This window comes from Osmerus eperlanus, chromosome 5 (genome assembly GCF_963692335.1).
Source record: "Osmerus eperlanus chromosome 5, fOsmEpe2.1, whole genome shotgun sequence".
NCBI lineage: Eukaryota > Metazoa > Chordata > Actinopteri > Osmeriformes > Osmeridae > Osmerus > Osmerus eperlanus.
Genome location: NC_085022.1, coordinates 12,527,976 through 12,645,133, shown reverse-complemented (window position 1 = coordinate 12,645,133; position 117,158 = coordinate 12,527,976). Strand labels below are relative to the sequence as shown.

Below are 117,158 nucleotides of genomic sequence, written 5' to 3'. Positions count from 1 at the left end.
AGGCATTTTTTTTCCGGGTTCGGTTGAAACACGCCCCATAATCACAGCCCAATGGAGCAGTATCAGACTCATATTTTGACTAGAATTATGAGTATGACAACGTCAGGCTAACTTACTTCATGCTCTCTGCAGCTGTGCCCATCATCTAGTATTCTACACCCTCATTGGGGGGGAACACTGACATCATCTAACAGTCCTTTGTCTTCTGCAGTCTGGTGAGACAGTAAGAGAAGGGTGGGGCATAGGGAGGGAGAGAGATTCAAGAGAAATTAGAAATATACAGTTAGGTCCATAAATATTTGGACATTGACACAATTTTCATCATTTTGGCTCTGTATACCACCACAATGGATTTGAAATGAAACAATCAAGATGTGCTTTAAGTGCAGACTTTCAGCTTTAATTTCAGGGTATTTACATCCAAATCAGGTGAACGGTGTAGGAATTACAATACATTTTATATGTGCCCCCCCCCCTTTTTAAGGGACCAAAAGTAATTGGACAATTGGCTGCTCAGCTGTTCCATGGCCAGGTGTATGTTATTCCCTCATGGGAGTTCGTTATTTCATTGACAAGGAGCAGATAAAAGGTCTAGAGTTCATTTCAAGTATGGTATTTGTGTTTGGAATCTGTTGCTGTCAACTCTCAATATGAAGTCCAAAGAGCTGTCACCATCAGTGAAGCAAGCCATCGTTAGGCTGAAAAATCAAAACAAACCTATCAGAGAGATAGCAAAAACATTAGGTGTGGCCAAATCAACTGTTTGGTACATTCTTAAAAAGAAAGAACGCACTGGTGAGCTCAGCAACACCAAAAGACCCGGAAGACCACGGAAAACAACTGTGGTGGATGACAGAAGAATTCTTTCCCTGGTGAAGAAAAACCCCTTCACAACAGTTGGCCAGATCAAGAACACTCTCCAGGAGGTAGGCGTATCTGTGTCAAAGTCAAAAAATTAAGAGAAGACTTCACCAGAGTAAATACAGAGGGTTCACCACAAGATGTAAACCACTGGTGAGTCTCAAAAACAGGAAGACCAGATTAGAGTTTGCCAAAAAACATCTAAAAGACCCTGTACAGTTCTGGAACAACATCCTATGGACAGATGAGACCGAGATCAACTTGTACCAGAATGATGGGAAGAGAAGAGTATGGAGAAGGGAAGGAACTGCTCATGATCCAAAGCATACCACCTCATCAGTGAAGCATGGTGGAGGTAGTGTTATGGCGTGGGCATGTATGGCTGCCAATGGAACTGGTTCCCTTGTATTTATCGATGATGTGACTGCTGACAAAAGCAGTAGGATGAATTCTGAAGTGTTTCTGGCAATATTATCTGCTCAGATTCAGCCAAATGCTTCAGAACTCATAGGACGGCGCTTCACAATGCAGATGGACAATGACCCGAAGCATACTGCGAAAGCAACCAAAGAGTTTTTTAAGGCAAAGAAGTGGAATGTTCTGCAATGGCCAAGTCAATCACCTGATTTAAATCCAATTGAGCATGCATTTCACTTGCTAAAGACAAAACTGAAGGGAAAATGCCCCAAGAACAAGCAGGAACTGAAGACAGTTGCAGTAGAGGCCTGGCAGAGCATCACCAGGGACGAAACCCAGCGTCTGGTGATGTCTATGGGTTCTAGACTTCAGGCTGTCATTGACTGCAAAGGATTTGCAACCAAGTATTAAAAGTGACAATTAGATTTATGATTATGTTAGTTTGTCCAATTATTTTTGGTCCCTTAAAAAGGGGGGGGCACATATAAAATGTGTTGTAATTCCTACACCGTTCACCTGATTTGGATGTAAATACCCTGAAATTAAAGCTGAAAGTCTGCACTTAAAGCACATCTTGATTGTTTCATTTCAAATCCATTGTGGTGGTATACAGAGCCAAAATGATGAAAATTGTGTCAATGTCCAAATATTTATGGACCTAACTGTATATTCTAAATAGAAAGAAAAACAGACATAGTAAAGAAGCCATAAAAGTGAGAAAGGTGAAAGTAAATTAATGGAAAGTTTCTGACGCCTACGTTTTCAGAAACTGTAGAGCTACAAAGGTGTAAAGTCGAAACCTGACAACCACTGAACTTTGCTTGTTATTCTCTGTGTTCCCTTCCTGCTTCTCAATCCTTCCTAGCCACAGGCTGTGTAAACCATCAAACCCCATGGCCAACTTCTGTCAATCTGTCATGTTGAAATATTTTGTATAAAGTTTGTGAACTTAGCGAGATGAGTGTTCACAGTGAGGCTTGTAGGGGGTGGAGTGTCTAAAGCAGGGTGTTAGGCCTTCTGATTAGCACAAAGCCACTCAATTATAATATTTTGGTATTTGGGGTCCATTATATCGTTTTCACAAGACACTTTCTCACCAAACACTTAATGCACTTGTACTTATTTCTGATATAAGTCTGAAATGAATAAAGATCAGAGGAAGAGAGACAAAGGCAAACATTTGCTTGCCGTGTGTGTGTGTGTGTGTGTGTGTGTGTGTGTGTGTGTGTGTGTGTGTGTGTGTGTGAGAGAGAAAGAGAGAGAGAGTTTATGCTTCAGGTTTCCCCCTCTCATGATTTCATAATGAGGTATTTTACCTTGTAACGCTATACTCAGAGTATTAATGATGAATGTAGCTGTTGTCAGCAGAATGACAACTAACATGCATGGTAATTCATGACAAAATGATTGTGCTTGTGTATATATTTGTAGGTGTACTGTATGTGTGTGTGGGTGGTGTGGGTGAGAGGGAGTGAATATGTTTGTGTGCGTTGCAGGCATTCGGAGGCTTGTCTCACCAGACTATACACACCAGCATATCCTCTCTGCAGCCTTGTCCTCTCAGGTAACCTGCTTTATTACAGCTGGAGCAGTGTCCTCTTTTTTTAAAGAAACGTTTATTTCACAGTATGACACAAGCGTGCAATCATTTAATTCCCTTCATTTTACCATCCATGTTAGCCAACGCAGGGCAGCCATATCAGCAGCACTGGGGGACAAATTCCAAGTGCTCATGCCCATGTCTGGTTCAGCAACAGGGTAGCGGAGCGATCTTTTCTGTTCAGCATTTTATTTATCTTTTGTATAGGGGTTCTTTTTGGAGGAATCCCACACAGAAAGGCCCAGGGAGGAAGCCCACCTGAGCAGCGACAAGCCTGGGGCGAACATGCCCGTGCCCCATGCGGGAATCAGAACTGTCTTGCTATGATGTGGCTATGGAAGGCCAAGTGGGCAAGTATTAAGACGCCTCCGTGTAGGCCAAGTGGGCAAGTATTAAGACGCCTCCGTGTGTCAACCATGCGTAATTGACGCCGACTTTGCATGCAAAGACGGCGTCCATTACGCAGACTTCCATACAAAGTCGGCGTCTTTTTCGCCTCAAATTGACGTCTTGATTGTCACAAAGCACGCGTCTAAATAAACGCGTGCTTTTTTGAGACGTGTCTACCAAACCACACGAAATTAACGCCTGGTTTGGCTCAATCAGCGTCTGGTTTTCCAAAATTAAAGTCTGCTTGCTTGAATCTCCGATGGGAAATTACGGCAACAATTGTAACATCTAATACGTAAGTAAAGTAGGTCTTAGGATGCTCGTGCGAGCTAGGCTACTATCAAATACAATGTTGGTTAGCTAGTTAGCTATTAGTATGAAGTTGGTGGTCACGATTGCAATACTCTATGATATAACAATTGGTGCAGAGACAAATAAATGCAGTAATATCAGGCTGGCTGGCTGTCTGTCTGGCTTGGAGCTTTGTGAATTTCCCTTGCACTGCGATTGCGTTGCCTCAGTATTGTGCGCAAATGCGCAAACTTAGTTGGTGGCAATATACAACTGTTGTTAGGCTAATCTTCAAGTCAAGTGTATTTTATTGTCATTTTCAATTGCATATGGTTGTACATAATAAAAACGAAACAGAGTTTCAAGTTCAAGTCTTTTAATGTCAGATGCACAGACCAACACAGGGTCAGACTGTGCACTGAACTTCTTAGGACAAGACAACGCAAAGCAGCCTGGCATAACATGACATATAAGTACTCAGAACAAGTATACACCTATGACAAGCTAACATATAATAAACCTCCTAAATAAATACAAAATAAACACTAAACCTATTCCCCCAGGACCATGATGCCATATAAAACAACATATAACAGTAATTGGTGCCAGTGCAAACGTATGTAGCCTACAGTTACAGGACAGTATGTTCAGTGACAGGACAATATGTACAGTGATTGGAGGTAGCAGTTATGAAGTGATAGGTTCTCGTGCCAATATATTGTGATGCCAATTTGTTGAGCGGTCATCTTCCTTGTATAGACCTAGAAAAGTGAAATACACAGCCAAGGTGACAGAAATAAAGGTTCATCGGCTGTCCTTCACATTCACACACTGTTGTCTTTATACTTAACAGATCATCTATGATGTCCCAAAGGCCCAACTCCTTCTCAGGTCACCTTCTGGCAGCAACCATGCAGCTGGATTTCACTGTGCAACCAGGCCTACACTGTAAAATGTTACCAGGATTTTACAATATTTAACTGCAATATTTCACAATAAATCATTGTATTATAACTTTACAGGCTTTAACTGTAATAATAACGATATCATGTTGTAATGTAGAATTTACTGTGAAATCAATGTATACACAGTAAGTTACTGTGAACAAATCGATACCGGGATTTCACAGCATTTTGTTGGGTTATTTCACAGTAAAATACTCAATTCAAATCATCCTTTGAGATAACCCAATACATTACTGTAAAACTTGAATTGCACTTGAACTGCACTGCATTGTGGGATCAAGAAGAGACAGGTGGATCCACGGTGGATACAGCACGATAGAAGAGTTTGAGGGTACACTCACAGAAATGAATCATGGCATATTTTATAATTAAGTATTTACATCTATTTGATTTTATTATTTTCTCAAAATGTATTAATTAAAATCCTTAGAATGAGCATAAGTCTATTAATTCCTAAATATATTAAACATTATCAATTAAAATATACTATAATATTTTAAATATGGCTAGCTGTGAAACAAGCAAGATTCAATTAGTTAAAACGTATGAGATTGGTTTACACATAGATCTATGGGTTTACATGCAATTTTCAGGAAGTGAAATCGTTTTGAGGTGGAAATGACGTCAGATTTCGCGCTTTCCCAACCGTTTGTCTTTTCGACCATTTCACCTCAGAGCTGCCTGCTTGGATCGTGACCCCCTTGGCTCTATAACGGTAAAGTATCTGCATTCATCTAATTTATCTGCTAGTAATTTCTGTGTGTACTTATGTTTTACTTGTTCAGTTAATACCGTACTACACTAATTTGAATAATGTAATCCAGTAAATCTGTCATGATTGAAAACATTTTCGTCTAGTTAGAACCTTCTAGGGTGGCTAATTTGCAGTTGGCATCAGTGGAATAGAAACATATAGAATATGTTGCCTCATCTAAAGATTTGTTGCAAGTACTGTTCAAACTATACATAACCCTACAAATGTGTAGGTTTTTTCCGGCTCCAAATTTAGGATGAACGATTAACGCTAGCTAACTGCTGTGGGTCAGCGCGAATGCTATTTTTATAGCTAAGTATTCACATTGGAGTGAACTAGTGTTGCACAGTAAAGCTGTACCAAAGAGACACACTTACATAGCTTCAGTGTTCCTGTGCATACATGGGAGACAATCACTGCAATCGAGCTGCAGTTCCTGTGCAGACAGGAGAACCTAGCAGAACGCCATATCTGTAGCACTCCATCCAGTCCAGAACCCGGGGCCCTGAAGTCTCGACTTTTACGATACTCAAACGATGCGATGTTAATATACCTCTCTGATCTAACGAGTCTGGCTAGCTGTCGTGACCTCTCAGGTGGGCTTTGGCTGTGATGGAAAGCTGGAGAGATGGTTGTTCTGCTAGGTTCTCCTGTCTGCACAGGAATTGCAGCTCCTTTGCAGTGACGCTACTCCTGGTCGTTAAAACCCGCGGTTTTAACGACCAGGAGTAGCATACGTGATCATTCGAAAGCGTGCCCCACAGAGTACCGTCACACATGAGTGATTCTGAACATTGCAACGACTATTTTCCGATAGACAAAACTAGATGACAAACGCTATAGTATGGCTTCAAAATTTACAATTAGGAGGCTAACAAGTAACACTAGCAGGTAGTAGCATTGTTACAAGTATTATGCTAGGTTGCTAGGTAACGGAAGCTAACTAAAGCTAGCTAGCTTCCGTTTTAGAAAAGTAACTCACTCTGGTGGAAGCGTCGGTAATAGAACTCACTCCTTAAAATGTTTTTAAGAAGCCTAATGACGAATTATGGTCAGAATTATGTTGGCCCATGCTACACCCCTTCACCAGATATACAAAGACAGTACTAGCTACATTGTTAAAATCTTGATCTTCCCACTACATTGAAAACTCAAATTGTGTGTTTCCATTTAAAGTTAATGGTCTCTACATGTCGTTGTTAAAAGATTTATTTAAAAAAAAGTGATTGTGATTTCATTTCATTCTCTTATGCACCATGTTGAACATATGCAACTATTGATGTGTGTTGTTTCTTATTTTACAGCCGTGTGCTACAGCTGCTGATGTGCAGAAGACAGTGAGGTTACCAAGCACCCCCTGCTTGATTGTCCAAGGTATTGTTGACATCTGGATTTGATATTGATATTTTGAGCTGTATGTGGTTATTTTAAATAGGCTTAATGTTCTCTGGTGTCAGGTGTGCAAGAGACAGTCAATTAGACCAATAACAATGGTCAGTGAGTGGGCCACAGTTTTCAAAAGCATTCAATGTTGAACATTTTAAATGAATGAAATTCAAGAGAGCATTCCTCTCTTGTGCAGCATTCCACTTCTTTACAGTAGTGATAGATGGGTATCTCTGTTCCCTTCAGGCGACCTGATGAAGCCTAGCACCTGGATGTTATCCATTGAAGGACAGGTGGTGATGGGACCACATGATCGCTTTATCAACGGGATAGCTGCAGTTTTTGCAAGCAACTACAATTTGAACCTGCAATATCCTGAGGATGGCTCCTGCACTTTGGAGTTTATCCAAAGGTATTGTAACACTTAAAATAACACTGGACTGTATTGCTTTTTTATCTTGCTTGGATAGTATTTATGGTTGTTCATTTGGCATTTTTTCTTTATTACCTAGACTGATTTTGATGAATGAATGATGAGTTTTAGGAAATGTCCACAAGATACTAAATTATTTCATGTACGATTTGGTTAAAGGGGAAGGGGCACCACTGCATGTGCCTTGGATAAACAATGCAATATTAAATCTGTAAAACTGAAAGTTGTTTTTGCTTATCGTTTACAGGTGCTTCTTGGGCATTAACCCAGAGCAAAGCTCAAAATCCAAGAGGCGTGGAGGCATAAGCCAAAATGTGAGCACACTCCAAAGAAAGCTTGTTGACTTTGAGTGGTCTTTGTAAATATGAAATAGTTGTCAAGGGACAGCCCTATAGTAAATTGTATAATTGAATAGTGAATTTAATGAAAATGTATGTTAAGGGACAGCCCTATAGTAAATTGTATAATTGAATAGTGAATTTAATGAAAATGTATGTTAAGGGGACAGCCCTATAGTAAATTGTATAATTGAATAGTGAATTTAATACTTTTTTCATTATTAAAAAGTTAAAATGAGTATCGTCTTTGTTGTCTTAGTTCTTGCTTTGACTTTTAATTTAGCAAATCCAAAGCACGTTAGTGTGGTAAAATCACAATTAACAAGTCAAATTTGCAGTATTTTGCAGTGTTAATAAAATTGTAAATGTACAGTAAATTACTGGCTACTAGTTGCATTACTTTTACAGTAAAAGTGTAAATAAACAATATTTTAATGTATAATTAAAAATTATACATTTACAGTAAATTACTGGCAGAAAAATACAGACAATTACTGTAATTTATATACAGCAAGACAATGTAATTTCACAGCTACATACTGCTATATCACAGTAATTCAATGACAGGACAATTGTGAAGTTACAATATACTGCTGTAGTTGTCTTGCATTTTACTGTGAAATGTTTACAGTTAATTATTGTGAAACGTGCAGTACATTACTGTGAAATATTTATAATACATTACTGTAAAATTACTGTGAAAGTAATGCAACTAGTAGCCAGTAATTTACTGTAAAGTTACAGTGAAATATTTTACAGTGTACCCAAGCTGCTGCTGCTGGGCCCAGGGTTGATTGTAATGGCACACTGGGACTTGCAGATGACCTGAAATACATATTTTTCTTTCTGCTGTGTAAGATGTAGGCCTACTGCTTTTAACTTGAGTTGAATGCTATTAAACACTGCCATGGTCAGCAAACACTAGCCATGTCTACTTCAGAAAGGATACTGTTCACTGCTGTATGAGTCAATAGGACATTACCTGAATGACTTGTAGTGATCGGGAGGTTATGCCTGTTCTGATGATGGTATAAACCATGTTAGATTGTTGGCTCTGTGCATTGTTTGGGTCTCCTCTCTCTGTGTTCTGTTTCTGTGTCTTTGGTTCTGTTGCAGGATGGCAGGCAGGTAGAGGAGCTGTGATTGCTGCAAGGGCACACCTGTGACCTGTGCCTTGGTCCTTAATAAGCTGTGCCCTAACAAGCTGGGTCTCCATTACTAGCAGGAACATCAAATCTAATCTTCCTATGAACCCAGTTAACACAAAATATTGTACACTGCTAATCATCAGCTAACTAAATGGTAGGTAAATAGACAATCAAGCTTGGTATGGTATAGTCATGAACTATCACTGTTCAAAGATGTCCAACCTAAGTTCTCAATGTCAATGTCAGCAGAAAACACGAAAGAGCAGAAACCTGCTCTCGCAATGCAGTGTTAGTCTACTAATAAAATAATTGTGGTAATTTTTCAACTTTCATTTATCTTCATAGCGCCCGCTCACTAGGGATGATTTTCCATAACAAATTACGCAATGCGCCCTCTACTTTTATGAGGTGACCTGACGCTCAGGTCGTTGACCCTTTAGTGACACCATCTATATGGGTAACACAATTTTTATTATCTGGGAAATCACACCATAATCTTTTGATACATTTCCTTCTCATGTAATACACTTTCCCCTACATTCAGCCTAATAACATACTCCAAACTAACACAATGTACCATCATTAGGCTACAGTGTCTTGGTAACGGGTGAAAAATACTAGATTTGATCTGAGCTTCCATTCTGGGATACGACTGCAGATGCATTGATTACAGAGAAGTTTAAAGAATTATAATAGACATTTTTGTAAGTCCATCGGTAATATCTGTAGGTTGCCACCTACACTCAGAAGCCAATGCTACTTAGAAACCCTTTTTAAATCAAACACTCTTAAAGTAAGGTTATACAATTTAATTTGATGTCTTTAATTAATTCAAATATGCCTTATGTGTTACAGTGTGTGGTGGCGTAGGACCCAAACGCAGGAGAGTAGCCAGACATTGCCTCAAACAAAGGGTTTATTTTTTTAATTGGGAAACAGACAGGGTCAGTAGCGGTCCTAGTACATATGGCGCCCTAGGCAAGATTTATCAACAGCACCCACTCTTCATGTTGCCCTAGGCGGCTGCCTATGTCGCCTATAGGAAGGACCGGCACTGGACAGGGTACTCACGTTAACAAGGGTAAGGACAAGACTGGACACAAAACAGGAACCTAAAATACACAGAACCAAACAAGACACAGGTGGACATGATAATACAAACAAGAACTGAAACCACTGAATGAGACACAGGTGAAGACAATGGCAGACACGGACACAGTAGGGCAGGGCAAAACCAAAAACGGGGTCACGTTTGTGGCTGTGACATTATGCCTGCCCAAAGGTGGGTGACTGTATTATCCTAGACTCCATGTACTGTTTGAACTGTACATGGGTTGTGTGTATGGGCAGTCTCAGGGTTATGTCACAGGTGTTGGCTTCTGGGCACACCCTTGGTGCTGGTGGAGGACCAGGGGGACAGGGAGCTGCTGGTGCTGGGGGAGGACCAGGGAGATTGAGAGAGGCAGAAGAATTGAATATCCAATACAGTGCCAATACACACATCTGTATAAGCCCGACATGAGGTGTGTAGTCAACCAGGGCTTGTTTAATGCTGTCATAACTTGATTCATAGGAAGATTAGATAAGAACTTCAGGAAGTGACAAGCCACGGTAATAAGGATAACAATGTATTTATTTAATAAAAAGTGCTTACAAAGAAATCGTTGGTAAATTAGAAGTGTATGGAATGGGTGTGGGATCAGTGCAAGTGTAGAGTGAAGAGAATTATTACACACTAAAAAGCAAATCATCTTTTGCAAGCAAATTAGCTTGTTAGGGCACAGCTTATTAAGGACCAAGGCACAGATCACAGGTGTGCCCCAGCAGCAATCACAGCTCCTCTACCTGCCTGCCATCCTGCAACAGAACCAAAGACAAAACAGAAAACAATGGAGAGGAGACCCAAACAATGCACATAGAGCCAACAATCTAACATGGTTTAAGCCATCATCAGAACAGGCATAACCTCCCGATCACTACTACAAGTCATTCAGGTAATGGTAATGTCCTATTGACTCATACAGCTGTGAACAGTATCCTTTCTGAAGTAGACATGGCAAGTGTCTGCTGACCATGGCAGTGTTTAACAATGTTCAACTCAAGTTAAAAGCAGTAGGCCTACATCTTACACAGCAGAAAGACAAATATTTATTTCAGGTAATCTGCAAGTCCCAGTGTGCCATTACAATCAGCTCTTGGCCCAGCAGCAGCTTGGTAGGCCTGGTTGCACAGTGAAACCCAGCTGCAAGGTTGCTGCCAGAAGGTCACCTTCTCAGATCACTGTAGGCTACATACGTTTGCACTGGCACCAATTACTGTTATGTGTTGTTTTATATGGCATCATGGTCCTGGGGAAATAGGTTTAGTCCTGTGGTCTTATAGGTTTAGTATACCCTATTGTTTATTTTGTATTTATTTAGGAGGTTTATTACATTATATGTTTGCTTGTCATAGGTGTAAACTTGTTCTGAGTACTTATATGTCATGTTATTGCCTTCTGAGTAGCCTACTTATATGAAATGTTATGCCAGGTTGCTTTGCATTATCTTGTCCTAAGAATTTCAGTGCCCAGTCTGACCCTGTGTTGGTCTGTGCATCTTGAACTTGAAACTCTGTTTCGTTTTTAGTATGTACAACCATATGTAATTGAAAATGACAATAAAATACACTTGACTTGAATAGTAGCCTAATAACAGTTGTATATTGCCACCAACTGAGTTTGCGCATTGCCTCTTACATTAAGGGATGTTGGCAGTGAAACCAAATTGCGCACAATACTGAGGCAACGCAAACGCAGCGCAAGGGAAGTTCACAAAGCTACAAGCCAGACAGCCAACCAGCCTGATATTACTGTATTTATTTGTCTGCACCCCTTTTAATATCCTACAGTATTGCAATTGTGACCACCAACTTCATACAAATAGCTAACTAGCTAACCAACATTGTATTTGATAGTAGCTCGCACGAGCATCCTTAGACCTACTTTACTTACGTATTAGTTGTTACAATTATTGTCATAATTTCCCATCAGAGATTCAAGCCAGCAGACTTTAATTTTGGAAAACCAGACGCTGATTGAGCCAAACCAGGCGTTAATTTCGTGTGGTTTGATAGACACGTCTCAAAAAAGCACGCGTTTATTTAGACGCGTGCTTTGGACGTGTCACGTGACACGGTTCGATTTGAGGCGAAAAAGACGCCGACTTTGTATGGAAGTCGGCGCAATGGACGACGTCTTTGCATGCAAAGTCGGCGTCAATTACGCGTGGTTGACACACGGAGACGTCCTAATACTTGCCCACTTGGCCTTCCATACTTCCATATGTGGCAGTACAAAGCACGTGTCACCGTGCCACACTTGGAAATCCTTTCTGTCTTCAGTGAGCAGTTGCAGTCTCCACTGGTACACGCACGCACGCACACGCAAGCTTGCACACACACACACAAACACGTTCTGTTTTAACAATGAAAAAAATGTCCAGTCCAAACTTTAAAACGACACCTCTGAAAAGTGGAACTTTTTATTAATAACGATTTTCGTTGATATGTTATCAGTTGTATTTTTGTAGGCTACCACAAGACAGCAGCAGTACTCCACGTGGCTTAAACCTGCATTGCAGTTGCGTTGGCGGGACCACATCCATCCTCTGGTGGGATTACATTTTACGTAGGAATGAATGGCCAGAATTATTATAGGCTATGATATACCTCTAATCAACACTATGACTCTGATTATAAACATTTTACTTAAACTCCTTAATTTTATTTTATTTAAACTACAAAATTGGTCGGCCTCGATGCAAAACGTTTGGTTGATGTAAAAGGTAAAGCTGATTGAAACACAGAGTTATTTACCTCATTGCATAAAATAGGCTACTTACATTTTAGTTGGCGAATTCATAACGTAAATATCATTCATGCACAGGCTAATTGTGAATTGTGAAGCATTCTGAGTAAGCCTATGGCGGAGTTAACGTTCAAATCAAGTCCAATCCGTACATTTGAATGAAACTCTGTGACGTATTTTACGTTTTTCTTATGGAGATCATGTGTCGGTCAAAATGTCTACAATGTAGCCAACAGTTCAGAGTGAACTCCTTGGGATCAGAGAAATGTTTCAAAATTGCTTACTGCTGATCAAACAATTTTTGTTACAGTCTTACATCCTATCCCCGGGAATAATTCATTTTACCAGTATTTCAAACCAACTGGAACAATACAGAAGCTTAAAAAAACGAAACAAACAAAAAACAAACATCTAAATACTGTTAAACGCTGAACCTACAGTAGCCTATATGATTGCTTAGGCATGAGCCAACTGTACATTGGAAAAATTGATATTCAAGTCATTGTCTTACCAAATCATGTGCATTGTCTAAAATAATAATCCATCTGAACAGGAAACACAATCGAAAATTGCTTTTAACAATTAACCTATGAACACCTGCCTAACTGACAGGCTATAGAAGTAGGCTATTGACTTTAGGGCAGGCTTCGATAGAAAACTTTGCAGCCATGGGTTAAGTATTCGGAGGCAGGCCTATTCTTAATCAATGAATAGGTTGGCTACAGGGATAAGCTTAAATTTGATTTTTAATAAATAAATAAAATTAAGCAAAATAACAAATAATAGCCCGACGGTAATTTTACAATAGGCCTACATTGTTATCCGAGGTGATTACAACGTTTAGAACATCTAATCGACCCCGGTGTTGCCCACGGCATGGGCTGGACGAGTTTACTCCATCCCAGTTTTTCTAGCAGGCTTACGCCACCGTGTTACAGCGCTGTGTTTCAGTGCGAGACTGAAGCCAAGGCTTGTTTACAGCAGTGATTCTACGGAGTGTTGACCGAGAACGAGGGCAAGATAAGATTGCTGCTTAGGCAACGCTTTTGGGGCCATCGTGGCTAAAGGATAGAAATACATCTTTACAACCGATAAACGTCTTACATGTCACACCGGTGGATTTTGTTACGAGTAAACCGTAGGCTACTCCACCCAACCGAAGCCCCATCAAGCTCGAGATCCGTTTCTCTTGCGTGGCACAAGTCTTTTTTAGATGCGGACCCGTCTGCTGCGCAAACGGCTAAGATAGGCAGCATTTACGGGTGAAAATAGTGTGAAATCGGTGAAACTGTTTCTTCCTACCGGGTTCGTCCTGGAGAGAGCGAATGGAGTAACATTCCCATTCATTTCTCATCCCAGCCACCACCCCGTGGACGTATTTTCTCCTTTTGATTCATATTATTCAAAAGGACACCAACCACAAAAGAAAAATTATTTAGACTGGAAATAATCTTGGTCCACATTTTGGATAATCGCTTCATTATTTGCCAGACATAAAAGGACGCATCATTACTGATGTTTCAAGAGATGGAGACTGAGGATGCGGATTACTATCATCTCTCGAGTAAAATCTGTGGCTCCAATGCCTTGCCAGCCATCCTAAAGTCATTGTGTGTTTGGCAAGAATAACGAACTGTTTTAATTTATTGACTGTGAGGTTTTAATGCACATAACACACTGCTTGATTTGTAAGATTTAAACAAGAGGAATCATCCAAACACCGATGTGTCGACCTTTAAACGAATCTATTTGACCGGACCTCATGTTTTTGTTCTTACCAACATTTTGTGAGCCAGGTGGCAAGTTCTCTGTTCCGCACTCATTTGAATTCTGGAATCAAATTCTTTGATTTTTAGAGGAGTGAACAATTTACAGGAATGAGATCTAGGACAGAGAGGGATAGTTCGACCTTGTTTTGGGGTCTGATGCTGTCTGTCTCCACGCTCTTCATATGGTCTGGAAATGGAGAGAGTAAGTTACATCGTAATGTAGTAATAATAGGCTATTCGATTATTCTTAATTTTCCATTCACTTTCATCTGTATTTTGTTTACAATGTATTGAACCGTTCTCCAACCTCTGAACAGACATAACATTTTATATTAAGTTAGATTACAACTTTTGGTACAGCTATGTAGTTTAGAGTAACTACGGTATAGGCCTATTTTAATTGTCCCAAAACAATTAGGCACTTGAACCACACAATAAAATGCTGACAGGCTATTAAAGTCTTTAAAACGTTTTTTTTTCTTGTAGGTTTACAAAGGCCTACACTATAGGATATGCTATCTTAAAATATGTTTAGACTTGTCATAACGTAGTTAAACATAGCTTTTATAATAGGCTATTGTTAATATATAGCCTATTAACATAAAGTGTCGAATGGTAGCCTATGCTATATTGTGATCTGATCAGGTTTCTGATATGATGTGCCTCTTACCCTCAATAATCTAGCCTAGATAACAGGAAGCGCCCGTATGCCGTATACTTGGGAATAGTAGCCTAACTGCCGTAGCATTGAAACAATTATAGTGCTTTCATGCAACGGAACCAGGGATATTCCGTAGCCTATAGTTGAAGGTTACTACGACCATGTGGCCATTTTGCATTTCGTAGTGGTAGTGATGCACGATCAGTCGCACCAATTTCACGCTCCGCATGTAAACTATTGGCAAACAGAAAGTATTGGCTACTGTCGCAAGATAGTCTTAATGTTTAGTAGCCTTCTCTGAAATACAGTGTATGGGGACCGTCACCTATAGCCTAGTATCTTAGATTGCATTTAAACAGCAGGCTATTATTATTATTATTGTTAAATAGACTAATGTAGGCTACATGCAGTGGTAACGAATTTCTTTCGCGTTAGTCGTCTTTTTTCCCCTCAGTGTTGCAATAGGCCTACAATTAATGTATTAAAATTGTCCTTGGTATCCAGCAACATGTAGGCCCACGCGTTTATCATAACAGTAGAGTCGTTCCAGTTTTGTAGGAGCATGCGGGTAACCAATTCTCCTGTATTGATTGTGTTGTACGTTTTGCAGCTTGTCGTGGCACTTTTCGAAGTGCGTAGACTACCCAGTTGCAGGCATTAGAAATATGTACTCAGCAGCTCATTTTGATCGTGTTTGATTTGACTGTTGTTAATCTGCTTAGTGGAATCTCCAAGGCTAAACGCCTGTGGTGGGGTGAACAGCTCTAACAGTTAATGAATCATGTCTCCTGAAGAATCAACTATAGATACCCGAATTGCATGTTAAGGGGGAGTCTGTCTATTGTCCAAAAAAAGTAAAATATTTTAGGTTCAGTTGAGGCTTCATAGGCTACACATAGCGTTACATCATGACGCGTTGGATCGCATCACTAATGAATACCAACACGTTTTTTCTCTTTCCCACAGTCAGTTTACAGCATATTTTGTCATGTCAACCTGTGCTCAAAAATGTAATTTTAACACTGGGTAGTCAGGCTAAGTGGTTCGCAATCCTGGTCCTCGGGCCTCCCTGACCTGCATGTTTTAGACGTTTCCCTGCTCCAACACGTGAAAGAGAACCACTGGGCTAAGCAAAGATGCAGCCTATTTAAGCATGCGGGAGATCTATTGTATATGCTTACTTTACATACTTTACTGTTGAAATATCTCTCTTTTGGATGGCTGTTGTGTTCTTTTGATATTTTTGTAGTCTTCCAATGAAAGAGGTAGGGCAACCTGTTTTATCATGTGAAACTAAATTAATGTCTTTTGACTAGTAGTCAGACCAGCATCCCATAGCCCCCTCTATGAATCATGGTGAGACGTTCTCAGCCCCCCCACTGACCTTGAGGGACCCTGCAGGGGGCGTGGGTGGGGGTTCTGGTTTTGACCCACACTTTCCAGTCTGAGGTGGCGGTTTTCAGCTCACCACCACCAACCTCTTCACTGGACATGAAGCCCTGATGAAGTAATAAAGAGGCAGGATAGATGTTATTAGTGAAATATACATCTATTTGCAATGTATTTACCATATCACTCAGCAATAAGGTGAGTCAGGTGGCTGAGCGGTTAAAGAATCGGGCTAGTAATCAGAAGCCCGTTGGTTTGATTCCCGGCTGTGCAAAAATGACGTTGTGTCCTTGGGCAAGGCACTTCACCCTACTTGCCTCGGGGGAATGTCTCTGTACTTACTGTAAGTCGCTCTGGATAAGAGCGTCTGCTAAATGTAAACGTAAATAAAACCCAATTAACCTCAGAGCATGAAAATAACCTTTTTATGGAATAGAGGTTGATACCATGACCCAATGACTTATTGAAAATAACATAAATGGTTTCAAATGTGAGTCTAAATAGAGTACAAACAGTTATTTCTCTTAAAACAAGCTTAGCTCTATGACTGTTGCTCTTGTATACTTTGCATCAAGTGTAATTGTAAATGTGTCCTTGGTAATAAAACATAATTAAGTTCACTTTTAACTCTCACCACCGTAAAGTTTCCATTGCTCCCAAGGAGAAAACAAGACTCCATGATTCTCTCTCCCTTACATATGCACAGTGAGAGAGAGAGAGAGAGAGAGAGAGAGAGAGAGAGAGAGAGAGAAAGAGAGTGTGTTTGGGAATATAATGTTCTATAGACTCATGAGAGAAACAGACATGGTTTTGTTGATTGGAATAGTGGAGAGTTTGTGAACGTTTTTTTATTGGTCTGTGCTGTTCACATGATCTGTTTCTGGACAGCCTGGCAGCAAACGTATTCTCATATCAAATCCCAGGCCTAGCAGAGGCTTTACACACACATACACTCACCAGAGCAGCCTCTGAAGTACCTCTTTTAGCAAGCATGACTCACACTTCTACTCTACTAACTCAGAGCAGAGAAAAAGCTTTGTGTGGGATTCAGAAAGGAAAACATTGTTTTTAATGTCATATCCGTGTCTGAAAGGCATATTGGCCTTGAAATGAGTTATTATTCTCCTATCTCTATTCATCATCGTTTACCATTTAGCTTCTCTGGTTAGAACGGCCTGTCTAGCCACCTCTCTGAATCACTGGCTCGTTCAGCCCCCACCCTTTTTCAAAGCAGGCATACTGATGTGACTGTTTTCCTTATGATGAGATCCATTGCTCCTACAAATCGTTACGGCAGGATCTGTCGCCAGGTTAACACAGAAGAGGGGGTAAAACAGACGGTCAGGTTGGGATCCACCAGACGGGAGCTCTGTGGCCCACATGCCTTACTTGTGACTGGGGCGAGTGACTCACACACAGACTCTCTGAGGCTCAGCAAGGCCCCCTCTCTGACTCGTGACTAGGAGTGTGTGGTCTTGCCACGCTCTGCCCATCCCCCAGCCATCCACGAGGAGGAGAAAAGAGGGGGTGGGGGGTGCAGCGTCTTCTCGTCTGTCTACCCCAAGCAAGGGAGTGTGTAAGGTTCTGTGTGTGTGTGTGTCCTTTGCCTTGCTAGCAGTGCAGCAGGGGCACAACGTGGCTGCCTGAGTCACCGGCGTGGTCCATGTTCTGAGAGGAAAGTGTGTCACTGTGCTAGTTTGCAAGAGTGCAGTCAAATGTTAACCTAGGGCTCCTCCGGTCTGCCAGCTGAGGTTTACAATGCTTAATTAAACACGTATTTAAAGTGGGTTGTCAGATCATTTGCTCATATGCAGGCTCTGGCCGGCCCCACATACATCATTACAGGCTGAAGCTTTAATGACCCATGGAACGCTGTACAATTTGCAAGATGACTGCAAATGTTAGCTCTTCTAATAAATGACATGCACTGTGTCAATGACAGAATGTGCATTATCCAGCGGACAAATCCAAATTGAACAGGAAAACTCATTGATTCCATGAGAGAAACCCTCTTGTTAGAACATTTTATTAGTCTGTTGGAGGTCCAGTCCATGTGTCCTTGCATTTGTTTACGCTTGTGTTTATAATCATCCAGTTGGACTATGAACTGTCATAGTGAGCAGGTTGTTTGTGTTTATCATTGTTAGAGAGTGTGTAGGAGGTTTGATGTACGCAAGCTATTTGACTGTGCACAGGTTCACATGCGAGCGAGAGGGGGGGGAGAGAGAAGGAGGGAGTGAGTATATAGGGTAAGGAAGGTGAGAGTGTGGTGTAACTGGGCTATGATATCTGAGCCTATGTCTCTGAAGTGTGGTTCTCCAGAATACTAGTCAGATGACTTCCAGCATGTGACGGATTAGGTCCAGTCGAGGTGGCAGGTGTGAGAGGCTGTAAGGGACACCTGCCCCCTTGTCTAGAACTTGTAAATGGTACGCAGCAACAATAAACCATGTGAAAGGTAAACATAGGTTTTTGATTATGTGTTAATAGTATATTTCCGTTATGCACACAGGAGACGGCTGTAATGCTTTCTGATACGCAGGAACTAGTGGGCTGTTTAATCCAATCAGGACCAGCGTTAGTGCTTCACTCCATCACATTACACTTGAGATGCAGGATGGGACTTCCTTTCCATAACAGCCTTCCTGGAGTTAGCAGGAAGTCCGGAAAATGATACAATTATGCCCTTTCCCAGAATGCTCTCTCAAACTTGACTGTTAAATTGTAACAGTAACCTCTAATAATCAACTCGAGATACCGATCTGGCTTTTATATTTTACCAAGGGATCAAGGGGCATTTAGCATTTCATGAATACTGTTAACCACTTTCACTTACTTTGTAGTGGGGAAGTGTTTTGCTGTGCAATCCTCATGGCTTGATTTCACCTGGCCAGGGTCATCACTGGTTCGTACCTCGTGTGTGTTTTTGTGTCTCTGTGTGTGTATTTGTCTTTGTGTGTGTTTTTGTCTCTGTGTGTGTCTTTGTGTGTGTGTGTATGTGCTTATGGGGATGACATTCCTGTGGAGGGCCAGGGCAAGGTTTATCAATCATAAACATGAGATGCAGGATCCCATTACGCCCTGCTGATATGTGTGTTTACGCAGCAGTGTGAAGAGCACCGAGGGACAGGCCTGGAGCCCTCAGTGTGTGCCCGCCTCATTGTGTGGACAGGGCCTTCACACAGCTGCTTAGATACACCCATTGATCTAGAGTGACAAAGGATTTGTTGTGTTCTCTTTTTACAAACTAATTTCAAAATGTGATGATAAATCATTGGTAGACTGTAAAATAGGGAACATCGAACACCTGGTGGCTTAGCCGAGTTCAAAATAAATGTAGTAAATTAGTAGTATTTAATATGACAACTGACTAGAAGGAAGGAAGACAATAACAATAGAAGTGGGTTTTTTTGTCCTTTGTTTATTTCAGTTCCCTTGTGTGCTATTTTGACTTTCGTTTTTTATTTTATCAATAGCAAAGAGAAGTACCCAAAGCAGCACAATGTGTTGCTTTGTTTAATTTTAACACCAGAGGTTTTACAGCGATAGTGAGGCTTCACATAGTCACTGTTGGTAGAAACCTTATCTCATCCCCCCTACCCACCCACCACTACCACACTGACCCTTACCCCCCAACCCCCCCCCACCCTTTCGTGTCCCGTCTCCTGCCAGACTCCCTTCATTTTATTAATGCTTCCAACGGGAAGTGAAGCCTAGAGTTTCTCTTTACTAACAAACAAATTAGTCTTTGTGTGTGAGTTGCTCCACCCCTCCTCCCTCTCGCTGGCTGCTGGAGGAGCTGGGAGAAAATTCTCAATGAAACAAAGAGGACATGCAGCTCCGTGGCTCCCAAGTGGAGCCCCAGGGCGTTAATGTCGATAGGGGAAAGCAAATAGTATTTTCTAGAAGAGTAATCATTTCCGTTCTAAATTTAGAGGAGTGCATCAGTCTGACAGGAGCTCATGAAGTGCAGAAACCACAAGCTCCTTTTTTGGGGCTCCCATTTTTAACAAAGAACTTCAAGCAGGGTCTTTGCTTTTAAAGTGGGGTGACATTTAGTCTTTCTCTCAGAAGCACCTTGATGATAACTAGTGGGCGCTTGTGTATGTGACACATGAATGACAGTCTTAGGAAAATAGGGATTGTATTTTTAGAATGATACCGTTACCTCCACAACCGAAAAAATATTTGGATCCAATCAAAGTCATTTTAAGCTTTTGTTGTTGCCCAATTTAGCTAAATGCTCAGTTTGAAAGCAGTGTATTAGCTTTTTAAGCAGTTTGTCTTGAGCTTTTGTTTGAGACAGATTACAGACATAGGTGGAGGACCTCAAACTGCTACAGTAGTTTTTGTGGTTGGACGAGCCCCATAACAGTGCATCTCACTGCAAGTGTGACCTAAGCTTCTGTAAGAACATAACAGGTTTAGCCAAAGGACCTCATATCTCAAGCAATATCTCAAGCAATTTTTCCATTGCTCCATCTTTGCTAGGTACATTTCAAACCTCTTGGTGGTTGGTGGCAGTGTGTCACTGCAGGAATTTCTTTAGTATGATTTTATAAACTAATATAATGCATGTTGGTGGGATGTCCATTTGCTTTATTTACTAAAGTAAAGTTTTCATTATGGAATTGTAAACTCGATTTGAGAGTCTATGACTGCATAAAGACTTATATAGAGGCATCTTTGCCATTGATTAGATGAGTCAGAATAGACTTGCATTGCAGCTTCTGTTTATTTCCAGTGGTGCTTTTGCAATGAAGAGCAGAGATGATACTCCCGCAGTAAAATCCAAAATGTGTATGTGTGTGTTCGTGTGTGAAGATGTTCCATACTCTGGTGCTGATTTCAGTGTCTTGGACGTACTTTTTAAACACAGGGGTTATCTGAGATGGTGAAGTAACACTTATGGACAGGTCCTGTGACCACAAGATCTCACCAACAGTATGGCCTAAGAATGTCTCCAAAAATGGGCCCATGCCTTTGAGTCAGCCTGTTCAGTGGAACAGGCTGACTCACCCTAGATGGCCCTGCCTGTCTGTGTCTCTCTGTTGACACAGTAAGAATGTCTTCCACATTCTGTCATGTCACTTTGACCCATCATTCCAGAAGACATGAAGAGAAGGAAGCTGGTGGGGAGTGATAGTCACAACCACGAACAAAAGCAACAATAAGCTTTTGTATATGGAGAGAACAAACAATCTTCCCAATAGTAGAGCATAACACAAGAAGTCCTTTATAAGCAATGAGTCTAGATAGGATCTTCAACAAAATTAGATTCAGCCCTGTTTATGGGGCTGGACTTGGTTCCTCGTGTTCCTTACATTGTTTCCCACACTGTTTCTGGAACAGCTTGATCCCTTCATAAAATAGTCGATTGATATGGTAGAAGGGAGTCAGGTGGCAGAGCGGTGAGGGAATCGGGCTAGTAATCCGAAGGTTGCCAGTTCGATTCCTGGTCATGCCAACTGACGTTGTGTCCTTGGGCAAGGCACTTCACCCTACTTGCCTCGGGGGAATGTCCCTGTACTTACTGTAAGTCGCTCTGGATAAGAGCGTCTGCTAAATGACTAAATGTAAATTCAATACAAACAGATAAATGGAATACCATGGCACCATAACAAATGACAATAGGGATCATGTTAAATGTGCAGGGGATAACACTGTTAATAATGCATCTCTCCCTGTCCTCCAGTCTGTGGTCCGAGTATTGACATCCGGAATGACATCAACGAGTTGAAGCGCCTGGATAACTGCACGGTGGTGGAGGGCTACCTGCAGATCCTCCTCATCTCCGACAAGACCAACAACCTCAACCAGGAGCACTTCCGCACGCTCAGTTTCCCCAAGCTGCGGGTCATCACTGGCTACCTGCTCCTGTTCAGGGTGTCCGGCCTGGACAGCCTCAGCACCCTCTTCCCCAACCTCAACGTCATCCGGGGTCGCACCCTCTTCTACAACTACGCCCTGGTGATCTTCGAGATGACCAGCCTGAAGGACATCGGCCTGTACAACCTGAGGAACATCACCCGGGGAGCCATCAGGATCGAGAAGAACCCCGAGCTCTGCTACCTGGACTCAGTGGACTGGTCGCTCATCATGGACGCCGAGTTCAACAACTTCATTGCGGGGAACAAGCAGTCCAAGGAGTGTGGGGATCTGTGTCCAGGCATCATGGAGGACTCCCCTCAGTGCACCCAGACCAGCTTTAACGACAACTACAGCTACCGCTGCTGGACCTCCAACCACTGTCAGAAAGGTAAATCTAATAACTGGGGTATTTGAAAGTGTTTGTGTAAGGGGATTTTTACTGTGAGTTTATGGTCAGTTGTGTTTCTTGACCCAGCGAGGTGGGTTGCAGACCCTCAAACACTGCAATAATGCTTTTTTTGTCCCAGGGATCAATCCCATGAATCCCTTCTGTGTTTTTCCTTCATTTCCATTATGCTTGAGGATTGTCAACAGTCCAGTGAAAACATTTCCTTTCTGTTTATCATAGCGAGCTTTCCTTTAGATCTAATCTGTTTTGGGGGGTTGAAGATACTTGCATAATGCTGTTCCATGTGGTCTTAAGGTAAGGTTCAAGTTACTCATCCAAATACAGTTTAATTAACCGCAATGGGTAGATTAAATGGTCCATGGGATTAAATGGGTTTAATAAAACATTTATCATATTTTGTGTCATGTTATACCTGTGTTGTAACCGGTATAATTTAAAGTTGGTTCCAGTGAGACAGAGGCTTGTGTTTGAGGTAATCTCATTCATCTGATGGTACATAAACAGAGTTGGTTATTGGTGCAGACAGTGAATAACAAGACTGTTGTTGGTTTGTTGTTTGTCCAGGGTTTCTGGTTATTTAAAGCATTGTGGATGTTCTTCATCTTGATGAGTGGCTAAAAGGGTGACATCAGTGGCACAGCAAGCGCCAAATAGGCTCCTATCGCCCCTGTTTGTTTGTTTTGTCTAGACGATTACACTCTGTGGAGCTTGAGGGAGGCTGGGTGTATGTTAGGAGTCTGAAGTCTCTCTCTTTCTCTCTCTCTCTCCCTCTCTTGCTCTCTCTCGCTATCTCTCTCTCTCTCTCTCTCTCTCTCTCTCTATCTAAATGTTGAAGACTTTTGCTGCATAGGCTCAGTGGTACCAATCAAAGGTACATAGATGCCTGCTCTGCTCCGTCGAATGCAACGTCTTTTGTGCGTGGCTTCCTACTCTACGTGTTGCATAAGCAAGGCCATGCAGAGTTAACGTAAAGCTTCGCCTCAAGATTGGTTGGTGTTTTATCAGATTTTGGTGTACACTTCCAGCCCGTTGTAGAGCTCCACATCTTTGGTTTTCATAATATTGGACTAAAGAAAATGCAGAGAGAGGTCATTTAGGACTAGTTCATATGCAGCTCAGGCTCTTGCAGAGGTCCGAGTCGAGGTCAAGGTACGTGCGTTCTCTGGGAGAGCCTTACGGTATTAAGGCTGAAGATAAAGGTAAGGCGGAGAGATAGACCGTGTAAAAAGAAGTGAGCTAATGTGAGGCGGCATAGTGACTTATACAGGCTTAGTGGTAGTGGCTCAGTGGCTCTCAATGAGTAGCTAGGATAGCCTGACATTGCTCCAGGTGCTCACTTTGACAAACAAGGGAGACTTCCTTGCTTTCTCGAAAGAAGAGGCTTATTCCCCTCCTGCACTTTCCTCCTGTGTACATAATTGCCTTGTTTTTGCCAAGATGTTCCTTTCAGGGCCGACCACGGCATGGTAATACAGACCAACCTTTTCTTTAATTACAATTAATGAAAGGGGAAAGACTGTGTGCTCGAACACAGTACTCTATGCCTTCTAGAAGCTTCCACATCAGGCTGGTACATGTGGGCTGAGTATCTGAATGGGTTATGACTCACACAACCCACCAGTGGAATGTAATCTGGGCAGAGTAGATAGTTACAGATGCTTTTAGTAGTCTGGTCTGGGTAAGCCAGGTTACCGGTTAACGGTAAAACCCTACCTGCATCCTGGATGTGTGTACAGGGGCTGCCAGTATTTTTGTCTGTGTGGAGATGGGGCAGGGGTGCCTGGCGAGGCCCTGTCAGAGGGATATCCATTGCTGTGTGGAGCAGAGGGATGGGGCGGGGAGATGGGGAATGTCACAGAAATGTCAAGTGTACAAGCACAACAGCAAGCTCTCCCTAAGACCCTGGAGGGGAGCTCTGGGAGGCTGGGACGCATAGCTCCCCTCACACAGCTTATCCCTCTCTGTCTCTCTATTCCACCCTTCCTTCCAGTCTGGGGCTTTTATGAACCTTCCCTGAATAGGATCCGCCCTTCTCTGGCCTCCCCTTCTCCTCTCTGGACCTTATCAGAGGCTGTTAACAGCGCTGGCTGACCGATTACTCCTGCTTGGTTGGCTGCAGTATGGCCTTAGTGATACCGTGTGTTGATGGGTTTGGTGTTTGCAGATCTTGTGTCTGCTCCGCGGGAAGCTCAGAAGAGGAGCCTCAGGCGACAGCTCGCCGTGCTTCAGACAGACGTGTGAAACGTCCAACACAACACATGGATATACTGATAAGCGGTTGTGGCTAGCCCCGAGTCGGTCTGTCTGTGTGTCTGTGTGTGTGTGTCTGTCTGTCTGTTTGTGTGTGTCTGTCTGTTTGCGTGTGTGTGTGTGTGTGTATGTTTGTTTGTGTGTGTGGGTGTGTCTGTTTGTTTTTGTGGGGGTGTGTGGGTGTTTCTGTTTGTTTGTCTGTTTGTTTGTGTGTGTGTGTGGGGGGGTCTGTCTGTCTGTACTGTGTTATACTGAACCCTCCCCCCGACCCCCTCCTCTCCTGCCTGCCTGGGAGAAATTTCTAAACGTTAGAATCTTTGTAGCGGCAAGGCCAGTCCAACAGGGAAAGTAGTTTAAGAGGACTGGGCTCACTCAAAGGGTTTCCTACCTGGGTTTGTTTGGGTGAGAGGACCATGTACTACTGTATAGAAAATCAACTTGTGCTCATGCTGTGTTTGGCTTGAGGACTTTACCAAGGCAAACAGCATGGACTGTTTAGAACAGAGGGGGGGGAAAGGGCTTGTGTGTGTATGCCTTTAAGGGAACACATAAGGTACACATTCTTGCTGGCTTAGTCATTGTAACTCTGACAGAGTAAAAAGAAAACAATACAAAACACAGCCTGTTTGCATTGAGGCAATATGTTAGTATGCTGAAAGACTGGGGAACACACATGATGATGATAAGAGTGATAGTTAGAGTCGTATCTTTGAGTGTGTTGTTTCTCTCTTTTCTCTCCGTGTGTGTGTTTGTGAGTGTGTGGTGTGTCACTGTCTAGGTGTAGGCGGATGGGCGCCTAGGTGGGCTATGTCATATGATAGGTTGTCTTGTGTTTGTTTAACTAAGGTAATCCCAGCCTGGTGCCTGGACATGCAGGGAAGCTGTTCCATATTTAATGTCTTCTCTGAGGCCTGTCAAAGGGCCTGGCTCCAGTACCTGCCTGGGAGGGATAGAGGGGGTGGGAGGTACAGGTGTTTTGGTGACTCAGTTGGTAACTGATACTGAACTTGGTATACCCAAGCCTGGGTGTGCCTGGGTGATTCATTGTGGTGGTACGGGGGATCAGCAGGAGATCAGCAGATGTGACCCCCCCTCCCCCCCCCCTTCTCCCACACACCACTTCTCCCTCTGTCTGTCTATATGTCTGTGTGTTCTGTCAGCATGCTGAACCTTTCCCTAAGATCCTTGTTGTGCTGCCCACCCCATTCCTCACTGTCTTTTACACACTAACACACACACACACGTAGACACACACACACACCCTGCTCACGGGGGTGAGAGTAGCAATGTAATCAACCACAGAGGACACAGGCGTCTGGTTGGGTTAACTTTGTGTGTATGTGTTACTAGCGTGTCCATGTCTCCATCGTTTCCCCCAGAGGACGCGGGACTATTGATTTCCCCTGTGTTGCTGCTCCACGGTGCCATTGTAAATAAATAAATTAAGAGGGGGTAGACAAAGCCCCCTTCACGGTCGCCTTGCATTCAGAACCCCCCCTCCCCTCCCCTCCCCCTCACCGCCCCCCGTCTTTGCTTTCTTCAAAGATTACATCTTTATAAAGTGGTCGCAAGTGGGGTGGGGGGGAAGCAAACTGACTGACAACAGGCAGTAAAAAAAAGGGGGTGGGGGGGTTTGTGCGCGCGAGGAGAGAGGGAGAGAGATTCTTCTGCCCACTGTATACTTATCATGTCAGAAGGAGGCTTCACCACTGGCACCTCTGGAGAATGACTGCTTTTATCTTTTGATTTATCAGCGCTGAAAAACAGGGACACTTCACAGGCGGTCGTGGCGTGTTTGCATACGCAGGACGTGTGGGCGCTATTTGTCTGCGCGCTCCGTGTTCGTGCATTCCGGCCCATTTTACGCCCACTGCCTTGGCCTCCTGCTACATCTCCTCCCCCCATCTAGGTCACATACATAAATGTCATTCTTGAGAAACCTGAGCAGGAGATCCTAATATGTAGAGCCGCTGTACGCGATCCTCAAAGGAACCTGGAGCTCCTACCGGCAGGGGAAAAATCTGTTTGGTTACAAATATTTCTTCTGCTCAATTGGTTTTATAGGTTTCTTTCGAACTGAGCGTGCCCAAGAGTCTGAGTGGCCTGGGTGATTTGTCTAAGAGGAATTCTTTGACCTCAGTGTTAAAATGCTTTTTTGAGACCTCCCCAAAAGCTAATTTTTAGCATGTTTCTGGTTCACTGCGTTAGTGGTTTGCAGTGGAGGTCTAGTCGAGCCGGAATCGAACCTGACACGGTGGTTACGGCTTGTGGTGTCGACGGAAGCCTAGTTTAACCATTGCTGCTGTTTCCATTTATGCAATGTTCGTTATGTGACGATATGGTATTCTCATTTTGCGAACGCCATCTGCAGTGTCTGGTGATAGGTTCCCGAGGAGGGATATTTGTCTGACTTTGTAACGCAGAGCTCATCTGAGAACCCTGACACTTGGGTCTCTCGTCATGGAAGGTTCCTCTCCAACGTGATTGACCAAAATAGGTCCTGTGTGTCTGGTGTCACTCGCACATTCACGCACAAGCATACACATTCCATCCCTTCTCTCACATGCCTCACGTGACATCCCCCCCCCCTCCACCTTGACAATTTTTCCTCTGCGTGTGCCCAGTGTGTAAGTGGCCAGTGTGTGTGTGTGGTGCAAAGCCAGCCTGGTGCCTATGTGAGCCACTCAGTGCCTCTGGTGATAGGCTGCCTGCTGCCTTTTGGCCGAGCTTTACTGAAGCTGTGACTCATCCTTTGCTCTCAACGCTCATTCATAAATCTGTGTGAATACTATGACTTCCTCTCAGAGCTCAGAGGGAGGGGGTGGATTGGGAAGGTGTGGGCTCAGCGGTAGGTTCCGGAAGGCGGAGGAAGGAAGGAAGGCTGTCTCTGCTTGTTTGTGTCACTCCTCTCAGAGGTGAGATAACTGCACATACCCCCGCCATGCTTCTGTCTACATCTTCATTGGCGTTCGCTCTCTTTTTCTGGCTTTCTCTCTTTTGCTCTCTCTTTCTGTCTGTCTGTCTGTCTCTCTCTCCACGATGGGCCAGCCACTCACTGCTGGGCAGGCTAGGCATTGCCAGGGAGATAATGTGCCATGCCCACAAGTAAGCTCTGAGAGCACAAGTTAATTCCACAGCGGGAATAGAATTCCTCCTGCTCCCAGATGTGTCCTGCAGAAGTGAGGTGGTGTGCGGTATTGGTGGATATAGTAGACATACCACAGAGAAGAGATATTATCCTGCAATGCTAGAATAGGAATGTCTAGTCTAGGGGTGTGTGTGTCATATGGAAGGAGCCATAGATCCTGGCTGTAAGGAGGCTTTGCACAGGCAGATCTGAACCATGCAGGCAGGCAGGCAAAGTTTTGACTTAAACCCTTGTTTTTTTTTCTTCTGAATGAGGCGTGAGTGGGTTGGATGTTTTCTTGAGCTTTTTATTAACTTAAATATACTTTTAGATGTTAAAACAACACTTCACTCTGTGACACATCCTGGGAGCCAAATGCACACACATGTTAGTGTCTGTGTGTGTGTAAACAGGCTGCAGCTTGCCAGCAGCACTAAGGTCTGTCTATGTGCTAGTTTGTACGTGCTGGGGAGATGAAAGGGCACCATAAAATTACAAAGGAAACCTTATGGAGTTACTCAGCTAATTGAAATGTCCCTGACAACCACACTTCCCCTTTAACCCTTTCGGAGGCTCCCCAGCTTCCACAAGAGCGATATGAGGACCTGGAAACCAGATGTCTGTCTCTCAGTGACTGATGGAAGGATGGCATAGGCCCGGTGTTGGAGCAGTGTGGTACATCCGTACCTCAGTGTGGTCCCTCTTCCTATTTGGATGGAATCCCCTGAGCCCAGGGCCCGTTGTCAGCACTCTGCCTAATGACCACAGGTGTCTGAGGCTTCCCTGCCCTGGACCAGCCTTCCTCTCATGGCAGGCCCCACACTCCTTGGCCCAGCGCCCCGATGGGCCACTCCTGCACTCCAGTTAGCACCAGTTGGCGCATTGTTAGCACTGGGGTGGCCAGGGATGAGTTATGGCATCCTGCCCTGATCCCAGCGAGTCGTGTTGCTTCCACATAGAGAGAGAGAGAGATCCTGCAAAAACTGAAAGTGAGACAACTGAAAATAGAGGTCACTTCCCTGGACGTCACCGCCGGTCTTAAGCGGTCCTGTTTTACTGTGGTCGGCCCACGCTCCTGACCGGAGGAGGATGAGGTCATCGCCAGCCTCGTCCCAGGCAAGTGCTCCAGTGGCTCCTGGTGGGAAGTCAGGGTGTTTGCTGGGGTCAGGGAACAGCTGTCCTCCTTCTCCATCGGCAGACAGCGCCGCGTTACCGTGTCAGATAAATATAGAGGCCTAGTGGACGTAATGTCAGGAGGCTCTTGGTCGGTCGGGGGTGGGGGTGGGGGGGGGTAGGGGTGTGCGGGGTCATGTCACCTTGAAACCTTGGCACCATCGCTCATCTCTGCTTCTGATTAGGCTCCGACCTCACAGGATTAATCAGGAGTGTCCTTTTTGGAGATATTTACCTCTTGGATCATGGGCTCAAATGGGCATGAGGGATTATAAAAAGCCTGTGCTACACAGTTAGCATGCTGCATCATGTCCTGTCTACGGTATCCATGATTCATTCGAACGCGGATAGCGTTGGAGAAGTGGATCCCAGTGGCAGCGCGACTGAACTTGGAACTGTCGGGCTGGTGTACCCCCTGTCTGCTCCTCCTCCATCTCTCCTCTGGTGCTCAGAGATGCCCAGCCTCTCTGTGGCGCAGGCCTGACCACATCGACTGGGGAAGTGGTTGCAGGGAGAGGACCGTGGGGGTGGCTGTGAGGAGACAGACGGCAGTGAAGGAGTGAGGGAGGGGTAGGGAGGGGTGGGCGCATTAGAGGTCCTTTCATCCTCCTGTTGTCCAGGCACTGATGAGAGCACACTTGGTGATAAGCATCCAGTAGACCTTTGAAGTCTTCCTGGGCCAGCCCCGTTCTCCAGCCAGCCAGCCAGCCACTCCCAACACAACATCAATTAGGGAGAATCAGGAAACAGGCAGGCAGGCTTGTTTTGCACTTGTGTGCTATAGGATCTTCGCTCTCCCTTTCTCTACCTCTCTCTCTTTCCGTCTGTCTGTGTCCCTCTCTTTTTCTCTCCTCCTTTCAGAGTGATATTTTGGTTTGTTTTGACAGGACTGGTTGAATGTAGTTAATATACTGTATCAAAAGGGCACCATAATTATATTGTTATTCAACAGTACAATGGCCCTCTCCTCTCCCTTACACTACAAAGCCTGCTGTTGTCTCCTACTCTCTGGTCCATGTCTTCTTGGCCTCTCTTTGTAGTGCCGTCAGCACTTAGCAACCTAGGTCAGACCTGTTCCCACTTGTCCAAGAGGTTGTTTTACATTCCAACCTGTTGGCTGCATATTATATGGTTTATCTTACCGTTGTTGTAATGTAGCTGCTGGTTCCGAGGAAAGTCCCAAGAATTTCAGCCAGGTCTGATGAGGTTAGCTAACCTCGTTGTCTGCTAAGGATTCATTACAGAGTCATATTGCATTGATCTCATTCAGAGGCGGGGTTAGCTCGTTACCAGCTAGCGAGGGTCTGTGATGAACTTGGATGTGTGAGTTTACATATGCCCTGAAACCTCCAAGCCCAACTCCAGATGTCTGTCTCTTAGACGTGGAACTGAGCCTGGCGAGCTGGCGCGCGCACGCGTGTGCGTGAGCCTGGGTGTGTGATTGTGTGTGTGCATGCCCATAGCATGCTCGAACACAAAGTGTCCTTTGTTCAAGGGGATTGTAGTGATGTTTTTCACTCTGCATACGTAGGTCATTCATCCGCACCATGGATCTCTGTTTCCTCCAGGTCATATGTATGCGTGTGGAGGTTGCCCCCCGCCCCACCCCTATTTTGTTGTTGTTGCTCCACACGTTTTTCGAGCGACTGGCTAATTGTGTTTACATCACAGTCAGTAAGAAAGCACGATTAGCTCGCCAGCGAGTGAGTGGCTCCAGCACTGAAGACCGGTTGCATTATGCCACACAAATGGCCGATTGTAGTCAATGTTGATGAGGAGATGAAGCACTTCGTTGACCTTCTTCTCCCATGTGTTTCATCTGGGCCTGTTAACTGCAGATTTATTTACTGTGTGCCGCCACCTCTGTGTGTGTTTTATAATGGGTCAGAAATTGGAATCCAATATGTGCTGGCAGCCCCAGAGGATCTGTGAACATTGCCGGGGCTGTGGTGGAGGCTGAGCAGATCTCAAACGGCCCCACACACACACGCACACAGAAACGCGCACACATACTCATCCACGCGCATTTACACACGGTCACAGGCACACGAAGGGACGAGAAGAGACTATGAGCACTCTAGGTATAGCTGAGGTTAAATCACTGTTGGTCCTTCCTGTGGTTTACCCAGATGAGGGTTGATTGTGCTGAATACCCCCCCCCCCCCATCCCCTCCTCCCCCCTAACAGGCTGACAGGGCGGGGCCGGTGTTGGGGTCATGTCCCTGTATGTTCCCAGCACCAGGAACCTACTACAGTGACACGAGGGTTCACTGTCCCATTGACCCTCATTTGGCAGGCCCTGCATCTCTGACTCACTGTACAGCATGTGAGGAGAAGGCCCGATATCTGGTCTGGGTAAGAGAGCAACAGCCAGAGACACAGACTGACTTCATTTCATCATGCAGGTGTGGAGAGGATTGTCGAACAGCATCATGAACTCATGACTATAACAGACAAGGATGTACTGTACCAGAAGCTGTATTCCAGTGTATTTTTATTGGTACCCAGTAGTAGCAATCATGGTATGACAGATATTTTGTATGTGTCAGAGCCACAAAGTTTGCATAACTGGCAAAGGGGACTTTTTCGTCACACAGGCTAGACCATGTGCCCACTCGCTGTCTCCGTCATTACTGTGTGTTACTTCAGCCTGCCATGCCTCTAGAGCTTTTCTGATCGTGAAAAGACTTCCCTTTTCCCCATTCCCCTCCCCAGCAACTGGTTACTATGTTTGAGGGACATGGGACTCTCTTGAAGTTTCCACACCATGTGATACCCCGGCCTATGTTTTAATGAACTGAAAGTGTGAGGTGCTAGTTTCTCTGTTGAAGAGCCCTGACCTACGTGGAGGAATTCATTTCAGACCACCAGGGATGCTTTCGAGTTACACCGTGACCTTTTACCAGTCACTGCTCCCTTGACCACTCACGTCAAGGATTAATATGTGAGCTCTTGGAATTCAATTCTTCCTAATCAGTTTTGTTTCAAATAGGGATTTACGGACATTCTCACTTAATTTTGAGTGGTTTTGTCACTTTTTGAGGTAGATTAAAGCAATCTAGTGTGACCTCAAAAGATATTGAGATAAAAAAAGAACAAACTAGCCCATGGTGGTGTGAAGGTTAGCCCTCATTAGGCTCAGAGAGAGCACCACCTCTCTCCCAGTCCAGTCTCCCCTCTCTTCCTAAGCCACTTGGCAGCACGCAATAGCTCGTTGTGATTTTGGATCGACGTGTATGTCAATATGAAAGGAGTCCCTTTTTCTTAGCATGTAAGTGCGTGCTCCGGCCAACGTACTCCCAGTGCTGCCATGGAGACAGACACCTCATCTCTTGACGCGTCAGGTTGTGCCTGCGGGTGCCGGAAAAGCGCTGCACACAAGCATGTGTTTAAACTCCTGGCTCCCAGCGGCCCAGAGCTGGGAGCCAGGATAGGGGGTGGAGGCGTGCTCTCAGGGCAAGAGCGAAGAAAGGCAGCGCTTGCAAGCTGCCTTTCAAGTGTGCGGCGGAGATGGCGGTGATTTATGGAGTGAGTGTGAGCTGGGCGGGTGGCGTCTTGCTGGAGAGGCTGACTACTGGAGGCGGATTGGAAACAGGAGGAAGGGACGGGCGGAGAGAGGGAGGGAGGGACGGAGAGGGGGGGGAGGGTGGGAGGGGGGGGAGGGTGGGAGGGGGGGAGGGAGGGGATGAGAGAGAACGAGGGAATGAGAGAGAGATTTTGAGAGAGATCTATTTCGCGTATCCACAAACATCTCCAAGGGCTTCGAGTTTGGACGCCCACACACCACACACACACACATACACATATACAAGCACATGCACACACACTCACACACTGGCATAGCCGGAAGCTCAGGTCTAGATCAAACAAGCCTGTCAGTCCCAGGTCCCGGTGGTCCCCTCTCTTAGGTGATCCAAGGCCGGCCAAATCCTTCCTTTCTCTAATCACCACCTGAGGCCAGTGATCTCGCAGGGGACGCCACTGAAAGTGTGGTAACGACCTTACCTTGCTTTCCTATGTAGTGGGGGGGGGGCACTTCAGCACGTCAGACTCACGTAGGAGCAGCAAGAGAGCTCTGTGGAGGTCTGCAGATGAAAGCAGCTCTCTCTCGCTCTTGTCCCTGCCAGCCTCCTGCACCGGAACAGCAGAAATGCATCTGCCTGTGACGTTACCGACACACCCATTCTGGGACTCCCTTGCCGTTTTTTGTTGTTGTTGACTGACTTCAAGTTTCCCCATAATTACATCCTCTCAGACTGGGTTCAGGGGTGGTGGAGGAGAGGGTGGGGGGCAGAATCGGTCCATCATCATTGATTCAAACATTGGCAATAAGCCACTCTCTCGTTCAATGGAGGAGGCCCTGTCTCTCTCCTTTTGTGGTGCTGGGAGAGGGGGGTGACGGGGGGAGGGGGGAAGGGAGGGAAACAACAAGAAACAACAGACGACAGCTCTCGGGGTCTGTCGCCTGCTTCTCTGCGTCTTGGCAGTAAACTTGATCAGCGATGAAAAAAAAAAAAAAAAAAATCCACGCTCCCTCTTTTTACAATGAACGCCTTTGTCTTTCGCCGGCATCAAAACCGTCAACCATTTTGGAAATAGTTTCCAGCTTATGAAAACGGTTCCAGACCGTGACTGTTGAACCAGTGAGTTTCCATTTAATTGCCTGGCATCCGTCTCCATGTTGGGCTGCGGTGGGCATCGTCCTGTAGCTGAGAAGCTTCTCCCTGGGGTTAATCCCCGGAGAAGTGGTGCTGTCACCTTTCTGCTACCAGCAGGATGGAGGGAAAGACTCCCACGCAGACACAACCTCTCTTTTCTCTCTCTCTCTCTCTCTCTCTCTCTCTCTCTCTCTCTCTCTCTCTCTCTCTCTCTCTCTCTCTCTCTCTCTCTCTCTCTCTCTCTCTCTCTCTCTCTCTCTCTCTCTCTCTCTCTCTCTCTCTTGTTTTCTCTTTGTTCATCTCTCTCTCGCCCGTCCTTGCTGCTTTGCGAAACTCGTCCTAGCAGGAGTAAGAACGGCTCCTGCCCTGTCGAACGCCCTGGCCTGTGTTGTGAACCGGGTGGTTACTCAGCAGAAATGAACCAGGCTCCGGGTGCCAACAGCCTCTTACGACTGAGAATTAATGGTCTGATTGTTTAGTTTGGAGTCTGTATCTAAGTCTGTTAAATCATGAACAGTGTTGCAGAAAGAATGCAGTCATTCTTTTTTTCTGGAGAGTGCTGTGTGTTAACATTGGGTTCTCAACATATGGACCCCATTCGTCCAGCAAAGGACCTTTTTCTAGCGCCTGTTCTAGCTTCCTTGTGTTTTCTTAATACACATTGGAGATTCCTTATAAATAGTAACTCTGTAGCTACTGTATAAGGTTGTTGCTTAGGTAATGAATTCCCCATTACTTTTTGTATTCAGTCAGTATTGCAAGGCTTTTATTATTTGCTTGACTTGACCAGGTACATGACCCCCTAGTTCATACATACATACACACACACACACACTCACCTCCATTTCCCTGCTAAAGTCTCCGTCCTCTTCTCCTTCCTCCTCTCCTCTCCTCCCTCCTGCTCCCCGACCTCCTCACCTCCTCTCTGTCTCCCTGCCTGCCTGAGTGTGACTAGAGGCGGAAGACCATAAATCTGCTAATTGAGTTTTCAAGAATGTGCCGCTCTGTTTAACCCATGAAAGCTAAAGCCTGGTCCAGGAGTAAACAAGAAGGCAGAGTTGTTATTGAAAAAGAAAGTCCCTCCCATGTTTTCATTGGTTTCCCCTCCTCTCTTTCTCCTGGTATTTTCTTCTCTGGCACTATGGAGGTATGCAGGGCCTTGTATGGACACTGGCTCGTTATGCCCTGTCATCTGCACCAAAAGAGGGATGGAATGTATGATGTCTGGCAACCTCCTAGGCTGTACCTATCCACCCCCCTCAGAGGAGTCCTGATGCCTGGGTTAGAGGTGCTCCCCCAGGGCTGCCCTCCCCCCCTGGCCCTGGCCAGCCCACACCCCCTGCTGGGAATTCCTGTTGAACACTGAGGATGTCTTTGTCTCAGAGGGAGATAAGAAGGGCCCACAGACAATAGAGATAGAGAGAGAGAGATGGACTGAATGAGAGAGATGGGAAAGGGCGAATGGAGGGGTAGTGAGAGCTGGTGATTAGGGAGGCGCAACAATCTTCCTATCAGACAATGGGGAGTTTCTTAGAGGAGGGGGTGAGCTTCGATAGAAACTAAAGGTCTTTGTGTCTAAAGAGGTGACTCGGTCTTAGGTTTTATTCAGTAGATGATGTCATGTCTGTCTAATGAGCTTGGATGCTTTTTTTCACCGTTTCACCGTTGGAGTAAAGAGACAGTTTCTTACTGTTATTACTTTTATAGGGCACAGCTGGGGGTGGTGGTGGCGGTGGGGGGGGGGGGGGTTGTTTACCGGCTGGCCCTTCCACTGAGGAATTTCTGTTGTTTTCTTATGCCCTGTCTTGTCTGACGAACTCCAGGGTCGACTTTCTCGGGTCTAAAAAGCTGCTGACCGTTGTTCACCTCTACCCTCACCTCTCCGCTCCTTTTCATGTCCTCCTTCTCCCTTCCTCATCTTTCCCCTGGTTTTCCTCTTTCCCTCCCTCTCTTGTGTCCAGCGGGAGAACAGCTGGTGAGCTGTGAGGCCTCCTCCACCCTGTGGGCACTAGTAGCCTGCCTGCCCAGGATCTAGACAGGATTACGTAAATGCCACTCTCTCTGTCTCTCTGGCTGCTGTTATTCCAGAGCATTCCTAATGTTACGGAGGGGCCTAGTGTTGCGCTTTATGTAATTACACAGGCAGAGACAGGGCACAACCCTTGTCCTCTTGGGACCCTGCTCTTCAGTCCACCCAGCCACCCACCCAGTCAGCCAGCCACCCAGCCAGCCACCCAGTCAGCCAGCCAGCCAGCCAGTCAGCAAGTCAGTCAGTCAGTCAGTCAGACACAGTGCAGCCCTATGGTAGCTAATACTCCTAAGCCTAGCATGTCTGTAACCTTAATGCTAGTGGGATCAGTATTACAGTAAACACCGTGCACAACCATAGTTCAACGTTAACTCCAGACTTGCCCCGGTTTTATTCGGTCCAGAGTGAGCTAGTGGAAAATATGGGAGGATTCTTCAAGGGGATCATCTTGAATTTTGATCACAGTCACCAGAACACTGGCTGTAAGTGAAAGATACTGTCTTCAGACCTGCTGTTCTTCACTGGTTTGGCAGCAGTTCTGTTGTGTAGTACAGGAGGCCTGCCTCTCCGGTACTACTGTGGGCTGAATTAAAGCAGTTTAAAACAGTCACGGGAATGCGACTCAGAAACTTCCCTTCCTTTCAGCTCAGCTTCTCCAGCATGCGGCACCTAGCCTCATACACCTTAACAAATCTGTGTATTTATAGCAAATTCCACCCTTCTTATGGCATTTGAAACAATTTTCGTCATAAGAGGATGATGACTGCCAGCTAGGAATTACAATGTTTTTCTCTTTCGTAAAAAAAAACCTCTGCCTCTGAGCCATTAAGTGCCTTCACAGTCCGGTTGCTCTGCGGTGTGATAAAGCAATAAGTATTGAACAATTATCAGTCTGTGTGGTTGGCTTGTCTACAAGCTACTTTGGTTTTAGAGCAAGTTGGTTTATAGTTGTGTTTCAACTTCCCAGAGATGGATGAACTGGTTCACACGACCGCGACCACCAGCAACACCCCTCAGCCCACACGCCCTCTCCCAGATCTCCCACACCCCCCCCCTCCTCCCCCAGTTGACCCTCCAATGTAAATATTAGTCAATATAGACATCTCTAACTGGCAAACAGACCCTGGCTCAAACAGCAGACATGTCTCTTTCTTCAGGGGCTTTGACTAATGGGCTGGAATGCACACATGGGACACTGCAATTAAGGATTCCTCACATTTCTACAAATGTTAAGACGTTGGAAACCTTTGAAGTCCCTGCGGGGTCAATGATAAGCTCATTTTGTTCTCGGTGTGATCTGAGGATAAATGGGAAAGATGCCGTGGACTCATTTAACTTGTTTGATTCTGTAACTGGATTAGAGGTGCTCCCCCAGACAAAGGTGCCATAATGATACAGCGCCGCTCTCTGCCCTGGAGCACCCTGGCATTCTTCAGTAGCCATGCCCCTCAGCTCTCCCACGTTCAAGCTCAGCTCTTATAAGCCACATGTTATTGGTTCTTTGGAGACTTATGGGCTGACACAAGCCCCAGATATGTAGCCTGTTTGTAGGGGGACACAAGGTACACGGTTGGGAACGGGGGTACTCTGCCAAGAAAAGCGACACGCGATAAGCTCAGTCGTCTCTCATACCTGCGTAGCTATAGCTTGCGTCCCGTGGAGGGAGAGACTGCTGTGTGTGTGTGTGTGAGAGAGAGAGTGAGACAGAGAGGGAATCCCTGGGGCTCCTCGGTGTGCTGGGTAAACAGGACTCTTTGCGTCCGGGCCTCCCTGACACCTGCAGCTATCTGAGAAAAGGGAGAAGAGGGCACAGGGTGCACCTTGGAGGGGCGAGGGATGCACGCCAAGTGTCCTCCTCGCAAAGTGGGCTTAAGCGCCCCGCTGCCATGTTCCATTATGAGTCGCATCCAGAGGAGTGGACAGGGGAAGTGTGGGTGACTATTAGGGGTGATGCTTGTGGCCAACCAGGGGAGGCTGGGACACACACACGCGCGCGCACACACACCCGGGTCTCCCTGAGCTATCACATACAATTAAAGTGGTCGTTCATCTCCCTGCGCTAGCAGGTTAACAGCGGAGGATCGGTTGGCCGGGGAGGGCAGAATCTCGCTGATGAGAGAGAGCTGACAGACTCCATCACTCTGGCCTTGTTCTCCTCCCTCACGGAACCTCCCGGAGCTCTAATGAGATGAGTGTGGAAGGACACAACTGCTGAGTGTGGAAGCACACACACTGAGGACTTCTGTCTATAATACTGCAGTGTACCGCTCTAAATGACAGTTTGAACAGCAGAGGCATGAATCTTGCAGGATGTTGGTGTAACCCACTCGGGGACGGACTGCGTGTGGTGTGTGTGCGATTGTGTGTGTGTGTGGCCTCAGTCACATCGGCTACACGTTATCCTCCCTGTTCCCTCCAGGAGGGTCAAAGATGGCCGCTGATCCTTTGAGGTCTTAATGAGAGGAGTAAACACAGTCTTTTGTTGTGGTGGAGGAGAGGCCGGCGGTTGGTGGAGCAGATGGGAGGGGCAGAGGACTACCCTGGGCTGTTTAGCTCTCCCCTAAGTCAGCCTTCGTGAGCAAGGTACTTGCGAGCCGTCTTTAGACAGACAGACAGCTGGTCAAATAGGCTTAGGAGAGCACTGGCCAGTCTGGACACAAACTAAGCCCATTAGCCAGCGATGCTACGCTCCTTATTGGTCAGAAGAGCCAGTTCAAACAGGCTCTAGTGTTTTGATGGTAACCTGGTCTAGATTGTGGGCAGAGGTCTGTGCCCTTGACCATATGGAGCCTCACCCTCTTAGTATTGGCAGTGGATATGAGGAACTCGCATTGCAAAATGCAAGCTCTGGTAAGAGTTTAAAACGTACCTTACAGTATGTCTTACATTTTGTCGCCACATTCTTTCTGGATCTTTTGTCTTTTACTGCCATGGGTTTTGTGAGTGTAACTGCCCCCAGCCTTAGTCCTCAGTTCCTCATCCTCTGTCGCCAGGCCCAGCACCACATTCAAGCCTCAGCCCTAGGCCCAGTCCCATTCCCAGGCCCAGCCTAAATCCCATGCAACCCTAAACCCAGTCCCCCAGCCCCAAAGCTGGTGTGTGGTGGTGCACGTAGCCTTCAGGAATGTCACCCCCCTGCCTGCCCTGCTCATGGCGGGTGGCCCAGGGGGCGGGACCACTGAGAGGGGTACCAGGAGGGTGCAGGGGGACAGGGGGTGGGATGGAATTCTCTCTAAAGTGTGAGTGTGTGTGTACGACCCAGCGATGCACGTCATGGCGCTACAAACCCAGTCAAACAGACAACTCAGTTAGTTCAGAAGGAACAGGATGTCATTTATTAGCTAATGTAACACAATACTAGCCATGTCACCCTGTGTTAGTCCTGCCAGGGCAGAGCTGGAACACTTCACTGCTGGTGCGGAATATCAACAGTAACAGGATTTCACATTAAAAGACTTGTTTATCCGAGACGAGTTGACATTGATGTATCTCTCTCTGGTTCAAAAATTTACTTTTATTACTCTACACGTTGCCATCCATATCACATCTCTGTTAACAGAGGCCAGGTCATGCCGACCGTATTATTTATTTGAAGGCAGACGGCAGACCCTGCTGTGGGCTCCAGGAATGCCCCCAGAGTTATTTGAGAGAAGAGCCGACACATAATTATACCATTACACTGACACTGACAGGCTCGGTGAAATACTGGGTTTTCACTGTGAAGCTCTAATCAACCCTGATCTCACTCTTCTGTTTTAGTGAGCCAGGGTGACGTTTGGACTGTCCCTCCTGTCCTCCTCTCTCCCTTTCTCCCTCTCTCCCTCCCTTTCTCCCTCCCTCCCTCCCTCTCTCCCTCCTTCCTTCCTTCCCTCCCCCCCCTCCCCTCTCTCTCTCTCTCTCTCTCTCTCTCTCTCTCTCTCTCTCTCTCTCTCTCTCTCTCTCTCTCTCTCTCTCTCTCTCTCCCTCTCTCTCCTCCTCCCTCACTCCGTCTGAAACCAGGCCGCTGGTCAGAGCACACATCTGCTGACGTCACACCGGCTGCTTGCGGCCTGACATCTGCGTTCCCCCCTCCGGCCCTCTGTGAGGAGGGAGGGGGCCTCGGTGTGGCTCGGAGCTCCATCCGCAATCATTCTGGTTCAGACCTCATGACCCACAACCGCATACAGGCCCTGTGTGTGTGTGTGTGTGTGTGTGTGTGAGGGAGAGAGAGACAGAGCAGTCATCGCCTGTTGTGCCTGCGTGTGTGCTCTGCTGTCTTCCCTGACAGACTGGTGCAAACGTGCTGCAACTGACGGGAGTTGGGGATGTCATCATGTCTGAGTACACCAGCCACTGCCACCCGCTGTGCAGGGGACACACTGGTACACACAGTGTGGAGATGGAGGGGAGAGAGACGGGGTTACCCGAGAACCAGTCCAGTCCAGTAACGTCACTGAGCCAGACACAGAGCTGTCCACAGAGACAACCAGCCTGGCTGAGACAGACAGAGCGGTCCACAGAGACAACCAGCCTGGCTGAGACAGACAGAGCTGTCCACAGAGACAACCAGCCTGGCTGAGACAGACAGAGCTGTCCACAGAGACAACTAGCCTGGCTGAGACAGACAGAGCGATCCACAGAGACAACCAGCCTGGCTGAGACAGACAGAGCGGTCCACAGAGACAACCAACCTGGCTGAGACAGACAGAGCTGTCCACAGAGACAACCAGCCTGGCTGAGACAGACAGAGCTGGAGCACACAAACAGGTTCCTCTCTCAGAAGAAGACGCCCCCCACCCTCCTCCTCCTCCTCCTCCTCCTCCTCCTCCTCCTCCTCCTCCTCCTCCTCCTCCTCCTCCTCCTCCTCCTCCTCCGCCTCCTCCTCCGCCTCCTCCCGGAACTGAGGCCAGGGATTGATGATGTGTCATTGGAGTCTTCAGCGGATCAATGGGCTTGTGACCTAGAGGATGGCTGGCCACTGGTCATTCATCATCAGGGGTCACAACACATTAGCCCTGTCCCACAAGCACTCATTGTCATTCAAGTGCCATGGCTATGCATTGGAAGAGGACTGGGCTGGGCGGGGCTGGGGCTGGGCTGGGGTGGAATGGACTGGGATGGGCTGGGATGGGCTGTATGATCTATATAGTGTTCCAAAGGCCTTCAGAGCAGAACTCGACCAGGACAATGAAATATTTAAGTTCATGGAAAGATCCAGAAATCCCTGCCCTTTAGTTGACCTACTTTTCGGGGACTTTGCCAAGGTCTGTGTGTGGGCGTGAGTGCATGCTTCTGCCTGTATGTTAGACTAAGGGGTGGGTTTTGGACAAACATTTACATTACATTTACATTTAGTCATTTAGCAGACGCTCTTATCCAGAGCGACTTACATTAAGTACAGGGACATTCTCCCCGAGGCAAGTAGGGTGAAGTGCCTTGCCCAAGGACACAACGTCATTTTGCACAGCCGGGGAATCGAACTGGCAACCTTCAGATTACTAGCCCGCTTCCCTAACCGCTCAGCCACCTGACTCCAAACATGACAGGGCTGTGTGCTTTCAGGCCATACCATATCCATCAACACAGCACCATCATTCATCACTGCCCCAGTGAATGTATGAGCATGAGTTCAAATGTTTGTGTAGATGGAATAGCAAGGAAAGGCTGAAATGCTAAATCAATGTGCGCCGTATTGGTCGTCCTGTCTAAATGTGAATGGTAGTCTAGCTTGACAGACCAACTGCAGTACATTCCCCCACATGGGTATGTGTGGTGTCACTGAATAATTCCCTCCTTCCCTCCAGTGTGTGAGAGGCAGGAGCTGGGACTGGCGAGGGCACAGTGCTACCGCCACTACAGAGCTTCGCTTCTGGCACATCTGGATCCAATAGGCCCAGTTTCCTCTGTAGAGGGACACATATAAATAGCAGAGCTGCTGTAACCACACTGCGCAAACGACCCCGCCCTCTGCCGTCGGCCCCTTCAGATATGGTCGCTTACGTCGCCGTGACGACCCCCCCCCCCCCCCCCCCCGGGCCCTGCCCCGACCGGTGTGGCGGAGGCAGGATGCACGCTCGGCGCTGCCTCACGCAGTCCTCTGGACCATCTGTGGAAAGTTTGAGTGGAGCCTGGCCAGGTTTTGGAGGCCGACAGGCAAGGAAGGAAGGAAGGCAGGCTGGTGAGTGGTGAGTGGTGAGTGGGTGGGCTGGAGGTAGCCTGCGTGGGCTGTGGGCTGAGAAGGGGAAATGTAATATCCTGGTTATAGCTGAACAACTAAACGCGCTGCTTCTCTAAGAAGCGGTTCAGAGTGCTGTAGGGGTGAGCTCACTCGTCCTGCATGGTTTGCAATTTGAGGACATAGACCCGGATGAAGACCCAGGAATGAGGCGCTGTATTGGGTCCTCTTTGTTCAAGCACGAGTGTTGAGTGTGTGTGCGTGCGCGCGCGGAAGGGTTAAAAGGGTGGAAAGTGATTGTTTCTCTCCACCGTCTTCAGACTGGCCCCTGTCACTCTGTGTATATGTGTGTGTGCGTGCGTGTGTATGTGCGTGCGTGTGTCATGTTCTGTAAACAAATGGCCTTTTGTGTGGCACACGTGCATGTCCTATCCCAGGAGCCCTGTCCCACCCCTCCCAAATTAAAACCCGCTCAAGCAGGAGATGGGTCCGCTTGGCTTGGCTGTTGCCCCCCCCCCCCCAACCCCCCCCCTCCTCCCTGCTCCCCGGTGCCCTGGTCTGCTAGCCGGGGCCTGCCACAGAGGGAGGGAGTGGCGGGGCGGGCTGGGGGGCTGGAGTCGGGGGGGGGGAGGGTTGGGGGGGTTAGGTGTGGCGGGAGCGGCCAAGCCTCTTGCTTGAGCAAGTTTTAATTTGTCCGCTCGCAGCAGAAGACACTCTGTAGTGTGGTGGAGAGCAGCGTTACGTGCATGCAACGCTCATGCACTCATTCACCCGGGACACACACTCACACACACCTGCGTGCACACGTACAGTGCACACACACACACACGCGCGCACACTCATTGATGTAAGCTGCCTGCTCCCTGTGGCTTTGTCTGGGGAATTTTGGCGCTGCTCTGCTCTGGAATGGCTGTCCAGTGAAACAACCTTTGAGACTGACCTGTTTAGAGAACTTTGTGTCAGATTTGAGGATTTCACTGTAAGTCTCAGGGACACTGTTCAGTCTCTTTTGCACAACGTCAGCCCTTGACCATGGGATATTTCCAAACAAACAGGCAAATAGAGACGTTATCGGATGACTGGCCAGATAGTCAGAGTAGTCTTGCGTGTGGACTGACATTGTGTTTCCATGCGTGGAACCGGAGAACATCTCTGTTCCCTCTATCTGGCCTCTGAGGAGGAGTCACCTACCCCAATCCCTTCTCTTAACCCCTCCACCCCTACCCCAACCCCTGCTCTTACCCCTCCACCCCTACCCCAACCCCTGCTCTTACCCCTCCACCCCTACCCCAACCCCTGCTCTTACCCCTCCACCCCTACCCCAACCCCTGCTCTTACCCCCTCCACCCCTACCCCAACCCCTGCTCTTACCCCTCCACCCCTACCCCAACCCCTGCTCTTACCCCTCCACCCCTACCCCAACCCCTGCTCTTACCCCCTCCACCCCTACCCCAACCCCTGCTCTTACCCCTCCACCCCTACCCCAACCCCTGCTCTTACCCCCTCCACCCCTACCCCAACCCCTGCTCTTACCCCTCCACCCCTACCCCAACCCCTGCTCTTACCCCTCCACCCCAACCCCTGCTCTTACCCCTCCACCCCTACCCCAACCCCTGCTCTTACCCCCTCCACCCCTACCCCAACCCCTGCTCTTACCCCCTCCACCCCTACCCCAACCCCTGCTCTTACCCCTCCACCCCTACCCCAACCCCTGCTCTTACCCCCTCCACCCCTACCCCAACCCCTGCTCTTACCCCTCCACCCCTACCCCAACCCCTGCTCTTACCCCTCCACCCCTACCCCAACCCCTGCTCTTACCCCTCCACCCCTACCCCAGCCCCTTCTCTTAACCCCTCCACCCCTACCCCAGCCCCTTCTCTTAACCCCTCCACCCCTACCCCAACCCCTGCTCTTACCCCCTCCACCCCTACCCCAACCCCTGCTCTTACCCCCTCCACCCCTACCCCAACCCCTGCTCTTACCCCTCCACCCCTACCCCAACCCCTGCTCTTACCCCCTCCACCCCTACCCCAACCCCTGCTCTTACCCCTCCACCCCTACCCCAACCCCTGCTCTTACCCCTCCACCCCTACCCCAACCCCTGCTCTTACCCCTCCACCCCTACCCCAGCCCCTTCTCTTAACCCCTCCACCCCTACCCCAGCCCCTTCTCTTAACCCCTCCACCCCTACCCCAACCCCTGCTCTTACCCCCTCCACCCCTACCCCAACCCCTGCTCTTACCCCCTCCACCCATACCCCAACCCCTGCTCTTACCCCTCCACCCCAACCCCTGCTCTTACCCCTCCACCCCTACCCCAACCCCTGCTCTTACCCCTCCACCCCTACCCCAACCCCTGCTCTTACCCCTCCACCCCTACCCCAGCCCCTTCTCTTAACCCCTCCACCCCTACCCCAACCCCTGCTCTTACCCCCTCCACCCCTACCCCAACCCCTGCTCTTACCCCTCCACCCCTACCCCAACCCCTGCTCTTACCCCTCCACCCCTACCCCAACCCCTGCTCTTACCCCCTCCACCCCTACCCCAACCCCTGCTCTTACCCCTCCACCCCTACCCCAACCCCTGCTCTTACCCCTCCACCCCTACCCCAGCCCCTTCTCTTAACCCCTCCACCCCTACCCCAACCCCTGCTCTTACCCCTCCACCCCTACCCCAACCCCTGCTCTTACCCCTCCACCCCTACCCCAGCCCCTTCTCTTACCCCTCCACCCCTACCCCAGCCCCTTCTCTTACCCCCTCCACCCCTACCCCAGCCCCTTCTCTTAACCCCTCCACCCCTACCCCAGCCCCTTCTCTTAACCCCTCCACCCCTACCCCAGCCCCTTCTCTTACCCCCTCCACCCCTACCCCAACCCCTGCTCTTACCCCCTCCACCCCTACCCCAACCCCTGCTCTTACCCCTCCACCCCTACCCCAGCCCCTTCTCTTAACCCCTCCACCCCTACCCCAGCCCCTTCTCTTAACCCCTCCACCCCTACCCCAGCTCCTTCTCTTAACCCCTCCACCCCTACCCCAGCCCCTTCTCTTACCCCCTCCACCCCTACCCCAGCCCCTTCTCTTACCCCCTCCACCCCTACCCCAGCCCCTTCTCTTACCCCCTCCACTCCTACACCAGCCCCTTCTCTTAACCCCTCCACCCCTCCACCAGCCCCTGCTCTTAACCCTTCCACCCCTACCCATACTCCTCGTCTCCTCCTGATCCTGCCTCCATTCCCGCCTCTACTCCCCCTCCCTCCTCCCCCCACTGAGACAGGGCTTTAGTTTCCCTGCCAGGCCACGGGGGTATCAAGTTTGTTTTGGATTGATGGGGAGGGGGGAGGTGTGTGTGTGTGTGGTGGGGGGGGGGGGGGGGGGGCAGGGCTGGTGTTATGTAGCCAGGACTGGCTGGAGAAATATTCTTATTGGTCTGATCAAGAAAATGTGTTGTAACTGAAGAAAAGGAAGACAAAGAGGGGGCAAAGAGACCTAGAGATGCCCAACCATCCTCCTCATGTCTTGCCACTGCCTCTGGCCCCTCTTCCATACACCCCACGCCAGCAGCTGTGAAGTTGTGAAGCGGCCATTTTATGAATGGGGGTAAGAAGGAGGGAGGGAGTCACTAGAAAGGGGAGTTGGCCAGGTGGTGTTTGTGACTCGGCATAGCGAGGTGCTCCTGGATGGAGTTGCTTGTCTATGTGTGTGTGTGTGTTGGCTGAGCAGGAGCCTGAGGGGCCCACACACTGTACGTCTCTGCAGGCTTTGTGTGTTTTTATTTAGTTCCTCGAACAAAACAATTTGGGCTGTTCTTCTGCCTGCCTGCCTCTTACTTAGTATAGAAAACAGCAGAGGAGGGTCACAGAGGAGAGTTGAATAGAGTGGCAGAGCTGAATGAGGAAAGGCCAAGTGCTCTTTTCATTTAACTTGAAGTCAGATTTGTAAACATGAATATAAAGAGACATGGATAGTTCCTGTGATCAGACGATGTTGCCTGTGTCCGCGTGTTCCCTGTGCTCTCCTCTGTATTCCTTCCATGCCGTCTTGCCCATCCACCGGGGAATCACGGTTTTCTGCCTCATGGATTATGTGCGTTTCTAGCAAAGTGAACAAATACGAGCTGCTTAGATTTGCTTTGTCGAGTTTTTCTCTTTTTTGCAGAGTAAAAGGTGGAGTTCATTAGTGTTGATTGATTACTGTCCACTTCCAACCAGCAGAAACTGCACAGAAGGAGGCCATCAATAAGTGTGTGTGTGTTTGTGTGTGGTGGTGGTATGTGTGTGTGTGGGGGGGTAGTAATCCTTACAGGTCTGAGAAGGTTCTGGGAACACTCGTTGTTCACACATAAGGGAACAAAGTTTGTCACGTCTTTTTGTGTTTTTATTTTACCATCACGACTGTGAGTTCGCAGCAAGTTTAAGCCTTGCTCTCCTTTTTCAAGGCAGTTTATTACATGGATGTCCCTGACAGAAGGTGTTGAACTGCCAAGAATTATTGATCTGTGTTCTCGTTGCTAGTCAGGCTGCATCCATCCTGATGCCTCCAACAATGCTGGCGTGGACGCCCTCTCGTCCCAGAGGAGGGCGACGTGGCGTGAGCCACAGTTTGATGCAAGATGGGCCCAGGGGCACCCTCCACGCTCCATGTTTATGCCCCAGAGCTGCGTGGAGCATCCTAAATAACTCAGGCTTGCTATTGAATAACCAGACCGGGACTTTTATGAAGGCAGAAGGCCATTCTGCTCAGGCGACAACAAGCCACTCTGGGGAGACATTATTTAGCTTGTCCAATCTTGGAGCTAATTTGGTTTTATATCCTCTTTGTTTCCTATCTAGTTTTTTTGTTTTGTTTGTTTAGTTTTTTTTGGCAGCTTGTTTGATAGTTAAAAAAACCCCAACTAGCTTAATGAGAAAGAAGAAGAGGCAAGACACATGGAATGCTTTGAGTTCATGAACCGAAGCCAAGGACACCGGGGTGTTGTATACATACATTGGTTAGTCAGATCAGATTGTTATCCAGCTTAAGAGATTTCCTGGAAACTTGAATTGGTTTATGGGTTTGGTCCCCCGACAACCTGCGAGAGCTGGTAAGCCATAGATGAGCGAGCTAACCAATACCAAGGACCTTTGTGTTGTCCCGTAAAGCCCCCCTCCCTCCCTCCCTCCCTCCTTCCTTCCTTCCCTCCCTCCCTCCCTCCCTCCCTCCCTCCTTCCCTCCCTCCCTCCCTCCCTCCCTCCCTCCCTCCCTCCCTCCCTCCCTCCCTCCCTCCCTCCCAGGTGGAAGCCGGTGTCCTCTGTTGTTGCAGTCTGAGCGAAACAGAAAAGCAGAGAACATCCTGGATCCATGTTCAATGTTCCAGGACATACACAGGGGGACATGTTCGGTGTGCTTTCCCCCTGGAAGACTCCACTCCTCTGGGGTTGTCCGCCTTTACCAGCCTGCCCTCAAAGACCCGCTATCCTGAAAGCCCAGTCAGAGCTGTGTGGCAGCACTGGTGTGTTATATAACAGTAGGATAGGGCCAAGCAGGTAGGCAACCTATGACAGGTAGCTAAGATACTCTGCCAGAGGGCACAGCCATCTCAGCCATAGGAGAGGTCAGAACACTAGTGGCTCTATTCACCACAGCAATCCATAACCCTGGAACTGCCTGATCTCCCAGCCAGCTCTTTGATGGCTTCCTTTTTGAGTGGTAGTTGAAGGATATGTTCCCTGGTTTCCTGGGTTTTATCCCTCTCTATGTGTGTGCGCGTGTGATTGATGGCTCATTGATTAAACTCCTTTTCGCTTACTGAGCCAACTATCTGTCCCCTGTGCAGCCAGCCAGACAGCCAAACAGGCAGGCAGGCAACCAGTCAGAAAGACAGATAGGCAGGCGGGCAGACAGACAGACAGACAGATTGATTGCATGTCTTCTCTACATGGCCACCACCACCTATTTAGGGGAGTGAGTGTGTGTGTACACTATTTTGGGGAGTACATGAGTGGTTGTAAGGATGTGTTTATAAATATTGTAGGGTCGTGTATATCAGTGAGTGGGATTTAGCTGAACGTATTGATCGAGCAGGTACTGTATCCCTTCTCCGCTGTGCTAGACGAACCTATGGAAGGCTACGCTAACGGCTAGTGTTGATATGTGACCAACTGTCGAGATTCAGGTGGCGGAGCGGTTAGGGAATCGGGCTAGTAATCTGAAGGTTGCCAGTTCGATTCCCGGCTGTGCCAACATGACGTTGTGTCCTTGGGCAAGGCACTTTGTCCTACGTGCCTCGGGGGGAATGTCCCTGTACTTACTGTAAGTCGCTCTGGATAAGAGTGTCTGCTAAATGACTAAATGTACATTTAAATGTGGAGAGTAAATAAAATAAGCGACTTTTAAGAAGTTCGAGTTTACAGAGGCCTGGTCTAACAAGTTGGTGTTATTCTAACTACATTATTTGTCGCTCATTGGGAGGCTGAATAAAGTGTTGGACTCTAGCTAGTTTACAGTCTGCAGCAGAGCTAGTATAAGAACATATGTTGTGAATTTGCCACCCACTTGACATAAATTAACTAATTGTGTATTAATGATATATTTGACAATTTGGGGAATTTACCAGTATGAATCGTACAGGGGAGGGTGTTCCACAAAGGAGGTTTAGCTACGGTACCTACAGTAGGAACAGCAGCTTCACTCTTCAGAAGTCAAGCCTGTGGAACTGGATACTGTCCTTTTGAATGAAGGCAACATGGAGTGATCCATATGGAAAGGCCTGCAGGCGGAGTGAGAAGGATGAATGAGAAGTCTCAAGTGGAAAGCATTCAGACTTAAAAATGCTGACAAGTGGCTTCAATGAAGACGACGTTCTAAAGTGATGTTACAAATGTCAGTGGCCCCACACGAGTTGTGAGTGTAAGGGCCTTCAGCAATGTTGCTCATAGCTTAGGTCAAGGCAGTGTTTTTGTGTGTGTACAACACTTGTTAGTGGTGATACGTATGAAAGTACAACATCGTTTTTTGTTAGATCTCTGCAAAAAAGAAAACATCTCCAAATGAGGTAAACAGCATTTCTCCTCCTCTAGGCTTGGCTGGGGCCCCCTGCTGGTGAACTGCTGTGTTGCAGCTTGTGTCCACTAGACGGTGTGAGGTCTCTGGTGTCAGTGAGACAAAGGACATATTTTTCAGTGCAGGGGCTTGTTCCTGGAGTGGGCTGTGGTGTTGCCTGATCCTGTCAGTGTCCCAGAGAGGAGAGAGGAAATCTGGGGCAAAAGAGGGCCGGGGGAGTGAGCTGAGGGGAAAGGTGGGGGTGGGGGTGGGGTGGGGTGGGGGGGAGGGTGTTGAAAGCTCAGCTTTTTCAAAATGTGTCTTTATATGTGTCCCCTGGCTGTGAGTTGACACAACACTCCCAACAATGGAGGCCATTGTTTGTTTGGCAGGAGAGAGCGTGGGGGTATTCCGTTTCCTGTGGAAGTCTTGGGGTCGACATGATGGAGGCTCTGTGCTTCCTGTGACTTGTTGAATGGCTCCTCTTTCTCCTCCCTCCCTGCTCCTCCTTTCTGCCTCCCTCCCTCCCTGCCCTGCTCTGCCCTCCTCCTCCTCCCCCTCTTCTTTGCCTTCCCCTCTGGCTTCAGCCTCGGCTCCTGTCCTCCTCCAGGCTGCGTAGTCACTCCATCAGCAGCACACGCAGTGTAAACAGACTGTGAGTGGCTGTGTTGTGATGTGTAGCTCACAGGATCAGCATCATGTAAGATTATCCTCCGAGCACCAGAGGGAGGGGGAGTGGCCGGTCTGGGGGTCGGGGGGAGGGTGCTGGGGTCAGGGCATTGCGTGGGGCAGGCTGCGTGTCGTGCCGAGGACATGTTGTTGTGTTGGTGGTTGCCACCACCATCTGGCCCAGGCCCAGCCCCCTGCTCGCTCTCCGGCCCCCTGCCGAGCTCTCGGACGCAGACCCCTTGATTCCTCCCGAGGTGCTCTGACGACATTTCACCTGTCCTGCGTGGAAAGCTGACTCCTCCTTAATCCGACTAAGGGCTAATCTGTCACAGGGGAGGGTGTGTGTGTGTACGTGGGTGTGTTTGTGGGGTTCAGATCAGCGGGGCTGGCAGACTGGCAAACTCCCTCCCTCCCTCCCTCCCTCCCTCCCTCCCTCCCTCTAGGTCTTCCCGTCAACTCCTGCCCTCCTCCTCTTTCCAAACAGTCTGACGCACAGAGATCAGTCCCATGTCTCGCAATCTCGCTCTTTCACTTTATTTATTCAGTCTTTATTTTTGCGTTGTCCCCCCCCTCCCCACACACACACACACACACAATAACCCCCCCCCGCCACACACACACACACACACACACTCGTCCCCTCTTCCTCTCTCATGACTTCCCAGCCTGTTTGTGTTGTCCAGCTGGTGATGAAATAGTAGATGTGCAGGTTTAGACATACCCCCCTGAGCTTCACTAAACACATCCTAAAGGGTGCAGGTTTACGCAAGACCTGTGGCCGGGCCCCTTGCTTAATTTGTCCAGAGAGGCGAGCGTGTTTGTGTTCCAGAACTGAAGAGGAGAGGGGCTCTTGTGTGTGTGTGTTCCCAGTGTCCCAGCGGACCACACACAGGCCCATCCAGGCCCACACGGTGGACATTAACAGTGAATGAGTGTGATGTGGCAGAGAGGGTGGGGGGGTTCTCTGGGGGTGGGCTCTACAGCCCTGCACGCATGCCATGTCCTGTGAGTGTCACACACACACACACACACACTCACACACACACACACACACACACGCACACACACACACACACACACGCACACAGTCTGCCCAAACATTAACCATCAAGCTCTTGCTCTGCTCAAACAAACAGCAACATTGAAATGCACTGGTATCAGAATAACAGGAAGTTCAAAGAGTGGTGCTTAGTTATGCCTTGCTGCATTTCAGGCTTTTATAGCTGTAATGCTAATAATGGCTTTACCAGTATGACTTCTCTTCCACTTCTTCTGCACTGATTCTTTCTTTTCCTCCTCGTACACAAGGCTGTGAGCCGCTGAGGTCCCTGAAAGGGGGAAAAGGTGGAGAAAGAGAGAGAGAAACAGAGAGAGAGAGAGAGAGAGAAAGAGAGGAGGAGGATACAAAAACTCCCACTGGAAAGAAGGAGGTGAAACAGGGGGAATAGAACTATGATGTCATTGGTAGCCAATCGTCTGTGTGGGCTTGGGACTGTTTAAGGGCTGACAGCTGTCCCGCTCCATCTACATCAGTTGCCTGCTGTACTTCTGTTGTTGGAGGGCTGACCTGGACACAGCAGGCAGGGCCAGGGCCAGGCCAGGCCAGAACAGGACAGACTCTCTCTCCAGGCTGTCATCCAAGGCTGTCCCCTGGCCCACTAGCCCCTCAGCCTCTACTCTCATACTCTCTCTCCCCCCCTCCAACCCCCCACCCCTTTGCTTTCAGTTCATCAGAGCACTTTCCCTTAACCCCTGTCAGAAAACTATGAGGATTAGGGGGCAGATGAGGCTGAGAGCAGTCTGCACTTTCTCCAAAAAGTGACACACACATATGTATGCGTGCATGCATCAGAGTGTATGGTACCAGGAGGAGTGTGTGGGAGGGTGGCGTTAGATCTCTTGCCGAAGCCTTGGCTCTCACTCTATTGGGCCTTTGAGTGAATCTTCAAATGACGTAACCCCCACACACACACACAATTTGTTCAGAGACTGTAAACAGTGACGATTTTTACACTCCAGTGCGTATGTGTAACTGCGCGGCCATATTTGGTGTTGTTATTGCCCATCCCCTAATGAGGACCTGCTATTATGAATTCTTTGTTCGAGGCAGTAGAATAGCTTCTTAGTTAAATCAAAGCCTTTTATTCCACGGGGTTAACCGACACCGGGCGTTGTATTGTCCTGTTGGACAATAAGGGCAGTCGAAAGAGATTAGAGGAACAGAAGTAGCTCCTCTTTTACACTGTTGTTTGGATTCCGGCGCACCCCTCTGATAAAGCAGGATCAAATGAATAACATTTGAGGACAGAATGATGCCAATGCTCCTCAGATGTAAACATCACAAGTGGCCGTTAGCCCTCCTGCTACAAGCCCTCTTTAACCTTATCAGTGTGTAAACACAGCAGTCATTCAGCAGCAAGTGGCTTTATTCTTTATTATGCCACTGCTCGAGTGCCCATGAACGAATCCACTTGAGACCCGCTCGGTCGAGAGAAGGTGGATGGAAGGGTTTTTTGGTGTGTGACAATGCTGTCACGAGGCGTGTCGTGCACTTTCAGGTTGAGGCGATCTACTGGGGTTGTTTCTACCTGGTGCTACACTGTCACAGTGTCTGACCGTTGGATTTTACAGGCCAAAAACTCCAGTCCTAAGCAGACACAGCTGCCCTGCTTCATCCCACCGCTTGTCCGTTATAAAGAACTAATGTGGTCATACTGTACCAAACACATTTGGAGACCAGATGTCATATTTGAAGCGGACACCCGTGTCCTCTTGAAACCAAGCAGATGAGGTGGCACACACATGCTAGCATCCCAGAGAGACAAGAGGACAAGCCAAGCCCAAAAACGATTTCTGTCCCACCACAAGCTTGTCTGGGTGTGCCAACTTCCTGCCCACCGTGGTATGAGAGAGAGAGAGAGAGAGAGAGAGAGAGAGAGAGAGAGAGAGAGAGAGAGAGAGAGAGAGAGAGAGAGAGAGAGAGAGGAAGGGAGGGAGGGAGACAGAAGAAAGAAGAGAGATGGAGTGTGAGAAAGAGAGAGAGAAGAGTCATAGAGACTGTAGATGACTGAGACAGTGCAACCAGATGTATCGCCCCTGACAACCTGTTAAATAGTGGCTCAAGACATTGGCAATGCAGGCTCTACTCTGCTTGTTTTACACACACACACACACACACACACACACACACACACACACACACATCCAAACTAAACATCCACACTTACATATACCAAGCATATTAAGAGTAATTTAGGGGTTTTTCTTCCACCAAAGATCAGCAATACACAAATGATCTCTCACTTTTGGTAAAGCACTTCCATTACACCCCAGCTAGGAGGCTCAGTGTGAGTATGAACACACATTCATCCACTTTTGAACTCATGCTAATGTTTGCCTGTTTAATCAGGATCAGGTCCTCCTTGAAGTAAATGCAGAATGCAGATGTGTTGTTTGAAATCCAGATGTTGTGCCAGCCGAGAGTGTATGTGTGTGCCGGCCAGGATGAAGTGTAAGTGCTGCGTGCCAGCCATGCTGCAGCCTGCCACAAAGCTGCACATGACTGTCCACAAAAATAGGGTTTGCCATCATCCCCCCCCCCCCCCCCGAAACCAGAGGCTCTGATTGGCTCATTGACGGTGGACTGTAAAATCAATATAATTCGGTTTGCGCACACTGCCGTCCTTCTCATGCAGAGTGGGCAGACATCCAATGAACGGAGAGGAGGCGTGGTCAGCTGAGATGTCCTTCCTCTGGCATCTTGTTTTAAGATGTAACATTGAGTTTTGCGTTGTGGTGACTCTGTGACAGGCCACATACAGTCTGTAGATGTCTAATGGCATTGCAGTTGGTGCTTTCTCGGCTACATTGTTTTTCCTCCTGGTTGTGAGATGGCTGGGGTTTGGGGGTGATTGCTGCTGGTTTACCTGTAGAAAGGATGTGGCTGGTAGTTCCATCTCCAGTCAGCTAGCCTGCCTGCCTCCCCTCTCGCCAGCCTGCCAGCTCACCGACACGAGGCTGCCAGGAAATACACAGTATTTAATGAAGCATATGTGGGAACTCAGGTATTTTTAGATCGGGCTAACAGTGAGAGGAAACACTTTTGGATCTGTTAAGAAAATCCTCTCAGGTCTCTCGCAGTTTGCCTTTTCCCATACTGATGTGTATTTAAGCATGGATGCTCGAGCCTAGCCAGCTCTAACCCCATGAGCTTCCTGTGTTGATGTTCTCTATGAATGTCATTATCTTTTTCGTGGCCAGAACAAAATTGCCAGGAACCTTGATTTCCCCCTGCTGACAGTGTGAAACACAGCTTAGCTTTTTTTGACATGTGAATAGGTTAGCCGCAAAAATGAACGTTCATAATATTCTCGCCCTGTGCCATTTCATGATCCAGTTTTTTTTGCTGGCGGTCTGAAGGTCACAGAACAGGCAGCTGAGGGATCCTGCTAGACTTAGAAACGCGAGTGAGGATCACATGACACACCGTCATGAGTCATGATTCAGAGGGTTGACTGAGTAGGCAGTTTAGAGTCCCCACACCATCAGTGATAACAGGTGAGACGGAGACAGGTGAGAGGGAGAGAGATCGCGAGAGAGATAGCGAGATAGGGAAAGCGAGCGAGAGAGTAAGAGACGGGAGGAAGAGAGAGGTCGAAAAAGACACGTTCAGATGTTCCGTACCAGTAAACACAGCCTGTTTTTCAGGAGCGCACGAAACACTTACTGAAGCCAAAGTCATTCTCCGTAAGATGTCATAGAAGGAGCTTCGCGAATTCAAGAGATGAGTACAGATGTCCCCGAGGGTGATTTCTGTCAGAATCTGAATCAGAATTAGCTTTATTCGCCATGTAAGTTCACACAAACAAGGAATTTACTGTGGCGGGAAGGTGCATACGATGAACATATACGAATCAACACAGCGCACCGACCGACCGAGGCAGTCATTTGAGGTGCCATCTTGGATCTCTGGGGTGGAGCAGAGCTTAATTTTGTTCAACTCACCTCTGACCCTCACAGAACCACTGTGACCCAGTCTCATTCACCACAACTGTCTGTCCAGTCCTAACCACCAACACTGCACCAACCGGACGTCACGTGATGGCTTGCATAATTTCTTCCAAGTTATGAAGACATTGTAGTAGATTCACATACAGATTCAAATACAGACAAAGAAAAAAAAAACTAAGAAAGAAAAAATACAAACATTTGTACATTGTACATTGCATTTCATAACAGTTTATCTACAGCATAGCCAAATGCTGTACTGTACCTTCCTATGTTTAGACATATGCCTAACAACAGAACAACAACAACAGCAGCAGCAGCTGTGCAGTGGGCCGTGGCCCAAGGCTGGAAGGAAGGGGCGTGTGTTGTTGTGAGTGAACGGGGGTGAGGGGAAATGCCATGCATGCCTGAACATACAGACCAGCGCATAGCTCTGTGAAAAACACAGTGCTGGCCTATAGTGGGCATGGGAGAAGAGACCCAAAAACACTAGGCCGGGAGGAACGAGTTCACACGCACCTTCATGCAACACAAAGAAGAAAAAAGAGATATGTCAGGCTCTCCTGTGCCAGCTGTCTTTATTGAGAAAACCTGCTCAAGCAAAACACCACAAAGTCACACCACCAGAATGACCCAGTCACAAGAGAGGGGTGTTTCTAAATGCATAAAAAAAACAAACATACAATCAGTCCATTACTGTTCCTCTGTAACAGTAGACTAGGATGCTGTGGTCTGCCCCTGGCTGTGTGGAGCCGAGCGCAGAGGAGGTAGCCTCCTGTCTCCCTCCACGTGACGATGTGGTTTAAACAAGTGTCTGGAGCTCTCCGCTGGGGGCCTCCAGGGGCCGATCGGGTTGCCGGATGAGGATGTGGCCTGATAGAGCCCTGGAAGCTGGGGGTCAGACTGTGGCTGGCTACTGGAGCTCTCGCACAGGACTGGGGGATGCAGACATTCCTGCTGCTCCTGCTGCTCTGCTACCTAGCTACTGCAGGCTGCCTGATCGCAGCTCTCCTGGGTGTCCCAGCACCAGGTTCTGAAACAGAATACACACACTTAGGGGCTACTCTGCGCTCTGGGATAATAGGTGGCTACTGTGGCTGTGTGTGTGCACGTGTGTGTGTGTGTCTGACACAGCCAGGCCTACTATAACAGGACGTACTTTAGTAGGTCACAGCAACCAGACTGATCAAACATATGGTACATTTGAATAGAGATTTATTCCAGGTCAGGTGATTCACAAGCCGACACATCCCTGAATGACGTGATAATAGCGACACATGTGGGAATGTTTTTCTAAAGATGACTAGCAGAGTGATTCTGATTACACCAGAACTCTTAGGATGACAATAACAGATGCAGTACTGTATGTCACCCAGACACGCTAACATAACACAGCGGTGCTCTGGGGGTAAAGTGTGGATGAGGAGCCACTGTTACAAGGGGTGATGTTATCTCCTATTTTTATCGACTACATCCGTCCAGGTTTTCCCTGTAGGTAGCCCCACTGGAAGGGCATGTTTAATCGCTATGGTTACAGCTCCCCCCTCCCATCCCCCCACCCCTACGCCATGGAGGACTTGTTTACCATCTCGGCTCCAGACTCAATAACATGTCAGTCATCTGGATTTGAACCGCCCCTTCTTGCTTGCTATTGGCCCAGGAGAAATAGCGTCCTGTTAGTCCCTCCCCCAGCCTTCCCCCTGACATGAATAATGAATGACTTACTATAAGACTCTGTCTCCCATCCCTCTCCTCCTCCATGACACAGTGCAAGTAGATGGGACGAGCAAGAACACTAGAATGTTAGACATATTGTTTGTATTTCCAATTTTTTCTAAACCATACTGTTACATGTTCATACACATAATTCATTTTGGTTATGACATTTCAAAATGGCAATAATATGTGATTCGTCATCATTATTATTAAGATAGAAATCACTATAAAAGCATACACCGTTGTTGTGGTTTGTACCCGTATGAATTATGATATAACATCTCAGATTGTGATTAATCCGTGATCCAGTGTAATCCACATCATGACTAACGGTATGCAGTACTGGGATAGCGCCTAGCAGCTGTGTTCTGCCTGTAAATGCGTCACTACTGCCCCATATGTAAACAGTGTAGTAGTCTACGTAAGCAGTCTGGCTAGCCAACACGTCGTGCATTTCAATAGGGCGGCTTGCTGCACGACGGCCTCATCTCTGGAGATGGTTTCAGAAGGGGAACACTGACGGCGGTGGCGCGGCTTCGTTTCCGATGTCAAAAACAAACGGCGGAGTTGACTGCCCTGCAGTCTCCTTTTCAGCTTGGAGCTGTGTTGCCTTTTTTGTGTGTGTGTGTGTGTGTGTGTGTGTGGGGGGGGGGTGACACAGAAAGGTGGAGACGAGGGGGAAGGGGTGGGGGGGAGGTGGGGGGGGGGTGCGTCTGGATGAGCTTGGGGGGGGGTCACATGATGCTAAACCCCTATTGCGTTGCTTCTTTCCCGTTCACTCTCTCTCTCTCTTTTTCTCTCTCCCTCTTTTTCTGTGTTGACATCGCTGGCGTGCAGTCAGAGGAGCTCTGTCTCGCGTGTCTGCTCCCTGCATGGCCAGGGTTCACTGTGTACGTCTCTGTCAGTTAGGTCACAACAGCCTGCAATGCAGAGTTGCTGTTGTGTTGGCACAGAACGAAATCGGATTACAATTCTACCTATTGATTCATCTGATTTCTGGAACATACTGTGGATTCCTTACATACCCCACTGATTTAGTTCCCTAGCAGAAATACTTAGTCAGTGGGCTTTTACACATGGTCGCTTTTCCATTCTATTTGTATTGCAGCCTATTGTAACCCCCTATTTATTTAGTAAAGGGTGTGTAGGAATGTACCACTGAGCGGCCTGAGGGGAGCCCAGTGTGTTGGTTTGCTACAGATGAGCTGGGCCGTACCACTCATCACGTCGCAGTGCTTTAGCGAGCAGCAGGACTGTTGTCTCCTGTGTCTGATTTGTCTGTCAGCACCGCAAGGCCGACGGAACCGTTTAGACTTAAGTGAGAAATTGGTAGATAAGTAACGTATTGAATGAATGTAGGAGTCACTTTTACTTTAACGGAATTGCACAGCTACAATGGTCGAAGATAAACCAAAAAGGTTTTCCTTGAAAGTGCAATGTCATTCATGTACATGAACCAGCAGAGGAAGGCTGTACATGCCTAAAGGGACCCCGGTGCCTACTAAGGTCCTACTAGGGTCCCCTACTAAGGTAGTCCACTTCTCCTTTGAAGTAGTGGAAAGCTATGATGCAGAGACATAGCTGTGCTCTGAGCAGGCCATTATGGAAATAGCCCTGCTCTCTGAGCCTTGATATATATAGATGGTATCCTTGATACCACTGGGTGTTTGGCCACAAAGGGAAACCAGGTCGACTTATATGGATTGTCAGATAGCAGCTCGCAAACCCCCTCCCCACTCCCCAACCCTTCCTCCCAGAGGAAGGTATGCATGTTTGGAATGTCTCCCCCATTGAGGAATCTGTTACAATGATGCAAAGTGCCATCCGAGAAGGGGCCTGTTTTAGTTTGCCTGGGCTGCCCCCTTTTGGTGGAATTCCAGAAGAAGAAAAAAAAGAATGAATGGCTTCCTGTTTGGTTTTCCATTCCCCTTTTGAAAATCTGCAGCTGTTGGCCCTCTTCCTGCACCATACCAGTAAGGAGATCTATTCCTAGATCCACCACCCCTAGTCTAGCATGAATAGGCACTGTAAGGGCACCATGGATTATTTTCATAGGAATGATTGTGTTTCATTTTGGCTTCACTTTGTTGCTTTGGTGTTTATGAAACATGGAGACTGCACCGAGATGGCAGGAGGACCAGGTGGTAGTGATGTAGCTCATAAACAAGCCACAGGGCTATTTAAGGAAGTCCAGTCCGCAATAGCATCCATACTCATAACCCTATACTGTAATAGTTAACCCCCCCTCCGCTAAAGGCATCTTGAGAATTGAGTTAGATCAAACCCATGTGTTCTTTGGAGCAAATAGCTGAGAATGTTAGCATTTCTCTCCATTTTGTAGGAACTTGGCAGGAATGTTCCAGTCGAGTCAGTTCACCTCGTGAACAGTGTTTGATTTGATTGAATGTGAGAAAGAATCTCAGGAATCTGAGAAATGGTTAAGAGTGGGATTAATCGGCTCCCCTGCGAAAGGAATCTGATTCGGTCTGGTTAGTTCTGCGGTATTGCTGTACTGCGCCGACACATTCTTAACGTACAGAGATACGAAGGAAAGCAGCGTAAAATATTAATCTAGAGATTAGCTCAGCAGACCTGCTCTTTCTCCAATGCTGATTCACAAAGCGCTGCACCAGACACGTGACAGCAGCCCCATTCATATTCCAAAACACACAATGTCTTCCCTCCCTCCCTCCCTCCCTCCCTCCCTCCCTCCCTCCCTGTCTCCCTCTCTGTCTCCCTCTCTGTCTCCCTCTCTGTCTCCCTCCCTCTCTGTCTCCCTCCCTCTCTGTCTCCCTCCCTCTCTGTCTCCCTCCCTCTCTCTCTCTCTCTCTCTCTCTCTCTCTCTCTCTCTCTCTCTCTCTCTCTCTCTCTCTCTCTCTCTCTCTCTCTCTCTCTTTCTATTCCGCCCTGTCTTCCAATCATCCCTCTCTACCGCCTAACCACCCACTACTACATCCAGAACCCGTCTTCTACAGTGCATATGCATCATTCGACATGTCGGGATTTAGGCTCACCCCCACCCCCCAGCCCAGATCCCCAGGCCTGGTTAGACACATCTAGCCGTGCTGAGCAGCTCTGCTCGTGGTGGAATCCTCCCCTCTCCCTGCCACATCTGCACCAGGAGACAGTTGCTTAGGAACCAGGAGGGCCGTGTGCCCCTCTCGCCTGGAGCGGGTGTTTTACTGATGGCCTCCTATTTCGACAGGGGGATAATCAGCAGTAAGCAAACACACTCTGGGTCACCCAAACCTGCCCCACATCCATTCACTGCATACTCCATCCCGGCTCCGGGCATGCTGATCGTTTGGTGCCCATGGGGTGCAACTGTGGAACAGCACCATAATCTCTGGTGTTCCTTGCCAGTGACTCCATCCCATGTACCGTAATACATATAGGATTATCCGTCTGTAAGTGGTCATTACTGGGATTAATACCTCTTAGGTCTTAACATCTTTAGATCTTATTACAGGAAGCTACGTAACAGTAACAGTCAAGTCGTGTCATGTTTAGGTCACACTAGGTCCCAAAACGAGCCTGCTGAAGGAAATGCAAATAGTTATAGGAATGGCAGTATCTTCAATAGAGTTCAGTTGGACCCTGTTTTGCTGTGCCGCAAAAGTCTTTGTCTGCGCCGGCCATGTGGAATGTGTTTGTTATTGATACCACATTGCCGTGTGGCCCTCACCAAACACAGGGAGGATTCTGTTATTCATGTTTGCTAAAAGCTTAATTTGAAACATGCCAGCGTTTTCTCCACAGAACGGTTTTACGGTCGATTTTCTCACGGCCCCCACAGACGGGGAGCATCTCCCTGGGAAGCTGCTGTTGTCTTTCTTGAATAGGCCATGCAGAAGGAGGTCCTGTGTGGATCGCCCACATGCTCCACGGTGCATAACGAGCAACGATTCATTCGACCAGGAGTTTACCAGTAGGCCACAAGAGTCTGCACTGGGTTTTTCTCCCTTGCCGTGGTGGTTTAGACCCAGCAGCCTGTGGTTCTGAGCCCCCCCCCTCTCTCTCCCCCCCTCTCTCCCTCCCCCGCTACTGGAATCAACAACTGCCCATCTGCTAGAGAGACTCCATTATACCCTCCCGTTTTTTTTTCCCTGTCTCCTAACGGTCCGAGGCGGAAAATGTGCCTGCAGTGAGGCCAGCTCTGTCGATCACTCACAAGGCTGGTATAGGGTGGAGAGGGCTCCTGTGTTGACATTCAGGAACCCGATGGAACTGCACTTGGTCCCTTGCTCTGCTTCCCAACCCTCCTCCCCAGCTCTGCTCAGACATGACCGTTTCACTGCAAACACATCCTCAAACATGCCTACAGAGCAGTGATGCATACACACACATATCGTGCACATACACAAACACACACACACGGTTAAATGCAGGGCTCTCGTCCTACCTACAAACCCTCTTTGCTATCCTCAGTCAGTACCACTTGATACAGGTTTAATAATAGTACACCCATTTAACAGGTTTTCCTCTCCAGAGAAAAACACTTATGAATGTATTCCAGTCTAAAAGCCACATAGCAGACCTAAAAGCAATATAATTCATTGGATTTTGAGACTATATTAACATGTCGCAACGTTAAGTGATGATCCTTACTTTATCTGTTAGCTGCATTAGTGTGACCAGGGGTACAGACTGACAGTAATATTCTGCAGAAGCAGCGAAAGATACACTGAATCAGGTGGATTATTAACCCCCTGTCTGTCTCTCTGTTTCCCTCTCTGTCTGCCTCTCGGTCGCGCTTTCTCTCTCTCTCTCTCTCTCTCTCTCTCTCTCTCTCTCTCTCTCTCTCTCTCTCTCTCTCTCTCTCTCTCTCTCTCTCTCTCTCTCTCTCTCTCTCTCTCTCTCTCTCTCTCTCTCTATCTGTCCATTCCAGAGTGCCCAGCAAAATGCGACCGGCGGGTGTGCACCGACTCGGGCGAGTGTTGCCACAGCCAGTGCCTGGGCAGCTGCACGGAACCAGACAATGACATGGCGTGTGCGGCCTGCCAGAACTACTTCCACGAGGACCGCTGTGTGGCCAGCTGCCCCCCGGACACGTACAAGTTTGAGGGCTGGCGCTGTATCACCATGGACCTGTGCGCCCGCGTGCACCTGCCCAGCGACTTTGACTTCGTCATCCACGCGGGGGAGTGCATGCCCGAGTGCCCGTCGGGTTTCACCCGCAACGAGACCAACAGGTGAGACGACAGGAGGTGTTTCGGACGGAGAAGTCGCGACTCTCGCTGGCGACGCGCTGTCTCCCACCACTGCGGCCTTTGCCGTGTAACTTTGTGGCCATGTGTGCGAATTTCCGTCGCAATTCTTTCACCTGCGTATGAACCTTCCGCTGCAGCTCACCCCCTCAGTGTGCGGAACACTCGCTCACCCCTCCGCAAGGACATGCTCGGAGATGGGAGGGCCTGAGGCGCAAAACAACATTAGGCCATAAATGATTGACGGGGGTGGACTTCCCTTGACTTTCCAGAAACACTTTGGGGGGTTAGGGTGGGTTGGTTGGTGGGGGAGGAGGAGGGGGGGGGGGATTTGCTGAATTCAGCATCCCATACACAAGATCAAACACTTGTAGATTCCCAGGAAAGAACACAGCCAACAGGCATTTAAAAGAGATTCATCACTGCTGTTTGACATTAACTTAGGATAAGAGAATGCCTGCTTGGTTGTGACTCGGCATAACTTAACTTGTTTAACTCAATGTTTTGATTCGGCGTGTTGCAAACGCTCTGTGTTGAGTCTTTGTTGCCAGCCATTTTTGGGACACTTTAGCCATGTTTTGTCTCAAAGGCCAACAGAGTAAGCCACTCTCTTGGGAAAGTTAGCGTTCACAATGAGAACACAGGACAGATCACAAGACGTAGGAGATTACCTTTCGCCTCCGACATAATTCACTGCTGGGTGTTTTTGCAATTTTAGGGAGTTTTTGTGTGTGGTTGTTATGGCCAATTTGTCCCCTCAGTAGTTCTTTAACTCTCTCATCTCTTCTCTTTTTTTCCCTTTTTCTCCTTCCCCCCTTCCCTCCCCGTGTCCCCCTCTCCCCCCCGGTACAGCATGTTTTGCACCGCCTGTGACGGACTGTGCGATAAGATCTGTGACTCGAAGGTCATCGACTCTGTGGACGCCGCTCAGTCTCTCATGGGTTGCACTGTCATCAAAGGCAACCTGCAAATCAACATCCGCCGTGGCAGTAAGTACCCCCCCCCACACACACACACACACACACACACACCTCCCTCTGGACAGAGTGGGTGCTGGCAGAACTACTGTGTTGTGGTCCAACACTGTCAACATGACATCAGCTGCCTGAGCCACAACTCAGTTATCGCCATCATGCCATTATGCTATTTATTGACTGTGTTGACAGAGAGACTTGAGGGTTATCTCTCGCGTCCGATAACATTCCTACAACTCCGTGCACACGGCCTCCAGAGCATTGAGCGTGACGTTAGTGTGTGTTTAATGTGTTCAGTGACATGGCTCTCACATGCTGTCTATGTGTGTGTTCGTGCGTGTGTTTTCCCTCTCTCTAGATAACATTGTGTCAGAGCTGGAGAGCTTCATGGGCCTGATCCAGACAGTGACGGGCTATGTGAGGATAAGACACTCCCACACGCTGGGCTCTCTGTCCTTCCTCAAGAGCCTGCGCTACATTCATGGGGAGGAGCTCTTCGATGGGTAGGGCTGCTCTCTCTGGCGTACTCTCTGTTCCCCCACCTCTCTTTTTATTTTTCTGTTTCTTTCTCTCCTCTCTCTCTCTCTCTCTCTCTCTCTCTCTCTCTCTCTCTCTCTCTCTCTCTCTCTCTCTCTCTCTCTCTCTCTCTCTCTCTCTCTCTGTCTCTGTCTCTGTCTCTGTCTCTCTCTTTCTTTCTCTCCCCGGGTTGAGCTGTGTGTTTGGATTAGGGGACGTGTCCTCTTTGAACCAGAGTCTACAGTAGGGAGCCCGTACCTAGCACCTAGTCACCTAGTCTCCCTCACAAATACAATAAGGGGTCATCACATATACCATACACTCGACACAAGAATGTCTGATATGTCTGAAAAAATGTACTGTATACTTAGCTACTTGTACCACCTAAACGGGTTTGATTGCTCAGATGATTGAGAGCACGGAAGAATTCACACATGCAAAAACACTTTGCCTCTCCCTCAGTCCCTGTATGAGTTGTCTAAATGCAAACTCAGGTCCCCCGGCCTATTCCGGGCCTATACCGGCGATATCATGATGTCACCTCCAGCTTATCCACTCTGAGAGACAGATAGGGAGAGAGAGAGAGAGAGAGAGAGAGAGAGAGAGAGAGAGAGAGAGAGAGAGAGAGAGAGAGAGAGAGAGAGAGAGAGAGAGGGATGGAGGGAGGGAGGGAGAGAGAGAGAGAGAGAGAGAGATAGAGAGAGTGCTTTTCTGGAGATGTCCAGAAAGGTCGTGGGAAAGCCTTTCAGTCCTCTTGTTGTCATCTCTCCCAGGGTTAGGGTTTCAGCTCACGGAATGCCTCTGTGGAGGCCTGGCATTCTCCTCGCTTCTGAGGTGCAGCGTGGAGCTGGGAGTGTCGGTCAGGTCCTGTTTCATCTCCGTGTGAGCGTGCCTCGCTCCGAGACGGACACTCCCTCCAACCAGGAAACCCGATCCCCTCTGACGTCCGCTCCTGTTAACACTTTGCGCAGCCACCAGATGGAAAACTAGGCCGTGCGTTTTGACAACATTTCCGATGGCTCGTTCGGAGCCAAAGCTCAGATCGAAAATCGAGGGTTTCGGGGAGTAGCTCCCCTACCGGCCGCCGCCAGCTTTTCTTGAGTTGCCATGGCTACCTGAACATCTGCGTCGTTCATGAGCTGTTCTCTTTCTCTCTCTCTTTTCCCAGGATGTATGCCTTCTCTGCCATCGACAACCAGCACCTGCAGTACCTGTGGGACTGGAGTCAGCACAACCTCACCGTCAAAGCCGGAAGTCTCTTTTTCCGCTTCAACCCCAAACTCTGCATGTCGGAGATCCACAAGATGTGGGAGAACACAGGCGTCACCAAGAAGCTTGAGGCGGACGACGTCCGCAACAACGGGGACAGGGCGAGCTGTGAGTTTTGCGCCAATGCTGCGGCACGGCCAGCACGCATTAAGAGGCGCTCGTTACTGTTTTGCTGTTAAAATCAAACCAAAAAGGGATTTAGTTTCTTGCTGTTATCATGCGTGATGTGTTTGCTCGCCCGCATGTGTGTAGGTGAGAGCCACATCCTGAAGTTCAAGTCCAACAGCACCATGAGCAACAGGATTAAGTTGACCTGGGAGCGCTACCGGCCCCCAGACTACAGGGACCTCATCAGCTTCATTGTCTACTTCAAGGAGGCGTGAGTACCTGTGTTGACGTGGCACGGCGTCACATCCCCATTTGGGTCTCTGTGTCCGCTAACCCTAGTATGCTTTTCCCCGCGTTCCAGACCGTTCCAGAACATTACGGAGTTCGACGGTCAGGACGGTTGTGGCTCAGACAGTTGGAACATGGTGGACGTCGACCTTCCCGAGGACAAGAACTCTGACCCCGGTGTCCTGCTGTCGCCTCTCAAGCCCTGGACCCAGTATGCCATCTTCGTCAAGGCCATCACCCTGCAGGTTGATGATAAACACATCCTAGGAGCCAAGAGTGACGTGGTGTACATCCGCACCAGCCCGTCGCGTAAGCTAACACACACACACGTACACACACACTTTCTTAGGACTCATATTGTTTTGCGTCGTAAGCGAGTGTCGCGGTGTGAGAGGTTTTTGAAAGGTAACACACAGAACCGTTTTTTTGTGCCTTGTCATTACAGAGCCGTCCATGCCGAAGGACACGCGCTCATATGCTAACTCCTCGTCCAAGCTGGTGGTCCGCTGGTCCCCTCCCCTCTCGCCCAACGGTAACCTGACCTTCTACCTGCTCCGCTGGCAACAGCAGCCCGAGGACAAGGAGCTCTACCAGCACAACTACTGCTCCAAAGGTCAGCCTTCATCACCATCAACACCATTATCTCCACCACCATCATAATACTCAACTTCTTCCTCTGACCCTGATACATTTTTTTACTCGAGTCCATTCCCTCACTGGTTTTAGTTTTTTGCCTCAAGGAAAGACGTAGCACCTGCACCCCTGCTCTTCAGCTTTCAATGTCCATAGCTGTTCCTTCAGGGTTAAACATTGTGGTTCCCCCTCCTGCAGAGCTGAAGATCCCAATCCGGATCTCCGCCACAGGCCTGTCCGACACCGAGGAGGACACCAAGCCCACCAAGCCGGACTCATCCGGGCCAGACAAGGGCTCCTGCTGCCGCTGCCCCAAGACCAAGGAGGAGAAGCAGCAGGAGAAGGACGACCGGGCCTACCGCAAAGTCTTCGAGAACGTCTTGCACAACTCCATCTTCACGCCCAGGTAGGTACCAGTCAGCGAGGAGCCTCCATGCCCAGTCCCAGATGGGGCAGCAGACATCTGTCTCCAGTGTTTGGCCCCCGGACGCTCCCAGAACTTCTCTCAGTGGATAGAGATGACTATCACAGAGCTGGGCACACAGTCTGGCCCCTTGTTGACTTTAATAGCTCAGAGTGGCGTAATTGTTCCTCTCAAGGCCCGGCAGGATCTAAACACGGGGATGGGGGAAGAGGAGGAGGGGGGGGGTGCTTGCTGGGAGGCTAGGCCTTGGTTGGGAGCTCTAAAAGGGAGACATGCTGAGCAGGATCCAAACCCTCCCTACTCACAACCCTCGTGGCTTTTTCCATCGCCATGACGACAGCAGTGGCGGGATATTAGGGCCTAGCGGGCAGTCATTTAGACAGCACAAACAAACCCAGGAGAGAGATGTGATTAGGGCTTCTGAAGGGACGGGGCCCGCTGCACACTTCCAGCCACTTACGGCTTTTGTTCCCCACCACGGGGACTGACATCTGGGTTGTGTTGAGCTCTCTACCTTGCTTGTGGCTGCGGATGTTTTTTGCAGTTTCAAGACTTTGATTCCATACCGTGGACACATGCGGATGCACTTTGCTACGGGATTATAACACACACGTAGGGCACTGAAACACCCTGAAACACAGACGCATTTGCTCATACCGAGAGCCTGATTGCAGTTTGAAAGGGAGATCCTTTCAGAGGGAGCTCAGATCATTTGTCTCCACATACCAGATGGCCATAAGTGTCTTCTTGGGATTGCATAGGACTGTGTGAAACTCTAGAGCAGAATATCCACTACTTACTCTACACTGTATAACCCAAGAATAACAAAATAAACGTTTACAGATACACTTTCAAACCAATTCAACCCCCATAGAATATAATGTTTATTTTTCTCAGAGATTCCACTTCAGGCACTTGCTTACTAGATCATGCGCAGTGTTTCCATGTTGGACTGTCTTCCCTGTCTTATCTGGACCAAGGTCAATCATCACAACACTCACTCTCCTCCTTCTCCTTCCCTGTGTGATGCTCTGGTCGAATTGAAACAACATGTCTTCAGATGAAGGAGCAATAAAACAGGCAGCCTTTTGTTCTTCCTTTTGGTCGTTCATCCACCCCGCCCACCTTTCTTACTTTGTTGATTTGTTATCTCGGGGCTGTCTAGGAAACAGGCTCGTGGCAGTATTCTGGCTGGGGGCCGTTGTATGCACAGCCTCTCCACCGTCACAGAACCAGCATTATCACACACCACTGCAGGGACTGGACTCTGAATCAAGGCGGTTTTCTCCAAAGGTCAGGGGTTTAGTGGGTAGGGTCGAGGGGAAGAGAGAAGGAGAAAACAGGAACAGAAAGAAGAGGAAATGTTTTCCATTCTGACGCCCCCCCCCCCCTTTCCTCTCCGCTCTTTCTCCTCCTCCTTCTCTCACATGCTCTCTTTGTCTATGTCGCGGTTTGGATTGAGTAGATGCCAGGAAATGTACAGCAAAGCCATCTGGAATCTAAATGAATGGGGGGGGAAGGGAAGAACCCTATTGAGCTGGCCAGTGTGCACAAGCAGGAGCAGACTAGACCCGACAAATAGGCAGATAGACAGGCAGACTAACAGATAGACAGGCAGTCAGGCAAGCCGACAGGCAGACAGACAGGCATGCAGACAGACAGGTAAACAGGTAAACAGGTAGACAGGTAGACAGGAAGACAGACAGACAGATATACAGACAGACAGACAGACAGATCAACAGGAAGTCAGACAGGCGTGCATGCAGACAGGCCGACCGACAGACAACGTACCGTATGTGCTCGACACACAAGACGAGCGACACAATGCAACATGATCTGGATGCGTCGTTCATTTCTCCGCACTCCACCTTGTGTCACTCTGTGAATATTTGACACTTGACTGAACTGTGGCAGCGCCTCGCCCGAACCACAGGCTACACCGGTCTCGGATGGCCCTCTCTCCTTGGTACTGGATGTGAGGCTGCAGTGTTCCACCTCTGTGGTTTGAGAGAGCTGTTAAATCATGGTGTTACGACCACAGACAGAGGCAGCAGTCAGGTCCCTCCCTCCACTGCTGCAGCGTAAAGGTGAGAAACCAGGAGGTCTTTTTATAGGGGGTTTGGGAAGGACACCAGCTGTAGACCGTGCCTGCTTAGAAGGTCACGCTCCAGTTGCCTGCGGTTCAGCTGAGGACGTGGGTGTGAGCCCTTGGGGCACACACGGGGTAAGACTGCCCCCTGGGCACACCAGCGTTCCTGTTAGACACCCGCCATCACCCCATTTTCATGTCAGTCTGCAACGAGTAAAGCTCGTTCATCTCTCAGTCCAGTCCCTGAAAATGTGCCTTCATTTGAGGCCGGTCCTCCTGTCTGTTTTGTAAATTGTTCATTTTAACTGATAGTTTTGGATTGCTGGCTCTTGGGTTCTACTGGGCTGGTTAAAAGGGTGCAAATGGAATGTTGTGCGATGGCTGCTGGCTTTCCCACTGGTCTGAGTGTGTCGGCTGTGTTTTTCCACTCCCTGTGTGAAAAAATGTTTTCCTGTCGATTCTTTGTCACCAGTTCATATCTGAAGGATTCTGAACGTGCAGACAGCAACAGACCGCTGGAATTAAAGTTGTTTTTAGGTGTAGTTGCTGTACAAAACAGCTACTGTTTTGTCACAACTGTCCAGTCAAAACAGTTACTGTTTTGTAAGGGTTTATAAAACAACATTTATCCTGTCTACAACCATGCCTGTGACACTCAAAATACTTTTATGTTGTGGAATAATTACGGTGATCTACTAAAACATGTTTTCATCATTTCAGTTTGTGTCAAAAAATTATACAAACATGTGGCACAAGACAATGAATGATATTACAGGTTTATTTAGACTGTTTCTCTATTCTAGTTATCAAAGTGTATCTGAGTGTTTACACATTGCCTTGAACCAGCACACAGGGCCCACAAACATCATCGCAATATCCCTTGGGTCAACACTTCTCCCCCTAACTCAGTCATCAGACAACACAGCCCAGCCTCGGTCAGACTCCCAATCTGCACTGTGGGTTCACTGTCGAATCCTTTCAGAGACCATGTGAGAGCCAGTCGCTACTCGTCTGCTAGCAGGGACTCTAGGTAAGGGGTGGTTCGTATGCCAGGACTGGCTGGTCCAGGCTGCTCTGGTGGCCTGGTGTGTTGTTGTGGAGTCTCACTGGTCTGGTAGCGTCCAGTGACCTGCTGCTGTTGCTGCTGCTGCCTCCTGTACAGGTCCAGTTACTGTCGGCCCTCGTGGCACCAGCTCTCTACCGCCATCATCGCTCTCACCTCCGGTCCTCCCCATCCCAGCACATCATGACTGGCAGTCATCACCGGCGCTCATGATTCCGTTTTATGTGTTCGCCCTCATTACTTTTCACTATGTCATTTCATTTGATGTCATGTTGATGTCTGGAAAGCGCACGTATCCATTGGCTTTTGATTTTTTTTGCCTGAAGTGTCGTGCCGTTTGACTGGACGAACAAGTGGTCGTTTTTCTACTGGGATATGTAGGACAACTGTGTCAGTAGGACTGTGTGTGTGTCCAGTCAGGGTGTTAACGGTGTTTCTGCGCTCTGTCCTCCTCCCACCTCTCTTTCCCACCCTTCTGACCTCATCACACCACAGAGCTCCACAGAGAGAAGAACAGTGCAGCTGGACACACACACACAACCCAGTTCAACATACTGTAATTTCAATATACATTGCATTGCCTCTCCCCAACTGTTGTGTACATGGGGAAAATGACAACAAGAAATATATTTGCCTCATTGAAAAATGCTACCATGTACATGTATTATCTATATACTGTATATATTAATGTATACATGTACATATTATTGACACAGTAATCAGGTTCTGAAGGAGGCATAAGCATCAGTTGGTGTTGATGATGTTTTGATGGCTATAGCTGTGCGGTATGTTTATACAGTATTTCGTGTTGTAACACATTTTGCAGGGCACATTGCGTTTGGGTGGCTGGCATTGTAACTGTGTAGCTGCTTCCTTCTGCGGTCGTATCTTCAACAAGAACTTTATCAGCTTTCCTTCTTTCTCTGTCTCTCTCTCTCTGTCTCTGTGTCTCTCTCTCTGTATCTCTCTTTCTCTCTCTATCCCCCTTCTATCGGCCTAGGATTGTCTTGCTTCTGTCTTTGGCCTAGCAGTTCTATCTTCTGATGGACCACTCTGACATTGTCCTCCTTCCCTCTCAGACCTCCAGAGCGCCGGCGCAGGGAGCTGTTTGGTGTGGCCAACGGAACACTGGCTCGCGGCGCGACGGGCAACACCACAGGCCTGGAAGGCAACGCGACGGACAGGGAGCCCCCCGAGAAAGAGTACCCCTTCATGGAGGACCGCACCAGGACGGAGTCCATGGAGATCACCAACCTGCAGCCCTTCACAGTCTACCGCATCGACGTCCACGCCTGCAACCAGGAAGTGCGCAGCTGCAGCGCTGCTTCCTTTGTCTTCTCCAGGACCAAACCTGCAGGTGGGGCCTGACGTCCATGTTTTCTTCAAACGTTACAGCCCCTTTAGGTTCAATTAACACGAAACCATGTAGCCCTACCTTTAGAAAAGCAACCCACATAGAACCCACTTTGACTGTGTGTGTTCCCCTGTAGAAAAAGCGGATGACATTCCCGGGCTCGTGCTCCTGGAGAGGGATGAGAAGGTGGCGGGATCGATGGTGCTGCGCTGGCCAGAACCAATCAGACCCAACGGCCTCATCCTGATGTATGAGATAAAGTACCGGTTGGGCAACGAGGTGAGTCTGGGACAGAACCCCCCGCAGTCGTGTAGAGCCTAACCCCTTTACCCCTCACCCCTCCTGGGCAAACAGACTGACATGAGGTGCCTGTCTTTTCCAGCCTGAGAAACACGATTGCGTGTCGCGCCAGCACTACCGCACTAAAGGAGCTCGCCTCACCAATCTGGCTTCTGGGAATTACTCTGTCCGTATGCGTGCCACCTCGCTAGCAGGGAACGGATCCTGGACAGAGCCGGTGTTCTTTTATGTACCCCCACCGAAGAGTAAGGAGAGCAAAGAAGAATTTGGTACAAAGAACATGATGTTTTTATCCTCGGTTAACCGGTTGTCCTCTCGTTCTCTTCCAGTGGACTACGACAGTGTGTTCTACCTGGTCATAATCATTCCCATCCTAGTGGTAGTCATGGTCGCCAGCCTCATCACCATCGTGTACTTTGTCAACAAGAAGAGGTTAGTGTTGGTCACACATCTGTTCCTCAGTGACCGTTCGACAGTCGTGCCTTTGTTGTCCAGACAGCTATCGTAGTCATTGACATTGCTTGACACTTGTTGGCTCAGACCTGTGTTTTTTGTTGTTTTTGTGTAAACAGGAACAGCGACAGGCTAGGAAACGGTGTTCTCTATGCTTCGGTCAACCCAGAGTACTTCAGCGCAGCTGAGAGTAAGGAGGAGCTTCACACCTGTCCACTGTTCCACCTTTATATCCTGTCATGGACTCTCCAGCCAGCCAGTTTTTCAATGTGGCTCACCGTATCTCTGACTCCTCCTCCCCCCTCCAGTGTATGTGCCGGATGAGTGGGAGGTGGCCAGGGAGAAAATCACCATGAACAAGGAGCTGGGCCAGGGCTCTTTCGGCATGGTCTATGACGGCATGGCCAAGGGCGTGGTGAAGGACGAGGCAGAAACGCGCGTGGCCATCAAGACTGTCAACGAGTCTGCCAGCGTGAGGGAGCGCATCGAGTTCCTCAACGAGGCGTCCGTCATGAAGGAATTCAACTGTCACCATGTGGTGAGAAAGACAGATGCCTAAAGGCTTAGGCTCCGTGTCAGTCAAACCATAGGATTGTGGTCTCACTGAGCAGAAAGGAAAGTAGCGAAACAGAAGGTTTTGATCGGAGACGAGAGGGGGATTTCAAAGGTTAGAGGTGAAATACTGTGCCCTTTATAATCCTGAGGGCCCTCATCTTACTTATAGCCAAGCTCTCATTAACACTGCTAGATGCAAGTGTTAAGGAAACACACCCTTAGAAACAAGCTGTTACAACCTATTAGCCTGTCTGGATGTTTACAAGCCCACACTTAACTATTGAGCTCAATTTGAAATCAGTTGGATCGGTGAAGGTTTCACTTTTTCCTTACTTTCTTCAAATGTTTTTAGTCATGCTACTAGATTTGTGAGTAGGAGAATATTATCTCTCATACGTCTTGACTGATCATAATGATGCAATGCAATACTTTAGAAAATCAAATGATTAAATCCTAGTCTCACCTGACACTATGTCTCCGCTGTGTTGTGATTGGTCCTAGGTGAGGTTGCTGGGCGTGGTCTCTCAGGGACAGCCCACCTTGGTGATCATGGAGCTGATGACCCGGGGAGACCTCAAGAGCCACCTGCGCTCACTACGGAAAGAGGTAGGAGCCACATCCCAGTTCAGCCACCTCCTGCTCTCTTTCTCAGTCTCCCTCTGTCCCCTCCATCACTCTCTTTCTACCTCACACACACTGTAGAGCATGGTCACCCACTGAACTGACCCACCACACATTCCTCACCCAGTCCATCTCTCACTTTGAGAACCCTGAGTTGGTGTTTTGGAAACACAGAAGAAATGGAGCTGTCTGAACGCTATTGTTATGTGATCAATGATACTGGCTAAATGGACAGAAATTTGCTATTGTTCCGGAAGCCGAAAATAAATTAAATTGGTGGAATAACTTAATGATTTGGGTAAGATGTGCTAACCACCTGCCTAATCATTATTTTGCTAAATCAAACAAGCCGGTGTGAGTTTTTTTGTTGACCTACTGCATGTTTATCATAATCCATGCACATGATGAAATATAGATGTTTTTTGTCCTTGCTTATGCCCATTAAGACTGTAGTAAAAATAATTTAATTGAATCATTTCTCCTCCACAAAATGTATTAATATTAAAGGCATAGCTTTGTGGTCTATAATATTATACAACTTCGAACACTGCCTCACTAATTTATTGCAGTACCTTATTTTGGAGTAGTGTTGATTTGGTTTGTTTCATAGGGCTAATCAGATCTGATAGCCGATTGATCTGACAAAGGTCCAATGCTAATCTAAGTTATTTGAAACATTTACCAGTAAGAAAAAACATATAAAAGGTACAATATTCAGTGTAGACAATGCTTGCTAGCTACTACGCTTACGACACTTTTCCCAACCCCTCTTCAAAATAACCTGTCACCTACTCAAATGCCTGAGGTGGTCTGCAAGAATCAAAAGACAGGACCATTCACTCTTTGACAGCTGTGGGAGTAAAGAGAGCAAGATGGAGATGCTGGTCTCCTACAGTACGTACACACACACGCAATCACAGACTGAATAGGCTGCCTGTGCTCACTCTTTACACCAGGACTCTGTGAGTCAGGTCTTGCCTCCGCTGAAGAAGATGATTCAGATGGCAGGGGAGATTGCGGACGGCATGGCATACCTCAACGCCAACAAGTTTGTCCACAGAGACCTGGCTGCCAGGAACTGCATGGTGGCGGAGGACTTTACCGTCAAGATCGGAGGTGAGAGCTCTAAAAAACACCCTCTTAGCCTGTCTGTTTAATGCTAAGCTGTCTCGGCGGAACTCCAGAGCAAGTCTTTGGAGATTGCTGGATGCTTTGGGAGGGTGGTATGGATGAGTCCAGATATGGATGAGAAGTGAATGGAAGAGTCCTCCAGGGACCGTCTCCCTCGTATAGAGGAGATCTGTTGTCTGCCCCTAAAGCCCTGCTCCTCTTGTCTTGTCTTCAGACTTTGGCATGACCAGAGACATCTACGAGACAGACTACTACAGGAAAGGAGGGAAGGGCCTCCTCCCAGTCCGCTGGATGTCCCCAGAGTCGCTTAAAGACGGCGTGTTCACCACAAACTCTGACGTCTGGTGAGAGGATATCTGATACACACACAAACACACACCCGCACACAGTTTGACAACGCGTGAAGGCAGACACACACACAGTTTGACAACGCGTGTAGACACAAACACGCACGCAGTTTGACAATGTGTGTAGGCACATGCACACAAACGTACAATTAGTTTGACGGCGTGTGTATGCACGTAATGGAAATGTGCATCAGTGAAATCAATACTTGTAACTGATAATGTTGTAGATACAGTAGGGCGATCGAGAGAAGCCCTATTCTTGCTAAACGTCTTCACAGGAACACAGATTGTGTCCGGACGTCGAGGCTCCACCCCAAGTGTCAGGAATGTTCTGGAGCGGAGAACCATAGTCGTTTACTTGGTCTCTAGTTTTGTTTCCCAATCGAAAGTGTCCCACGGGTCGGTCCCTACAAGCACACTTAAACTGCTCCAGATGTTTTCAAATGAGGGGTTAGATTGCCAGCAGAAACCCACCTCCACGCCACACTCCATATCTCCCTCTTTGAAGTTCCCCAGATGAACACGAGCATTGTGGGAACCCATCCTGGGCTCCTGTGATCCTGAGCAGTAGGTGTTCGTATTTGTTTAAATAGAGAAGCCGCCTGACTCCAATATGGCCTTGTCCATCAACACATTCCCGTTTCTGGACTATGAGATACTAGTCATTCTTGTATTTGTCTTTTTTCGGGAGGTGTTATTTCTTTAGGTTGAATGCTGTCTTTGATACTGTGCCAGCAGAAATATTACGAGAGAGAGCTTGCAAATACTCTAAACATTGCACTCATTGTTTTTTTGCCGTCAAGGTTTTTTTAAAGTTTTTTTTGTGTGGTTGCATGGTGGTCTCAATGTTGTACTACAAAAGGGCATGTATAATAATGCCACACGCTCAAAGCAGTGCGACAGCAAAGTCCATCAAATGAACATTATGTTCTTTGGCATCATGCATCATTTACTTCAGGGTGACAGATATTACGCAATCCCTCATAAGGCAGCACACTTGTTCAAAGCCATGAGTCTCCTTTTACACCCTTCAGGGTCTGTATGATTTAACATGGATTTACGAGCAGTACAGAGTGTAGTTTCACAGTCCTGAGACAATAGTTCAAATGCGAGTGAGTGTGCACGCCTTTGCGCGTGCATACCTGTGTGTTTGGGCGCGCAAAATACGTGTGTTTAACAGGGCCTCTCTGTCTCTCCCTGCAGGTCGTTCGGGGTGGTGCTGTGGGAGATCGCCACCCTAGCAGAGCAGCCGTATCAGGGCATGTCCAACGAGCAGGTGCTGCGCTTCGTCATGGAGGGAGGGCTCCTGGACAAGTCTGACAACTGCCCTGACATGCTGTAAGTTCTGCTGTCTGCCCGAATCCTTCACCCTTCACATTCACCCAAACTACTCCGGCTACACTTGAAGGTATCTTTCACCTCCACGACTCCCTCCCTCAGGCTTATTAGAGCGAGCGCACTTGCTCAAGTTGTTGTTGTTTTTTTTTTGCCTTCGTTACTCTATCGCCGTGGTGTCATGGTGACGAGCAGAGCCCCAGCATTGCCTCGGCTTCTGTTTCCAGTCCAGGCTGAATGTGCGTATTCTGTCATGTGATCGGCGTGCTCGTGGTGAGCCGAGCCAGGGCTTGACTGGTGACATTTACGTCAAGGATTAAATGGAGTGCGGTGACATCATGAGCCCCCCCCCCCCCGCTCTGCTGGCCTGGCACGGGGCTCCCTCTTCAGCAGTAAACTGAGGACCATAGAAGGGATTCCGTGGTCCCGTGTGTGAAAGATGCTCCTCATTCCGGCCTGGAACAGAGGGCACGAAGGGGGCATATCACTGTCTGTCTGTTCACAAGCCTCTTAATGAACTGTCTCCTCTCCCACAGAAAGAGAGAGAGAGAAGAGAGAGAGCGAGAGAGAGAGAGAGACAGGTATGGTGAAAGAGCGTGCAAGAGATTGAGAAAGAGAGAGACAGAGGGGGGTTCTACCAATAATGAAGTCAGTCAGCCTGTCTGAGAACGTACAACAGAACGGCCTCTCTCTCATGTTAGGAGGCCTGCTGTGCTGCATGCGTACATGATTTTCTCCTCTCCTCTTTATTCCCTCTCACTCTTTCTCTCTCTCTCTCTCTCTCTCTCTCTCTCTCTCTCTCTCTCTCTCTCTTTCTGTGACCTCAATGAGAAAGCATTCTGTCTCTCTCTCTTCTCTCCATGGCTGAGCTCACCTTAGAGCTGGAGAGAGAAGGACGGAGGGAGAGAGAGGGAGAGTGTTATGCAGACACAAACCCCTGGTTTCTATGGCAGCTGAGCAGTGGTTCCCTGATTGCGGGAGTGTTTGGATTGTGTTACAGTGAGCTCTGAGGGGCTTTGAGCTGCATGTGAGGAAGGAGGCTGCCGCCCGCTGATGGTTGCTCTCCTGTATGGCGTCAGCGGAGAGTTCCGGAGACTTCTACAGAGGTCAGCGCTGCTGTAGTTACCGTAGCTGGAGAGAGGAGGGACAGGGGGAGAGGACGAGGAGAGAATACTTGGAGGAAAAGGATGAGTCACATTTGGAAAGCTCTGAAACAGCCCTCCTGTCTCTGTCGTTTCTCACGGTCAGGTCGCACTGACTGAGGGAGCGCATTTCTTGATGTTCTGACTAGAGTTTCATAAAGAAAGAAGGAAACAGCCCCTGAAGGTTGATAGGGGTGGGGAGACTTACACTTCACATAGACGGGTACACCGATAACATCAGGTCCCTTCACAGAATAATCCCTATAGTCTCTAGTCTGAAAGGAGAACCTACTTTGACACACACACACACACACACACACACACACACACACACACACACACACACACACACACACACACACACACACACACACACACACAGCCAGGCTGAAAAACAAACCACCAACATCCCTTCTGCTGGGAAGAATTGCAGAGCAAGATGCTTGGTTTATAAACCCACGCTGGTTTGCTGTTGAGGCCTGGCTGGAGTCAGGCAGGGATGGAGGAGGCCCACAGTGACTGTGAGAAAGACATGGCGGAGGTGTTTATGTCACCAGGCCCTAGAGGTATTCATAGCTTGTTTGTGTATAATTGAAGCTTTGGTGTGTGGTGTAGCGCTTCACCAAGCTGTAATAATTCTTCTCTTTTACGACTTTTTCCCTCTCTCTGTTGGCCTGGCACAGCGTGCTCTCATCTATGATTTACTGTCCTCTTACCCTACGGATCTACACTAGGCTGAAGGAGCTGATTCATTATGAGGTTGTTGTTATGCTCAGTCTGAAGCTGCTGTGTCACCATACACACCAACTCCATTGGCGTTGAAGGAAATGGAGACAGTAAACATGTATTACACTGTCGCACACCGCCACCTGCTGGTACCAGGATGCATGACACACAGGGATGGCTGAAGATGCCAGAATCCTGGCATATGTGAAGAGATGACCATTTCAACGTAATTCTGTAAATCTGGAGGATTGGGGAAGTCGTGATATCTGTCTAACAACTGTGTGTCCCTCACAGGTTTGAGTTGATGCGGATGTGCTGGCAGTACAACCCCAAGATGCGTCCATCTTTCCTGGAGATCATCAACAGCCTAAAGGATGAGCTGGATCCTCCGTTCAGGGAGATGAGCTTCTTCTTCAGCGAGGAGAACAAGCCCCCGGACACAGAAGAGCTGGACATGGAGGTGGAGAACATGGAGAACGTTCCCCTGGATCCTGCCACCACCAGACAACCCTCTGCTGTGCCCTCCCCGGCGGCCCAGGGAACCACAACACCCCCTTCCACCCAGCAGTTGTCCCCCATGCAAGGCCCCAGTACCCCGCTGCTAGGACCAGCCGCTCACCCCTCCTCCCCCACTCCAGCCTCTCCAGCATCAGCCTCGACCCCCCCAGGTCTAGCCTTGGACAAGCCCTCAGGACAGGTGTCGGCCAATGGACCAGTGGTGATGCTGAGGCCCAACTTTGACGAGACACAGCCCTACGCACACATGAACGGTGGGCGAAGGAATGAACGGGCTCTGCCCCTGCCCCAGTCATCGGCCTGCTGATCTTGATCCCCCCCCTCCCCCTCATTATGGGGTGGGGGGGGGGCTGATCACCAATCCCTCCTCCCCTCCACTTCTCAAACAGGGTAGTATAACTCCCACCTCCCCCTGTAGCTTTAGTGTGGGGGGGGGGATGGGTGGATGAGTGATTAAGTGACAGACATTCTCCTACTGCACCGCAGTAGATGGTCCTCATTTCCTAATGATCGTATTATCAAAGAGATGACTGAAGATTGCTGGTTGATGATGGTTAATTACAGTCGCAGTCTGGTGGCTTGCCCCCATGCTGAGCAGATCTGAGGATACCTCCTTGTCCAAAACCTGCATTTAGCATGGTTGGTTTCTTTTCTAAGACATCCTTCTAGATGGAAAACAATACAGCCTCACTAGATTTCCTTAAAGACAAGGACTTAAATAAATATCTTTTTGCATATCTGCCAGAAAATCCAAAAGAAGAGCACTTTTGATAATTTTAAGAGAAGATATACTGTATATTTAAAGGTACAATAGGTAAGTTTTTTTCTGTAAAAAAAAGGTATGTTTTGTCTCCTAAAAACATGTTGTGAAAGCTAATGAGGCCCTCTGAGAGTTATTTAGCAACACAGACAGCTCAGTGCCAGTGGAATGTCAATTTAAACCATTTTGGATTGGCACGCAACTTTCCAGCCAATTATGTTTCAGCAAACCTTTTCCAGCCAATCGCCTGCAGTGAAGCGGGCCTTCCACCTTGGCTTATTTTGTGAAACCACTGTCAATCAAAGGAAAGCATGGAATTTCAGACAAAAATTTGAGGCACTGTTTTTGATTTTTGAATTTATTTCATAACTTTACCTATTGCAGCTTTAAGTGTGGCTGTATTTCCATACATGCACATGGTTCTCTCACCCTATGGGATAACTTATTTTCCAAAATGTTCCATCAGTCTCATTCCCCTCCACACATCAGACTAGATGTAAAGACTCCTCATTGAATAATTCTGGACTCTCCTCATTGCTGATTTGTCTGACAATATCCTATGGTTTGGGGTAGATCCTCTTAGGATTGGTTAGAAATAAAAAAGGGGATATTGTGTATTTGCCAAACGTTTGCCAAATCAAACCTTTTACTCTATCTCTCTCTTGCGCTTAGTTTGTCCTCTCAATTGGAAATGGAGGGTATGTCAAACATTATAATTTTCTTATTGCTAATAATTTAAAATGTATTTCTCCACAAAATCACCATGAAATTGTAAACTATTTTGCATTTATTTCCTCTATGTTTAATGTTCAAATCAAAGCCCTTATTTGTCGTCTTTTAATGTGTGTTATATCTGAGAGATAAACACTACCTAAACACTACCAACAGAGACATTGCTTTTCAAAGCAAAAAAAAGAAAAGGACATGGCGCATCAATGCAGATCCAAGGTACTGGATCAGCCCTGATTCAGAGGGAGAACTCCTCGTGAACATAATGTCTGCTGAAGACAGGTGATGCATTGTGTACTCTCTCTATGATTCATATATTATAAAGGTCTTACAGTTGTATGTTAGACCGTAGACAAATTTTCACACATCATTGGTTTGACACTTTTCTAACTTTTTTATGGTTCAGATGTTTGCCTCTATGTCTGTACAGAACAAAGCTGCTATTTCATTCTGTTTCTGTTTTGGATTATATATATATTCAGTATATACTGTATGTATACAATATCTCCACTACAGTCCACTTCTAATGATTCAGACTATTAGCAACAAAAATGATCAATTAGATCTGAAATTATAATTTTTTCTTTACCCCAGAATGTTGTTTGTACAACTAAATTGTCCATTGCCTTTTACTTTTTTACCAAATGTTTTCATCTTGATTCTGTTTTTTGTAGATTTCTATATTAATATTTTTATTGTTATTATTATTATTTGGAATGGACACCTTAGTTCTAAGTGTGAGTGTGTTTTCTGGCACCCTTCTGTAGTTGTCTAGCACTGCACCTAGTGTTGGCCCCTAGGTGCCACTCAATCTCAGGTTAAAGTAAAGATTTGACTTTCTCCATATGTTTTCTTCATGACTGTCTTCTGTTTCACCTGTTACCTCTCTATTCTGTCTAGTCCATCATCACCCCCCCCCCCTTTTCCCCCTAGACCCATATAGACATGTACAGTATACCTGGCTCCCCCAGTGCCTCATTCTGTAGGGCTAGGGCTAGTGACCCAGGCTGTCGTAGTTCTACTGAATCTGGATTTTCTAACCCATCCATTTTCCTGCCTCTCAATCTATAGGGCTAATTGGGTTTTCTCTTTTGCCTTAATTATTCCCACCACTCTCCATCCTCGCACATGAAACTCATCTGAAATCATAGTTCGATTTTGTGTTGAAGCTTTCATGCGCAATATGATGCAACTTCTGCATTTCTGTAGATGTATGCATTTTTTGAGTGCAACCTGGTCCTGTAGTTTTCTCATAGAACATTGCATCTGCAAACCAAATATGATGGGTTCAAATCCAGAAGGTGGTCATCTTTTAATGTAAATGGAGAAGGTCTTACATGGGGGCTCATTAGAGGAAGGGTTCTTGAAGGATTTTTTTCCTCATCTTTTGAAAATGTTGCTTGGTTATTTCTTTTTCCTTCTTCGAAGGCTATTTCTGTAGGAGTGTTATTTATTTTTTATTTTCCTTTGGTGATATCAGTTTAAATCACTGTATAAATGCCCCATGATTCGGTATAAAGATGTTTTTTTCTATCTATTTTCTTTGGTGTCTGACTGGGGTACTTTTCTGTTATTCTTCAAATATCTCTCTATTTTTATATCTGAGAAAGAAAAAAGATCAATCTATATAAGTTAACCTCACAAGATGAAGGAAGTAGTAAGAAAGTAAAACAGATGCTAAAGGATAATGTGGCATCGCATGACAGGTTTGGTGCAATAGATGTTTACTACTAAGAAGATAATCGGGATGTACTGCCACTGATTACAGAAACAACACACCCTCCTGGACAACAAGCCAACAGACCAACTGATTGGATGTTTGGCAGTACAATAACTCAAGGCTGTTTGGTGGGGTTACAATGCATCCCATGACATCATGGCACAGCATCGTCACTCCGTCATCTCCACACCCCTGCAAACTGAAGTTTGCTCTCTCTCTCGCTCTCTCTACAACACTAGATTCCTCAGATCGTGCAGCTGACAAGGAGGAGGTGCACTGTTGTAGCTGGAAGGTATCTTGATTTCCTGCATCAAAGGTGCAGCAGCCCCAGAGGATATAGTAACTGCATGTGTCTCAGTGCAACCCTCTCTCATATACTATAGTAATGGGAAACATCACCTCAGTTTGCTCTTTGCTTCACCAGAGAACATCACACTACACCGACAGCACAGCACAGACAGTTTTCAGTGGAAATGAGACGCCTCAATGTAATAGCTTGTTTTTTTATGGAACTATGGGAAATGAAGGTTTGAGTTTCATGTGGGCTTGACAGTTGCCAGGTCTATATGGACTCGAAGAACTACATGAGGGTGGTTTTAATGGGGCTCCTCTTAGGCAGTGTGTGGAAAAAGATGAATGGTCATGACAACACACACAATCAGTGTATGTCCCAGTGCAAACAAACAGCAGACTGAATCTGTAGCCAGCCATCACCTGCAACCTCTCCTCCTTACAGCCCAAGAGTGTCCATTTCTGTTCTCTACGGTGAATGTGTCCATCCTGGATTTTTCTGCTCCTAGTGACCACCCTTGTTATGAACCACCACAACATATGATATATCCAGCGTCCACACACACACTATAAGTGAATTAGCAATTCACTTCTTGGTACCAGTACCATTTGCACCTCATAAGGATATTTTTCTACACTCTGTACATTTTCACCATCCTCACCATCATTTGATCTTTCTCTCTCTGTCCCTCAATACTGCTACTGACAGTAATTCAGTTTTAAAGAGTGTGTACACCTCTAGGTTTAGGCAGTGGTCAACTAAATTGTGACACAGTAGCATTTAGAGCTTGCAGATTTTCATAATGGTATTATCCATCTGATTAGAAGAGACAAATAAGTTTGTCTAGTTTTATCAGGAAACATGTTGAAACATGACAACTTTTATAAGGCTGGTTGGGCACAAAACAACTAAATAAACAGATAAAATCAGATATTAAGCAGGCAGTGCAGACACTTATACTAATAATATGTACTGTACATGCGTATGTATTATTTTGTTGTCAGTAATTATAAAATATTGATTCTGCCACTCATCAGAACAGAGTGTGTTGGCCTGTTGAGAAGTCCATATTAGTTTTCATGAAACACTACCATGGTTTCTTCTTCGCCAGTCCGACTAACACAACTCCAACACCTGGAAAATATGATAGGAATGACCAGTAGATTATGGGAAGTCATGGCAAGCAGTGAATGACATGCCTAGAATTCATAGATGAATAGAACTGGTAGTTTTTTTGCTTGATTGCAATATAGGTTAACTGATGATTCATTTGAATTTTGATGGTTAATGTTACTTTCTTAGAATGTTCTATATACCATCCTCAGGTTTTTAGAGGCTGCATTGAAGCATTGAAATTGCAATAATGAGCTTGAGGTTGATCGGTATCATTATTATCTAATATTATTAGATACACTATTATCTTCATGCAAGGACCATGTCTGATGCCTCTTGGTTTTTCACACGTACAATAGAAATGGTGAAATTTTGAAATGCCATTCTCTTAATGTGTATCTGAAAACCTCTTGTATTTTCCTTTTGTCTTAAATTTGGAAGAAAAAAGTAAATTAGAAATATGACTTTTTATCATGTCAGACTAGATGGCACTGAACACATTACCACTGGCCTGTTTCCTCTTCTGTGGTTCTCAAGTAGACCAATGCTTTATAAGTAATGTAGTGAGTAATGTAGTGTATTACGGTAATTTACAAGAAACTTGTATTCAGAGCAATGTAGAGGGGACCTTTTAATCTGCATTCGAATGCTCTACCATTGAGCTACACCTTCTTGTCAACGTAACTCTTCTATCTTCTTTTGATCTTTTTAAAAGGAAATACAAACACAAAAATACATGCCAACGCCTTAGGGATTCTTTAATCCACTGCGAGTTACTGCAGCACAGTACCAGTGTTTTCATTGATCTGAGAGGAGAAGGAAGAGGAGCTGGATGAGCAAGTAATGGTGGAAGAAGGGCTGGAGGAGGTCGACAGAAATGAGTATGAAGGAGAGCAGCTGTCCACCTTTTGGAGCAGCAGGGTCTGGATAATGATCTGCAGCAGAGGCACCAGTCTGTCAGGAGAGCTCAGGCTGCCAGAGGCAGGCACATGGATGAAGACTGCTCTTCCCCGACCATGGAACAAAGAGCAGTAGTACACATAATCACACAGGTACCTGAGAGAGAGAGGGAGAATGCCCCAAACTAAAGCTTTGAATGTGGTCTTTGACAAAATCATATAAAGCTGTTTGACTGTCACAATTACAAGAGGTGGAGACCTACCTCCCAGCATCTCTTGAGTAAGTGATATCCTTCCCTGCTTTTTTCAGTTGTTTTGAGAGGGCCCTCATGTCAACAATGGAGTCCAGTTTAGCTGGTCCTCCATCAATGCAATTCTGATTCACAGGACAGGAGCCACACACATCTCTATCACTGTAACCATGGTTCTTCCCAGTCTGCTCCAGTAAAATGCCTCTACATCCAGTGGCAATCCCAAGATGTATGGCAAACTAGTCATACAGAGGATGCTATGATAATATAACAGCAGCTGCCAAAATATCATGTAGGCCTGCAGAGCATAGACTTGGATAGTTGAGTGATGTAATATGTGTTGTTAGGATACTATAGTTTACTAATAGTAATTAAGCATATAGTATAGCTACCTTTGGATTTAGGGTTTTCCATAAGTCAACTATGACCTGATGTGCTCTGTTGTAGGCCACTGGTAACTCTCTGATGACGACCTTTACATCCTCCCCCAATCCAACCAGCTTTAAGCCCTAGAAGAAACTCAAAACGAAAATCACATGTAAATGCTGTTCAATTTCATTGAGGGCTGACCTTGAGAATAATCGATCTAGTAAGGCTGTAGGCCTACCTGTGCAGCTTTCCAACTTGGATTGTCTAAGTACTGTCTGAAAGGTCCGAACCCTGTTAAATGCATTAATTTAATGTGCAATTAATGGTAGAAGATAATACCAAAACAGTCCCGAATTTAGAAATGATTGAAAAACACCCTGACTGACTACAAACCGTTTTCTTATTTTGGCGAACCGACCTGTTACAACGACCACAGCTTCGTCTGTATCCATAACTCCATCTAAGCACGTTGGCAAAACGTAAACCCAGTCTTGTCTTGACAATTCGTTCAATCCCCGAAAGTTAAACGAACAATTTGCCTACTTATTTATGTCGTAACTCTATCTGCAAGCTCCGTATGGTGCCTTATTTGCGTCCGGCAGCATCAAACATGCATCACTAATCGCTCCCCAGGAGGGGGAGCTATATCATATGTCTTCCCGTCTCCAACATTAAAAAGTGTCCCGCTTGAACAGATAATCTGGACCCCGCCCACCTTCAGCACTTGTTAAATCAAGCCAGTGAAGCAAGCCTCATATCCGAGCAAACAGTCGCTTCACAGCTCTGCTTATAGACGCGCACGCAGATGAGATCAGAACAATTTCTTTGAATTTACTCCAAAACCCCCCAAAATATATTCATTTCATATTAATTAACGTCGCTATTTGAAATCTGACAAAATGTTACAATTCAGGAGAACCTTTGAAACGGAAAAACATCAATTACAGGAACTCAATAACAGACTTGGTCATTATCTCTCAAGAACGAAGATTCTGGAGCAAGAAAATGCCTGCCTCATCACTGAAATTAACAAGTTAAAGCAGGAAAAAACGTTGGAATGGGAACACCAATACAAGGCCGAGATGCGGGAATTGAGAAGAATGGTGGGGCAGTTGGCCTTCGAGAAGTCCCAAGCGGAGATGGAGCGGGAGAGGCTATGGAGAGAGTTTCAGATGGTGCAAGCTATGTGTAGCGAGGAAACAGTGGTATGTAAAGATATTGGAGGTGACATCAAGGGGTGCGAAAAACAGCTTCAGCTTGCCCACAACAAAAACGGGGCCCTTGAAGAACGATTATTACAACTCGAGAATGAGTGCCAATGTATGGAAGATGCGCACCGACAAGAAATCGACCACCTTCGAAATCAGGTGCACTCGCGGGTTGTTGTTACTCAGAAGTACCTCGGACCTCCTGCTGTGTCCACGGAAGAGGTTCAGGAGTATGCCCGTAGCGTATCCGAGAGTTGGATCGACACCTTTGAGATGTATCAGAAGAGAGTGGACGAAATGGAGGAGTCAGTTAGGGCAGATCAGGCAAGACTGGACGATCTTCAAAGGGAAAAGATGCATTATATCTCCGAGTTAAAAAAATTACGCGCTGAAGCAGAAAATCAAAGTCAGATTCAGATACAGATAGAAGAACAACTCATACACATGCAGGAAAACTACCGCGAAGATGTCAACGAGTATCAGGTAAGAACATTAGCAATAAACCCGACCACCCCCCCCCCCTACTCCCTCCAAAACTGTTGTGATTATACTGTACTGTATATGGGATGCGTGAGGATGTATTTTCTGACATGAGAACACCAGTCTCACCAGCATGCTCCTTGAGGTGCCACACCCACCGTCTAGGGAAACAGGCCTCTTAACCCCACAGCTGCTGCAATAGTCAAGCAGAAGAACCACAATGGTTACAATATCAAGTTACCTAATTGTAATTTGTCATAATCATGTAATTATTTTTCCAACTAATCAAATAAGAAAAAATTACATATTACTATGATTATTCGGATGCTTTCAAAATATTTTCAACCACCATTAAGACACCATTACTTTCCCTCATACTCTAAAGAGTTGAAAGGTTACTGCAGAGACTGGGGAATGGCTACATGAAACGCACCTCCATGTGGTTTAACCGTATCACTGTCCAACATGGAGGGCCCTTGTATCACTTTGTGATTCTAAATGTGAACGAGTGCATTTAAATGATCATCCAGCACCTGTTCTCTGACAGGCCTTCTGGGACTTTTCCGAGGAGGGGCGTTATACTGTAGTAGATACCCCACCTCACCCCACACAGCCTTCAGACAAACGGCAATGATTATTAGCACAGGGCTAATGATTTTCAAGTCTATGCTTGTTGACATTATTCACTTTCAATCTGTATGCAGCATTAAAATAGTCACTGTGTCTGAGGCAGACAAGCAACACATCTCTTAACTATAAAGGAAATTGCAGCCTACCCCAGTGCAATGTTTCACCTCAGACTAGAAGGGGTTGAATGTCTACATGGATATGTCTGCCAGGACATATTATGGCTGTTAGTTGCATAGCCACTTAAACCAATTAGCTGTCACTGTGACAAATCCTTCGTACCTTAGCTACTAAAGATGGAGCTCCAAGCAGGTCAGTCATTTTACCTCTGTGTCACATACAAGTGGCTTTAACGAATTTGAGGGAATGCTGCCTCTAAACATAGTGAGTGGGTATAAGGGTAAAATTCAAGCATAAATACAAATGCAATGACTAGTTCTACTGATTATGATTAACATAAGCATATAGGAAATCCTATTACGTCCACAAAGGGCTGCAGACTCTAATGCAGTGCAGTGATTTCTCACTTTACAGAGTAACGGTACAGTTATCAGGTCAACTGTTTGAGGTTGACCAAAACAATCGCAGTCTGTCTGAAATGGACAGCTAGACGTCATAGCCAAGTACTCTGAGTAAGAGACTAGACTTAAAGGGACAGACAGATTTATCTGGATTAATGGGACCTGTTTAAGGGATCGCTCCTGATTCCGTGAGGAGAGGCACAGACAGGCCAGCCTCCATCTTGTAAACGAGAGGTGACAGAGCGTTCAACAGCACCTCAGGAGCTGGCTAATCACAGCAGGGGGCTTGATAGACTGGTTACAGACAAAAAGGGAAGGGCTTGTTACCCCAGAGCACCTTCTAGACTCCTAGAGATGTTGTTTTACGACTGAATAAGAAATTCAGGGGTGGGGACAATTCTGTGCACGGAAATAGAAGTGTGCAAAATGTACTCACACGTGCACACATACACAAAAACGTGCACACAGTTAGGTTATTGCTAATAAACACTGCTATAATACCTATATATAGATATAGGGGCTAAAAAGCTCTGATTGTATTTTGTATGTGACATTAGCAACAATCAGTGATCATAATTCCCGACATTTCAAATGGGACTGTAGCGAGGGGGGAAGTGCGAAGTGCAGGAGACCCACGAGGAGAGACACGAGCTAACACAGGAACATGGCCGTGTGGGTTTACTTGCAGATGATCATGGAACAGCTGGAGCAGGAGAGGAGGATGCTGGCCAGCAGCATGGCAGAGAGGGTCAGAGAGCACCAGGAGCTCCTGCAGGTCAAGATGGACCTGGGCATGGAGGTGGCCGCTTACAGGTGAGATGTCCCTCACACTGACTCAGGACCCAGGCATCTATGAGGTCATTTTCTCATCTGCACATTCAACAGACGCCATTGTAACGATCAGTAACCACTTCACCGTCGTCAAACTAGTTCTCGTGGATTATGGAGCTTTGTGAAGAGTTGCTAATGTTGGGATTGATGGAGCAAGCTGGTGTGAAACACGAAACGGGAGAAGGACAGCATGCCTCCTGGGTACAGTGTCACTATATTGGCTGTAGTCTGTGGTGCATTGTGGACCTTAGAGTGTATTTCTAGCGATTTCATCCATATTTGTAGAAGCAGAGCTGCTGTCAACAGGTCCAGTTGGCAGGGCCGTTCAGAATTCCTCTGAACTCTCCTCTGTGGAACACTCTGGTTCACTTTCTACATGGTCATGCACAGTTTATACATGCTGTTTTACTGCTATGCAATATAACTTGCTATTGTTTTAGTATTGACCTTTTTGAAGTATTTATTTGAAGTAATGTTTTGTATTCTTGAATATTTACTGTGCCAATCTTGTCATGGCAATCATAAGGACCTTACTACTACAACAACAACAGAAGCTACATATGATATAAGGTATTATAAGACACATACCCATTGTATGGTTATTTGTATCAAGCAGCTAGGTGAGATGTACAGTATATATTTCACATGGAGCATCCAAAGAGAAACTTGGTAATCTAAATCCTTTCACAACACTCGCAATATCTTTGCAATATGTCCAGCCATGCAAACACCCTGTGGATTGAGTTCCCAGGTCCCCTGTTTCCCCTTCCGCGTTGTGGCCTATTTTGGGGCTATTTTTACAGGCTTGTCTGTGTATGGAGCGCTCCACTAGCGCTTTGTTTAGAAAATCTAGAATTAATGGGACGTCTGCCTTAGAGATGGTGGGAGAGCTGGCTTGTTTCTCTTTTTCCATGCCACATGCTTCCATCCACACGGGGATACCTAGCAGAGTAGACTACAGGCTGAACTGCATTGTAGGGGTTATTTTTAGGCTGGTCTGTCGGGAAGCATTCTGGGACTTTCATGGAGGTTGTGTACTGTAGCTTTGGAGAGCACTCCGACACAAGCTCTCGTTGGTTGTCCGGTAGCCTTCTTTTGTTGAGCGATAGGTAAGCTGGGTTACCCTCTGGTGTTTTTGCTTCAATTTACCTCAGTTTATTGTGGTGAGGTACTATTTTTAACCTCTGCTCTTTTCTGTTAATGGCCAGGTCCATGGACTACTGTATGTAGTAATCTGGTAGACTGATTTGTATGTTAACTAGAGGTCTCAGATGGCAGAACAGGGTGATCTGCATTCTATTGTGAGGTGATTATGCTTGGTATAGAACAGCTATCTTGAACGTGACACAACAATGAAATTAGAATAAAAACATAAATGATTTATCATTAAACACAATCTTTGATAAATAATTGAATGTTATTCAACATTGTGATTTCTATATGTTTCTCCACAGGGCACTTCTGGAAGGAGGGAGGATGGATTCAAATGAGGCAAACATGAGGGCAAACCATCACCAAAGAGAAAGAATAATAGGTACTGTACAGTATTTCCATAGTACTAGATTTTACATTTACATGTTTTCATTTCTTATACTACTAGTGTGATTGGCAATACATGCTTATTTTGTATTGACCGTTTTGATTGACTTACATGAACATTAAGTAAACATATAATGACAGTGCCAAGACATGTCTGTTTATAGAATGTGATGTCTTATTATCTGTCTCTGTCTTCACCAGATATCAAGATGCCCTCCCAACCCTACACTCCAAGAGCATCCACCTCAACCAGACAAGATCTAAGGACACATTTGGATGTCAGAAATATGGAGTCAACTTCCAGCTTGAGAAGATATCCTGTGTCTGCTCATTATGGTTCCACCAGTCCTTCCAGAGTCATCCCTATCTCTGTCACAGGCAGAGCTGCCCACCAGAGCCCAGCCGCCAGAAGGGACATGGTATCATTTAGTAAAGCTTCACAGGCTGCAGCTACAGCCTCCGCCAGCACCAGTAAACCTGTGGTCCAGAGTGCAGGCAAACAAAGCCGCGATGTGGTCGAAGAGAGGAGTGTGAGAATCAAAGAGGTTAGCCGACACTCAGAGAAAGATCAATTCAGGCCGATCGCTTCCCACGCGGATGGAGCCAAATCAGTGAAAGTGGTGTCGCCAACGATGATGTGTCTGAACGAGAACACAGAGGACAGTATGAAAGAAGGGAGAGATGCGGATGCTAAAAAGAGAGATGAAAGAGGTACGTACAAGATAAGCAAAGAGGAAGTGGATCAAAAGGACAGAGGAAACGCATACGCGTCTAATAGTAGTGAGAAGAAAGTGTTGGACTCTGTGTCTGTGGAGGAGATCATTGAGAAGGTCATGAGGCCAGCAGGTCTGGATGCGAAGGTGAGCTCCTCTGGCGATTCAAAGATCACTTATCACGTGGAGAAAAAAGAGCAGGAGGATGGATCAACCAAGACACAGATCATCTTTGAGTCCAAAGTAGAGGAAGAGGTGGATATGTCCCAAGACTCTGCCCTGGAGGATCTCTTCAAAAAGGGAGTGAAGAACATCTCCATGGAGGACATCAAAGGAACCCCGACTGAAAGCATGATTCAAAACCTCCTGAGTCTGGGCTTGATGGGAGGAGATATGACAAACAAATCTGTCAATGTGGAGATCATCGAGGAACCTGTGGAGTCTCTAAGCGAAGGGGAGGAAGATGAGACAGACGAGCAATTCATACCGAAGTTCAAGCAGCCCTCCTCGATGTTCTTTCAGATTGAGGAGCTCGAGAATGTCCCACATGCCAGCAAACACCTTGAGAGTGAAGTTCATGCGAAGACCCCCAAGAAAGAAGACGGTAAAAATGGGTCTGTACGTGTCCAAGAAGAGTTCAGAGATACCGATTCTCCTTATTTCAGCCATGACCAAGAGTCTCAAGAGTATTTTGTCTCCACACCTGATGATAACATGTCGGAGCCTGAAGACAGTGGTGGTTTTGCTTCATATGGACATTATGGAGTTGTGGATGACCTATCAGATGAGAGGTACTACCAGGAGGGAGCTCTGGCGCCCAGCAAAATGTTGGAGGAAGATGACGAAAGTGACCTTTACAAGTTTATGACGAGCGATCACTCGTTTGTCAAAGAGGGCTTCCCTGAATGTATCATCGAAGAAGAGGTTCACGTCTCGCCCACAGTGCAGGACTCAATGCTCGGGTTCCTGCGAGAGGAGTCTCTGACTCCCACAGAGCAGCTGAGGGGAGCCCTGGAGCAGCTGCACGGCTCTGTGTCAGGCTCCCTGAAAGAGGAGTTGGCCCTCCTCACCAGAGCCGGAAGCGACAGTCCTCAGAACCTGTCTGTCAAAAAAGTGCAGCAGTCATCAGATAACGGAACCACGACCATTGTGGCAGAGATGAATGTTTCTCAGACTCTGGAGGATTCTGGGCTGTTGGGTGAGCAGGGAGATGACCTGTCGGAGGAGGAAATCATGGAGGCTCTGCAATCCTCCAATCCCGGGCTCCAGAAGGAATTCCAAAGAGGAGCAGAGGGAGGATATTCCTTTAGAGTCTCCAGAGATCCAGATAATACTGGAGAGTTGATGACTGAAGTCACAGAGAAGCATATTAAGCTGGGGCCATCTGAAAAATCCTTTACTTTCCAGATGGATGTCAACAACACCCAGGCTCAGGGCAACAGCAGAGCTGATGGTCAACCTTTCAGCACAGAGACTGCAGAGTATGGCCAAGTGCTGCAACCTCAAATGATGGATCCTCCACTGAAAGTCATTCATGAGAAAAGGATAGCAACGGTCTACCTTGAAAGCTCAAATGATGAGTAGTTCACTCGCTAATGCAAATTTTCAATTACATTACTCCCGTTGTTAATCCACATACCAATCAATCAAAGTATACCAAGTATGAAGTAACACTACTGGTTGTGATTGATATCTTCACTTTATATACCTTCAATCATGGTAAGAGGATCTTCTACATATATATTTGTCATAATAACTTGATGGTTTAATAGAAGTGCTTCCTTATTTTCCCACTTGGGTCTATCCCTTTACGAGTAACTAATACCTCTGATCTATTCCCAAGATCTATATATTTTTGTACTGACTACAGTTTTTATCTTGCATTCTGCCTGAGATACTACTACCAAAAAGAATACTAATATCTATGCTCTGATCTTATGGTAATGTTACAGTCTTAAGTGTTCATGTATAGGTATGTAGCTACATGGAGAGGAAAACCTTTTCGCATGTTGTGGAAGGTTGAAAGGAAGTTGTTTTTGCATAAGGATTCTGGAAGGAAAGATGCAGTGATATTGATGAATATCTGACTGTAGTTATCATTGTGGAACATTAAATATCATGAACTGTTCATATTAAATGTCAGTCTTGTACATTATCTTATTTACTGAGCTGTGTTCTAATTTGCTTCAAAGAGGACATTGATCTTTTACATGCCATGGAATCAAAATAGTTTCAATGAACCCCAATATTGAAATAAAAATGGTATGTTCAATTTGTATGTGGTTTGGAGGGTTGGGGTTAGACTAGGCCCAGACACATAAGTCCAGATGCCTTTGGATCACAATATCATCTTTGTCTAGAGGGAGACAGAAGTTGATTTAGATGTATTCACATTTGCAAGAGCAAATGGGACTCTGTACTGTACTGTCTCTTTTGACCTTCTAGAGTCCTTACCATGATCTTTTAATCTGTAAATGGCTTCAGAGGGGGCTGTAATCCAGGCATTTAGAATTCCTTGGAGAATGTTTTTCTGCTTTGGAAGTATGACGACAGACGGAGACTGATTGAGAAGATGGAGGGACTTTGAGGAGTGAAGAAAAATGTGAGTCGACTTAAATGTCTAGTGTGGCATTCATACATCTAGTGTCAGAACTCCACCAGAATTTCCTTTGTGCTAAGTCGTTTGTGTCTTTGATCACAATGTTGGACAGATAAGATTCCCCCTGGCTCTGAGACAACTGTGTCCATAACCTCCATGGCTATTTTAGTTTCAGAGCACCAGCTTAGTTGCACTGCCTGTGTGTGTGTGTGTGTGCGCGCGCCTGTGTACTCTGAGTAGAAGTGCTCCAATATGGCCTCACCACACAGGCCCATGTATCCCATAAGCTGCTTTAGTCTTTCTACACTGCATACAGTTAACACAGGCCATTCAAAATAGACCTAGATTTAACATTCTATGTTAAAAAAGGGTGGAAATGTCATGGACTGTTATTCAAAGGGACAATATATGATATCTTATTCTGTCATCTATATAAAGCTTGGTTTTATCTGGTTTGTGAAATGAACATTTTAGTGCTCATTTGAAACAGTGACTGGTCTGTGCAATATTAACCCTCATCACACAAGGGAAGGACATACTTTGACACAAACTAGTTTCACAATCCCTGTAGATTTACTGCAACCTGGTTCATTTGCTAATATACTATATTTACAAAGTAGAAAACCTTTAATTGTAACAAAGATGAATGCAAACACTTTACTGTAAACCGTATCGCACTTGTGTCATGCATGTTTTTCAGTTTTTGAAATGGTTTGTTGGACTGAAGTGCCCATATACATAGTTAGCAGGTTTTTGCCTTCATGTTTCCTCAACATTACTTTTAGCTTAATTTTTAACACTCACTGTATTGAAGCACTTCGCACTAAAGGTTTTTATGGGGTGCAAAAAAGGCAAAATATTATTTTTATAATCAAATGTGCCGTGTTTTACCACACAACTGATGAGGTACATAAGATCAGAATTGCCTCAGAGATGATTATTCAAAGGGTGACCCCTGTGATCCAATAGTTGCTGTTTGCCATTTTTGTGTCCTGTCAAAACTAAAGTAAGTAATGTCAGTTCCTTTCATGATTTAGTTTACCAATCAGTGTTTTGACAACTGTTCCTATTACAAAAACAATAAAAGCATTACTAGAGTGTGTTAACTGAGTCTGAATCTTTATTAATTACTCATATTTAGCTAAATGAGCTGTAAATGTTTGACATAATCAGGTGTTATAATCCAGGGTGTTTGTAGGGACAGTGTGTCCTGTTCTTCAGCTCCTCCAGTAGAACCCCATATCCTCTTCATACTGAACACTGCAGTCTGCGTAGTCTTGCCAACAAACAGCCCAACATTCGTTTCTCAAATAAAAGAAATCATGATGCAGACCTGTCTGGGATCCCTCTTGGGCCACTTCCCACTTTATTGGGAAATAATGTAACTTCTAGAGACGACAAAATAAGTCTCTATTTTCAAAGCGAGCCAAGGCTCGTCGTGAGAGCTCAGGTTTTGCAGTTTGTTAAGAGTGACATGCTGGAGCTTCCTCAGCTTGATGGGGGAAGAACTGCACAGAATGGAGGCCTTGTTTTCCCTTCGCCATCAGTTCTCTGTCTCCCAGCAACCTCTGGAGCCCTGCAAAACACACACATGATAATGGGACCTACAGTAAAATGTTAACGCTACACACTCCACACAACTTTACACACTGAGCGATGGTGGGCTCACTGAGATAAACCGTCAGACTTACTGGGCCAGCATGTCCACCGTTTTCTGGGTAGCTCTTGTCGTCTTATGATGAGAGCCATACAGAACATTCTGGATCTCTAGACACTTCAACAAAGACAGGTACAGTTCAAACTGGTGAGAGGGTGGGGTTAAGACAGAGGCTGTTGATGAGAAAAAAAAGCAATATACGTTTTATTCATACATGCAGACGAAACCGGTAGATTGTTCTGGTAAACAGACAGGAAAACCTAAGCCCCACTGGTTGAGGGGAATCTGAACATTTAATGGCCACCTCTGAAATAAGCTCCATAAATAGCCCATGTCCTGCTCTGCTCCCGGGTTCCGATAACCACTGAGAACAGTCTCACCAAGGTGGGGGTTCTCTGGGTGGATTTCTAGGACCACACACCCACACCCCTTTCATCTGCACTGGTATAAAGACCTTTTTTAATCAAAATGAGCTGACTGATCAATGAGAAAATTAATGGACAGCAGCCATCTCAGCTTGTTGACTAAATGTAATGTAACCATAGAAACAAATTAAATCACTACTGCACGCACGCAGCCAAGATGCAGCAGTAACGACAAAGACGATGTCATGGTTCCACAACCACCACAAACTACAAAATGTCAACAGAACTTGGTCGAACAGGAGAAAGAGCTATGTTTTCCTACAGGCAGGATGGTGAAAGACACGAGGAAAGGTTTGGAGCGGAGCCATCTGGCCTGATGGATGTTTTCCCTGCTGCTGCTGCTAAGGTTGATGTAATGGAAGGACTACAGCAATAGGAAGGCAGAGGGAAACGTGTGTGAGCCATTGTTTCTGTCTCTCTTTGACTGTGGGTGACACATCCCCCGAACAGGCTTCCTTCACAGCCTCCCAGAGAAAACACAACCTATCCGATCAGAGCACATCTCTCATCACCTACATTTAAGTATGCCTTCCCCCCCCCCCCCCCCCCCATCTCCCTCTGGGACATCTTTATGGACCAGATATACTGAACAGGGTTGCGCCAGAGTGCAGCTGTTTGCATGGCTACGGCAGAAAGAATATGATCTTGCGTGGGCGTTGTCTTGTCAGGGGTATTTCAGAAAGGTTAGAAGGTTGATATGGGGGGGGGAGGGAGCTCTGATTCACACCAGGATACTTGGACTCTCCCCCCCCCTACCCTCTGCACTTGAGATACAATAACAAAGCAACATAGCAACCACCTCCTTTGCTTACAGTCATGTTGATACAAGCTCTGCTGAGAAACCCCCCCCCATTACCCACCATTCTGGCCTATTCTTGAGGTGGGAGGACCAGAGGGTAGAAACCATGTCTGGGAGTGTGTGACTCACACTTGTTATGTAATATACCAAGGAGGAATGGAAAGACCAGAAAAGGTATTTTGACCATAGAGTGTGAATGGATGAAAGGAGAACTGTTGAGACGAGGGTGTTGGATAGCCTACTGACTGGTTTTCTAGCTGAAGGAATGCTTCTGACAATCCTGAGACAGACTGAAGACTTTCCCTTTTTGCCTTAGGACATCACGGCGCGTCAGAATAACCAGGGGTCGGTGTTTCTTTAGTTGACAGCAGTCAGTAAGGTTCCACCCTTCCAACTATCGCAATCCTTCGGTCTTGTCTACTTCCAAAAACAGAAAGCACAATGTCATTCTGTGACATTTTACACTGAGGAGAGTGGCTGTGCTCACTGCCAAGATTAGCTTATTACTCTGAAGTCCCTGTGCCTCGGAGACCATGGTGGAAATAGCTCATCCCCTCTATAACTCAGAAGCATTGTGTGTATAAATATATATATTTCAGTGAGCTTTGCTCACATTCTCATTGGGGTATTGATATAATGATAGCCACATCCCCTGACTCCTGGCCTTTTAGTGGAGCCCGACCACATATTTTGGCAGGAAGAAAGGTCAATACAGCACATACGTGGTTGGGAAGAAACAGTATCACATTAACAAAGCTAGCCACAAAGTAACCCAGTCCTAAATTTCCAGCAACAAAGTATTGTAAAACTAAGGAATATATAAAATACTTCCTTTCTGATCTGTTCCATGTCAGTTCAATCTATTATCTGGTGGTGGGATCATGTTTAGATGTGAAAAAGCGTGGTCCACTGTGCAGCAAGTGTGTCCACCGCCATGTTTTACCTTCCTCATGCTCCTGTGGGCCTGTCGGACCTGACCCTGGGTCATCTCCACGCCTCCTATCAGCTGCAGGGTGCCGGCCACCTCAGGACTTAGGTCACCGAACGCTGCCCTCTTCAGGGGCAGGGACGCCCTCTGGAGCTCCCCACACGACTGCAGCGGTGCAGAACAGCATCAACACTGATCAGCCAAACCATCACTTAACCATTGTCATGTGCTTATTGCATGTGAGATTCAATGTGGTTTATTACGGTCTACTATGAACCAACCCAGAGATTCAGCAGCAGGTGCAAATATTTCCATGAAATCTAAATCAGCCAACACTGGCCTGGGGTGAGGTGTGTTAATGTGTGTGTAAGTGTGTGAGTGCCTAACCTGTTGCTGGCCTGTGAGGAGGAGGAAGCGACAGTAGTCATCTTGCACAGATAGGGTCACAGCATCTTGAGGACCCAACAAGCTCCTGTAGGCAGTCAGACTTTCCAAAAAGTACTTGGTGGCTGAGTCTACAACACAAATGAGACAAAAAACAGCTGAAGCATATCCTACTTGCTTGTCTGTTGTTTTTGCCCTGCACTCAGGAGCACTGGTGCAACTATCCCACTGATTACAACTTCTTCTTCATTCAACTGTAAATTCCTGGGACCATTCCTGGCTATGATAAGGACCCCTTATCACAGGAGCTGGGGGGATAACACAATCATAACCCTTTACACTTATGTAACCTACTTTCCCAGAAGGTTCCAGAAGACTATTATAAGCCTGCCTTCTGAAATATGAAGTAAAAGTCACACACAAACAGTGCAAGATTCATGTCTCCTGCTCCTTCCAACAGATCTCCTTCTAGCCCAGGCTGGGCCAGGCCGTGAATAGACTGACCATTGTGGTGGGGCTGTGCAGTGGAGAGAGCCAGCGCCAGGCTGTGAGCGACGTGAGCCCCCTCCAGGTCCCCCGGACTCTGACTCACAGCTATGGCATGAGCCTACGAGGAAAAACACATCAAGACAGATCACAGCTGCAAACTCTCATTAACGACGGCATAGCACCGCAAAATCTGTGCGTTCTAAAAGGTGTGGTTTTGGTCACCTTGGAGAGGTGCTCTATGGCTCTGTCCAGGCGTCCCTGGGCCTGTTCGATGGCAGCCATGTCCTTGTAGATGGAGCAGACTTGGCCTGGCCGCTCCCTGCCCTCCAGCTGCTCCAGGGAGCTCTCACACTGCTGCAGAGCCTCGTCAGGTCTCCCCTGGCGCTGGAACACCCTGCAGGCCCAGCAGGTCCAATAATTAGACTGTGTTGCTAAAGGCTACAGCACTGTAGGCACGGTATGTTAGAACTTGTTGGGCCAAACATGCACTATGGGGCTGTAGCTAGACAGAGGAGACTGTATGGCCAGCTATAGCTATAGAAGGAAGGGGACTGTATGGCTGTATTGTTTGGGGGGGGGGGGAGTAGGGATGGTTGGAAGACGCTGGAAGGTTGGCTCTACAGTAGCTGTACAGGCCCAGACTATAATAGGGAAATATATACAAAGCACTATTTACCATCTCTGGCTGTGCTCTTTCACTGGTGTCTAATGGTGTGCTCTTAGAACAGCGAAGTGTGTAGTACTATCCCTGAACTCATTCAGCTACAAAAGGTCTCTGCTCCCCCCCATCCACGATGACTAAATGAAGTCTGTCCATCCTTGTAGTACAGATACAATGTCCACCCAGCAGCACCACCCAAGAACGATGCCAGAGCAACACCCGTCACAAAGAAAGGCAACACCACTGTGCCACAACGTTGGTCAGAAAACAGCCACACTAACAAGTCCGCATGTTTGTTGTGCAGGCATATTTTTTCGCCAACTACGGCTTTTAATCCACTTGATCAGGATGGCTTCTCCACAGCTTCACCAGGGTGGTGGGGAGTGCTACAGGAGCAGGGGCCTGCAGTGACGACACATGGGCATAACTCCTCAGCCAAAAGACAGACTCCATCCATCCATTCTGCTAACAGCCTTGGCTCCCTCCAGGACTGAAACGCTCTAATGGACTCTCAATTCGATTTCGCCTTCAGGGAGTGGTGTTTCTCAGAGGGCACGTCAATATTCACATCACTACGCTGTGCAGTACTATCCTGGGAAGCAGCAAAAATAAATAAAAGAACATCTCCAGAATATCAATCTCTCCACATCCTCGCCCACTGTACTGGCTGGTGTGGTTTAACCAAAGTTAACAATGTTGGAGTCATATCGTACTCCAATACAGAACTGAGACCAAGACCCCATTGACATATGTGGACAGGGAAATGCCGGGGCTGGAGGAGCAGCAGCAAGCACTTTTCTCTCTGAGTTTTCCCATGGATTCCAGATTATGAAAACATGCCGTGATTGGAGTTGGCTGTGGAGACAGCTCCTCCCATTGGCTTCAGGACTGCTCGTGTGCTCCCAGGTTCCAGGGACAGACAGAGCCTTTTACGGAAGCTGGACAAGAGCTGACAAAGCTGGCACTGAGGCTGTACCTAGTGCACCCTCCCTTCTTGCCTGGATAAAAAGACCTGCGAGCGATTCCACAGCACCCTCTTATCCAACAGCCTTGCTGTTTCAATTCAGTTTCAAGTTTTATTGTCAGGTGCACAGAACAACACAAGGTCAGACTGGGCACTGAAATTCTTGGGACAAGACAACGCAAGCAACCTAGCATAACATAACACAACATAACATATAAGTACTAAGAACAAAGATTACACATAGATGACATCTATGATAAGCTCACATGCTCACAGACTTCCTGACAGAGGGGACATATGTCCTCTGCAGCTGAAATCTAATTCAGCTTCCCCCTGAGAAGAGGGGTTATATATTCAGAGTCGTTTACAGTACTGCCAAGGCAGCCCACATAGCCCTCTGTTTAGAAATCACTACCAGACCAGTGTTGACGCAAGTTGGGCGCTCAGTGTTGGGTCTTTTACAGGAAAATATTGTACAGTCAAGTAAAGCCAAGAAAGGAAATACTGAAAAGGGAGTAGTAAAGGAGGTTTCCTGTCAGCTTGACTATAGCGCTGTATTGGGCAGCTGGTGTTATAGTAGAACAAATACAGCACTGTTCTTTATCCTTTCGCTGTAAGTGTGCTTCAGGTAAATAGACAATGACATCACCTGGATGTGTGTGCATGACGTACAGACCGATGGAATGTAACTGTCAGTGAGCGAGGCTAACAAGCACCATAAACTGGATTGATCTTGAGATTTGGAACCCAGTGCATCAGAAGCATGATGATCAGACGGTCTCAATCGTTTTGCAGTCCACTCCCTTGGTGAGATACAATGTGCACCATTTCCCAATGGGCTCATTGCAGCCTCTGGTATAACTGAATTGGCCAAAACGACCAAAACCTGTGCTGAGCCAGGTTGTTTGATGAACACATGGAACACTGGTCCAAAACAGTCTCTGGACTGAGGGCGCTACAAAGGCCGAGCCAAGTTCAGAGTCATCCTCTAACAAAAGAGCTTTAGCAAGCTTACCCTCCAGGCAGAGTCGGCACATTTTTCCAATTACACAAATCAAGTAAACAAACTCCTCACTCAAACAAGCCTCAAAGACTGACATAATCCAGGAATTCTTTGTATCTTTTCACTTTTGCAAGTTAATCTATTTGCAATGCCGCAAATACTCCAACCAGTCAACGTTTATGGCTGTGCAATATCATCTACATAATGCATTACATACTATTGACCTGGGCTTAAGACACTGTTACAACACACACTGTAGAGTTTAATGTATACCTTTACACAAACATGTTTGATGTTGGACAAATACCCATTATAACCTATCTATATGAGGTCAATACAGTAGAATGACATCTCAAATTGTCTGGCAGTTTGTGGTTGCTATTGTATGTGTCCCTCTAACAATCATTGTTTTCTTTCATCTTAAAATAGGTCTATACTGTCCTCCAGATCTTCTACAAAATGTGTGGTCGGTAATCAATATGGCTGTATCTAAAAAGATACCTCAGAACTCAGAAAACGGTTCAGATTAGAACACTGAGGCTGAAGATGGGGAAAATAATCATCAATCATTTATGAAAGGGCTGAATGCTTTTTCTCCATGGCCCTGTTCCTCACATACAGTGTGCACACACATGAAAGCACACACACCCAACACACCCACAGTTTCTTTCTGACGACTTGAGATCAGACAGCATATTAAAAAAGTAAGCTGCATTAAGCACCTTGGATGTGATGGTAGGGTTTTGAAACGTTTACTCACATCACTGGCTTAATGTAGACTAAAGGCTAAATATAAAATCTTTGTTATCCAAGCAGAGACTGCAAATTATTTATATTGTTTTTGTAAAATAGATTTGTGAGACATTGTCTCCACCCTGTGGTCAAAACATAACCCAGTCACACAAATTAAAAGGTTTTAACAAATGACTGTCAGACAATTTGTAACAAGCAAGTAACCCAGAGGTTACTATTAACCTATTTGGTTGAAATATAATACCATTACCTGGACAGAGAAGTGGATATCTCCAGGTCAGCCTCCATTATCTCCTCCTTGCTCATGCCACTTAACTGACTGAGCTCCTCCACAATTCTTTTGGCCTTTTTATAGCTGGACTCTGCCTCCTTAACAGTTGGAATGGTTAAGGAGCTACATTGGTCCATATGACACATATTGCACATATTGCTAAGAAAACATGCACTATTGTTATGCTGATGCTCGCTTAGATCAGTGGTCTTCATCTCTGGTTCTTAGGGCTCATGTACTGTATGCTTTAGATGTTTCCCTGCTCCAACACACCTGATTCCAATCAATCAGGCTTCTGCAGAGCTCGATTATAATAACCCATTGATTTTAATCAGGTGTGTTGGAGCAGGGAAACATCTAAAACCTACAGGACAGTGGGCCCTGAGGACCAGAGATGCAGAGCACTGCCTTAACTCCCAGAGTCAGCGCCCACTAGGGACAGTAATGGATATCTGTCCAGTATCAGAGCAGCGCCCCCTTGTGTTTGGTAGATGCTGAGCAGACAGGAGTGCACTTGGAGCCTCTCCTCTGGGCTGGTGGAGCTGGGGCTGGAGAGAGGCAGTAAATCACTGGCTCTGGCTGCATGCTCCTGGGCCTGTGCTCCCCAACCTGGATCAGAGACATTCATTTTTCAAAATGATTGCCCCAATTTGGGCCAAAATATGCCCTAAATTGCCAACACCTTTGCTAAGATTTTATAATGCTCTGTGTGTGCCATGTTTGTCTCATTACCTTTAAACTGAAGGTATGCCTTTGCCAGTCTGGCATGGGCCTGGACTAGTTTCAGATGCCCATCTCCGTAAACAAGTCTTGTCAGGGCCACACAGCGAACTAGGTCCTGGATGCAAGCATCATACTGTGGAAAAGAGGCATTACAAATGTTCCATGTTTCTTCTACATAGATCCCACCTGCTCAGTAAGATACTGTATATACTTGAGATACCGCAAAGACTGCGGCTTGTTTTTTTGGGATTCCCGCAAAGACTGCGGCTTGTTTTTTGTTGAGTTGCATTTTTATTTATATTGGGAAACCACAAAGACTGTGGCTCGAGATACCGCAAAGACTGCGGCCTGTGTTCAGAAGGGTTTTATTACTTTTATTACTTGTATATTATTGTTTTTATTGATTTTATGTAAAGCACCTTGAGCTGCAATTCTTGTATGAAATGTGTATCAAGTCTTATTATTATTTATTATTATATCCATGTGTAATCTTCAGCCATTGTGCATGCCACCAGACTGAATGCAGGGTACCTACCTGTTGTGCATCAGCAAGGGATTGGGCTCGACTTTCAAAGCGATATAGTTTTTCCTGAGGAGTGATCATGACAGAGTCCACCGTGCTGCTCGTTCCTGCTCGAGATACTGTCACTTCTTTATCAAATGAGAAGTCACCAAGACTACCGGAGGTGCTCTCCATTCTCATGAACCTTGTACGTCATTAACAAATAACATATAAAACAGAGCAGGGCTTTCTTAGAAAATCATTAGCACTATCATCATCCTTAACAATCACCAATAGGCCTATACTTTGAATTAATTAAGTAAAACACTCCTTCTGCCAATGTTGTAGCCTACTTGTCAGAAGAATCACGTTTGTTCACGGGCGTATTCGAGTCCAGCAAATAGTGCAACTGTGACCCAATGCGAAAGATTTATGCAAGCGGGAATATCCACCATGAATACTGTGTAAAATGAAGATATTGACAACTCCACGTCAATTCTCATTTCTAATTCAGAGCGCTTCTGATTCTGTCCCCGCAGAATCACCAGTCTTACGTTTGTTGTCATTTTCCTCGCTTGTCGCCGTGGATACACCACTTAACTGCACACAGGTTGACTGTAACAGCCATGCCATAACATAAGCTTTTATCCCTATCGTGTCTGGGGTCGTTTATTTTGATAGTTTACTTAAACTTGTCATTGAGAAAGGCAAGCAACTTGTTATTTTGTAGCGTATTGTTTTTTAGCGTTCTAGCTGCATGTCACGTGGTTGTAGCATGCAAACCTCCGTAGGGGGAGCGTTCAAGATCAGCAATATCCAACGTTTCAAGCAATCATCTTATGCGAAGAGAGTTGTGGTTATCACGCGATTGTAAAATGTCTTACAAAACAAAACATACTCTTAAAAGAATACAATACATGCTTGAAATGTTTCAAACATCACATCGGTCAATAGAACTATCAACTAGAGAGGGTACAATTTCAGGGTAAATTGTGAGGTGTAGGCTACTTGCGTCGATGGCAGATGTGTCCGTTTTATTACAGACATTTTACAACTGATCTTTCTGTATATTAAAAAAAAAGTATATACTTATTTAAAATTAATTCAAATGAATGGGTCGTTATCCAGCTCTACAGAAGCCTGCTTATTGTGGTGTTGTTCAATGTTACTCATAATAGTTGATTGACATGTAGGTCTAGCCTGACTCTGCCCTCCTACGTACTTCCGCTCAATTTTGATTTAGCTTCTGTACTAGGTCTGGGCATGAGGTAAGTAAGTCAGATGTCTCCGGTTAATTTTCTACCTGTCCAATCAGCTAACAGAGGGAGTGGCTGAGAACAATGATGATGATGTTGTGCGCTAGTTTGTGTTGTAGTTCCGTAATGGCGGCGGAGAAAGATGCGAGCGAAGCCATTCGGTCCGTTGTGGCAACGCTGCCGAATATCCAGAAGTTAAAGCCGGATCAAGAACAATGTTTGATCCCGACGGATTTCGTTTTTTTTTTTTTTTTTTCAGCTAGCTCCGTTAGTGGTGAAGGAGTTGGCTAAGGCGAACGCTAGCAATTGGTTATGCCAGATCCAGAGTGGCTCTGGGCAGGTCAAATAGTTTTAAACTTCAACAGAGTACCCGCCTTCAAGGAAGTTAAAGATCCTGTAAAGCAAATTCTATGATTTGCTTCTCAGTACATTATATACGTGTGAAATGAGTTCCTGAAAGCATGTGCAAAGCGCGAAAACGTTGTCGCACTGAAATGTGGAGTTAGACCGTAGACCAGTTTCTCTTCCATTTTCAGATCAGGCGGAGACAAAAAATGACCGATCTACGTCACTTTGACCGATCTACGTCAGATCACTTGTTACGTTCCCCATTCCTATGTTGTTGGCGTTGTCTGTGTTTCCCTTTTAGGATCCCCCTCTGAGTGGAGCTCTGGCTCCTCCCCCCCTCATTGATTGCAGCTGGATTCAATCTCCACCCCTGCATAAAAGCTCCGTGTCTCTGCCAAGTGACAGAGGGGAGAGCTGACTGTGGTCTGCTGTTGTGTTGTTCTGTGTTAGAGTCTGTTGTTGTGTTGCTCTCGGTGTGAACTGTGTTACTGTGCTACGCGTTTTGCTTTTGTGCCAACCATATTTTCAGTTATCAGTCTGTGTGACAGACCTAACCTGTATTCTTTTCTGTTCCCAGGGGGAAGGGGAAGGCACCTTGGGAGTGCTTAGGCAAGAGGCCCATGGGCATACATTACCCGTAGCTGAAACCTTGTCTATGCACACTAGGTAAGATCTGGGCGGACCATCCCCTGTATTTTTGTTTAATGCGCCGACTGGCTCTTGAGTTAGGGGTGTGATTTCTTTTACTTTCTTTGCTTTGGTTCCGTCCAGCCCTTTCCCCCATATTACCGTGTTTTGGCAAATAAATAGCCCTGTGAACGGTACCGCAGTCTTTGTGTCCTTTCCTCACACCTACGACCCCACACCCGTTCTCTGACTCCACTAGGGGGGGCTTACTAGCAGCGGGGCGTTGCGTTCCCTCCAAGAGGCGTACGTAACAGAATGGGGGCTCGTCCGGGATCTTTGATCCACGATACCCAGCTGCTCTGAGCTCTCTGTGGTTTAGGGATTGTGGTGTGGTGGTATAGGGTTGTGAGGCTTGGTTTTGTGTAAAGAGCATTTAGCGGATTTGGAGCGTTTACGCTATGGCGGCCTCAGCAGCCGTTTCCAGATTTAGAGAAGCGCCCTCTGTTGATCAGTTGGAGGGGTTGCTTAAAGAAGACCTCATTGCCGTGGCTGACCACTATGGCTTGGCGATCCCGAAGCAGAAGCAGGCCCGTAAGGCTGAGCTTTTGGCCTTGGTTAAGGTTGGTTTAGTGGAGAAAGGGGTTTGTTCATTGGCGAGAAAAGGGAAGAAGAGCAGGAGGACAAGACACCACCTTCTCCGGACAGAATGTCCTCAGTCAGCGCTGGGGGCACTCCTGGTTCCACTACGGCTAGACTCAGAGTGAGGCTGGCCAGGTTAGAGAGCGAGATGAAGGAGAGAGAGCAGGCCAGACTATATGAGTTCGAGCTGGAGAAACGGAGAATAGATGCTGATTTGGAGGCGACGGTTCGGATTCGACAGCTGGAGTTAGAGGCAGGCGTCCGCGGGTCTTCTCCTCTTTCCAGTCAGACAGATAAATTCGACGTAAGCAAAAACATTGCTTTAGTGCCGCCCTTTCGCGAGTCCGAAGTCGACTCCTATTTCTCGGCTTTTGAGCGTGTGGCCGCTGCACTGAAATGGCCTCAAGACGTCTGGTCTCTCCTGTTGCAGTGCAGGTTGACTGGGAAAGCCCAGGAGGTAGTAGCTGCTCTCTCCCTGGAAGACAGCTTGCGCTATGAAGTAGTTAAAGAAACCGTGTTGCGTGCTTACGAGTTGGTGCCTGAAGCCTACAGGCAGCGCTTCAGAAACCACAAAAAGCCCACGCACCGGACTTTTGTTGAGTTTGCTCGAGACAAAGAGTCCTTGTTTGACCGTTGGTGTTTAGCCAGCAAAGCTAAAACCTTTGCTGATGTTAGGGAGTTGATGCTGTTGGAGGAGTTTAAGAATCACCTGCCCGACAGGGTTGTTGTTCATCTGAATGAACAGAGAGAAGCGACATTGGCCCAAGCCGCCGTAATGGCAGACGAGTATGCTCTCACACACAAGACTGAGTGTTTGGGGCATCTCGGTTTCACGCCCGGCCAAAAACAGCGCCAGAGTCTGCTACAGGAAGCCCCTCCGACGACCGTGAATGTTATTATTGTCACCGAACAGGTCACGTGATTGCGGTTTGTCCGGTTCTGAAAGGCAAGCCGAATCATTCCAGGTCACCAGCCCCTAAACCCAAAAGCGTGGGTCTGGTGCAGACTGAGGCTGGTTGGTTGGACCAACTTGTAAGCCCAAAAGCTGTCCAACCGGATCCCAGCTATGCGCCATTCCTGTCTAACGGGTGTGTCTGCTTGACCGGAAAGGCTGGTCAGCCCGTAAGAATCCTACGAGACACGGGGGCTGCGCAGTCCATAATAGTTACCGGTGTTTTACCTTGGTCCGACGAGTCATATTGTGGCTCGCATGTCTTATTACAGGGTATCGAGACTAAAACCATCCCTGTACCGTTACACTGGGTCCACTTAGTGTCAGACCTGGTTTCAGGCTGGTTCCGTGTTGGTGTGGTGTCCAAACTGCCAGTGAAGGGAGTCACATTGCTGCTGGGGAAAGACATCGCCGGCGGTAGCGTTACCCCTGTGTTGGAGGTGTCAGAGATCCCAGAGAGTACACCTGCAGACGAAAAGCTAGTGCAGGATTTCCCCCATGTATTTCCGTCTTGTGTGTTAACGAGGGCACAATCCCGCAAGCTGGGAGACGTGGTGGACTTGTCCGGTTCTATGTTTAAGAGTGATGAGCAAGATCACCCCACCCCGAGTTGTCAGTCTGCGGAGCCCAAGGCTCCTCCCGTAGAAGGTAAAGCGCCCCAGTTACATGAAATCCTTCTATCAGTTACACCTGAAAAGGTGATCGAATGTCAACGGCAAGACGTTGGTCTCAAGAAATGTTTTGCTTCTGTGGTGTCTGCTGAAAGCGCCAAGACTAGGGACACTGCCTATACACTGGAGGCAGGCGTGCTGACGCGTAAGTGGTCGTGTAATACTGGTGACTGGAGTGATGTAGTGTTGCAGGTGGTGGTCCCTAAGCCGTTCCGACACCAGGTGCTGTCGCTCGCCCATGACCAGGCGTGGTCTGGGCATTTAGGGATTACAAAGACCTATAACAGAGTCCTTCGTCATTTCTTCTGGCCAGGTTTGAAGTCTGATGTTGTCCAATTCTGTAGAACGTGTCATGTGTGTCAGCTCACTGGGAAGGCCAACCAAGTCATTCCTCGGGCACCACTCTACCCGATCCCCGTGATGGGGGAGCCATTCGAACGGGTGATCGCGGACTGTGTGGGTCCGTTGCCAAAAGCTAAGTCCGGCAACCAGTTTTTGCTTACACTTATGTGCAGTGCTACTCGATACCCAGAGGCTATCCCTCTTCGTACCATTACGGCTAAGTCAGTTGTGAAGTCTCTAGTTAAGTTTTTCTCCACGTTTGGACTGCCAAAAGTTATCCAAACCGATCAGAGAACCAACTTTATGTCTAAGCTATTTGCCAGTGTGTTAAAGAGGTTGTCTATTGCCCATCAGGTCTCCAGTTCATACCACCCGGAGAGTCAAGGAGCCCTCGAGCGCTGGCATCAGACGCTCAAAGCAATGCTGTGCAAATACTGTATGGAAACCAGTAACGACTGGGATGAGGGAGTGCCGTTCGTCCTGTTTGCCATCAGGGAGACTGTTCAAGAGTCCCTAGGTTTCAGCCCTGCTGACCTGGTGTTTGGACACACACCACGGCGTCCGCTAAAAGTTCTGAAGGAGCAGATCCTGTCACCTGTACCCATACTTGGTAGCGTCCCTAAGAATGTGTTGGAGTACGTGAGTCAGATGCGGGAGAGACTGCATGCTGCATGCGTGCTGGCCCAAGAGTCGCTCTCCTCAGCTCAAAAGCGCATGAAAGGCCGCTACGACAAGAAGGCTGTAAGCCGTTCTTTTAACCCAGGTGATCAGGTTTTAGTGTTGCTGCCTGTCCCTGGTTCGTCGCTGTCAGCCCGCTTTTCAGGGCCATATGTTGTGGAAAGAAAAATAAGTGACACCAACTACGTGGTGAAAACCCCAGAGCGTAGACGGTCGTCCCGTATGTGTCATGTTAACATGCTCAAAGCATACCATGTGCGGGACTCTCCCAACAGCTCTCCGGGTGCGCCAGTCCAAGCCGTCATCTCAAGTGTGGCTGCGGTGGTGCTGGAGCAGCCTGGTTTTGAGGACGAGGAGGACGGGTTGGAGTTGCGCCATACATTACAGCAGTGTGAGCGGTTATGTAATTCCGAGATGTTGACAAGGCTACCCTCTCAAATGGAGCACCTAGTTAGTGACCAGAAAAAGGACCTTATATTGTTGATAAACCGTTTTCTCAGTGTGTTTCAGGACGTTCCTAGTCGCACGTCAGTCTTGGAGCATGACGTGGATGTGGGGAAAGCTGTCCCTATTCGCCAACACCCGTACCGGGCAAACTGTAAGGAAAGGGAGATAATGAAAAGTGAGGTGGCCTATTTGCTGCAGAATGGCATGGCTAAACCCAGTAACAGCTCCTGGAGTTCCCCATGCATTCTCGTCCCCAAACCCGACGGTACATCCCGTCTGTGCACGGACTACCGCCGTGTGAATGCCGTTACGGTTCCTGATTCTTTTCCTCTACCTCGAATAGACGATTGTGTGGATAGGATCGGTTCTGCGGCATATGTTAGTAAATTAGACCTGCTAAAAGGTTATTGGCAAGTGCCTTTAACCACCTGAGCCTCTGACATCTCAGCGTTCGTTACGCCCGACGACTTTGTGCAGTACACCGTGATGCCTTTCGGCATGTGCAACGCTCCTGCTACTTTCCAGCGGCTGGTAAATATTGTCTTCGCAGGGATGCCGAATTGTACCGCTTACCTTGATGACGTGGTAATACATTCCTCGAGTTGGGCCGAGCATGTCAGTACTTTGGATTTGGTGTTTCAACGGTTGGAGAGGGCTTCTTTGACCCTCAACTTGGCAAAATGTGAGTTTGGGAAGGCTACCGTGACATACTTGGGGAAACAGGTGGGACGAGGTCAGGTGCGCCCCTTAACGGGTAAAGTAGAAGCGATCGTTGCTTTTCCTGTTCCCACCACTCGTCGTCAGTTGCGCAGGTTCCTTGGGATGGTAGGGTACTGTCGCACGTTCTGTAAAAACTTCTCGACAGTGGTAGCCCCCCTTACATCCCTGCTTAGCCCTAAAGTCCCATTTGCGTGGTCACCGGCTTGCCAAGGTGCTTTCGAGTCTGCCAAACAGGCACTCTGCAGTGCCCCTATGCTTGCTGCCCCCAACTTTGATATACCTTTTAAGTTAGAGATAGATGCCAGTATGGTTGGAGTAGGTGCAGTCCTTTTACAGGAGGATGCGCAGGGAGTAGACCGACCTGTCAGTTTCTTTTCCCGTAAATTCAATGCGTGTCAGTCGAGGTACTCCACCATTGAGCAAGAAACGCTAGCTCTACTACTGGCCTTACAGTTTTTTGAAGTTTATGTGGGCTCTAGTGCCCTACCTGTTGTGGTCTTCACCGACCACAATCCGTTGGTCTTTCTGAAACAAATGTACAATCAGAACCGTCGCCTGATGCGTTGGGCTCTGATTGTGCAGGGCTACAATCTGACAATCCAGCATGTGAAGGGTGCAGCGAACGTAGTCGCCGATGCGCTGTCGCGTGCTGCTTCGTAACTGGGTTAACGTTCTGGTGTGGTATCGCAGACCAGGGGTTTGCGTTTTTGGGAGGGCGTGTTACGTTCCCCAGTCCTATGTTGTTGGCGTTGTCTGTGTTTCCCTTTTAGGATCCCCCTCTGAGTGGAGCTCTGGCTCCTCCCCCCCTCATTGATTGCAGCTGGATTCAATCTCCACCCCTGCATAAAAGCTCCGTGTCTCTGCCAAGTGACAGAGGGGAGAGCTGACTGTGGTCTGGTGTTGTGTTGTTCTGTGTTAGAGTCTGTTGTTGTGTTGCTCTCGGTGTGAACTGTGTTACTGTGCTATGCGTTTTGCTTTTGTGCCAACCATATTTTCAGTTATCAGTCTGTGTGACAGACCTAACCTGTATTCTTTTCTGTTCCCAGGGGGAAGGGGAAGGCACCTTGGGAGTGCTTAGGCAAGAGGCCCATGGGCATACATTACCCGTAGCTGAAACCTTGTCTATGCACACTAGGTAAGATCTGGGCGGATCATCCCCTGTATTATGAATGGCTCCTCCTGCTGTACTGGTATTGTAGCCTACATCAGCTGGCTAGCTAGGTTCAGGATGTCTCCCTCCACCCGCAACTGCATATTCCCTGGATGCAAGAACTTCAGCTGCACTGCAACGCTATTTAATTTCCATATTGATGAGGAAAGGAAAAATAGGTGGATTGATTTTGTGAAGAGCCACGCTGATTGAAAGCTTCGGATAAACTCCAACAGCCGCCTCTGCAGTGACCATTTCACGGCGGATAGTTTTAACATAGACCAGAGACAGACGGGATTCACGGACACACGGCTTCTCTTGCAACGCGGAGCCGTACCGAGCATCGCCCTCCCGGCCGTTCCGTACCATCCACCGCCGCCAGCAGTTCATCACTCAGTTCTGTGTGCTTGTTATAATTATACTCAATAACTTTTCCAGAGGTATCTCTGTTATGAGTTAGTGCAAACTGCAACTTGATATTAGGATACTCGGTGTAGAATGATGGTATTTTGGTGAAATGGTAGGCCTATCTAATGTGCTAGAAGTAGTTGGAGAGCTCACTGTCTGATGTTTCTGGTGTCCATTTTTACTCCTGTGTTACAGCTCAGGGGAACAAGCTTCATTTATATGTATCTGTTTCACTCATTGAACAAATACATTCTAATTCTATACTGTTTTGTTCGGCTTGACGTAGCGTCCATTATCTGGGTCGTAGGTAGGTCTACTTGAGAGAGGCGGCGCCTTCCAGCGAGGAGGCAGAGCTTCAACTCCTTCAGGCGACACGCCCCCCCCCCCCAGTCTCAAGGGGGGGGGGGGGGGCGTGTGAGAAGAGAAGACTGATGATTTTCTCACAATTTCAAAGCCTAATTTAACATACTTGTCTGTTTTTTTTTATTTGAATTTGGATGGGTATAACACATTCTTCTGTGGTGTGGTGAACTTAAAACTCTTTTTCAATTCCACTTTACAGGATCTTTAACGCTTGTCAATGGATCGAGCCCAGACTCTATGTACAAAGGCAATGTACGAGATTCTGGTTAGGACCAGGCTAAAGGCTTTCTCCCATGTCTATAAAATATAATAAAGGCTGATAGATTTTTGTATTATCATTTGTTATTTTTGTGGATTGTGTGCTTCTTTATGTTTCAATTAATCATAAGTGGAACAAGTGAGATTCCGTATAGGCCTACATAAAAAAATATTTTGAATAGTTTATAGGGGCCCACCTCTTGCAAAAATGCCATGTTTATAGCAGATATTGTTTTGTTGCAAGCATCTCTTTTCAAGAAACAGATGCTTGTGGCCTACTAATGGCCATTCTCCGATGAGTATAGAAACTGATGAATAGCTATTAAACACTGGAGCACTAGAACGAATGCTAAGAAAAGAAAAATAAGCAAGGAAAGCTGTTTTTTTACATGAAGTTCCTCGTATAGGCCCTACTCTCCGCGCGCATGAATCTCTGAGAAGAGCAGCGCTCCCGCATCAGTTGGAAACAAAGGTGAGTGCATAACAATATATTAGCTATTGTTATGCACTCACCTTTGTTGTAAAGACGTTACAACTTAATATTGTTGAAGTTGAGTTTGGTTTTAATTCCGTCTGAAAACATTACTAGGCCTATTTAATCAATACATAAGTATGCTAACGTGAGAGCTGGGCGGTGAATACTTTTGTGAATGTTTTATCTATTGTAGGCTATCAATTCGGGCAGTTGAGTCAGCCTATGAGAGAAGCTAACGTTGTGTTGTATCGGTTAGTGAAGCCGAGCTGGTTGACCAGCTCCGATAAAAAGTAGCAAATTCGCAGTGGTTAGTGTGTGTTAGAAATGTATAAAAACAGCTAATAGTAGTATTAATCGGTCAAAATTCTTATTGATGGTGAAACAGGTCATTATTGACATCCCTTGTTCTAGCTAATTTAATGATCAAATGTTTTCTGTCTCGACACCTGCTGGCAAGGATGGAGATGCTCTTGGCCATGATGTTATTTCTTTCAACTCCAATGTAAAGTTTCAAATTATGTATAATCACCTTTTGGTTTGAAACAAATCCTACCTTTTCCTCTATATTAAATACCGGTATGTCTAATATATTTTACAGGGAACTGAAGACAGCTATAGTGTTGAAAAGCATGTCTCGAGAATGAAAGAGGACTGCAAAAAAGCCCATCCAAACCTGGACATCCTGAAGGAGAAAATGAAGAGGACCTTTGCTGAGAGTCCGCTTCATTCAAAGCCACTCCACAAGTGACATTCTTCAGGAGTTCCCAGCTTTACAGCATATAAGCATTGTGAGTTCAAACCCTGCATGGAGTTAATGTACAATTTGTAATAAGATTTCTCTTCCAAACACTTTTTTTTAATGTATATAAATACTCTTTTAGATTTTCGATGACATTGAGCACATCTATAAAATGGATGTGGATAAGAGGTTGCTGGAAGGCTTTGGGAAAGTAGCAGACAAAATTGTTGCAGAGTCCAAATGGAGGAGCCTGGGCAAGGAGATTCTTCTCCAGTATCAGAGAGCACTCAGTCAGGAATTTGAGGAGACACACAAAGGTATTTAGAACGTTATTTGATGTTCTTCAAATATATTATGCCATAATTGCTATAAAACTGATTAAGTTGTGTTTTTTCCTTTTAGGATACATCGTCTATGCTGCAATACTCCTGCTCCCCTACCTGTTCCATGAAAATCCAGACAGGCTCTATGTAATTGACAAGAGCATCACCAGTCATTCAGTCATTAATAGGTATAGGGCTCTTGTATGCCTGTCGTGTTTTGTTTGTTTTAATGGAAATCTGGAGTGTATTACTCCTTTGGTGTGGTTCATATTGATAGGCTGAGTACAGAAATACATCCCACTCCCATCATGCCTGGTGGATTTTGTGGGATTTTCTTTTGCTTAAAAGTCTTGCAAATACATTATTTCACATATTATAAGAGATGTATTTTTTATTGCAAATAATTGGGTGAATAATATAATTTATGTTCAGATAATTTTCCAATCAGAGTGCTTGAAAACCACATTGTAAATGTAATGTATTAATGTAAGATATTGTATTTGTTGTTGGCTTTTCATAGATGGCAAAGGCTCCTCCTGTGCTGCTCGTGAGTGGGAACCCTTTCAGTGCTGAATGTGAAATTTGTCTTCACATGGATGGAAAGGACATTGCGAAGGTAGAGGACATCTCAATGGGAGTTGGTGCCCTACTGGGGATCTGTTTCATCTTTGAAGTTAAATATGCAGAGAATGTAAAGAAGACTAATTTTTATGCAGTGCATGGTTGGTATCAAGTCAAATGAAGTACCAATAGGGGTAATTAAAATGGCAAATGTCTTGCTCTAAATGTATAATGTAATATTTTGTATTAATTGAGATTTCTATTTATTTATTTTTGCAAATTAGAAATGATCAACCCAGAATCATTATTGGGTGTGCTCAAGCCTTCGGCGAGAGCACAACCTTTGTTCTCTCACATATATATTATTATTATTATTTTTATTTCTTTTTGCCCCCCTAAAACTCAATATTTGGCCTACATAGACAACGTAGGTGTCAAAAGTTTCGTCTTGGTAGCGATTGAGTTGCTTCTATTGGAATTTACGTTCTGTTGCATGGTTTAGGCTGAAGTTTTTGTGGCGAAAAGTGAAGCTAACGGTGGCTAATTTGCTAGCCACAGTCACTGACGTTACTAACGTCACTACGTCACTAACGTCACGAAAACACGCGTGACTACCTTTGGCGGAACATTCGTTTCGCATCTGTTAACTTGGGGGATAGCTAGGCTAACTATAGCTTTACTGCAAGGCAGCTGCAGAAACGCCACAAGCAAAGAGGCCAGGGTGATAACTATTTACTCATTTTACTTTGTGATATGACACACAATTGTGATGTGTAATGTACAGTATAAGCTGATATTATTAAGGAAGTACATCTACTTTCGGAAACAGTAGTCTACTATTTCACTGAAGTATTAGCATCATGACATTAGCCTGTGTTGCCCGGGCAACACATACTACAGTGGTCTATGATGTAGCGTTATCTGTTTTCAATCGTTAAAATAAACATTCCTCACATATACATTTTTGTTGTAGGATTTATTCTGACATTAGTAAACGATTTGTTGGTGAAATTACCATTACCTGTGGTTTCAAACCAGTGTAGCTCACTGCAACGCTGTAGCTTACGCGAGACACACGACAAAAACATCTAACTTACACAGCTGTTTAGGAAGTCAAACGGCGACAGAACATGTTCGGCACTCCCCTTACTTAAATCAAAAGTCTATCTAACTACTAACCTGAACTTCATTGCCACAGCCTAAACGTTGTCAATCTGTTCATGAAAATAATTAATTTCAGCTTAAACCGTACAACGGAACGTTAAATCCAATTCAACCAACGCAATCGCTACAGTACCAAGACGAACACAGCAGTAGTCTAGTACTGTACCGTAGTAGTACAATTTACCGGGGCAGCTTCTCCACACAGGGCTATATCGCATTTTGCGTTGTTACTGACAATGATCGCTACCAGTGAGCTTTTTATAAATGAGCGATTTTCCACTAAATAAATGTCAAGCTTATTTACGTTTTGGGGGCATATTTTCAGTTAGCAGATGGTACTGTTTGAATCGCGATTCCATCTTCTACTGCCGGGTAACGTCGTAGAATAATCTTCAAAGGGGGTTCTTTATTAATGAATGAATGCAATGAGTAGGCTAAATGCCTGAAAATATCATGAGAAGGGAAAAACTTAAAATGACGTTTAAATCATAGAGATTAGGTCAATTTTTACACCGGTCTGCCAAATGTATTAGTTTTGATTCAACGATGAGGCTGCCTCTTGCAGGGGAAATGAGAAGACATCTATTTCATTCTACACTTCACTCGTATTTTCAGTTGTAAATGAGCAGCAAAAAAAATATGCTTTTAAATCTATGTAATCTTTATAAATAATAAGTATGCATTTTTATATAACATATACAGAATTATCAGTTGTAAAAATGTCATTCAAAAACGGACCCCTTTGCAAGCAAGCACACCCTACAATTTCCCCAGAAATTGTACCCTCTCTAGTTATTATTATTTTTATTTCTTTTTGCCCCCCTAAAACTCAGTCAATATTTGGCCTACCTAGACAACCTAGGTGTCAAAAGTTTCGTCTTGGTAGCGATTGAGTTGCTTCTATTGGGATTTACGTTCCGTTGCATGGTATAGGCTGAAGTTAAGTTTTTGTGGCGAAAAGTGAAGCTAACGTTGGCTAATTTGCTAGCCACAGTCACTGACGTTACTAACATCTCTACGTCACGAAAACACGCGTGACTACCTTTGCAGAACATTCGTTTCATATCTGTTAACTTGGGGGATAGCTAGGCTAACTATAGCTTTACTGCAAGGCAGCTAATTTGCTAGCCACAGTCACTGACGTTACTAACGTCACTACGTCACTAACGTCACGAAAACACGCGTGACTACCTTTGGCAGAACATTCGTTTCGCATCTGTTAAGGGATAGCTAGGCTAACTATAGCTTTACTGCAAGGCAGCTGCAGAAACGCCACAAGCAAAGAGGCCAGGGTGATAACTATTTACTCATTTTACTTTGTGATATGACACACAATTGTGATGTGTAATGTAACTACAATATAAGCTGATATTATTAAGGAAGTACATCTACTTTCGGAAACAGTAGTCTACTATTTCACTGAAGTATTAGCATCATGACATTATAGCCTGTGTTGCCCGGGCAACACATACTACAGTGGTCTATGATGTATCTGTTTTCAATCGTTAAAATACACATTTCTCACATATACATTTTCGTTGTAGGATTTATTCTGACATTAGTAAACGATTTGTTGGTGAAATTACCATTACCTGTGGTTTCAAACCAGTGTAGCTAACTGCAAAGCTGTAGCTTACGCGAGACACACTACAAAAACATCTACACAGCTGTTTAGGAAGTCAAACGGCGACAGAACATGTTCGGCACTCTCCTTACTTAAATCAAAAGTCTATCTAACTACTAACCTGAACTTCATTGCCACAGCCTAAACGTTGTCAATCTGTTCATGAAAATAATTAATTTCAGCCTAAACCATACAACGGAACGTTAAATCCAATTCAACCAACGCAATCGCTACCAAGACGAACACAGCAGTAGTCTACTAGTACTTTACCGTAGTAGTACAATTTACCGGGGCAGCTTCTCCACACAGGGCTATATAGCATTTTGCGTTGTTACTGACAATGGTCGCTACCAGTGAGCTTTTTATGAATGAGCGATTTTCCACTAAATAAATGTCAAGCTTATTTACGTTTTGGGGGGCATATTTTCAGTTAGCAGATGGTACTGTTTGAATCGCGATTCCATCTTCTACTGCCGGGTAACGTCGTAGAATCATCTTCAAAGGGGGTTCTTTATTAATGAATGAATGCAATGAGTAGGCTACATGCCTGAAAATATCACGAGAAGGGAAAAACTTAAAATGACGTTTAAGTCATAGAGATTAGGTCAATTTTTACACCGGTCTGCCAAATGTATTCGTTTTGATTCAACGATGAGGCTGCCTCTTGCAGGGGAAACAAGACATCTATTTCATTCTACACTTCACTCGTATTTTCAGTTGTAAATGAGCAGCATTTTTGACAGTTTTTTTTTAATCTATTTAATCTTTATAATTAATAACTATGCATTTTCATATAAAATATACAGAAATAATTTGTCAAAAAAAAAAATGTCATTCAAAAACGGACCCCTGTGCAACCGACGCAAGCAAGCACACCCTACAATTTCCCCAGAAATTGTACCCTCTCTAGTTGTTTTTATTGTTACTACTACTACTACTAATAATAATATTACTACTACAACTAATACTACTACTACTACTACTACTACTACTACTATTACTATTACTATTACTACTACTACTACTAATACCACTACTAATACTATTACTACTATTACTACTACTATACTACAAAACTTCTATAAAGGTTCTTCACAGAGCTTCAAAAGGTTCTTCAAGTGACCTTATGAAGAACCTTTTCTTGAAGGTTCCTCAAAGCACCATAAGAGGTTCCTCCACAGTTTCAAATTGAAGAACCTCCAAATGTTCCTCAAGGATCTTGTTGTTTTAAAGTTGGTGAGTGTGCCAGTGATCCAAATGACTGAGCAAAGGTGTAGGCATTTAACTTTTCTTGTTTGGAAGGGTCAGCAGCACAAAAACACTTGCTTACATGGTGATGACAGAAAAGAGGGCAGTCCCTGATGTTTGTCAAGGTTGGTGTTACAGTACATGGAAAGCCTCTCTTATCAGTGGAAATGAAAGGCCCTCTTTATCTTCTCAAAGAAGCCACGTTTTGGCAAAGACCCCATTTCCAATTGTCCTTTATCTGCCTTTTTCTCTTCCTTTTCTTTCTTCTTCATTTCCATTCTTTGCTGTTCTGCTAACCTTTGCATCTCTTTCCTTTCTAGAGCTTTCATTTTGCGTCTCTCATTCTCCAGCTTTGTTTCAATCTCCATGTTTCTTTTTTCTGCCTGCTCCAGCTGCTTCCTCTGTTTCTTCTCCATCTTCTCCTGCGCCAGCTTTTCTGCTTTCTTCTGCTTTTCTATGAACTCCCTCTCTTTCTTTGCTGCTTTACCCTCCTCAGCCTTTATCTCATTCTCAATTTTCATCATGTCACTGTTGGAACTCTCCGCAACAGATGCCTCGTGTACTTGCATCTTTGCC

At 46.6% G+C, this 117,158-nt stretch overlaps 5 protein-coding genes across 10 annotated transcripts in view; 2 read left to right on the top strand and 3 right to left on the bottom strand.

Annotated features, from left to right (window-relative positions):
* The first annotated feature begins 13,394 nt into the window (after positions 1-13,394).
* On the top strand, positions 13,395-80,405 carry igf1ra (insulin-like growth factor 1a receptor). The gene is made up of 21 exons (XM_062461669.1): positions 13,395-14,401; positions 21,945-22,508; positions 61,217-61,520; positions 62,388-62,524; positions 62,868-63,012; positions 64,194-64,402; positions 64,547-64,673; positions 64,764-64,999; positions 65,136-65,303; positions 65,522-65,729; positions 69,979-70,256; positions 70,390-70,532; positions 70,636-70,798; positions 70,883-70,985; positions 71,126-71,196; positions 71,315-71,544; positions 72,063-72,167; positions 73,139-73,298; positions 73,528-73,657; positions 74,864-74,998; positions 77,158-80,405. The coding sequence occupies exons 1-21, from the start codon at positions 14,308-14,310 to the stop codon at positions 77,684-77,686; spliced, it is 4,239 nt and encodes a 1,412-aa protein (XP_062317653.1). The 5' UTR covers positions 13,395-14,307; the 3' UTR covers positions 77,687-80,405.
* A 2,321-nt stretch (positions 80,406-82,726) lies between these two features.
* Positions 82,727-84,184, bottom strand: pgpep1l (pyroglutamyl-peptidase I like). Of its 3 annotated transcripts, none has more exons than XM_062461667.1 (5): positions 83,931-84,184; positions 83,751-83,803; positions 83,536-83,652; positions 83,156-83,268; positions 82,727-83,049 (listed from the first exon to the last, which is right to left on the bottom strand). In XM_062461667.1, exons 1-5 carry the CDS (start codon positions 83,962-83,964, stop codon positions 82,767-82,769), a joined length of 600 nt encoding a protein of 199 aa, XP_062317651.1. In that variant the 5' UTR covers positions 83,965-84,184; the 3' UTR covers positions 82,727-82,766. The 3 variants fall into 3 exon arrangements, with proteins under 3 accessions (XP_062317651.1, XP_062317650.1, XP_062317649.1); XM_062461666.1 differs by having other exon boundaries at positions 82,727-82,998; positions 83,156-83,382; positions 83,931-84,179; XM_062461665.1 differs by having other exon boundaries at positions 83,156-83,382; positions 83,931-84,175.
* A 77-nt stretch (positions 84,185-84,261) lies between these two features.
* synm (synemin, intermediate filament protein) lies at positions 84,262-93,136 on the top strand. 2 transcript variants are annotated; one of them, XM_062461664.1, is made up of 5 exons: positions 84,262-85,203; positions 87,037-87,161; positions 88,634-88,713; positions 88,920-90,167; positions 90,198-93,136. In XM_062461664.1, exons 1-5 carry the CDS (start codon positions 84,412-84,414, stop codon positions 91,013-91,015), a joined length of 3,063 nt encoding a protein of 1,020 aa, XP_062317648.1. In that variant the 5' UTR covers positions 84,262-84,411; the 3' UTR covers positions 91,016-93,136. The 2 variants fall into 2 exon arrangements, with proteins under 2 accessions (XP_062317648.1, XP_062317646.1); XM_062461662.1 differs by having other exon boundaries at positions 88,920-93,136.
* Positions 93,124-102,319, bottom strand: ttc23 (tetratricopeptide repeat domain 23). Its single transcript, XM_062461668.1, is given in 11 exon segments — positions 93,124-93,606; positions 93,722-93,804; positions 95,855-96,004; positions 96,227-96,354; positions 96,728-96,830; positions 96,935-97,106; positions 100,344-100,469; positions 100,817-100,973; positions 101,097-101,220; positions 101,623-101,794; positions 101,943-102,319. Coding segments are annotated over 10 exon segments (1,341 nt in total). The 5' UTR covers positions 101,791-101,794; positions 101,943-102,319; the 3' UTR covers positions 93,124-93,476.
* A 14,068-nt stretch (positions 102,320-116,387) lies between these two features.
* The window catches only part of LOC134020518 (DNA ligase 1-like), a 2,454-nt gene continuing 1,683 nt past the window's right edge, over positions 116,388-117,158 (bottom strand). For all 3 annotated transcript variants that reach the window (XM_062460661.1, XM_062460662.1, XM_062460660.1), the window contains one exon: positions 116,388-117,158. This exon is cut by the window's right edge and continues 239 nt beyond it. In XM_062460661.1, the coding sequence (XP_062316645.1) occupies positions 116,741-117,158 (418 nt within the window). In that variant the 3' untranslated portion in view covers positions 116,388-116,740.

What these genes read in the sequence shown, in the direction of transcription:
- igf1ra (XM_062461669.1), top strand. Translation starts at nt 14,308, where the DNA reads ATGAGATCTAGGACAGAGAGGGATAGTTCGACCTTGTTTTGGGGTCTG. An exon ending in ACCCGCAACGAGACCAACAG is followed by an intron (nt 61,521 to 62,387) that starts GTGAGACGACAG and finishes CCCCCGGTACAG; the next exon opens with CATGTTTTGCACCGCCTGTG. An exon ending in CTCCAGGACCAAACCTGCAG is followed by an intron (nt 70,257 to 70,389) that starts GTGGGGCCTGAC and finishes GTTCCCCTGTAG; the next exon opens with AAAAAGCGGATGACATTCCC.
- pgpep1l (XM_062461665.1), bottom strand. Translation starts at nt 83,964, where the DNA reads ATGGATACAGACGAAGCTGTGGTCGTTGTAACAG. An exon ending in GGAAAACCCTAAATCCAAAG is followed by an intron (nt 83,383 to 83,535) that starts GTAGCTATACTA and finishes CTGTATGACTAG; the next exon opens with TTTGCCATACATCTTGGGAT. An exon ending in TACTCAAGAGATGCTGGGAG is followed by an intron (nt 83,050 to 83,155) that starts GTAGGTCTCCAC and finishes TCTCTCTCTCAG; the next exon opens with GTACCTGTGTGATTATGTGT.
- synm (XM_062461662.1), top strand. Translation starts at nt 84,412, where the DNA reads ATGTTACAATTCAGGAGAACCTTTGAAACGGAAAAACATCAATTACAG. An exon ending in AAGATGTCAACGAGTATCAG is followed by an intron (nt 85,204 to 87,036) that starts GTAAGAACATTA and finishes GTTTACTTGCAG; the next exon opens with ATGATCATGGAACAGCTGGA. An exon ending in ATGGAGGTGGCCGCTTACAG is followed by an intron (nt 87,162 to 88,633) that starts GTGAGATGTCCC and finishes GTTTCTCCACAG; the next exon opens with GGCACTTCTGGAAGGAGGGA.